The 144,179-nt window shown below is 35.2% G+C and overlaps 1 long non-coding RNA gene across 1 annotated transcript; it reads left to right on the top strand.

Moving 5' to 3' along the window:
- Positions 1 to 60,846: 60,846 nt before the first annotated feature.
- Positions 60,847 to 140,756, top strand: LOC138918547 (uncharacterized). Its single transcript, XR_011428037.1, has 4 exons — positions 60,847 to 61,316; positions 103,846 to 104,033; positions 113,707 to 113,816; positions 140,725 to 140,756. It is a non-coding gene; the product is annotated as an uncharacterized lncRNA (long non-coding RNA).
- Positions 140,757 to 144,179: the final 3,423 nt, after the last annotated feature.

Below are 144,179 nucleotides of genomic sequence, written 5' to 3'. Positions count from 1 at the left end.
TGCTAACTTGCAAAACATTTGGGTTAATTTCTACTACATTTAGGAATACTTTATATAAGCGCTTACCTTAAGCCATTTAAATAGAGGGTTTTTTAGAAATTATACCATCCAGAGGTAAAATATCACATATAAGTAACATACATAAAGACATACATACACAAAGACTCCACAGCTATTGTTTTAAAACTTTAGGACAAGGTACCACATCTTTAAAAGTCTGCACAAAGTGTTTAACAAAGGCCCTCTTTCTAAGTGTAAAATTTAGCCCTAGACCAATTTACCTTGAGGTGGAAGCTTTCATTATCGTTTTTATTAGCACCTGATGTCAGCTCCTAGTTTTTGTCTCATACTGTGTGGACTTTAGCAGTCCTATGGATTTCCCTTTAGTATGTTTAATTGACATTGTCTGAAGGGCAGATTTATACGCTATCTTACAATCAGACAGGGAAAACATTCTCCAGTGAGACACAATGTCTATCCCCACAATACAATCTATAATACAGTCAGGCAGAAAGAGATGCAATCACCTCACAAAAAGCCCATAAATATATCAACTTTCCTACAAAATTTCATCCAATTTCCATCAACTCGTACCTCTAATCGTAGCTTCTATTAGGACTTCATCAACAAATCTCTGTCTCATAATAGTGGCTAGGGGAAGTATTCCCAGCGAGATATAATATCCATTTTCAAAAGAACAAAAAAAAGCAATAAAACAGTCAAGCAAAGTTGATATAACCTCTTTATATAATATGAGCTCAAACATTCCAACCTTTATAATCCTATTAACCTTTATGCTTTTCTTTTGTTTTTTTTTTCCAATCTAATTGTAGCCTGAGTCAGCATCCTACCTATAGGGTTTTAGTACCACAGCTTGTGGGGTTCCTGCGTCAAGGAGTCTTGGAAGATTCTCTTTGTCTCCTGGTTATCTTAGCCATTCTGTTCAAAAGGCTTGAGTCTCCAGGATCAAGCCAAGGGACCCTAGCACTTTTGTCAATCTTTAACTTGATTAGGTGGCCTGTTGCCCCAAGAGCAGGGGTTTTCTGTGTGTGATCTTTGCCTTCTGGCTTTTTAAATTTTTCAAACTAGCGTAAATAGAGCAGACTTGTTTGGGAGCCTTTAATGTTGGAAGGACCAGTAGGAGGTCCCTTTGGCCCAGCCAACCTTAGGCGGTGCTGTATCAAAACCTTTGCTTTAACCCCATTAATGTCTGCTTTGTTTATTCCGTTTTCTTTTTATAACCATCTTAAGATTTTCATCCTGCTGGGATGAGTCTCATGACTCCTCCCTTTTTGATTACTCTTTATTTCCCCCGTTTTAATATTTGTCTTATTTACCTTATTTAAAAAAAAAAAAAAAGCTTTTTAAAATTTTCACCTTGTGCAGAAGAGTTCCTTGACTTTGCCCTGGACTTCTTAGTTTTTTGTTAATTAACTTAATGCTTTCATTACCATCTATAAGACCATGAGAGGAAGCTGAGACCCCAAATTTGATTAATATTTTAAAACTAGTCATTATTTCTTTGTATTTTCTTTGTAATTTGGTCTTTTCATAGTACCTATGAAAAGACCAAATTACAAATGAAACAATCATGATGAGAAATTTCTGAAAACTTTTTCAATTTAGAGGTTTTCCCAATTTAAACGATCCATTGTTTGGCCATTGATGAATAGGATCTTAATAGCGACTCAAATCAATAAGCCTTTGATGGCTTAACCATGGACACAAGAGCCATCCCCAAAAGAGAATACAAAAGAGGCAGCACTCACGTGATCCAGAAAGTTCGCTCCCAAAAATAGTCTAAGAAAGCAAAGGCCTTCTTTGCACAGGCAGTAAGAATGGTTTAGTGCCAGCATTAAGAAACAATGAAGGTTGACGCGACAAAGGCCCCTTATGAAAGCAACTGCATCCCCTTATGACAAACTTCCCTGAAAGCTGACGCAGCTTGACAGAGAAAGTGCATCTTTTCAACTGACCACGAAGATGCACACCAGTATGTGCATCCTCCAGATGGCAGAGACCAAAGAGATCACAAAACCAAGCTCTCAAAACATAGATCAAGACAAAAGAAAAACCTCATCTTATATGCACATTAACAGTTTTAGCTAAGGTTTGGGTCTCTAGGATCCAAAGTAATTCTTAAGAGGGAGGTGCCATGGGTTTGGAGATTGTGTGTGTTTTACAGAGTACCTCCTTACATGGACATTTTCATGAAGTTGGCAGGGACCTGTGTCATTTTACCCTGTTCTGTGACCAACTTAACTTATCATGGGAGTCTTCTTGAGGTGACGAGTGCCTAATGGCTCTTAACTGCTTGACCTGTATGCACCAACTTTTGCTGCCTTTTTGGCTTCCAAGATTACCCTTAGCCACAGCTTTCACCTCATGCACATATGAAGCCACACATCAGAGTTTACTGAGGACCCACACAGACAACAGGCTTATAGAGATGTCTGCTCTTACTCTGTTTTTTTCTTTTTATGACAAATGGCACAAAAGATAGAGACAGGAAAAATAGTGACTCTCTCTGGAGAAAAAGGATCAATAAACCAATGAGTACCCAAACCAGATTTCCCAGAGCCACCGAGTCCAAAAAGCTAGCTTCACCAATCTTTTCTCCTGCTAATCTAAATTTAAGCAAGGAAAAACAAGTCACCACTCTTGCTTCCACTGGACCCTACAGGCAGAGATCCAGGAGGCTGGCATAGTAAGAACGCTTATTTCCTCTCATCTCTTGTAAGGGGTCCAGGATCTCTCAGCTGCAGTAGTCCAGAAGTCGGTAGCATCCAGCCAGTGAAATTTTATCTCATATTAGTCATCAAACTGTGGGGGAGAAAGAACTATTCCTCTACCTTCTGGGTCCTCTTGGCTGGTTTAAGAATTAAATTGACACAAGACAGAATAAGAGAGAAAAATCAAACAAAGTTTAATAACATGGGTACATGGGAGAAACCCAGGAAAACTGAGTAACTCGCCAAAACGACAAAGCCACCACCTTAAATATCTTTAGCTAAAGACAAAGGAGGATGTTAGGGCTAGTTGTTTGGGGAGAAAGGCTATTTGCATGGAGATAGAAAAGGACATGTTTGATAAACAAATGTTTGCTTGACCATCTATAGATAATGTGGCCCAAGAGAGAGAACTTTGATAAGAATGGGCTTAGCAAGAATCTTCCCAGTCTATCATACCCCAAGTTATCTATGGTGATGACCTATCCTGGCTAAGGACTTCTATCTTAAATTCTTTTAAACAGTTAGAGGGAAAGTCAAAGTCAGCATTTTTTGTCCTTAAAAATGATCAAGCCAAACAGATGTATTTTGGGTTAGCCAATTCTGATCCCCCACAATGGTAAGATCTAGTTGTTACATGATTAGGGAGAATGAAAAGGGAGGTTGAACTAGATACATATTACTGTGTAACAAATTGCTACAAAATTTAGAGCCTTACAATAACCTACCTTTATTATTTCAGATTAACTATGGGTCAAGAATCCAGGTCAGTGGATCTTTTGCTTTAGTGTCTCTCATAATATTATAATCAAGTCATTGGCCAGGATTAGAGTCAGCCAAACATTTGACTGGGGAATGATCCACTTCCAAAGTCACTTGTATGGATGTTGACAGCAATTTAGTCCCCCAAGAACAGTTTGAAAGCCTCATTCCTTTGCTGGCTATTGACACATGGGCCTTCCCAACATGGCCACTGTTTTTATCATAGCCAGCAAGAAAGAATTTCTAGCAAGATGAAAGTCACAATTTATGTAGCCAAATCATGAAGTGAGCCAGCCCTGGTGGTCTAGTGGTTAAAATTCAGTGCTCTCACTGTCATGGCCCAGGTTCGTTTCCAGGTCAGGGAACCACACCCCCTTTTGTCCATTGTCATACTGTGGTGGCTTCCTGTTGCTGTGATGCAGAAAGCTATGCCACTGACATTTCAAATACCGGCAAGGTCATCCATGGTAGACAAGTTTCAGCAGAGCTTCCAAACTAAGAAGACTAGGAAGGACCTGGCCACCTACTTGCAAAAACTTGGCCTTGAAAACCCTATGAATATCAGTGGAGCATTGTCTGATAGAGTGCTGGAGGGGGAGAGGATGACGTGAAAAGGTGGGACAGGGTTCTGCTCTGCTGCACACAGGGTCACTATGGGTCAGAACTGACTCAACAGCATTAACAACAGCAAAATCATGAAGTGACATTCCATCACTTTTGCCGTATCCTATTGTTAGAATCAATTCTCTAGGCTAGCCCACACTCAAAGGGAGGGAATTTCACAAGAGTATGAATTCCAGGTAGTGATTTCATTGGGGGCCATCTTGGAGTTTGCCTGCTGCAGTAGTGAAGTGGCTTCATTAAAAAATCAGTTAAGGGCCAGACCTGGTGGCCTAGTGATTAAGTTCAGTGTGCTTTGCTTCATCAACCCAGGTTCAGTTCCTGGGCATGGACCTACACCATTCGTCTGTCAGTGGCCATGTTATGGTGGAAGCTGACATACAAAAAAAAGAGGAAGATTGGCAGCAGATGTTAGCTCAGGGCAAATCTTCCTTGAGCAAAAAAAAAAAAAAAAAAAAAAATCACTTAATATTTTAAAAACAATTTTTCCAAAATGCATGTTTTAGAGGTGGAAGGATGTGGTAGGTAGAATAATGGCTTTGTAAGGATTTCCACATCTTAATCCATGGAACCTGTGAGTACATCACCAGGTAAGGAGGAATTAAGATTGTGGATAGAGCTAAGGTGGCTAATTTAAGAAGTGGATTTAAGATAAGGAGATTATCCAGGATTATCCAGATGGGTCAAATGTAATCATAAAGCTCATTAAAATATGGAAGAGGGAGGCAGAAGAGACAGTGTCCAAGTGGTATAATGTGAGAAAGACTCTCTCAGCCATTGCTGGTTTTCAAGATGGAATGTGACCATAAGCCAAGGAATGTGAGCAATCTCTAGAAGGAGGAAAAGACAAGGAAACATTTTCTCTCCCCAAACCTTCAGAAGGAATTCAGTCCTTCCAATACTTTGATTTTAGCCCAATGAGATTCATTCCAGAATTCTGACCTCCAAAACTGTAAGATAATATATTTTTGTGTTTTCAAAGCACCAAATGTAAGGCAATTTGTTAAGGCAGAAATGAGAAATTAATACAGAGGGAAAAGCAAATAAACGTTAAATGAAGCAATAGAGATACAGAGATTTATAAATTTATGATTATTTACAAGATATATATTTGTTTATGTGAGTGTGTGTATATGCGTGTAGTGTAATCTGAGTGATGAAGTTTGAATTGCACAAAAAATACCATAATCAAAGTAAACTTTGTATAGATGTAACAATTTTGACAAAAGTTCTTAAAGTATACTATCAAGTGTATGCCACAAAGCACAATAGTAAATCATGAAGATTAATGATTCATATTTGATTTTAGTTTTTCTGAGACAGTAAACTTTGAAGGGTGGATATTACGTTTGTTGGATAATTCAAAATAATACCTTTGATGCATAATAAAAGATTGGGTCTCATAACCTCACCTGAGTAGGTATATAGGTTTTTAGTCACTGCTTCAGCCACTCAGGGACAATTTTCAGCTAAATGTGGTTACAGTGTTAATGACTTTGATTAGCACTATCTCAGAAATAAGTCTACTTTCTAGTATGTTTCTAATTGTTGTCTTTTTCTGGATTTTAAGTTTCTTTTAACTCATTTACTATCACCATCCCCATTTAGCTTCAGAGACCTGTAAATGCTGTGTTCAAATGTAATATAATGTCTTAGACTTGTTTTAAGAGGAAAGCCACATGTTATTATTAATAGCGAGTAGTAGCTGACAGCATATATTATGCATTGGGGATTAGATTTGATTTACAAAGCTCAAAAACTCCAAAGAAAATGTGTGGATTTACAGCATTTGGGTAAAGGGCTATGTTTCTAAATTTATGATACTCTAAAGGGATGTTTTGTCTAATATAAAACATCCCCGAAATTTTTAAGAAAAGTTCTAGCACACTCAGATTATGAGCAACACTCCCTAGGGTTATTGTAAAAGTTAATTATGAGTATACCATAATTAAGAACACAATGAAACAATTTTATTGAAACTAAATTTATTGAAGAACACTTATCTCTGATACTGTACAGAGTGACAAAATTTCTATCTTTTTACATAATAATGCCCTTTTTATCTTAAATTATGGATTACAAAATTTTTAGCTGAGGATAAATATACAAAGTTCTCTAAAACCGTAATTATATTACAGGCTTTACATATGTTATTACTCATGCTTTCCTTCCGCTTTGAGATCTTTGGGATTTTTATATATAATGAATGCCTATTAGTAAGTTACTAGCAGATCTGAGTATATAACACTTCTTGACTCCCGAGCTAAGGCCCTTTCTATTCTCTCTGCCACATTATCAAACCACCTACCTATCTCAAGCCATTGGTGAGAATCCAGTCTCACTAATATAGGATACTATCTATTAGAAAAAAATTTGTAAAACTTAGAAAAAAATTTGTAAAACAATTTTATTTTTAATGAAGTCCCAGTACAGCAAAAAAAAAACTCTCATATTAATTAGTTTTTTAGAGAACACCTCAGAAAAGTCAAGTGTATCCAGGTTTGCTTGGGACAGTCCTAATTTGCTCCTATTATCCTAGCCTGCATGTTAGGAGCTGTTAGTTTTTCAATCAGGTAGAATGCAAAGGCATCAGTTGAGGGTCGGGGTAGAGTTGTGATGAACATAAAGGAGAAAGGATAAAATAATGTTACACATAGTAAGAAAGTGACCTTCTTAAGGGCGCAGAGTAAGATCAGCAGGCAGTATTGATTAATTATTTGAGGTATGTTATCATTTCTTTAAAGTTAAACCAGTGAGACTGTGTGATTTTCTTTTTTTAGGGGCTAGTTGACTTCAACTGTGATTGGGGTTCACCACGTAAGTATGGTGGTAAAAGACAGGGGCTAGTCATTTGATGAGATCTGAAATAGTTTAATTATAATAAACAAAACATAGAATCAAATCTGGGAAGGAGAGAATATGTAGAGAGGTCAGTGCAATGGGTATTTAAATGGTATAGATGGTGGCAGATGATTTTTCAGTAGTGAGAAGGAAGGATGGAAGGTTGTGGTCCAGGACATTCATAAATAATAATCTGTGATATCACAGGTATTACTAAACGAATTAGGGCATGTGGACCCTAAGTTGAAGTGAGGAGAATGAGATGTCGCAGAGGGAGTGGCTCAGAGGTCTATGCGTTATAGCAGAGCAGAGAGAGCGTTTGGAAGCACTGCTGAGCCACAGAGAAAACATCTGGTCCACAGCACCAACTCTCCTCCTTCTGGCCCTGAGATGAAATAACAGTAAAAACAGCCTCCTCTTGAAGAGTAAAAACAACTACAACCAGGTGATGTCCTCAGCAGCAGCTGTTAATAGAAGCCAGAAACTAGGAGAACATTCAGAGAAGAGGTTAATGACAGAGCAGAGTTCGCTGCTAACAGATGTAGGGTTCCTGACAGCAGAGAGAAATGCAGGATTGGTCAGAGTGTCAGGATTCTAAAAGCCCTGATTATAATACGGAGTAATTCTACAATTATACAAAACTTAGCAAAATAGGGTATTCCCCACACAGAACACTGTATTTAGGCAGGCAAAAACTATATCGTAATGTCGCACACTATGTATCATGGAATTTATTCGTAGGATAGATATTTGGCTTTCAAAAGTATCTTATTAGCTTCTAGTTTGTTTTCCAGCTAAAATGTCTATTAAAATCAGTAAACTGACAGAAAAAAATTAGGATAAACATAAGTGAAAATAGTAATAAAATGAAATAGCTGGTATCCTGACTGAGCGAGCTCAGAAAAAAAACTAAGGAAGTCAGGAGGGTGCGAGAGAGGGAAGGAAGGAAGAAGGAAACAAAATACTTAACATAATATGCATGTCTATTTCACATTGGTATGCTGGTGAGAAACCCTATTCCACCTGTCCACAGTCTCTGGGGCTGTTAGTGTACTCTTGTAGCTTTATATTACAACACTTTAGCTCTTCGTAACTCTCTTAGGATCTTCAAGGTGCTATATTTATACAAAATTTTTAGCAGTTGTCCAGATCACCAGGACCCATCCTGCACAGGGGCAAGATGAAACTCCCTTGGGTGATGGAAATGGTCTATATCTTAACTAGGTCCCTGTTTGTATGCATCAAACAATGCACTTTAAATCTATGAATATTTTGGTATGAGATTTATAAATCAATTAAGTTGGGGAAAAATGCTTATGCCTAGATGCTAAACCCAGAGTTTCTGACTAAATTTGTCCTGGCTGCCACTTGGGCACCAGGTGATTGAAAACCTCTCTGGGTGATTCTAATTGAGAATGACGGCATTCAATGATTTTTTCCTCAAGAATGGAAGCGTCAGGCTGTCACTATATGAATATGGTAATCAAACGTGATGTGGGGACGGCGATCCAAAGAGTCGAAAGAAAGATTTCTTGGACTCTCAAGATCTGGCAGTAGTGCTCTTTTATTTAGAGAATAGTGTGGAATAGCATGGGGACAGGACCCATGGGTAGTCAGAGCTGCTGCTGCTGCTCTGAGTTGAGGGTTAGGGATAATTTATAAGGCATGGGTACATGACTGACTTTTACTGGAAAAAGAAAAGATGATGTAAAAAGTCATTAAATGATTTCAGTGCAGATGGGGTCTGGTTATTGTGCGGTCGTATAACTTTGGATACGAATCTGGTCATATCGATCGGCATATAGGCCAGGTCACCTTGGGCTTCCCTACCTGGGGCAGCCTTAATCCACATCAAAATGTGTCATTACTAACATGCCGTTATGTGCTGTATTAGTCAGCTAGACCTCTCTTAACAAAACACCACAGATTATGCGGCTTAAATAACAGAAATTTATTTTTTCGCAGTTCTGGAGGCTGGAAGTCCAAAATGAAGTTGTCAGCAGGTTTGGTTTCTCCTGAGACCCTGCTCCTTGCTTGCAGACAGCTACTGCCTTGCTGTGTTCTCATGTGGCCCATTCTCTCTGCGTGTGCATTTCTGGTGTCTCTTCCTCTCATAAGGATGCCAATCTTATCAGATTGTGGCCTTACCCTTATGACATCATTTAACTTTATCTCTTTAAAGACCCTGTCTCCAAATACAGTCACATTGGGGATTATGACTTCAACATGTGAATTTTGGGGGGGACAAAAATTCGGTCCATAATGTGTTCCCCCTATATTGATAAGCATATGATAACATATATGAAATATACTTTCTAATAAACTGAACCTAAATTTAATCAAGGATTTATGGCTAATTTCCAGTGTACTGAAAACATAGGTGTCTTAGTGAATTCGGGCTGCTGTAACAAATGACTGGGTGGCTTAAACAATAGAAACTTATTTCTCACAATTTGGGAGGCTGTAAATCTGAGATTAGAGTGACAGCACAATCGGGTTCCGTGGAGGACCTACATCTTGGTTTGCAAACATCCACCATCTTGCTATGTCCTCACTTGGCGGAGAGAGAGGACACTATGCTCTGTTCCTCTTCTTATAAGGACACTAATTCAATCATGTGGGCTCCACCCTCGTAACCTCATCTAAACCTAATTACTTCTCAAGGGCTCTGCCTCCAAATACCATCACATTAGGGGTTAGGGTTTCAATATATAAATTTTGAGGTAACATAAATGTTAAGTCCATACCAACAGGGAATAAATATAAACTATATGACAAAGAATCAAACAGATGATTCCAGAGGAAAGTTCAGCTACCTAATGGGAAAGAAAAAATGCACTGTACAAGTTAAGCAGGGAAGGAAGACTTTATTCAAGACTATTGCAACAGGGGAGAGATTGAACTCAATTCTGCTGAAACAAAAGGCAGGACGGTTTTCAGCACTAGGGTGAACTAGTGAAAAATTACTGCAGAATCTCACAGAGAGAAGTTGGTCAATGTGATTAGGCCGTAAACGTCTGCTAATTGGTGTAATTGGCTCCCACTCTCCCACTGAGACCCGAGATAGAAGCACTATATTCCTTGGTAATGACATTTCAAAGGAATGACTCCCAGGTCCTTAGCAAGACATTACTAGGTTGTAAAACTGGCAAGAGGCTGGGAGATTTATATCTCAAAGAGGCAGAGAAATAATTTACAATTGTAGTTTTTCTAAAGTAAATGTTCTAAGAAAAGGGAGGTCAAAGGCCTATAGACTCAGGAAGAAAAGTGTCTAAAGTTTAGGTAAGCTGAGAGAAAGGTTAAGACCTTTTCAGTCAAGGACAACGAATGCTGATTATTTGGAGTCAGTGAAATAAAAAAAAAATGGAGAAGAACTTCGAATTCAAAAGAGACTTAAGAAATACAACGCAATGTAAAACTTAGACATTTTAATAGAGACTGATCTGAATACACCAGCTTCAAAAACACATTTTTGAGTCAATCGATGATATTTTATTATATACCAGGTATTATATGAAACGTGTATGTTTATATATATAAATTTTGTAAATAAAATGCCATTATTTTTATTATGAAAACATTCCTATGTTCATGTTTTCTAGAAATACGTTCTGCAATATATATATAAGGATGAAATCGCATGATATGGACCATACACTTTAATATACATTCAAAAAAAGGAGAGCCTCTCTTCTTCCCTCTTTTGAATACTGGCTCCCTTCCCCTCCTTCCATTCTTCTGTCTTCTGAGTGCACCTGGGGGCAACAATCAGCAAGACTGGAACTCAGACCTTGGTTTCTAAGTACCTTGAGAAAATGGTCGTTTCTAGGACCAAGGCAAGGAAAGAATAATTTGCACCTGAAATAATTTTTAAGAAAAGTAAAGAATTACTTATAAAATGATGGGGACATATTAAAAGAACATAGAAGCTGGTTTCATAGGGCTTCCACCTATTGAATCTAGGTCACTTGGAGCATAAAACTACTACTAATAAGGGATTATTACCTATTAAATAAAATAGATATATGGGTCAATACTGACATAATAAACAAAAGAATAAATAAACAGAGGGAAGTAAATCTCTCGTCTTTGCCATAGAACACCAACAGTAAGTGTTGAATAAAAGATTAAATCAGAAAAATCTCACTTGGCAACCATCATATTAATAGTTAAGTAATATGAGAAGTATCAATGGATGCTAAAACTAGTGGCTGAAAGTGAGATGAAAAATGAGATTTTATGTAGTCTCAAAATATCTTGCCACAAAGCATGTATTAATTATGATGAGAGTGGGGTGGGGGAACAAGTCACTTTAATGGAGAAATCTGGCAGACACCATCTTAATCAAGTAATCCAAGTTAACATCACCAATGATGGGTCCACAGTAACCTCATAGAATGAAATGAGAAGAATGCAGTATTGTTCTTGCAATAATTTGGTCAACAATGCATATCCTGAATCTAAGCATGAGGAACACTCCTTAAATGCACGTGGAGAGATATTCTACAGTTATTGCTTTATACTAAAAATGTTGGGGTCATTAAATCCAAGAGAAGCTGAGGAAATATTCTAGTTTGGAGGAAATTAGAAAGACATACCCAGTGAGTGCAAATGGTGATCCTGGTTTGGATCCTTTTGCTCTAAAACAAAACAAAACTTTGTTGGAACAGCTGGAAGTCTCTGGGTGATGTGTTTATGGAAGTTCCATGTATTATTCTTGAAATGTTATTGAACATGTTGTTTGTGGATACGAATGTGTTTAAACAATCTTATGGATACATAAATTTAAGGCATTTCAATGATTTTGGAAAATAGTCATTCTGGGTTGCTGTATTTTCTGTATTCTAAGTTTGAAACTTTGATTATTTAGGTCATGTAGAAAAAAATTTTAAGAAAACATAAAATATGTTCCTGCATCTTAAAAAGTTATGTGATAAAAATTTCAAACAGATACAAAAGTAGAAAGAATTTAAAATTAACTAACTCCCACATTTTTCTTCTCCTGTTTCTTTTAATTGCAGACAAAATAAAAATTAAACGTGGCAAATTTGTTCTATTTTTTTCAAAACTAATAGTTCATTTATTTTAAATTTTGAAACACTTTCAACCTTACAGAAAATTGCAAGAATGAAAGGGAAAGAGAAAGAAGGAACACATAGTTTATACTCAGAAAATAAACAGCAGACTCTTAATTAAGTTTCTCTGTGGTAGTGTGTTAGAGCTGGTCATAATTCCCTTATATTATAAAGTTGCTTTGTATGTTATATTGTGCTAAATGGAATTTTATCAACCTGAGATAGTTTCTGCATCTCTCTGCATAGCTTTATACTGAGAATAACTTTGGCATGTTGCACCATAATTTACATGAGCTCCTTCAACTGTAAAATCTGATGCCTAGCCTTTTATGAGTAACTCCTAGACCAGGCCTATTATAAGTTCATTCAACTTGACCCTGGAAATGGAATGGTAATTCTACATTACATTTTGTGATGGTGTTTGATCTCATAACCTCAAAAAGTCAGACTTGAGCTGTTTAGAAAATTAAGAGTTGAAAGCAGATCTTTAATTCCAGCGATAATTATCATATAGCACGTATTAAGGATCTAATGAGTACTGAATAATTTGATGTCGACACTGGTGCTTTTTCTTCTTGCATTTGGTAAAGTGCTTTGAGTACTGCACTGTTTTGTTTTAAATAAACTTCTTTGTATATATACAGCTAATCAGGTAAACTTTCAGAACCAAATATTTTTTTCCTGAATGACGATATAGCAGTCCCTGTAACAAATCCAAATTACACAGTCTAACAGTTTTTACTGTTTTTTCCCATTAAATGCAAACCTACTGTTTGTTTTTACTATACTATTTTTATAATGAGTCTAATTTAGTCACTACTTAGTGTAAGCCAGAAACCAACAAGCCTTTGAAGACTCCTCTTCCTCACTTGCCCTCCATATCCAATCAATTACTAACGTAGGCCAATATTATTGCTTCCATCTCTCTGTAATATGATTATATCTTTACCCTCTGTAAAACATTCAATGGCCCTTCATAATTTATTGAATAAACACTACATAGTTTTAAATGGTGCTACAAGGCCCCTCATGGGCTGCACCCACTGTTTTCTCCCAGTTGTGCTCCTTGTAACCCACACTTGCTGATTCTTAGACGGAGGGAGTTGCATCACCTGCTTCACATACCTGGAAGCCAGCACTCCTCTCAACTCCCTGGCCTCCATGTCTGCCCTTCACCCTGTGAAGTTCCTCTTCTTCAATCAAGATACAGCTTAAGCATCTTCTCCTTTGCTGGCCTTCCTTGACCTGCCCATGAAATATGACTATACAGCCTCTGTAAACACCTCTTTTTTAACGATTCCCTCACAGCATTGGAATTATGTGTTTACATGCTTTTCCTTGTATCTAAGCTCCTTGAAGGCAAAAACATTTTCCCAATTTACCTTTGTGTTTCCAGAAAAAAAGAAAGTGCTTTCCTCAGCCTGTGTACTCAGAAAATAAATGATTGCATTAGTTTAGAAAATGGTTATCAGAAAATTGAAGGGGGAAAAAAGAATATTTGAAGCCCCATTTAAATAGAACCTGAAGAAAAAGAGGGAAGGTAGAAAAAATTCAGTTGGTTCTATGGATATCTCTTTGGGTGATTTTAATTCCAATGCCCAGATTTTCTGTTTTATTCCTTTTTTAAGAAATTAAAAAAAAAACACCAATGATAATCCAGTATTGAATAATTTTGATCAAAAGTATAGGATGCTGCAGCTGACCATGAGTTCTATGAGAATATTATATTATAAAACCTATATTGTCTTGAAGAGCATTATACTATGATATAAAAGGATAACAATTAAACATCCATAATTTATCTACTTTAAACATCACTCATTAGAATTCTTTTCCTGTTCAGAAAATACCAATATCAATAGTTAATATATATTAAGCAATTACTCTGTTTTAGGGATTACACTTTGTCTTGTTCATTTAATCCTCAAAATAGCCATATGGAATAGGTGCTGTAATTATCCCTATTTAACATATGGGGAAACCATAAAGTGGGGATATGAAATATACTCCCCAAGCTCACACAATGGTGCATAGTACTGGGCCATCTTAACCAGGCACTTAGCTCCGGATATACTGTCTTCAAGCCCCGAGACTAAACTATTGCCTAAATATGCCTGTGTCTTAAGGAAACTATGTAGAAATCAACTCTTAACTTTGTTACTTATTAACAGATATTAGTTTATTTGTAGCTGTTCCACTTTTTTCGTGTTAAAACTAAATGACTTAAAGGTTTTCAGCATATTACTAACTTTCTTTCCCTTTGGATTATTGGGCTAGAAATACACAGATCTTTCTGTTAAATGTGTGTGTGTGTGTAGTATATATGCATAATTTTCACCTGACAGATAAGGTAATATAGCTCTACGCAACCATATATATTTTTAGAAATATTTTCCTGATTGATTTATATAAAATAAATCAATAATTTTGGTATTTAAATGTCAACCAACATATAGCATATTTTTACCTCTTCTTCTTATTTACTTTCTCTGAAATTTTTATAGCTTATTTTATGCTTATAGTTTTATCTATAATAAAACTTCAATTAAACTAAGTGTATGAGGAATGAATTACTGGAGTTTCTGATTCAACCCTTATTGATGAAAAGGCTCACAACATATTTGAATCAGTCTAAGACTCACGTGCTGGATGAGATTTATCATTTACCTTGCTGGCTAATAGAGGATGTCTAAAATGTGTCATGCTATTTTATGATTTTTCACAATTTAACAAGTTTTTTCTCATGTAATAAATGAGTAAGTAAATAAAAGTAAAATGATGATATATGATATCAGTTGCAAAATGTTTTGGTCAACTCAGGCTTTTTTGTGGGACTGATTGAGATTGTTTACAACACAGCTTCTAAGTCAGATATTATCATTTCAGGAATTGGAGACTCTGTGGAAATTCTACACAGTTTCCTCTCTCTAAGGTTAATTATTTGATGGATTTAATGTCATCACCTTTATATTTTATACACAGATTCCAGGTTCAAAACAAATAGATGAAGTAATGAAAAATATATTTTCTCTTACCTGGGAGCTGAAAGCAGACTTCAGTGTACTATATCAGTCAGTATAGGCTGCAATAACTCCAAAATATCAATATCTTAGAAACACCAAGCTTTCTTTCCTACACTTTATAGATGTCTGTCTTTGGAACTGCCTCTTAAATGTTTCTTCCTGCAGTATCACATATCACTCCTACTCAGGCTTCATTGGCCAGAGCATGCCACTTGGCGGCACCTTATCAAGGTAACTGCAATGTTCCAGTATGCCCAGAAATAGAGGAGAACTAGATATTGGCAGATAGTTGTCATATCTACCATAAATTCCAAGATGGTAGGGAAAGATATTTGTGCTATATTCTCAGGTTGCTCCTGTTAGGTCTATTTTATAATTTTTGGCATTTCCATAGTTTTATTTTCTAAAATATTTTTATTTTTCATTTCTAAAATAGGTATAATTAGTAACAATATGTTATTGTATTGTACTGTTGCAGATCCATATCTTCTCTCCCATTTTTGGACTACTCAGTACTTATTAAGGACCTAGGAGAAGCGCAGGAGTATTACATATATTTATAGAAGATAAGGAATTTTATTTGATTTAAGGATTTTTATTTTGGTGAGGAAAATTGGCCCTGAGCTAACATCTGTTGCCAATCTTCCTCATTGTTTTTTCTCCCCAAAGCCCCAGTACATAGTTGTATATCCTAGTTGTAGGTCATTCTAGTTCCTCTATGGGGGTTGCCCCACATCATGGCTTGATGAGCAGTGCATAGGTCCCCACTCAGCATCTGAACTGGGGAACTCTGGGCCATGGAAGTGGAGCACATGAACTTAACCACTTGGCCATACAGCTGGCCTCCAATTTAAGAATTTTTTTAAAGTATTATTTGCTATTCAATATGCTTTGAAATTTATTTAATTAAATAGCATTTTAATAGCAATTATTTTCCATTAATTATCATTTAGAAGGAAGAGATGTTAGAGCCAGAAAGTTAACTAAAAATGCCTGGCAATACAAAAAGGATGATATCATCAAGAACACGCAAAGATTCTGACAGTGAGAGGAATAAAATATAAAATCAAAAGATGACGATGGCAAGAAAATAAATTTCCTGTTAGAGTTAAATCTTGAGGTTGAGAAAGAAGAAAAACAAGGGGGCCAGCCCCATGGCCTGGTGTTAAGTTTGGCATGCTCTGCTTTGGTGGCCCAGGTTTGTGGGTTCAGATCCTGGGCGTGGACCTACACCAATCGTCAGCTATGCTGTGGCAGCGACCCACATGCAAAATACAGGAAGGTTGGCATAGATGACAGCTCAAGGCAAATTTTCCTCAAGCAAAAAGAAAGAGTAAGATTGGCAGTAGATATTAGCTCAAGGCAAATCTTCCTCATAAAAAAAAAATCGAGTATGTGTCAGACAGTATCCAAAATGTCTGAGTAAATGTGAGGGGGTCCATTTAACCATCATCATCTTCCTCTTACTACATTCTCTCTGGAACTTGAGACCCTGAGACTTTTTTGCTTTATGCTACTCTCATATAAGGGAAAATCTGTAGGAATATCAAGTAAATTGCTTTTTCTTTTGTGCTGGGAAAAATTTGCCCTGTGATAGACTCTGTTGCCAATCTTCCTCTTTTTTTCTTTTTCCTCCCCAAAGCCCCAGTATATAGCTGTATATCACAGTTGTAAGTCCTTCTAGTTCTTCTATGTGAGCCATCGTCACAGCATGGCTACTGACAGACAAGGGGTGTGGTTCCATGACTGGGAACTGAACCTGGGCCGCTGAAGTGGTGAGGGCACCGAACTTTAACCACTAGGCCATCATGGCTGGCTCTCAAGTAAAATTTTTATACTCACATACTTCACTGATATATCAGATTCAAGGACTGAAAAAATAAACTCAATACTACAAAGGAAGTTACACCTTATTTCAATTAAATCAAATCACTGCATTGCTGTTTATAATGAGGCCTGTGACAATGCACTCTATGAAAAATGACAGCATTGTATGAGATATCAAGGTTACTTGTCCACCTAGAGCAGTCTTCACAGAGTGCTGAATTGCCACAAACTAGAGCCAACGAAAAATAAAATAAACTTTCATTTCTGAGAAAATAGATATAAATGTCCCTATGAGGCTCTTAAACACACTCACCATTTCAAACATTTTTTGCCTTATTCCCTGTACAATATGAATATTACATTAATAGCCACAGGGTTGTAACTATATCATGCAGGGCCAAGAACACAAACTCAAAAGAATGAAAAACACATGAATTAAAGAAAACAATATATTTAAGTCCTTTTGCTATTATAATATTGTTTTGCTTAATTGCATTAAAACTCAAGCCATGCTCCTAGCTATAGGCAAAAAACAGTGTTATTCATTTAAATATGACAGTATGTCATTTAAATAAAATTGTATTGAATAATTAATGCATAACAATCTATTTACAAGAATAAATTTTCTTTTGAGATAGAGTTGTGGGGCTAGTAGGTACAAAAGAAAGTGCTTTGCAAATTAAAATGTATTATGATGTAGCATATTATTAATAAGGAAGGTGATTACATATGGATCCATACTCAAGCTTTAGTATACAATTTTATTTTAGAGTTCATGTCATGGATTTCAAGATTGCCTATAACAATAACTTGTGTATTTCAGGACATTTATCTCCCTATGCAGATCCACACACACCTTTTTTATTGAAGTCTCTGAAGTATGAAAATAAGAATATAGTGTATTTAGGTAATAAGTGATTGCCATTTAAAAACCATAGCCAAATATATAAAGCAACTTAAACAAATATATATTTTTTCAAGATTTCTATTTCCTTTGTGGGTATCTATCTTCAGCTGAACCTGCTTTTTTTCAAAGTGTATGAATGTGTATACTGACAGTTTCTGGAAAAACCAGTTCTTTAAAATTTCAAGTAATTTTAAATTGAAGTTCATGGGTTCTTATAAACTGTCAAAAGTTACAATATCACGTAGACTGCCTCAGTCAATTTTATTTTCTTTGTCCCTTAACCAGTATGGATTAAGAATCTCATTTGATGTTTACCTAAAATAAATTTAAAACGTAGCTCCTCTAATAAGTTTCATGAATATGTTAATTTACTTGTAAGTTTTATTGATAAGGAAATACATGCATTTTTTAAAGTTAATAACTGTAACATTAATTTGGAGTTAAAAAAAAATGAAAACAACCCCAAAAATCTCTCTTACCAAAATCTTCTTGATTTTATATGTTGGAAAAATAAAGTCCCCTCTATTGTAGTTGTCTTACTTCAATCCACAGAGATTACTTGAGAGAATATGGAATGGATATGAAGCCCAGTGATAAGTAATCTAAAGTGTTGATGGGAAAGAACACTGTATTATGAGAGAAATACTACATTTGTGGAAACTAGAGTAGAAATAAGACAATTTACTCAAAGAAGACACATAATCTAGGTAATTAAGTCTAAAATAAATACAATAATTACGTTATACGTTTTTTCACCACAGTATTAGGAACATTTATTTACAGTTCCTTTAGAGTGTTTGTCTTCTGTGTTGGCTTGAAAATGCCATTTTCTCAGAGAAGAGAGCAGATGCTAAGATGGCAGAGAACCCAGGCTTTGGGGTTCAGTAACGAGGGCTAAAGCATTTGTAGAACAATGTGACTAGATCTGTTAGTTACTACTGAGGACAGAATCATGACCAATAGGTGCAAAAAGATACCCCGCGTCAGGTAGCTAATCTTCCAGTGAAAGATTATAGCAGAAGTTGTCCTATTTGAAGACGAACTTATCCAAGATTTGGCTCTTTTTCTAGTTAAGGTCGGTGTCTTTAATACCTGCTTCAGTTGATCTTACGGTTTTTTCTTGAAGGTGTCCAGTTTGAAAATAGTGTTGTGAAAGATTTTAGATGACACATTAAACTTGATTGACAATTTCCCCAAAATTACCTATTTATCCATATAACTCAATCTTTCTGCGATCCCCTACTTACGGTACAAATTGGGTTCCAAACTCAGAGCTATTAAGGTTGGCAACTATGTTTTAGCCATTATCGTATTGCTATTGCTGAGAAAGTGGGTGGTACATCTGAGGGCCTTTGGCACCATATATCAAACAGTAGTAACCCAGAGTCTGCTCACTATTGTTGCCACCTATTTACTTAGGGACTTTTCTATTTTCTCATATTCTAAGTTATTTATAGAGTCCCCAAAGTGTCACAGATGCTCAAAGATACCCTCTATGTTAACCTGGAGCACTCCCTTGCACTTTTGTTGGGTATTGTCGCTTCAATTATATACTACCATATTTTGTCACCTAGTCTGACAGACATCATTTCCATCACTTGCTGAAAACCAGAATCTCCCATTAGGCACCTGATCACCACCAGATATTGCCACCACTGACAGAACAACCTTACCTAGAAATACCGAAGCGACAAGGCTTTGATAAATTACAACTTTCATCTTATTAACCAGATGGCCTCATTTTTCAGATCCTTCCCTCTCTATAAAACCCATAACCCTTAATAAATAGTAGATTATCAAGAATGGAAGGAGGGCCTCAGTGGCGCAGCATTTAAGTGCACACGTTCCACTTCGGCGGCCTGGGGTTTGCCTGTTGGGATCTCGGGTGCGGACATGGCAACGCTTGGCAAGCCATGCTGTGGTAGGCGTCCCACATATAAAGTGGAGGAAGATGGGCATGGATGTTAGCTCAGGGTCAGTCTTCCTCAGCAAAAAGAGGAGGATTGGCAGCAGATGTTAGCTCAGGGCTAATCTTTCTCAAAAAACAAAAAAAAAGAATGGCAGGAGGAAAAATCTTCTAACCATTTCCACAACATGAAGATAATTGATTTTTGGCAATGTTTGCTAATGATTTTCTTGTGGAAGCTTAGCTCCTTATAACATATAGTATTCACTAATTGAATTAGTCTAGGCAATATCTTCTGACAGTTTAGAAAGAATGAAAATTAGATCAGCATTTTCAAAACTGGTATTGATTTGATATACGGTAATAGTTGTTAGACATTCATTTGATATAAGATGATAGTTGTCATTTAAAAAATACTCTTTATGAAAAGTTTGTGAAATACTGTATTATTATATACTTCCCTTCTGAAAATTCAAAGTATACATCAATACAATAATGGTTCTAAGATTTCTTACAGTAAAAACATCTATTGACTTTTAACACAGCATTTCAAAACTTATTTGAGTTTGGAAAGTACTTGTGAATCATTGGTTTGTGGAACAAGTGTTAGCAAATTTTGGCTTAAAATGATAAATTTACATACTCAAGGATAGCTAGTATCAATAGATATATAAAATCAAACTTAACAATTTCTACATGTAAAACCCAGGGAAAAGTGAAGATTCCCATTATAATCTTCTAGAATTTACAAATATAACAAAAGGGTTCTCTCCATAAAGTTGATGAAGAATTGTAAACAAGTATGTATGTCTTATAGAAGAAAAGAGCATAAAGTAAAAGTCAAGGCACATTTAACACAGAGCTTTCCCTTATCGGGTGTTTAAAATCACATTTTATCAAAATACTCTTTTTTAGATAAGAATACAAGGTATTGAAAAGAAAGGTAAATTAACTACCTTAGCATTTATAGGGGAATAAGGAGAATATATAGAATTTTATCAGATATAAGATTTTTTTTGGAGTGACACTAGAGATGGATTGAAAATATGAACAAAGACTAAAGGCCAAGAAAGAACAGAAATTATTGGCCTTTGCCAAAAGAGTGTGACAGGAAACAGAATCAGTAGTAGATACTTGGAAAGCTAGTGAAGGTCAGATCATGTAAGATCTTGTTTACCATCCAATGGTGTTTGTTCTGCATCCTCAAGGCCACGGGAAGAAACTTAGGAGATTAGTAGAAGGATATGATCAAACTGATTTGTAGAAGGATGTCACTGAAAGCATCAGAGACTGTGGTGCGCAAAGGTAACCACTAAGACAGGAATTGTAGTTTGGGAGTCTATTGAAATGGTGATCCTGAGGTATATTAGAGTGAGCAGTTGTGGGTCCTGAGGCAGGTGGAGAAGTCCTAGATCTGGGTTAGTGACTGGATGGATGATAGTACCATTGATGAAGATAGAGGTAGGATGTGGAACAGATTTAAGGTGAGGGGGAATAGTGATTGATATCCGGTAAGGTCAGGTTCAACTTTCAGTATCTTGCGAAAAATACAGATATGGCTTGTCATGAGATATATGTATGTCTTGAAAGCAAGATGAAAAATGTAGGGTGGAGATACAAGTTTAAGAATCACTAACACATCGACAGCATATGACTGCATAGATAAAAAGCTGGTGAAGACAGATGGTGATATTGAAAAGGAACCATCACAGAAAAAGGAGAACCAGAGCATAAAGATGTCAAGAATAGAGAAGTGTTAGAGAAGATGTGTTGTGAAGCCACAACAACGGGCTCAAGCGTGGTAAATTTAGAAAGTGTTAGTCAGATTCGGCAATTATGAACTTATTGCTGCTTTGCATAAAGAGTTATGGTTTTTGAAATAAAGAAAAATTTGTCTCAACAAATTTAGGTCCTGACCTTTCAGATTAAGTACTTTTTATAGAAAATTTTCTTTGATGAGCTCCCTATAGAATTCACTGAAATTAATTTCTAGGATTACAAATTCTTCTGACAAGAGAGAAGTTCAGAAGATAAATTTTTCATTTATCTCTTTGTTGTTATTTTGGAGAACAAAACTAGAACTATTATGCAAAATTAGAAATAGGAATTTAGAAGAAAATTACTATAGAAAACTTCTTGTTCAAATCTTTGTTTCATAGATTAGGAAAGTGATGGATGGTGATCTGGGGGAAATGGAAAACACACTGATCATAAGTTGTCTTAATTAGATAACCCTTCTTAACTAATAATTTATTTTGAAACAGGCTATAATTAGGATTAAAATGTGTAAGAAATCCCTGTGTTTTTAATTTTTTTCGCTGACACATGAAGATTTGCTTCAATTCTGTAATAAAAATTGGATTTAATTATGACTGTTGATATTTACCAAAGATCTCAACAAATAGGTAATTGAACTTAATTTTTTCATGCCTTCATGTCATGACGACACAGCCTCAGTTGCACAATAATTAATAAAAATTAGAGGTTGTAGTTGTTTTTCTGAATTTTTGTTTCTTCCAATTAAATGACATAAAAACAAAAAAGGGAAAATCACTATTACTGACTTGTAACAAGTCTGGGCTTTATTTTGTATTACTTTTTACATGGAGTGATTTTTCTTTAGTGAAAACAAGAAATAATAATAATAAAAAAAAGAGACAGTCTTCCCCTGGAGTAGCCAAAAAGAGTAATTCACTAGTGCCCACTGTAAATTGCTTTCGTACAATAAAGGATGTTGATTCATTGGCGCTGCACAAAGACAGAGGACTCACAGCTGTAAAATGTCAGGGAAAGGAGGGTGATATGATGTAAGGGGAATAAGTTCAGCAGTAAAATGCAATGAGGGGAAGCACTAATATAATATTCTGTGGTGTAAAACTTCAGACCTGATGCAATATTTACAAAGTAGCATGATACCAAAAAAAAAAAAAAAAAATGCGCTGTAGCTACATAAAGCAGAACAGTAAAACAAAAAAAACAAAGGGAGAAAAAGGATCCAAAATCAGCAGACCAAAAATAGAGAGGATTACAGTTATGGGAATTGAGAATGAAGAAAGAAGCCAAAGAAGACTGATAGCAAACGGATAATGAAAGGCGAAAACGTTGAGATGTGGTGAAGAAGGAAAGCAACAAGCTAACAGGACAGAAAGGAGAAAGCTCATCACAAAGTAATCAAAGAGCAGCAGCTGTATGATGACAGGAAAGACTGGCAGTCAATCACACAAAAGGCAATGGGAAAAACCATCTCTAGCAGACTCTGGTCGGTGTAGGAGGGGGAAAGGTTGGATTTGTTTAAAACAACCCAATCTTTCTTCTAGCAATAGAGGGAAAAATGATACCACATATTTCTTGAGGGTTTGCTGCATTTATATAATAAACTTGGGATCAAATTTCAATAAAATGCACACTTAAGAAATATACATATGAACATACCTGGCATTCTTTTGTGTACATATGGAAGATTTTGATGTCTTCATTGCCAAGCTCTGCTAAGGAAGACCTGGGTTTCAAGGTAGTATAAGGGGAATTTAAAATTTGTAAGCAAGTGAAAATGATTAGGTACAGTAGAGAAAGCACACTTACACAGTTAAATTTCCTCAAAGTAAAATAGTTCTCACAGAGCTACCGCAGCAAATCTGAACCCAAGGGGTCAATTCAATTAGATCAGTCTGCTCCTGATTCAGACAAGGGGTGAGAGGAGGCTACAGATGACACTTTCAACCTTAGATGACGATTCCATTTCCTTTGATGGGCTTGCCACCTTCTCCTGGTGAAAATTCTCTATTTTCATGGCTTGCATGGCACCGTTTTTTTCTTTTTTTTTTTTTAATTCCTTTTACTCCTTCCCACTCTTCTAAATTTTTCCTCCTTCTTCTCCATCTCTCTATATAGGTTTTTCCTAAGCAGCAACCCACTCTCTTTATACTCTCTGCCCTTCAAGTTCATGTGTTTTCAGGAGTGCAGTACTCAATCTAGGAAAATAACTCCAAAATCTCTATCACCAGCTGTGAACTTCCTATAGATTTTCCCACGGACCGGTGGACAATTTCACCTTTATACTTGGCTGTTTTGATGACAACAATATAGCTACTTCAGAACTTATTTCCTTTAAAATTCTTTTTCTATTTATTTTATTTTCTATTTTTTTCTCTCTCTCTTTTCTTCTTAATGACACCAGTGACATCTCAACTGACCAGACTTGAAAACTTCGGAAACTTTTCCCTTCACCTCACCCCTCACAAGTCAAGGTTTTCAAGCCTATCAATATTCCCCAGTAATGGTCCTTATGATTCATACATGAATTCATTCAACAAAACTCAATCTACTGTTTTCCAGGTACAGTCAGGAGTCACTTAACAAGAGGGATATGTTCTGAGAATGATGTCCTTGGGTGATTTCATCATTGTGTGAACATCATAAAGTGTCCTGAAGGGGAACCAAATCTGCTACCCTGTAATGTATTTCTTTAATAGGATTATTTTAGGTTGATTATTTTTAAGAAACAAAAGACTCCAAGTGTTTCTTGTTACCTTCCCTTTAACTGTCTAAAAGAAGTCAGATTAAAAAGCCTGTCTCGGGAAACCAGCTATCACCTCAGCCTAACGTGATCTGGGTGGGAGACAGGGAGGAACCTAGAAAAGCCTGTTTGTTGGGATCCCCTCTGTGTTCTTCTGTTTCTATGTGGCCAAGCACACAATCTTTTTCCCAAACTTTCATTCCTTTTCACCCACCTGTGAATTCCCTTCCCTCCCTTTGAAGTCTCTGACTCTCCCCACCCCCAACACCTTCTTTTGTCTTTAGCTGAGGGTGGTATATAAGGTGAGGGCTCTGGCCATTTTGACAAGTTCCTAGATCCTCCTGTGTTTCTCCCATGCATAGTTGTATAAAACTTTTGTTTTTCTTCTGTTAATCGATCTCATGTCAATTTAATTCTTAGACTAGCCAGAAGAACCTAGAAGGGTAGAAGAAAATTTCTTCTTCCTCTACACTATTTACACAAACCTAGATGGTATAGCCTACTATACACTGAGGCTATATGGCACTAATCTACAGGAGCACTGTTGCGTGTGCTGTCGGTAGGTGACTGGAACATCGTTATGCGGGCTGGGACTATACTGTTGCAGCAGCTGGGATATGGTGGCAAATGAACCATCCATATCTCTTACTTCATGGATTTTCTAGTGATGGAAGACAGAGGATAAAATATAGCAGTTTAAGTAGTATGTGTTTCTCTTGGATAAAATTTGAAAGCAAATACATTTCTTTCTTCAGTCTCAATAAAAAGCTGCTCATTTTAAAGCTTTGTTTATAGAAAATTCCAGTCAAAAACCAGTTTTACCTTGAGTTGCAATCCATTAAGGGGTTGGAATGTACTGAATGACACCATTTAAAAGTATTCTGTCAATTACCAAATACGACTCAGTACTTGGAGTGCAGACTTTATAAAATGTCTCTATGGCAGGATTGAGGGGTGAGGCAAGGTTGGGGGTCTGTCTTCCTCTCCAAAAGCCCCTAAAATGAGATTTTTACAGCATCCTTTCGAAGCAGTTTTTGTGACAGTGCTTATAGTCACACTTTCTAAATATCATTTATTATATTTCTTTCACTTTCTCTTCAGGAAAATAGAAAAAACAACGAAAGGCAAGCAAAATAATGCTTGCAATCTCAACACTCAGGGAAGCATTTTGAGTTTTGAATGAATTGTGTTTTAGATTAAACAGTCTGTAATTCCTTTATCCTTCTGTGTGAGCAGCATTTTTGAGTGGATACATTTGTCTTCCTAACTCCCACCTTTCCTCTTGTGGGTCTTTCCACTCGCATGTTTTGTGCATATTGAAATAGGGCCCAGTAGTCTAATGCAGTTCTGCCCTTCTCATCTTTGTATTTTACCTAAAATTTCTATCTGAACCGTCATTATAGCCTCTTAATTCTTCCTTCTCTGTTTTTTCAATCCAACCTTCTATTAGGTCCAGATTTATCATATTACAAAGGTAAAATTTGATTAATAGTTATTTAGAATGCACAATAAATGAATAAATAATTGCCTAAACATCATTGAAAATTTTTTGTTAATGTCAGGAGCATTTTGTAGATACATTTTACGATTAAGTGTAACTTTAGTATTTACTGGAAAGTGAAGATATTCAAGGAAGGTTTCAGTAAATATACTGATAACTGAACAGTAGTTTTATATATTATTTTTATCTAGTCAACTTGAAATGACTGGAAAAGCCTGGAAAATACCTATGCCTGTTTCAATGTTACAAAACAGTTTAACTATTTCCTGTCACTTCTACAATAATTTCCTGTTGACTTAGGTGAAAACATGAGTGAATGCAAAGGTCAAGAAAGATTATACTGTTAGTATAATCCAGTGATCTTCCATGCCAAAGGTTAGCATCTCTGATTTATAAGATCTCTTCAGTTTTTCATATCGTGAGTTTATTTTCCTCCTTTCTTTCTCTCACTCTCTCTTCTCTGTCTCTGTCAGTCTGTCTCTGTCATCACATACAAACATATTCACACAGACACACACACATACAACAACAACCCTGTCCCAGAGAGGAGCTGCCCTTTATTTGTCTGACCAGATTGGTACCTGTCAGAACACACATGCCAAATTTTTGAATTTACTCATGAGAATCACATAACTTACCCCCAATCAAAATGTACTAATAATTCTAAGTGCCGGCAACCACTATGCACATTCTTTTCCTGGAGAAGTCTGAGACCTACAGATGCAGCTTCTGACTAAGAAAAAAATATATGTCTTTTTATCTCTCACTTTAGGACAAGTTTTGATTCTGGGTTAACATGCAGGATGCTTAGACAGTGCAGGAGGAAACATTACTCATGCGGAGAAAGCCATTCCAGTTATTATCTCTATCTCATATGTTATTAATTTTACAGATTACGTTACATTTTCCAGATAGGTAAGGCGTCATTAATACATAAATTCCATATTTATTTACAATAGTCAGAGATTTAAGAGCACAAAATCCTGTTGGTAATACTTAATAGAATTATAAAAAAAAAATACCAAGCAAGTTACACAGATCAGTAGGTTTGATTTATCCAAAAGGTTTGAACCAGAAAGCACTTAGGTCACCCTCGATAGGACTTCCCACCGTCCCCATCACCCCATATTGTCTTAAGCATGGCTGCTTCCCACTTCTAAGTTACCTCCCTGAATTCTGAAGTCATAGCAATTTGAAACCCCTTTAAAAAAAACCCAAACTTCTCTTTTCAGAAGCTATTCCTTCCACTTGTGCTCAGAATACCAATCTACTTCTTTTGATATTGAAAAGAGCCCGCTTTGCTTTCATCCTCCCCCTTGGCCTAAAAACTTACTCAAGCCTCACTTATGTTAAAATGGTTATCCCTTAAAACTGAGAGCAAAACAAACAGCCAAGAGCAGGGGGAGAGGCAGTAAAGTCAACTAATTAATGTTCGTGATTAGGATCTGAGTCTTCCAGAACTGTTTAATGGATATCCAATATGCAGTATTTGAGAAAGCAGACTATTTCTATTCAGAATAGCAAAAGAAATGAATTCTTAGCAATTTAAAATACAATTAAGGAACAATACATTTTTGTATAAAACTTCCCTCTTTATGTAAACATAAAATTTTAGTGCTTGGAAAGAACATTAATCAGTTCTTTTTTTCAGTAGCAAAGAAACTGAGGCCCATAAGGGAAAAACAAATTGCTCAAGTCCACACTCTAAGGAGTAGCAGAGCTAGTATTGTAAGCCATGACTTCTTCTCAATGATGAATAAATTTTCATTGGATATTTATTATGTTTCAGGCAACAGGCAGCATAGTAATATGCTCACAACAGGGCCAGCCTAAAAGACTTCTTTCCCTCTGTTGAAACAGTGGCCTGCCCCAAATACTGAAACTCACTTTAATTCAGCACTCACTTTCTATTTCCTACTATTCCCCGTCTCATTTTTCAAGTTGGATCTGCTTTATTATTTCCATTTCTCTCTAATATTTTTTAATGACCAAAAAAAATTAAAATTACAGATAAGTTTAGATTAATGGAACAGTAACATAGCTACATTAGCCTCATAAAAGTCAGAATTTTTTTAAATTTTTTTTTCAGAAAGATTAACCCTGAGCTAACATTTATTGCCAATCCTCCTCTTTTTGCTGAGGAAGACTGGCCCTGAGCTAAGCTAACATCCGTGTCCATTTTCCTCTATTTTATGTGGGACGCCTGCCGCAGCATGTGCATAGGACTGCACCCAGGATAAAAACAGGCGAGCCCCGGGCCACTGAAACTTAACCGCTGAGCCACTGGGCCAGCCCCAAAAGCCAGAATATTTTTAAAAGTAGATTTTTATAAAAAAGAGATTCATTCAGCATATTATGCCTTCTTATTTTGTGAAAACTGCATTTTGGTATGAATTCTCAGTAAATAATAGTTATAATTTTAATGGCTTAAGTGTAAGGAATATATCAAATTGAATTATAACTCATTTAAGCCTTCTATTGTAATTCTCCATATTTTTTAAATTTATAGAAAAAGCATCCTATGTTAATCCATAGTGTTTTCTCAGTTTGTACACATTTAACGTTAAATACAGAAGGAAGAGTCAAGCTTATTTTAAGATTACTAAGAGCTTATAACCAATAAACTTTCATTAATGTAATATTTCTTAATAAATCTATATATTTCCAATAAGATGAACTGATACTGTGAAGCTATCCTCAAAAAGACCAAGAAAAGCACAGTTTATCGCTACACCGTCCATCTACAGGATAAAATCTTGGAGTTCTTCCCTGTAGCATTAGTCTTTGGTTAATTTAGTTGGCGTGTAGTAAATGACTCGAAGGCTGACCTAATCTCTAAATATTGCGCTGTGAAATGTTCTGTATTTTGTGTCTTCTATTTACTTTTGTGGAGTGGATATTTCTCTGCTCAAAGGCAAACCTCGTTTCGTATTCCCTTGTTGCTTTCCTTAGCAGAGCAAACACTATATTATTATTTTTTTTCAACTGTAATAGTTGACTGCTGCCCTGCAGCCCCTAACCACCTCAATTCCCCTTGGTTTTCAAAGGAAAAGATTGGAAATGCACACAACTGCAACTTTCACAAATTCATTGAACCTGAAAAGCTAAGAAAACCTTGTTAAATGCTGGAGCTGCACACAAGAAAAAGTCTAAAGCAGTTCAGAAATATAACACAGAATTAATGATCTCCCTGCATCAAGAAAGTGAATCAAAGTGGAAGAAGAGAAAGGATACTTAAAATAGAAGGGAAAGTGGATAATAAATGCATTTTATACGTATAAATTAAAATATAGTTCTGATTTCTAGCTTTAAAATCAAGCACATATACACACGTAAGTAAGAATGCTTACTTTTCTTTTTTTAATATGATTTTTCACTATGGAATGTGTTAGACTAGGTTCTGGTTTTCTGTTATATTTGTTACCATGATTTTGGATCTGACAATTTATTTCCTAATAATTCATTTACTTTATTTTACTTTTTGAAAATTCCACGAAAAGTGGGATTTCGGAAACTCACTGAAAGAGAAGGAAGACAGGTTAGTAATTTTTTTCAGGAAAATATTTCAAACTTAGAAGACTGCAAGATGAATTCTGAAATGAATCCTGAATGAAGCACAAACATTTGAAATTGATTGAAAGCAAGGGAAATCCTTTCTTTAGAACTCCCACTATAATACATGCAATTCTTTTATTACATGTGTCACATTTTACTCTGTATATTATTACATTGTGTCTTAAGTCCAAAACCTAAACTCTTTGAGTGGAGGATAAGTGCTTGGTTTCTCTTTATTGTTCTGCAGCATTTAACCTGGTACTTTGTTAAGTATTACCATGGTGAATAGAATGAGAAAAGAAAGGAAGATAGGAAAGAGGGGGTGAAGGAAGAAAATTATGTTGTTTATATAATTATATGAAGATATAGTGAAAGAGAGGCTGGAAATGATGCATGAATCTGAATAGGAACAACAGACATCTTTGAGAAGTTCAGGAGGACAATTATGCTATCTCTGAGATGGCATATTTCCAGTGTCTCTTTAAGAGACTCAAGAAGCATAGATTCTGTTACTTGATAAATCTAATTATCAAAAAAGAACTCAGTTGACCATATTCCAAACTCTTTAAAAGACATTCCAGACTATGAGGCAGAGGCAAATCTAGCTGGCAGTACACGCTAGTCACTGCCTTTCATGGCCGGGATATTCAAATTGCAAGTGATAATTGAAGTAGAATTCTTAGATTTTCCTTCAATCCCATTGTGGAACACAATTAGGGACCAAGATAAGTTATCCTGAACTTTTATAATGTGGACTTAATCAACATTGAAATAATAACACTGTGCTTTTAGTAATAAATAAGCCAGAGCCTTTTTCTTTAATTGTAAAAACTATTAGCTACTTGAAGAGAAGCAGCTTAAAGTATTTTCTTCTCACTTTGGAAATTGACTGGTTACACATACGCTTATAAAAGTGAAGGAAGGACATCACGTAGAGCTATACAATGTGAAGATATGTATGTGTTAGTGTATGTAAATATATTGTCATTTCCAACATTGTACAGAATAACAGTCAGATATTTGTTATGGGGAAGAGAACAAATTTTAGAAATGGGCAATCACAGATTAATGATGCAGCAAGATTACTGAATTTGCTTCATAGAAGTCAGGACTATAAAAAGTGTTATTTTATATAAATAATACTCATTATTTTAATGATTTAAGCGTGTGTGTGTTGAGCTGAGTTATAATTCATCTGAGCATTTTGCTGTACATCTCCATGTGTTTTCATTTTTAAACATTTATAGAAAAAGTACCTTTTTGTCTAGGGTGTTTTCTCACTTTATCATTTCTCACTTTATCATATGTAGAATGGAGATTCTAGCTTGTTTTATTTATAATTGCTACGGACTTACTACAATATTTTATTCACGTTACATTTCACAATAAATCTATATACTTCAATAATATAATACTAGGAAGCTATTCTTGAAAGGCTAAAAAAGAGAAGAATGGTTTATCACTAAATCATCCACCTACAGCATAACATCTTGAGCTCTTCACTGCAAAAAGACAGTCAATGCAGTCAAACAATTCTCTCATGCCAAAGGTTAATGGCGAAAGATTATAGGGCATTAAAAGCCTTTTTATTTATTAATAGACTTTACTTTTTAGAGAAGTATTTGCACAAAAATTGTGCAGAAAGTATAGAGGATTACTGTACGCCCCTCATCCTACTGCACAGTCTCTCTGATTTAAAAATCTTGATTAGTGTGGTACATTTGTTACAATTGATGAACTAATATGAATACACTATTGTTAACTAAAGTCCGGAGTTTGCATTGGGGTCACTCTTTGTGTTGTACAGTTATGCGGGTTTTGACAAATGCATGATATCGTGTATCCACCATTACAACGTGATACAGAATAGTTTCACTGCCCTAAATATCCTCTGTTCTCCACCCATTCATCTTTCTGTTCTTCCTACTGCCCACCTCCCCCATCCCCTAGCTACCACTTTTCACTATACAGTTTTACCCTTTCCAGAATGTCGTATAGTTGGAATCATACAGTAGATAGCCTTTTCAGATTGGCTTCTTTCAGTTAGCAATAATCATTTAGGGTTCCTCCATTTTGTTTTGTGGCTTGGTAGCTCACTTCTTTTCATTGCTAAATAATATTCCATTGTATGGATGTATCACTGTTTGTATGTGCTTTCATCTATTGAGGAAGATCTTGATTGTTTCCAAGTTTTGGCGATTATGAATAAAGCTAATAACAAATATTTACTTGCAGGTTTTTATGTGGACATTAGCTTTTAATTCATTTGGGTAAATACCAAAAGAAATTAAATGTCTAGAATATATGGTAAGGCTGTGTTTAGCTTTAAAGTCTTTTTATTACTAAATGAAAAATTACAAAAGAAAAAACCTGTCTGTCAGAATTTAGGCTACATGTTTGTTAAATTCAGTGGCAGAAGCATTATTATTGCACTTTAATAATCTGTGTCTTTTTTTTTCTTTTAGGCAATTCACTTGCCTATTAATTATCCCAACATCTTTGTGCTCTGATTGTTTTAGTAGCTTTTATTTGGTCTCATTTTTAAAGTCTTCTTTGTATAGCCTTATTTTATGACAAGGAAAAGCAAAGGCCAGATATAACAAAATCCCCTGTAATCACATATATTTATATGTAATTTTGAATTCACTCTTAAGAAGGACTAACACAGGGGCCGGCTCCGTGGCCGAGTGGTTAAGTTCGCGCGCTCCCCTGCGGCGGCCCAGGGTTCGGATCCTGGGAGCGGACAAAGCACCGATCATCAGGCTACGTTGAGGCGGCGTCCCACATCCCACAACGAGAAGGACCTGCAACTAAGATATACAACTGTGTACAGGGGGAGTTTGGGGAGATAAAGCAAAAAAATAAAAAAAAAGATTGGCATCAGTTGTTAGCCCAGGTGCCAATCTTTGGGGGGGAAAAAAAAAGGACTAATACGTGTTTGAGTTAGTGTGTCATGGTGGAGTGGAATGTGCAAATTATACACACACACACACACACACGTATTTCCCCAGATCAAAGTGGACTTCAGAAAGAGGAGAAATTGGGGCCGGCAGCGCAGCGGTTAAGTGCTCAGGTTCTGCTTCGGCGTCCTGGGGTTCGCTGTTTCAGATCCTGGGTGCGGACATGGCACCACTGGGCAAGCCACATGCTGTGGCAGGCGTCCCACATATAAAGTGGTGGAAGATGGGCACGGATGTTAGCTCAGGGCCAGTCTTCCTCAGCTAAAAGAGGAGGATTGGCAGCAGATGTTAGCTCAGGGCTAATCTTCAAAAAAAAAGAAAGAGGAAAAACTGAAAGGATAAGAGGAATAAACTGCCACTGTTTCAAAGTAATGTCAACTATCCAGTAGAAATGTGAGAAAGAAGAATTTTCATAGATCATGAACTATCTATCTTCTTGAAGAAAATGACAGACTACACAATGAGACAAAGTGAAGTTGTAACGGATCATTTGGGGACCTAGAGCTATAGTGATGGGTTATGTTTTAAGTAGAGGGGTGGTTTATATTGGGGATATTATGTGAAAAGAAGAGATAATTGAAGAGAAATCTAAAAAAACAAAACAAATAAAAAACCCTCTATGGACATATTACCAATGGTGGAAAATCCGAGTTAAAGGCTTTGGTATAATGGCTATATCACTAATCAGACTCTCTCTGCTCACTCTCACAGTCATACTCTCCATTGTCCACAGTGCATGGGATGATGATCAAATTATTAAAAATTCTCACAACAGATTTGCTGGTCTCATTATTAGAACATACATGATTAAATTGGAAAATATAATATGTCAAAGAAGTAGTTTGTTGAAGACCTGTTTTTCTGCTACAATAATGTGTTGTCAGACCAAGCATCAGATATGCTACGCACACCCTTTTACTCAGACCTTTTTATTGTCCACAAGTTATATGTCAAAAGTTCCCATATTTGGAAAAAGTTAATAGGCAATTATCTCTGAAAGTAATCTGTTAACACTCCACAGGCCTTCATTTTCATTACAGCAATTCAAACATAACCTTGTCTTCAAGGAAAATTGTCCAATAATTGTACATGTTTTATATATTTTCTAAGAACGAAATATTTATATGCACATAGAATCATTGCTGGAAAAACATGATATTTGATTCATGAGGAAGCTTTTGAATCATGTTTAAGCAACTTAATTTAGGCATGAAATATGTCATGTTTTAATAATCTCAGTAAGCCTAACTTTTGGTGACTAGGTATACTATTTCATTTTGAGGATGAGGAATGTGAATAAACTAAACAAGATAGAAGTACCCATCTGTGTTGTGAATGGAAAGTGAAAAAGTTTTACAAATATTCGTAACTCCTCCAACACACAACAAGATAAAGACACAGATAAAGGTCCCACATGCATTAAGTCCCAGAGAATAGTGTAGGATGGTACAATCTTATGTTAGAAGTTTGTCTATCTCCTCAAGGAAGTAGCACGTGACCCTGAGCAAGCCGTTGAACTCTCAGATTCTTAATGCCTTTCTCTGTGAAATAAAAAGCTTAACATAGATAATTTCTAAGTCTAATAGAGCCTTAAAAATCTGCCCACCATCAGAAGTCCATACTTATGGCAAGAACATGGGTTTATAAATTTGTTTCATCCTGAAACAAAATAAGCCAGCAATTTTAAAAATTATTTATTTTATAGGGACCATAGAGTGCAGTGATCATTTTGTAGATGAAGTCAGTTAATGTTAATTTTATACTCTGAAAAAAATTATAATGTTATAAACCAATGTTACCTCAATTAAAAAAAAATTCCAACATTAACGGTGTTTACTGAATAGTGACCTGTGATGCCCTGTGTTAATAACGATAGAAACTTTCTTGGCATTCCTTTGTGTGCAGTGACTTTTACTGAGAGAAACAATATAACAATTATATTAATAAAGTTAGGAAAAAAGACAAGGTCTTCTTTCCCTTTCTTTTGCTACATAGGATTTTATGGATCTTTACTTCACAAAAGATAATCAGTCCCTCAGGGAATTATACACATTCGCTTGCCTATTAATTCTCATAATATCTTTGTGTGCTGATTGTTTCACTAGCTTTCATTTGGTCTCATTTTTAAATGTCTTATTTGTATAGTCTTCTTTTATGAGAAAGAAAAGCGATAGCTACATATTTTTAAAAATCTGTGATTAGTTTGATCTGTGATAGTTAAAAGCTGCTAAATAACCTGAGACAATTCAAATCTTTTTGTAAATTAATCTAACCATGAGTGTCAGAGATTCTTAATTAATTCTATTTTTATTCTCTATTTTTAAAATTAACTTTTGAAGATTTTTAAAATATAACAAAAGTGATACAATTCATTATATTCTCACCCACCTTGTTGTTGCTCCAGAAAATATGTAAATAAATGATTTAACCCAGTATTGATATTACATTAAATGATTTGGCTCTTCAAATTATATTTTAGCAAGATTTTGCAGTTTGTTATACAATTTAAGCAAATACTCTTTCTTCTCTGTAAAGGTTTTTCATGCTTGCTTATCCAAAATCCATGGGATTTTGTTGGACTCTGTGAATATTACTTTTGTTTTATATAAACAAATTGGAACCTAGCTGATAAATGACAGTATTATATATGAATCTTGCAAGTTCACACTAAATGACAGACCTTTCTGAGTAGCTAAAATGCCTCAGGTTTTAAAGAAGGCCACACTGGAGATGGTGTTTATGTTTTCAGAGTTCACAGGCAGTAACCCATGCCCATAGATCCAGAAAAAGGGCTTAAATTCTGTCTGTGACTACTCAAGCTGCTCTGAAAATTTTATTTATCATTTACAAAGGATCTTATAGTTTTGTTGATGTATTCAATCTCTGTATATATTTTAAGGGAATTTGCTTAAAAAATTTATAAGTATAGTTTTAATTCTAAGGAAATGATAATACAGAAGCTAAAGTGATATAAGTGTATATGACACATACATTTTGGAAAGGATGATTTTTCATTTTAGCATTTTATGTTGCCGAAAAAAAAAATAAGAACCACTTTCTCATTATCCGTTACATGAATCAGAAACAAAAGGAAATAATCAAAGTATAACAGAATCTAATAATTAGCTGGGCATAGAAATGCCTATTGTAAATAAGTCTGTGTTTTCTATTTAAATACATAATAGTTGAATTTCTGGGGTGAGCCAGACAGAAAAGACTGAGTGATATATATTCACAAACAAAAGCAGAGAACGCTTTCTTCAGTTCCTGCTGTGTTTCTAGTAGCATTGTACATATTTTTCATGGAAACTGAAGATGATTTGTGAGCCCAACTCAGGATCTTTGCACTTTCTGGTCTTTCTGAGTCTTCTTCCCCCGGATATCTGAATGGCTCTATCCCTCTCTTCACTAGTTTGGGCTCTGGTCAAATGACACCAGACACATTTCTTGATACTCTTTCGAAAATAATATTTTCTACCATATTACAATCTATTGTAATCATCCTGCTTCATCTTTGTTTGAATAAACTTTTTTTATTTTGAATTAATTTTAGCCCTGCAGAAAAGTTGCACAGGTAGTACAGCGAGCGCCTGTGTGTCCATCCCCCAGCTGCAGTTTTCCCTGATGCTGCTAGCCTGTATCACAGTGGTACATCTGTCAAAACTAAGAAACTAAGGTTGGTACGTGACTGTTAGCAAAATCGGCAGCTATTCAAATTTCACCAGTTTTTCCGTGAGTGTCCTTTTTGTGCTCCAGGAGCCAGACTAGGGCACCAAACTGCACATAGTTGTCGTGTCTCCTGTGTCTCCTGTGGTCTGTGAAGGGCCCTTAGTCTTTCCTTATTTTTCATGATCTTGACAGCTTTGAGGATTACTGGTCAGGTATTTTGTCCCTCAGTTTGGGTTTATTTGAAGTTTTTTCATGATTGGACTGGAGCTATTGTTGCTATTATTTTGAAAAAAAAATTTTAAATTTCTGAAAAGGCTATCATGGTATATGCTTACATTTATATACCATAGAATTTCTTCTTCTATGAAGAAACTTCTGTATAGATTTTTTTTTCTCTCTCTCTCTTTCTGTCTCTCATTATGTCTCTTTCTGTCTCTACTCCTTTCTCCTTATATTCCTCTATCCCTCTTTCCTTCTTTATTTGTTTTTCTTTCCATCTATTTCTATATATTTTAATTGTTTATGTGTACATCATCTGCTTTACGTGAATGGTAGTTAATCCAACATATATTTTTAGAGGATCCTGTTTGTAAGGCTGTCTGCATCACACTAGAGATATAGTGAACAAAATAATATCTCTGAGTACACAAAAGTTAAATTCATGAAAGAAGACATAAATATTTATCAAATAACCAGGTAAATAGAGTATGTCAGATGGTGGTAAATATTATAAAGAAAAATAAAAACAATGTAAGAGAATAGGGAATGTCGGCGTGGGTGGAATTCTAATTTAAATGGGGTGATCAGTGAAGAGCTGACAAAATGATTTTTTTGGGAGGGGACAGAATTAGAATGATTGAGGAAGTGATATTTAGAAATACATGAGAAAGTTCAAGTAGAAGGAAGAATACTTTCAGTTGCCCTTGAGTGGAGAAATGTTTTGTGTGTTTAAAGACCATCAAAGAGGATAGTGTGGCTAGACCAGAGCGATAGGATGAATGGTCAAACTTGAGATCAGAAAGATAATGCAAGTGCAAATCATGTAAATTCTTGTAGGCTTGTTTATACAATTTTACTATGACTGAGATGGGATGCTATTAGAAGATTTAGAATTTTTCTGTGACTTAGATGTTTCATAAAAATTATCGTTTGAGAAATAGACTCAGATGAGTGAACAGCAAAGGAGAAATCAGAGAGAGAAGGTGAGGTATCACAGTCATCCAGTTGAGGGATAACAGTGGATTTTACAAGTGAATTAGTAATAGAAATGATGAGAAGTGGTCAGATTCTGGATAAATTGTGAAGTTAGATCAAACAGGATATATGGATGGAATGACGATAAAAAGGAATCAAAGATGCTTTCAAAGATTTGGGTCTGAACTAATGCAACAATTACCTTACCACTTTTTGAGAAGGTGAAGATTTCAGGGAAGAAAAAGAGGCTTTAGAAGAGTAAAGATGCATCAAGATTTTGATTTGGGACATTTTCAATTTGTGATAGTTACTAGGCATTAACAGAAGATGTCATTTAGGCATTTGGTTATGAGTTGAGAGTTCAGATAAGCAATTCTTCTTGGAGATATAAGTTTGAGATTCATCAGAATATAAATAAAATTTAAAGCTTGCATCCTCACTAGGGGTGTTATCTCCCTCAAGGAAGTGAAAATTGGTTCTTGGAGGGTGGAAAAATCTTTGATATTACGGTGATCTGTGTTCCTCCACAGCTTAAACCTATCTGACAAATTTTTATATTTAATATTTAATTTCTTTCATTAGGGAGAATATAAATTCAATTTATTTTTTCTCTTTGGGGAGATATTAATGGGAAAAAAAAAGGTTTTAGAAATACCGATTGAAATTTCTAAGACTTGATCTGGTCATCTAAAATATGAGTTCAGATAAAGAATAGAAAACTCCGAAGAATAATCCCCTGGGCACTGTAAATTATAGGAATTGGAGAAATAGTAAAGAAGAAGTAAATGAAATGGAGAAGGATTGATCAGGGAGGTAGCAAGAGAATAGAGTGTGGTCCTATGTATCAGGTGAAAATGTTTCTCAAAAATGAAGGAATAATGATCTGTGTAAGTGCTGTAGAAAATAAATTGAGGAAAGCATTATCAACAATTCTTTTATGTGTTTATTAGAAAGGAAATGGGAAAAAGGCACATTAAAGGGAAGATTTTGCTTGTTTTTTATTAATAATGAGATATTACTGACTTCTTTGTGCTAGTGGTAATGATGCAGCAGAGAGGGTAGACTGATCTGAACAGAAGAGGAGACAAGATCTGGCTCATTATATTGGAATAAGTAAGCAACTATTGGTTCTAGTGAATGCAAAGAGATGGGATTAGCTATAAGCGTAAACACAAATCTTTAATTACAGGAGAGATGACAATACAGGCACAGAGGAAGCTATGTTGATACGAGGTAGTGAGAACACTCAGAACATTTTTCTCCTTACTTTTACATTCTCTACAAAGTATAAACAAAGTCATTAAGTGAGAATGAAGAGGAGAGTATGTTCAGGAGAGACGAGAAGGCGTGAAATAATCTTCAAGGAGAACAGGAAAATTCACTAGGAAAATACGGTATGATTCCAGATAGTTTTGGTGTTCCATTTGAGATTAAAGTTCATTAATCTAAAGTGAACTGATTTAGTATGGTTTTGTTTTCCTCTAGTTGCATTTGAGTACTTAAGCAGAGGCTGAGAATATGTGGAACTTTGTATTTTTTTGTCTTTATTTTCAGAGAAAAAAGAAAATGAGCTGAGGGCATATGCAAGAAAGTGATTGTAATGATGGACAACAGAATCTAGGAAGTGTAAAGAGGAAATGAAAACACAAAGGAACAGGGCTGAGAAAAGCTGGGAATGGGTGGCATTCCTAGAGGAACTGAGAAGTTATTGGAAGTCAGTTGTGGTGTTGACATAGGAAAATAGAAAATGGTAGAGATGAGGATATTTGAAATTTGGATTATGAAAGGGTATTAGCTATCATTATATCGAATTCTAAGATATTATCATGTGTATCAAGAGTTAAGGTGGAAGACAGATTCATAATAGAGGGGAAGTTTAAGTGACTACGAACAATCTATATTGAAAGATTATGGGCTTGGTTATTAAAAGACCAAGAACTTATTCCTCTGTGTATTATGACTACTTAAACCCTGATCATGACAAATGTAAAGATCTCTTTAGAGAATATTTTTGTGAGACACAGAAAGAAAACGTGTGATGTGTTTTAGCAAATGCCCAAATACATTTTGTCTTTTAACAACATACCAACAGTAAGTGGGTGGCAGGTATAAATGTCACAAAGAAATCAATTTAAGTTTCAGAATTGACAAGAGTATTCCATGAAGAGAAACATATATGCTAACTCTGTTCAACACTGTATAAGTACTAGAGGAAGATCTCTACGACACAGAAATTTCAAGTTGTAAAAGAAGAAAGTGAATCTCTAGTTTAGTCATCTGGTTTACTCGGCAAGGAAATTGAAGCCCAAGGTAACATGTATGAGAGGGAAAAGCCTCGTTCCCCACCCCTGATGATTTTTTTCAGTGTGGGAGGGATGTATGTTAGCGCTGCATTCCTGTTCTCTTCTCACACTCTCACTAATTTCTCACCAGGATGAGTAAAGAAAGATCAAGTGGGCATGATCATTGAAACTCTTCCTCTCGCCTCTCTCTCAGAATCCGACTCTCCACTGGAAGCATATTTTCTGCTCTGTTTGTCTGTGAGGAAGCTTTGCAATGTCTTTAATTGTTAAATCCAGAAGTCTCTTCTAGTACATTTTTTAATGTACTTTAAATGTATTTTCTGGCATACTTGTAACTTGTTGCTAGCCACTTTCTTAAATTTGGTTCCTCCTTTTCTTTTTTTTCTCTTTTAGCATCACTTACTCCCATAAACTTGGGTCTTAGTTATTTTTGTTTCCCCTTAAATATCCATGTTCCCTAAAAAGTCATTATACTGTAGTGATTAGGAATACAGTCTCTGCACTTATGAACTGTGAGTGAGAAATTGAGCCAGTTAACTTTTGTTGTTGCATTTTCACATCTATAAAATGAGTCTGATAAATGAAAAGCACTATAGTACAATTTATTGGGCATCACTCTGCTTCAAAGAGTTAATGGTTCCCCTCATAGCCTATAGAACACTGGCAAAGGGGCAAGCTCAGGATCTTTCTAAGACTTTCTCTGCCTTACTCCAAGGATGTAGATACATTATTTAGACTATCCTGGGGAATTGAACCAAATGAATAGCCTTATTTTTGCAGTGGAGCATCTATTCCCCAAAAAGTTTTAATTGTATGGCCAAAGGACAAAATGAACCTGCTTTCCAGACTTCATGGAAAACACATCGTCATATTTAAAAAACTTACTCTGACGGAATATTTTCAGAATTAATAATTTGTAAAAAGCTGTAATTTTCAAAAAAATTGCTTTGTTCATTAATAAGAGGAGTATTCATATGTATGTCACATTGGCAATGCTTTTTTCCAATTGGTTAGCTCACTTTGTCACATACATTACATCCAGGGTAGCATTAGTCTAAGACAATATGCTAAATAGTATTTACTAGCATAATGAACTCTAGAAAATGATGTAACTTCATGGTACAAGTGTGGCTTTTAGAATGGGAAAACAAGAGCTTTGACACGACCATAGTGTGTCTTTCTAGAGCACCCATTCATTCACTATGCCATATGGAAATAGTAATATTTAAGCATGGATTTTTTTAAAGATTATTTCTCTCTGGGACCAAGAGAAAATGGAAATATTACCTTTTCTTTGTTAAGAATAATGTTGACATGAGCGAATGCCATGAGTGTGTGGAAAATAGGCATTTTACAGAAAAATGACAGAATTATTTGTCATTTGTTTTTAACTACATTCATTTTGGTCCTTTTTGTTCATTAACTAGAATTATGAATTTCTTATTTTGAACACAGTGAAATCAATGTTACTGTTCTTTTTATTAATAAAATTAAGCGACAATTTTGACAAGAACATTATTTTCCTTCTTTAGGGATAATCTTCAGGACACTTTGTAGAAACGTGTTTATATCAAACAAATTTTCAGCTATTACTTCAAGCAGTTGCTAATCTCATTAGCATGGATATAATCTTACTGGTTTAAAATACAATTTAGAGGTAAAATCCTTTCTAACATTTGCTTTCTGGAAATAAAATTCTCAATAACTACGCAAAATAATTGCAGCCATCTAGTAATGAGGTCAAGTTGTGTGCTGGAATCGATCAGCAGCCTGGCATTAATGGTGTCTGTAAGAAATACATCAAACTAATGAGCAGCTAAGAGACATGAAAATAACTCTTGATGCTTCAGATCTAGACTTTCAATGGGTGTCTGAAATACTTTAAAGACTAAGAGGATTAATTTTTGTAATAAGTCCTTGAAATAAAGGTTTTGACTATTTTTTTCTTTGCAGTTGAAAATCAAATCAAAGCAATTTTAACTGAAATATTTATTGTAAAAATAAACCATTGAGAATACTGGAGAGTGAGCACCATCGTACTCCCTTCTCTCAGTGACTTGCTAGATGAATATACTGCAGGTGGAACAGAGGCTTGAAGACTTCCCTAACCTTTCTCTTTGGCACAATTTATACACCAATGAATAAGATAAATAGTCCATAGTATTTATAGTTTATAATTTTCAAACATATTGTAATTTTTCAAATTTCTATGTAGAAGCATTTGTCTAATATCCAGTGTTCCATAAAACTAATTCGTAAAATTTTCTCTTCTTTTTCATTTTTTGCTTAGGAATTGCCGGGGTCCAGCTCCAGCAGAGTCCAGGTTTCCTGAGGGATGGACAGTGTCGGCGAATGAGAGGCAGTGAGACTGGAAGTGAGGTTTCCAAGTCTGCTTTATTCGAAGCATTCAAGCACTTATATAGGGTCCAGGTCACGCGTTTATGATTTCATGGAATTGTCTCAGTACATAATTTTGGCAAACAAAATGCGTACATAAGCATATCTTGTTATAATATTAGCACAGTATGTCTATGAGAAGCAAGCAACCTTTATTAAATATAGATATTGACCTTTTCTATATGTCTACTAGGCATCTAGATGCCTAAGACTGATTGCAAAATGGGGTGCAACGTCTAGACTCAGTTCCCCATGGGTCGAATGGCCCTAAGCCTCTATCTCTATTCCTGTAATAATGAAAGCAGAAGTATTGCAAAGTATAAGGGGACCAAGTACACACAGGCCCCCAGCTCCATCTGATCGAAAGCCACACATGCACAGTGCTTGGGGTTTCTCTTTTACCATTAACTATTTTATAGGGTTCCCAACCCTCATCATAATCCCAGTTCCTCTGTGTCAATATATTATGATATTTCTTTGCAACTTTATCAGGATCATGAGTTGCCTTAGGAAGGGGTAGTTTTTGCATGCCTCTGCTCCAGGGTGGGTACCACCATTTACCTCCTGTCCTAACAGGCCTAGGATAATATCTGCCTCCTAGAAATACTTGAGGAGGGAATGTTCTCTGTTGAGGCTGATTATTAGAAGGCTTCCTCCTTGAGGGCTGTCCAAGATCCCTTTGCCGACTTTCCAGGAGGGGGTCAGAACGTTTTCTCCCTTCAGGCTGTTGTTCCCTGAACCTTCCCTAGAAGGCCAGGTTACATTAGTTTTTTCCCCCTGCTTGGAGAGATTTTGCCCAAAATAACCCCATGTACAGAAAAAGAACAGCAAGAGCAAGATTGCTAAGATTAGTAGCGTGAGTAGGATCAGGAGCGGCCGACCGCCATCTTCTGAGGGTCCGCCGTGCGTTCCCTCATCTCTCTCCCCGACCGTTGTCCTTGGGTAGAGGCTTAGCTGACTGGTAGGCGGCTCCCGGCAAGGAATAGTGGTATATTCAGGCCTTAGGTTGGTAGTTTGTATGAGAGAAGCCCTTGGTTTAATAATGGGAATTATTGTCATGATTCTTATTTAACGTATACGGTAACTATTACAGAATAATAAAAATAACTAGCTAATAGTTTTTTAGGAATTTCTATGTTCCAGGAAGTATTTTACCTGCACTAAACTCAAACAACCTTATGATGTGGCTTTATTAGTATTTCTATTTTTCAGTGAGAGAACTGAGATATAGTATGATAAAGTAACTTGGCGAAACACATTCAGTCAGTAAATAGTGAAAGTCTGATTTATTCCTAAGTAATGCTCTGTGCTAACACTTTACATAATCGTGCTGTATTACCTTTTATTAGGATTGCTTTAGGATAAATTTGTTTAGAGTTATCATTTGAGAAACCTGAAAGACAATAACTCTTGTCATTGAAGAACCCACTTTTGTTATTTCCACTTTAAAAATTGTGGGGTATAGATCTGTACTGTCCCATAGAACTTACTGCAATGTTACAAATAGTTCTATAATCTGTATTCTTCAATATGGTGGTTACTAGCCATATGTAGCTATTGGTCAGTTAAAATGTAATTAGTGCATCTGAGAAGCTAAATTGAAAATTTTATTTAATTTTAATTAATATCAATTTAAATTTAAATAACCACATGTTGCTAGTGGCTACTGACTTGGAGAGTGGTGGTCTAGACAGATTTCTCCAAGAGGGTGCTCATAGCATAAAGTGTTTGAGCTAATCGGCCTCGATATTCATGCTCCTAGTCCTACTGATGGATTTGGTTCTTGTTTGAGAAATGCCATCTTGATTGCAGTTCTGATCTTTCCTTAATTCTCTTACCCTCAATCCTGAGAATGGTGGCATTAATATGTTGAAGAGGTGAAGATCAGGGACAGTAATTATGGACTAAAAACAGGAGTGGGTCAAGTAAAAGGACAGTTTAGATGACCTCTCCAAAAATTTGAGGATTTTAGGTGCCAGCTTCTTTTTCCAGTGTAACTGCACAGATGGTTCTTTTCTTCCATCTCCTCACTGATGCTTTCATCAGCTTTCCCTTTCAGTGCTGTGGGCACTGCTCAAAACAGGTTCCCTTCTATAAAATAGGTTCAGTCTCATTAACTTGAATCTGTTTTCCTTTGACTGAAGCTAACTTGTCTTTTTTCCATTTCAAAAAGGAAACTGAAGGAAAAAATGCTTCCTTTTATACTACCTTTTTCTAGTTTTATTTTCACATAGAAGGAACCAACTTTGCTTATATACACTAATTATTACTTTTTGGATACATACAACCTGAGGAAATCTTCTATATTTCATGGGAAAAACAGCCTTAAGCTATAGCAGAGGTTAAGGCAGAAGGACATTTGAGGATGATTGGAAAAATGTATATAAGACACTTGAAAACGATGCCAGTGATAATAGCAGTGGGTGAGAAGAAAAAAGAATTAAAACAATTATTATCATGACCTTGCAACTCTTCTCATCATAGTCTAAGGTCAGAAGCAGACATTTGCTTGGTAGGGTAGGGACCAGATTTTAAGGCAATAGATATTTATTAGAAGAGAAACAAATAGGAGAATATGACGCAAAGAATTAGAAAGATGTTTCAGCAATTATCTGTCATCTTGAGGTGACGCTAATTCACAGATGATTAAACATGGTATCTCTTTATAGCAGAAAAATTAGTTTAGTAATGTCTGAACTCTCTGGCTCCCAAATGAAGGTCAGCAGAGTAATGATTTCCAAATGCATACATGTTTCTCAGTCTGCACAATTGTAGCATGTTTACCATAAGTAAATACTGAAATACGTATAGACAGGTAGGTAGAATATTAAACCTTTGACAGAACAATAGACAACACGATCAAATCAGTCTAGGGCTGAGAATTACAAATATAGAAATACGTTGAATTTGAAAGGAGAAAGAGGAAGGCTTGGGCTGGAAATATGGATTTGTGATATTTCTCTTTTGCTACCTGCTTTCAACTGCTTAAGCTTAGAAATTTACTCCGATTTCATTCTTGTACAAGAAGCAACACTCTCATGGAAGAAAGTGTGTCATAGGCTTTTGTGAATAAGAATCTCCCTTCCAGTAAGACTGGAGTGCCTTGGGTGAAATTTCACAGCACTGGGTTTGAACTTGTATGTTGTGTCTGAATATAAGGACATTTTCAACTGATAAATTGCACTGCATTTGTGTGAATAATGAAAGTACTTTTGAAGGTGGGAAGTGTTCTGCTTACTGTTACAGGGCCATCTGAGCAAGCAAAGACTTACACAATTCTGTTATGGTGCTTTCTTAAAGTTTCAAAACCTTCCAAAAGTTAAGAAAGAAATATGACATTAAAGAAGTGAGAGTTAAAGGCAGGAATGAAATTTACAATAAGATCGGAAATAAACATTAGGGAGAGAAAGAGGAAACAGCAGCATTTTGGGAGCCTAAAATTCCTTGTTTGGTATTTTTAGTATTTTCCTCTTTCTTGATTTCTCATCCTTTTCTCTCACAAGAAGTTTTTAAGTTTTAGAAATAGAAATGACATTGACAACAGGAAATTCCTGTGCTAATTATTAAAATTATCAACCCAAAGACAATACAGATTTTCCCATATAAAAATAAACTGAGGACACCTCAGGGTTTGTGGGTTCAGATCCCGGGCTCAGACCTACACATTGCTCATCAAGCCATGCTGTGCCAGCACCCCATATACAAAATAGAGGAAGACTGACATAGATGTTAGCTCAGGGACAATCTTCCACATACACACACACACACACACACACACACACACACACACAAATAAATAAATAAACTGAACTGTTAATAATTAAGGTCCATACATCCATGCAGATTGTGTGTTTGTTGGATTTTTTTATTGTGTTCTAAAAATGGAAAGGAAAAAATTCTTGGAAACTTGATGATATGTGTAAATTTCCATGACATCCCTGTATATTATTCAGACTTAAAGGAATAATGAAGTAACCAAATGGGAAAACAAAACTACTTTGCATAAAAATTAAATAGGATGAGTGTCTTAATGTAACAGCTGATTGTAAGAATGGTTTTGGTTTGTACTGAAAATTATCTAATTTGTAGGAAATATGTTACGACTTAAATAGGGAAAGGATCTGATTATCACTAAAGGGAAAACGCAATTTAAAAAATAAATCTATGGAAAAAAAATCTTGAGCTTTAGTCAAAGTAAGTGCATAATAAAACAAATTTTGTATAACATTGTAACTCATGAAGTGATATTTCTTTTTGTTGTTACTGGAATTCAATGTGGTGGTGGTTTATGATAACATCCTTTCAGGATATTTTTCATCTCCAGATATTTGATCCCAGTCTTTTCATGTCTTCAGATGTGTTCCTGTCTTCGTCCACCTGTCTTGCATGCTATAATCTGTGTTATTTCTGGGCCTGGTTAAATAGATACTTTTTTTCCTTGTGGTATGGATCTTTTTTTTATTGCTTTGTTGCGTGTCTAGTAATTTTTCTGTTGGACGGTAGGCCTTGACACTTCATGTTGCTGATTGTTAAATTTTATTTCATTCCCTTAAATATGGTTGGCATTTGCTCTAGGATGCTGGTAAGTTATTTGGACTCATATTTTTTTGAGGCTTGCTTTTATACTTTGTTGGGTATTTCGGAGCAACAGTTAATCTAGGGCTAGTTTGTTCCCACCATGGAGGCAAAACTTTTCTGAGGAATCTAATTGTTAACAAGCCTTTCTATTCTGGCTGACCAGAGCACAAATGATCCTTGGTCCTACATATCTCAGAGATTTTTCTCCCAGCTTGTTTCTAGATGTTCTTTCTTGGTCTTGGGTAATTCTCCCACAATCGTGTAAAAGTTAGTACTCAATAAAATCTCAGGGGATCCCTTTGCAGATCTCCATGGCTCCCTCTCTCATTATAGCTCTCTCCTCAGTTTTGCTATGTAAATTCTAGTTGCCTTGGCCACCCCAAACCCTGAAATCTGTCTCCCCTTCTCAGTGAAGCTCTGAACTAAAGCCTGGATACTCTTTGTAGGCAGAAAATTGGGACATCCTAAAATTCACCTTGTTAGTGATTATTCAGCAGTCCCAGCCCACAGTGCTATGTTTCCCCTTTTGAAAATCATTGTTTGATGTATTTTTTTCCTGGTTTTCTAGTTGTTTTTGGCAAAAGGCTAAATAGAGTACCTACTCCTGCATCATATCTAGATGTGAAAACCTTGGATGAATAATTTTACAATTATTTAATCTATTTAATCTAAATAGTAGTTCAATAAAAGCAAGCTGACTCCTGCAGAGACCCATTACACATTTATTTGTTACAAAAAATGGAAGCAATGGAAGCGTTGCTTTTTAGAGTATAAGATAAATTATGATATAATACATCCCATAAGATATCAGATAAGCCCTTATGTATTTATGTATTCCCTATACATCTCCAAATAGAGAATTTTCACTGTATTTAAAAGACCTCTTCAAGGTCTGTGTCTTCTAACCAAGAGTCATCGTATAGAGTCTCCTGGTATAGAGCTTTACAATGGTATGCATGAAGTGAACAAATAAACAAGGGGTGGTTAATAAGGTAGTTATGGTTGTACTATATTATAAATAATAAATTAATGGCAAAAATCCACACTCATAAGCAAAGTCAAAACATAGTTGACAAACAGTGAAAATATATCTCCAGCAGATCTCACAAACAAAGGCTAATATACTTAATTTATAAGAAGTTTCTAAAAATTTAGAATATAAAGACTATAAAACATAAATAGGTAAAATACAAACAGTCATCACAGAGAAATAAACTGGCTCTTTAAAATATAAAAAGACACTTAATTTTGCATGTAACAAGAGAAAGTCAAAATAAAAGTATGATTTCTCATGTCAGAGCAGCAAAATATTTCGTTTGACAATATGTTTAATACATCACTGATGAACATGCAAAATGCCACAGCTACTATGGAGAGGAGCTTGGTGACATCTATGGAAATTACCTGTGCATCTATATTTTAGTACAGCAATCCCATTTCTAAAAATCTATCCTAAAGATACACTTGCAACATGGCTTATGAACAAAATTGTTTGCGCTGGTATTATTTGTAATAGCAATGTTAGAAACAATCAAAATGCCAATCCAGAAAGACTGGGTAAAAAAAAAATTATACAGTCACAAAATAGAGTACTAGGCCATTATCAAACCATGCGAGCAAGAGCTCTACACACTAATGTGGAGCGATCTCCACAATATATTGTTAAATGAGAAAAAAGCAAGAGACAAATCAGAATATGTATTATGCTGCCTTTTGAGTAAGAAAGTGGAAAAAGTGAGCATACACACACCATGATTATATTTGCAAAAAACTAACGAACACCAAGCAAAAATTACTAAATGTAGTTATTACTTACAAGAAGAGGGGGGAACAGAATGAAAGGAACAGGAATGAAGAGAGCTCCCATAAATATAACTATAATATAATTTTGAAATTTGAATCATGCAAGTGTTTTATATAATCAAAAATCAAAATGAAATCATACAGAAAAATCTCAATTAAAATCAATTGAAACAGATGAAGCTAATTGTACATAACTTAGGGATGTAAACTGATAGAGAACAAAATAGTCCAGCTGTTTATACATTCTCAAAACAGTCTAAGGACAAAAATAAAGGCAAAGTCATATTAAATTTTATTCTGTTGTATTATTATTACCTTGAACATAATTCGTGTATAATTTGGGATATAGTAAGATAAAGAAAATAAGCAATTATGTTAATATTGTGTAGGAATTTACTTTTCAGCATGAGATAAAATAGTATAAATATTATATTTGAAACTAATAAAGCAGTGCAATTTGTTTTTATGTTTTTAGTTTTTATTGCATGTTTTAACACAGTCCATTGAAAAGATTTAAGGGCAATAGTGACCTAGTAGCTGTAAACGCCTCTAGCAGCCAGATTTTGTTCATTCATTAAAAGCCTTTCAACATAAGAAGTCATTAGCCTCCTTAGAGAAAAAGCTCTTTTTGGTGCTGGGCAGGAAGGAAATGAGATAAGTTTGGAACATGTTGGGTACAAAGAAGGGAAGCTGCAACAGGATTATGGAGTCCATTCAAAAGGCACAGGAGCCAGCTTGAAGGTACTCTTACTGCCTTAAGTTTAAATCATTTGTGTTTGAAAGGAATGATTGCTAAAATATTGAGAACATTAAGTATATAAAATCCAAGAGTTGATAAATAGATAGATAGATAGGGATAGAGATATATGAAATCATAGAGAAATAAAACAATGCTTAGAGAACACTGGAGTTTGCCAAGGCACCCACCTATCATGATGAAAATTGATATAATGAGAAAAATGAAGAATTTTTTCTTTACTTTCTGTATGGATTACATTTCAGGGTTATTAAAATCCTACTAGATGTGAGGGGAGTTTTACAATACAGAGTAATTTCAACTAGTAAATGAAGAATGATTTAAAGAACTAGAAAGCCACTATTTTGCAATTCTTCATGAGATAAATGATTTAGGCAATGGCGTGATTTATATTACTTTTGCTCCAAATGAGGAAGCACCAAGGTCAAGAAGCTTATCCAAGTTTACAAACTACTGGCAAAAAGTAATTTAAAATGAGACAATCTCATTCATGAGAATTGCTGGTATCAAACAGAAAAAAATTGGGGACATTCTCGTGGTTTAGGGGTTAAGTTTCATGTGCTCAGCTTTGGCAACCTGAGTTTGGCTCCAAGATGTGGACCTACACCCCTCATCGATGGCCATGCTGTGGCAGCAACCCACATACAAAATAGATTGGCATAGATGTTAGCTGAGGGCAAATCTTCCTCAGCCAAAAAAATAATAATAAAATAAAAAACAAAACAACAAATGTTGATGAGGTTGCAGAGAAAACAAAACACTCTTACACTGTTGGTGGGAATGGAATTTTGTGCAGCCACTGTGGAAAACAGTATGGAGGTTCCACACAAAATTAAAAATTAGAACTACCATATGATCCAGAAATTCTGCTTCTAGGTATATATCTGAAGAAAACAAAACACTAATTTGAAAAGATACACGCAACCCTATGTTCACTGCAGTATTATTTACAATAGCCAAGATATGGAAACAACCTAAGTATGCACTGATGGATGAATGGATAAAGAAGGTGTGGTATATATACAATGGAATATTTCTCAGCCATAAAAAAGATGAAGTATTGTCATTTACAACAATATAGATGGACCTAGAGGGTATTATGCTAAGTGAAATGAGTCAGACAGAGAAAGATGAATACAACATGATTTCACTTACGTGTGGAATTTAAAAAACAACACAAATGAACAAACAAAACAGAAGCAAACTCAGATACATGAAACAAGTTGTTGGTTACTAGAGTGGAAAGGGGTTGGGTGGGCTGGTGAAACAGATGAAGGAGATTAAGAGGTAGAAGCTTCCAGTTATAAAATAAATAAGTCACGGGGATATAATGTATAGCATAGAGAACATAGTCAATAATATTGTAAGAATGTTGTATGGTGACAAATGGTAACTAGAACATAGTCAATAATATTGTAAGAATGTTGTATGGTGACAAATGGTAACTAGACTTATTGTGGTGATCCTTTCATGATGTATATAAATATTGAATCACTGTGATGTACACCTGAAACTAATAGGATATTGTATATCAATTATACTTCAATAAAAAATAAATAAAATGAAGCAGTCTCATTGCATAGGAGTAAGGTAAGATAGTAAAGATAGAAAGCAAGAAAGAGTTAATTGCATTCCATCCCAGAGGGTTTTAATATTTTTTAGTGTAAAATCAAATTCCTTTTGCTTGTGAAAACTTCTATACTCAGCTAGGAGGCTGCTATGAAACATTAAACGCTGTCAATTCTTACTGTGATACTGCATTAATACTGCATAACATCAATATTTTATATTAAGAATGTTAATTATCCCTGAGATTCTGGAATGCCTAACAGTGCTAGAGTACTAGTACACTAATTTTATTTTTAATGTGTTTTCTTTTTTCTATTGGCTGTTCTCCCTGGATCTGACTCTTCTCCCTGCAGTGAGAAATGAGTTAAACCAGCTCTCACTGGCAACAGCCTTGGGAGCTGAGTTAATTCATCACCTACTGACAAAAGGTTAAAAATATTGAATATCAATATCCAGAATGTTTTCCAACTCACAGCAATTGTTTGGCAGTGCTGACGTCTGAGCTCTGGGAATAAAGTGCAAGCTTTTGGCATTCTCTGTGTCCATGAAGACATTTTCTTAATGCGCTTTGTATATAAATATAATGTAAGTTTTCACCTTCACTTTTCTTTTAATGTAGTTAAAACTAGACATATAGAAATTTTGAAACCAAAGCTAATGCAATAATGAAATGTGTACATCTACTTTCACAGTAAAAGCAAACTTTCACATCTGACTTGCAGAATTATCAGCTGGATCTATACTGTATAGACTCATGCTTATTCATGCTTATCTGATTGCACATTCAGACTCTAGTCACTTACAGAGACTGAACAATAGGATCATTATTTTTTGAATGAACTTGACTCAATTAACATGGGTAGAGACCTCTATCAGACAAGAGGAAAACTAATGAATAAAATTCTGCCTCTGTACTGAGGATCAGTATTCTGGAAGTTCAAGATAAGATATATTTGCATGTGTGTGTACACACACACAATGCATTATAGAGAAAATATATTAGAAAAATATGGTAGCTTAGAAGAGACAGATTATTTTGACCAATGGCTATGCCCATGGAAATCACTGATATTAGAAACTTAGATAATGTAATAAACTGGACTTAAAAATACATAAAGCCATGATCACTGGAGATGGTGGCCATCTCATGCATTTCATGCACACATATAGGGAGAATATGATGTGAAGAAGTGTGTATAGGAAAATGAATAAAAATATTAAAGTTTCAATTTGACTTTTCAAAATGTAGTCTGCATGAATGGAGAAGCAACAGGATCCTTATCACAAAATTAATGATAACAACAACAGAAAAAATAGTTATTAATTCTGCAGAGGTGAGAAACATAGACTTATTTGTGGATGGTCTAAACCAGGAACAATTCCAGGGACCCTGTGAAACAGAAACCTTCCATTCAGTAGAAGCCATGCTACATCTAAGTAAGGAGTGATGACAGTATTCTGGTGAGGAATAATGAAGGTCAGATCTAGGGTTGTGTCATGGCAAATTGAGAATAGGAAACCGAGGTAATATACACTTGGAGACAAAATTCACCTGATTGAACTTGCGAGGTATAGTGAGGAAGGAGTGAGATACAATTCCAGAGTTTCAGGCTTCAATGACTGGCAGCATATAAATGATGCTATGATGCTACCTGGACTTTAAGAGAGAGGAAAACATATATGAGAATACAAGGGCATTTATACGTGTGTGTTTTTATAGATGTACACACACACCCCCCATTGTCATTTGTAAAGGAATGTATCGATATGGGCTCAATATTGAGTTAATAGTCTCCACAGAGCATTTGAATGATTAACAGAGGTCAGAGGGTAACTCTGTGACCTGAGACTGTGGCTAAAGAATTAGACTGGAGTCATGAACATAGAAAACCCAGTAAAAGGGTGAGATTATTTTTGCTTGTTGGAAATTGAAATTTCATCTTAAACAAAATAAGAATGAATTTCAATGTATGTATTTTAGGGATTTTTTCTCAAGATTTTATCAAAATTTGGGTAGAAAATATTTTACGTATTAACTTTACTTTCTCTTGTTATACACAAATGTCAAACATTTTTGCTTCATTATGTGATTTCGACACGCTTCTGTTGATTTTGTTGCCAGAAGGTTTCTGATGCCAAAGAGTCTTGTAAAATATGAGGCCTTCTAGAGATCGCCAGTCATCAGATCCTGAAGATAACCACAAAACTGAATTTAGTATTTTTAACTTATATTGTATCCTGAAATTGCTTGTGGCATTATATAAGATATGTAATGATATCTGCATAGGGCCTTAAAGCTGTATAGGACTTTAACCTGTGTAAAGCCAAAATAAATATATGTATCTATTGTAATGAAGTCAAAGATTTAGATTGTTTTCAAAATTTTTGCTATTGCAATATGCTTTGTGCTATAATGCTTCTTCGTACATATATGACAGTGTTTCTAAGTCAAATTCCATAAATACAATTCATAAGTTATGAATATTATCAATTTTCTTTAAAAGTGTTAAGTTGCTCCTGAAGTCATAAGACAGGGATATGATGTATATCTGCTTCATATTGTACCCTAACTTTCCAATTGACTCTTCTATTATGTGTTCAGAGAATGCAGAGCAGTAATCAATGCTATAGGTCTGTATAGGATATCAGATTTAGTTTCATAAATACTGTTGTTCAACAGTGCAAAAAATTAAAATGCAATACTTCCGTTTGTTCATTTACTTTATCTCAAACCTGTGTATTTATCTCAACCACTCTCTCTGGTTTTATTTTTCTAATGAAGAAAGAAAATGTGTGGAAGTGAAGAAAAGTAATGCAGAAGATGAGACGTCTGATAGCAGTGTTACATTGTGGCAAAACAAATATCAGAGTTGTCAATAGTTGAGAATTCAATAATGTTCTGCTCACCAAGGTCTGGGAATACAAAAAAAGGTTACCTCTGAGAATTAAACCACAAACAAAACATGTAATTGATCACTGCAGAGATACACAAAATGAACTTAGTCGGACTTCTAAGTTGGTAACCTTTGACTATATCTTTAGCAAGTCTATATGTAATACGTCTAAACAAATCATTCATCCATAAAGAACAGTAGTACCACTGAAGCATAGGATATCTAAATTCTTTCAAGTTATGTAGAAGCCCTGTCCAAGAAAGAAAGTCTAAGAAGATCGTCGTCCAAAACCGTAGCAACTAACCATCCATAGCAATTGAAATTTAATTTTAAGTTATATAAATTAAATGAAAACTCAATTAGTTATACTACTTACATTCCAAGTACTCAACAGCCACAAGTGACTGCAGGTTACAATACTGGACAGCATAGAGAACATTTCTATCATCACAGGGAATTCTATTAGACACTGCTAGTTTAGACAATAGACTCCAAGTGTTTAGATACTGTGGAAACGGTATACTAAGTTGTAGCTTATCAACTTGCTGTATTCTAATCACATTTCTAGAATTGAGCTCTCACTATGAGATAAATTCATCAAACTATCCTAGCATGACACCATCACTTATGTGAGCCACTTGACTGCTCTTCCTTTAAACCGTGGCAATAAACAATACTTGCATGGTCATTTATCTTCCCATGTTTAAGCTTGTTTATCAAGATAGAATGGGCTGTCCATGTGTACTAACGTACGCTAACCCTTGTTAAAATATTTCTTATCGAAAATGAGTAAATCCAGCAACTGATTTGATTTGACATTGTAAGTAACTTTATAAATAGTATCGTGCCAATACATGTATTCCACTCCAGGCATCAATTCTATTGTTTCTTGCAAATTAATACATTGCCCTTTTGACTTTACACATCCAGTCTCATGTGCTTGGTTATTGCTAAATGCACCTAAGGTACTGTGCCAACTCTTAAAATATGATGGCTATAGCAAGTAATTAAGTGCTGCATTATATATAACTATATAGTCATAAAATGTCAACAAGACATACACGTGTGCGCACAAACATCCAGGTACCCCGAGAGAGGACTAGATCTATAGCTCCAGCTTAGTCCCCTGTTATAAATAACCAACCACATTTTCAAAATTAAGAATACTAACTGAATTAGTTATTCAAATTATGGAACTACAAATATCACAGTGCAGCACAATGTTAAAAACAAAAATATAAGCTTAAGTGTCCAAGAAACAATTGTACTCTTCCGTTTGTTCTGGATACTCCTAATATGTTACTGAACCTCTCTATACTTCTGTTTTGTTATTTGTAAAAAGGAAATTATACTCCATCTCATAGAGTTAGCTTCAGAATTATTCGAAGTAATGCTTTTAAAGCACCTACAATATATTACTAGGAGCACAGTAAACATTCAATAAATAACAGTTATTATTGTTAGAGTATATTAAAACATTCATCATGAGCCATCAATTTTAAAATGAGCTTTATTTTAGGAGACTCTAAACAGATTAATGTTGAAATTTGGGAAAACTTTTAATAAATTAACTATAAAGTAACAGGAAGAATTCACTATAGTCTCGGATTAATCATCACAAAAAAATAATTCTCAATGTTTCTCAAATTGTGAAGTAGATGGATTACTTGAAAGACAAAGATCTTTTTAAAAATTCCCTGGTAAAAATCTATCAACAACATTTATTTCATATCATGGTGAGGGAGTCATATAAATTAAAAAGGAAAAATAGTCTTAAATGTTTTCCAGAAGATAGTCAGTCACATGAAACATTAGACTACATATTTTTTAAAAGTACAAAAGTAGCAAAAGGCTCAAATGAAGTGGTTGAAATCATTCTTCACAGAAGAATCCTTGAGTTAATTCAGATTATTTCACTTTTGCTAGTTTCGCCTGCCTCACTTCTGAAGTTTCCTCATTTATCCTCAAGGCTCTAGCCAGTTTAATGGAACTGTAGTTGTTCAGTCATTTCAACTCAGTGACTTGAAATATACTGCTTTCTTCCTCAGGAACACGTGTCCCCTAAGCTATTCACCTGTTCTGCTCATATTCACCCTTCCAGGATTGATTAAGCAAACCGTCTCAGGAGTCATCCTTGACGACCTCCCTTCTCACAATTTGGGGAGTTTCTCTACTTTGCATTCCCTGTGTGCATTTCTTTCACAACTTTTGCTTCACCATTAGTTTAGTTTTGTTAGGTTTTTTAAAGTTTCCCTTGTTTACTTATTATTATTGTAGATATACATCCTTAATGTTATTGTCATCTCCTTGAAGTCAGTGATTTTTATTTCGAGAATTACCCACCTGACTTACACCTGGTAGGCACATAATAAATATTTGTTAAATGTTTTCTACGTAAATTTTGAATTTGTCAATTAGGAGACATTTTCAAAATGCTTTTAAGATTATTCAACATCCAACAAACTTCAAGAATCAACGTTTGCTAGAAATGGAGGGTTAAAAGATTTTCTACTCTTGAGGAAAACAGTATCCAGTTCTATCACTATCAAAACACTATCCATGAAAACACGATAAGGCTGAAGATGGATGAGAGACTGCAGTTACAAGTCAAAAGAAGGCACTGCATCCAATCAGCACGATGCCTGGCATGGCAGAAAGCACTTTAGTTCTCTATTATGAAGACTCAATGCACTAATACAGGCTAGAGATCATCATTAATATTATTTTTTTTTTTTTGATGAGGAAGATTTGCCCTGAGATAACATCTGTTGCCGATCTCCCTTTTTTTTGGGGGGGGGGGGGCTTGAGGAGGATTAGCCCTGAGCTAACATCTGTGCCAATGTTCCTCCACTTTGTATGTGGGATGCCTCCACAGCATGGCTGATGAGTGGAGTAGGTCTGTGCCCTGGATCTAAACCTGCAAATCCAGACCTCTGAAGCGGAGTACACAGAACTTTAACCACTTGGCCAAGGGGCTGACTCACAATTTGCTTTTTAATGAAATATGTGACTTTTTAAAAAAAACACTTTATTGAGCTACTACTGACATGTAAAAAGCTGTACATATTTAATGTATACAACGTGATGAATTTAGAGATGTGTACATCTGTGAAACCATCACCACGATCAATGCCATAAACATATCCATCACCTCCAAAAGTTTCTCCCCACATGATTTATTTGTTTATTGTGATAGGAAGACAACCTAAGATCTACTCTCTTAGAAATTGTTAAGTGTACAATGCAGTGTTGTTAACTATAGGCACTGTGCTGTACAGTAGGTCTCTATGATTTATTCATCTTGTATACCTGAAATTTTGTACCCTTTGACCAACACCTCCCTATTTTCCCTGCCCTCCAGCTGCTGTGATCACCATTCTACTCTCTGCTTCTAAGAGTTTGACTGTTTTAGATTCCTCATATAAGTGAGATCATGTAATATTTGTTCTTCAATTCCTGGCTTATTTAACTTAGCATAATGTGCTCCAGGTACATCCATGTTGTCCTGAATGGCAGGATTTACTTCTCTTTTAAGGCTGAATGATATTATATTTTTCGTAAATTGGGGCAGCCACTGTGGGAAACAGTATGGAAATTCATCAAAAAATTAAAAATGGAACTACCATATGATCCAGCATTCTCACTTCTGAGTGTGTGTATCCAAAGCAATTGAAATCAGGATCTCAAAGAGATATCTGCGCTCCCACGTTCATTTCACTGTTATCCACAATCATCATTTAGTTTATATGGCAAACTTTCCTAATTGAAATTGGAATGACATTTTAAGCATGGATATAAAGTAAAATATCAGTCTCCATCGAAAAAACTCTGCTTTTGTATAGTCTTTAATACATTTTTTAAGGAATACCATTTTTATCTCTGTGTTAATTATAAAGCATTCCTAGAAAAGTAGCAATCCTGAATGACTTTTATAGATTCAAATACACTCTTCTGACCTAATTTTTATTACTATAGCATCTCATCCAAGGTCGTATTTATTCTCATTCCTTGATTTGTTATTTTACCATATTACTAGATAAAGGTGTGACTACAGGGAGTGTTAAACAGGAAGAGTCACACAATAAACAAAGAGTCATTTACAAAATGTACAATACTTGGAAAGAAACTTTTGCGTGTGTGTGTGCATGTGGTTGGCCAAATCTCAGTGGTGCATATGGCATGTTTGACACACAGAGTAGATAATTTTTAACATCCTCTCCTGTAGATGACAAAATTATTTTAAGTAATAATTATGTAATGAAACAAATAATATGTATAGCCAGAAAAAATGCAGGAAGAGAAATCTTTTCATATTGACTTCTGTATATGTATAATCAAAACAGTAAAAATTAAAAATAAGTAAAATTTAGTAGTATGGTAAAAAAAGGAAAAGCCGTTCAACTAATACGTGTTAATTACCTCAATGTATTTTCTTTGGAAAGAAATGGATAGATCCTAGACCTATATTGGTAATAGATAATAAGATAACAGTTTCTGTTTTTGACTTTTTACATTTGCAAATATACCAATGACTTAGCATTGACCTTCTTAACAAATTTGTTTTCAAGAGATAGTATATCCAGATCTGTCAATTTATATTTACTCTCAATGAAGTGAAGAGTCATTTTTGCTCTTTTAAACACAAGACCTTTTGGAAATTAAAATTAATAAAATCTTGGCAATAGGAAAATACAGTAATGAAAGGATAAATTTAGCGAAGATTCATAAAAATGTCATTTCACAATGCATTTCAAAAATGAAAACACCAAGTTTTTGTTTGTTAGGTACCATTTTGTGTGGCTTTCAAATATGTTCGTAGCTATATTAGTTTTCTATGGCTGCTGTAACAAGTTACAGCAAACTTAGGTGCTTACATTACACACATTTATTATCTTACATACAGTTCTGGAGATTAGTAGTCCAAATGGGTCAATCTGGGCTAAGATCAAGGTGTCAACAAGGTTATGTTTCTGTGTGGAGGCTCCAGGAGAGAATTGGTTTCCTTGGTTTCTAAAGGCCACCACGTGCCTTTGCTAGTAGTGCCTTTCCTTCACCTTCGAAGTCAGCAATGCTGCAGCCCTCTGACCATTCACTTTTTCCTTTAATCTCAGCAAGGAAAAGATCTCCTTCCTTTGAGGACACAAGTGATTAGATTCCCTCCACTTGAATAATCTAGGATAATCTCTCATCTCAAGGTCCTTCACTTAATCATATCTGCAAAGTCCTTTTGGCACATAAGGTAACATTTTCACAGGTTCCAGAAATTAGAGTGTGGATTGCTTTATTTTTTTAAATTATTTTATTGAGATCATATTGGCTTATAAAATGTATAAATTTCAGATGTGCATTATTATTTGTCAGTTTCTATATAGACCAATAGTCTAGTTTTTATCTGTCACCATGCATACACGTTCCTTTACTGCTTTTGCCCTCCTCCCACCCCCCTTCCCCTCTGGTAACCACTAATCTGTTCTCTTTATCCATGTGTTTGTTCATCTTCCATGTATGAGTGAAATCATACCATGTTCATCTTTGTCTGGTTTATTTCACTTAGCATAATACCCTCAAGGTCCATATCTTTAGAAGTCATTATTCTGCCTAACACAACAATTTAAAAAATAATAAGTAGCTACATTGAATGACAGGATTGAAGTAACTGAAGCTCTGTTTCTTGGTCTTTAAAATCAGTGTGCAGTCATTGTTTATTTCAAAGCTACTGTTTAAATGCAATAATATATGAGGACATGAATATGTCAATTAGCTTGACAGTAACAATCATTTCATTTTGTATACCTATGTCTAACCATCATGTAGTGCACTTTAAATATATACAATTTCATTTAAAAATAAAAGGAAAAAGAAATGCAATAATATGTATACACAGAAAAAAGTCTCAAGAACTGTACACTCCAAGCGAGCTCAAATGATTCTGAGGGATACAAAGTGATTCTCAAAAGAAATGCATGTGGCTGTCTACCTCTTTGAAGAGTGACTACGTAAACAGAAGTTCTCAAAATTAATGTGCAGAATAAAATGATATTTAAAGATAAGTGATAAAGTGTGTTGATTTGATTTTTACATATTATATTATAAAAACTTAGTAATGAAGAATATCACTCTTCTTTTGATTTTATTTTTTAATTAAGGTATAATTCACATATAACATTATATTAGTTTCAAGTGTACAATAGTGATTCAATATTTGTATACATTGCAAAATGATCGCCACAATAAGCCCAGTTAGCGTCTGTCACCTTATGTAGCGACAGAATTTTTTTTCTTGTGATGAGAACTATTAATATCTACTCTCTTAGCAACTTTTAAAATATGCAACATAGTGTTATTAACTGTAGTCACTATGATGTACCTTACATTTCCATGACCTGTGTATTTCATAACTGGAAGTTTGTACTTTTGACCCCCTTCACCCATTTATCCTACCTCCTACCCCAGCCTCTGGCAACTACCAATGTGTTCTCTATATCTAAGAGGTTATTTTTTAGTTTCTTTCTGTTCTTTTTAGATTCCACATACAAGAGAGATGATATGGTAATTGTCTTTGTCTGACTTATTTCACTTGGCATAATGCCCTCATGGTCCATCCATGTTGTCACAAATGACAAGATTTTATTTTTTTTATGGCTGAATAATATTCCATCAATGGATACTTAGGTTGTTTCCGTATCTTGGCTATCATAAATAATGCTTCAGTGAACATGAGGGTGCCTGTATCTTTTGGAGTTAGTGTTTTCGTTCTCTTTGGATAAACACCTAGAAGTGGAATTGCTGGATTATATGGTATTTCCAGTTCTAATTTTTGGAGGAACTTCCATAGTCTTTTCCATATTTGGCTACACAAATTTACATTACCACCAACAGTGCACAAGGGTTCTCTTTTCTCCACATCCTCACCATCACTTGCTATTTCTTGACTTTTTGATAATAGCCATTCTAACAAGTGTAATGTGATACCTCATTGTGGTTTTGATTTGCATTTCCCTCATGTTTAGTGATGTTGAGCATCTTTTCATATACCCTATTGGTCTTTTGTATGTTTTCTTTGGAAAATGTCTGTTTGGATCTTCTGCTCATTTTTCAATGGGGCTGTTTTGTTTTTGCTATTGAGATATATGAGCTTCTTTATATATTTTGGATATTAAGCCTTTATCAGATATATGACTTGCAAATATTTTCTTCCACTCTGTGGGCTGCTTTTTCGTTTTGTTGATGGTTTCCTTTGCTGTGCCAAAGCTTTTTAGTCTGATGTAGTCCCACTTGTTTATCTTTGCTTTTGTTGCCTCTTTTGATTTTTTAAAACCATTTGAAAACATAAAAAATATTGTTGGCTCCTGGGCTATATAAAAACAGATGGCAAACCAGATTTGGCCCATGGGCTGTACTTTGCACATGCCTAATTTAGACTGTTGTTCTTACCCTGAATCTGTCACAGATCAGCCAGCTGGCTTTAGATAAGTTGCATCACCACTTTGACCATCAGTCTCTTCACCGCGTATAAACCAAATTCAGTCCCTGCTCAAGACAAGGAGGGAAGTGCCTACCAGGGGCTGTACAGGCAGCTGTTTCCTTGGCCTCCACCTTTGACAAATAGAGAAAATGGACAAATACCCTTTCCTGGCTTTGTCAACGTAACTTCTACTAAGACAGAAGGCTTTCTGGGCTTATAGATTGGGAGTCATCTTCTCTGCATTTGGGGCAGCTCTGATCCTCACCATTCCTCATCTTCTCGGAGGGACAAGTGGTGCAGCAGAGGGCCCTGGGTTCTGATGGGTCCTGGCAAACGGGGTAGAGGGCAAAGGGAAATGCGTTCTCATCAGGGGCCAGGCGGGGGCTGCTGCCTGACCCAGTGGTCATCTCTGTGGAGTCTGTGCTGAGAGAAGAGGTGAATTCTGGTGGAAGCTACCCTCTCTGGTGAGCAGGAGTCTGATGACTTTATCTTTTTCTGTCTGGCTTTTGTGGTCCAATGTCATAGCTGAGTCACAGCAGGGATGGCTCAGAAATTATCCTTTGTGGTGAAAAAAATATCCCCTGGACGGTGACTGAAGGCTCTAGGAGTCCGGTCATTCTCCCTGGAAATCCCCAGAGTCCAAAAGCGCAAGTTCTACCACTGGCAACTGTTCAGAATTTAAACCAATATATTTTTTTATTGAGTATTTTATCACTGTCATTGCTTAGAATTGCCGGAGGATAATGGTGATCACAAAACAAACTAACTTTTGGTCAGTTTTATTGTTGCTTTTAAATTCTTTGTAGGCAATCTTCCCATTTAGTGCCTGCACCCATATTGGAAGACTCTCCTGCCTACTTTGGTGCTCCGTTGTCTAACTTTCAGATAATATTTGAATAAACGTCATAGAAAATGCACAGGTGAAAAAAGACATTTAGCAATCCCAAACGTATCCAGGCCAAAGGAGAGAACAGACGTCAACAATTCTAGCCCAAGACTCAGATGAGACTTTATGCCACTGGTAAGACGTACTCTGCACGGTTCCTCATAGGTCACTCGTACACAAGAAGTGGCAGCATTAAGGAATGCCGAAGACTCCTGTAAGCTTATGGGGAGCCACTACTTGGTCTAGGCAGAGAAACTAAAGATAACTACGATTCTTCACAGTATCTTCTCAAGCGCAAAGTTTTTAACATTGATTTTTTTCATCCTGTGAAGATTGCTGTTGTTGCTGAATGTTTCTTTGTTTAGTAACTTGTTCCCCAGGCTGGATCTGTGAAATCAGTTTCCCCTGCAATGTTTGGCAGCTGATATTTCTCCTTAGTTTTTTGTTTGTGTGTTTCCTTGATGTTATTTTTAAGCCTGTCTCCCAGAGTGTACCTCTGTGTTTGTGTTAATGGTCAGCCGGTATTTGGACAGCAATTGTTTAATTGTTTTCAAATGCCTTGATCCAGTAATGCAGCCTTTATCTGGTGAGGCTCTGGGCAGGTAAGGAAGTGCCCTCAGGGTTTTCATGGCCTCCCTGGCTTGTCCTTTTCACAGGGACCTCTTTGCCTCTCCTCAGTGAGCACAAGCGCAGCTTCAGAGTTGGCCAGGATTGCTGGGTTAATTTGAGCCTCTCTGGTCCCCCCATGGGGGTGCACAACCTCAGCCAAGCATATATTTGCCCCAAACAAGACAGAAACTTCAGTAGAGCTGGTGGCCCTTCCTACTCACTCATCTGTGAAAACATCACTTCCAAGGACAATACTGATGCATCAACCAATGCTGGAAGCTGAGTGAGCTTCCATAGACCACGGCGGAGAGAAGCCAATCCTCAAGGACTGAGCCCCCTGGGGCATGGCAGGGCAGGGGTTAACGGGAGCAAGCCTAAGGAGAGAAAGACCACAGATTCCCTGTGCTTTTCCACCAAGTTCGGCATTTTTTCAAAAATAAATGCTTCTGTGATTATTATATGCCTTTGAGCCATTTCCAGAGAGCTGAAATGTTTGTTTTTGTCAATTTTATCCAGCTTTATAATTGCTTTTTGTAGAGAGGATTTTCTGATCAGCTCACTTGACTATAGCCGCTATAACCTTGTATTCTTTCTGAAATATATCAGGCATGCTCTTTCCTGGGTCTTAGCCAGCATTCTCACCTCACATGATGAGTATTTGGCTTATTCCTTCAATTAATTCAGGCTTCCCCCTCAATGTCATCCTATTGGGGAAGCCATCCACTCTATACCAATATTTTCCACTCTTCCATACAATCACCTTCCCCTTGCTTAACTTTGCTTCATCCTGATGAGGATTTTAGGCTGTTTAATTTTAAAACTGCAGATGAGAAGCAGGCTCCTAGGACTGGAGTTTGCTTGCCCTTTGTTGGGAAACATTTACATTTGTAAGGGAAACTTCCATCTGTAAAGATGCCTCCCTCTCTGTGCCAGGAAGAAGGCAGATGGCCTTATCTCTGGAAACTCTTAATGGGGAAGGCAAGGACTTAAGTTGTTTACTGTCTGGCAACCTCATGTAACTGACTACCCCCCCCCACCCCCCAAATCCTTTTTGTCTTTAGCTGAAGATAATATTTAAGCAGTGACTTCTGCCATTTACTCAATCTGGTTTGATTCTTATCTAAAAGTGTGGGACGGCCCAATGGCCGGACCCTACCGGCACTGATGGCACTGATACCATTTTAGCTTTTTTACGTATTCTTTCCTTTGTCTTGTAAAGAGATAACTCCCAGATCTATCCCTTAAATTTAGCCTTACTCTCCACCCATGTTTGCAGTGGCAGCGGCCAGTCAGCACCACCTCCTCCTGTCCATGGGTCCTGTCCCCATGCAGCAGCTCTGTCTGCCCCTGGGTCCTGTCCCCATGCTATTCCACACTATTCTCTAAATAAAAGAGCACTACTGCCAGACCTTGAGAGCCCAAGAAATCTTTCTTTCGACTCCTCGGCTCACCGACCCCACATCAATCCCACTTACCACATCTTATACTAGACACTTATTGTATGTACCCCTCCCCTGACATGATAGCCAACTTTGTTTTATTCATTGCTGTATACCCAAAACATACAAATAATATCTGGCACAGAAAAGGTGCTCAATAAGTATTAAATGGAGGAATGAGTCAGTGATTGAGTGATAAAAGGGTGAATAATACAGCATACTTTGCCAAAGGCATTTTTCCTCTCTTGAATTAGTACTGAAGATGACTAATAGGAAGAAATGGTGATCTCTTATGAGTCACTATTGTATTTTCCATTCCATTTCCCAGGAGTGTTTTAATACTTTATGCCTAGTCTCTGAAGAAGACTTTCTTCCTTTCTATGACTTAAGATGGTTTGAGGAAATTTCTTCAAGGAATTTCTATTTCTTGGATGTGGCTCAGAGTTCCAAAGTCAGTCACTTCATTGAACTAGGGTTTAAAAGAATCATTATCTTTCACACTTAAAGAACGATACAGTGCATAACTGCTCTACTAGTTTAAAAGTACTATAGGAAACATTTTCTGTAATATAATCACAAGACAAAGTTGATATCTGCATTAACTGCTGATAACCAAGTGATGGTATTGCATAGTAGTCAGTGTCTGAGGGTATGGTTGAATGGAGAAACATCGGGGAAACAAGAGTAACTAATGGGCTGGTGGGAAACAAGAAGAAGGCCAAGCAATTGAAAAATTGAACGAAACAAATAGTGAAGTTACTATGTCAGAGGTTGGAAGTAAAGAGGAGGGAAAACTAGCAGGGATGTTGGAAAGCTTCAAAAAGTGGGGCAGATGAAATATGCCTCGTCTTTTCTGTGTCTTTAACATAGCTTGAAGGAAACTCTTATTAGTACACTAAATGGAACATTCATTAATAAAATATTCAATAGTAGATTAATGAACAATTCAAGGGAAAAAAGAATAGGGATGAGATTATCAATTTTATTTTCTTTCAGTAAAAATGTGTCAATCGTAATGAGAATATCTAATAGTGTGTTACACACATTTAGATTTTAAATTACTTGTGTGAATTAGGAAAAAATAGATTTTGTGTATTCTGAAGCAGGATGTTTCTATAACTTGTGAACAACTAAGCCATTGACACATTTTACTTAAGTGGCCCTATTGGGATTTTCTGTGCTACTTTGAGGATTTTTTATTTCCCTGCAGGATATTCCTAAATTTGCTGAATCAGTTTGAAGCTGTACGAATCTTTCTTTTCAGATGACAGAAAAAAATATTTCAAACACACGAAACATAGTTTAAAAGAAGCCCCAGTGCATCACATTTTGCAATTTGTTGCTGTACTTGAAAGCAATCGTTGAGGGAAATACTTAACAATTTCATTCAATTACCTCGGATGTGATGCTTGCCATTTTAGAGAAAGAAAATGGCTGAAAATGTACTCTATAAATTCATCCAAATGCACAGAGAAAAATGTAGTTGGTTATTTGATGCTGCATCTCAATAATATGGGGAATTCATTTATTTAGAAATATTAGATGTATTGCATACGGTAGATAAAAACTCCACAAATATTTTGCATATTTAATTTAAATTCTGTATCAGAGTGGACTCTTTTATTTACCATACTAGTGGTTGTTCACCATTAAACATATACTTAAAAATTATTTGGAGGGCCTAATTTCACGTTGAGTAGAATATAAAACAAGGATAAGAAATGTTTTTTGCCAAGAAATTTACAGATCTTTGGAAAGGTAAGGTATTTATAGGGAACTATACCAAGCAGTGCAGGCTTATGTAGTTTACAGGTCACAATAACTCAAACCACAATCCAGGTGAAACATATACTTCTGTGACTCCCTATGCACTATTTTTGTGCATTTCACTTTGGCAATTTTGTCATTTTATGCCTGCTAACCACCAAGTAAAACATTTGCTTGTATATTTTCTCTTTTGCTTTCATACAAAATAACACCATTTCAAGTTTATTAGGACCCAGGGATTAGGAACATTATGGTACAGTCTCATTTAGCCAATGTAACATTTCAGAATTGCCTCCTCAATTCCCCTAAACATTTATCATAAAACAATGCATTCAGATCTCATTTTTTATATGAGAGAGCATTCTGCCCATAAATGAATGTCCATTTTACTGAAACATTCTAATTAGTTCAACAAAATGTGTGTGTGTGTGTGTATGTGTATCATGGGATTACTTTGATCCATATTTTGAATTGATTTAAAAATCAATTTTGCTGTTGTCAAACTAAAAAGTAAAACATAACAATTAATGTCATTCTTAATATTCTAGGTGGATAGGGACTTTATGTTTCTTCCAACTAAGTTTCTTTTGATAATTTTTGCATTTATTAAATAAGGCTAAAACTAAGCAGAAATTAATTGCTATGATCTGCAGGTTGTCAGGTTTATGCAAATAAAGAGTTAGAATCCTACAATGCCATTTTAAAAGTTTTTTTAATCCATCCTTCTCTTTGTAAGCAGGGAGATTTAGAGTGTGAAAAATCCTCCCTCAATATTTGTTTTCTTTCCTTCCATGTAGAGTCAGTCAAACGGGACAACATCAATGAAATCATGGTAACCTGTGTTTTCTCTCTCCTAATATTTCCCAGAGGAAGAGCCTGTGATCCCATGAAAACATGTGGAAGCCATTCCCATTTACGTAGCCTGCTGCTGTGAAACTGACAGAGTAAACAAACAAACAAACAAACAAACTTCAGCTGTTTCCCGAGTTACCCTTCCTCACGTTCCTAGCCCTAGTCTGTCGGGGTGTTATTCACTCTGACACTGTTTGGGCTCTACTTCAAACAACAGCACTGTTTTGCCCAACATACTGGTCACTGGCAAATTATATGTGACTCTGAGAAAAGGAGCTTCCTACAATAACATTTTCACATTCTATTGATAATCAAGATCCCCCTCCCCCACCTGCCTCACTTGATAATGTATGCACTTAAGAAATTTGGCCTGTCATGTAATTGACCACAATGTCGCAATGTCCCGAGACAGTAGCTCAGCTACTATTTCAAAATGGTTATGGAAAACCTAGAGTCTGGAATTATGCAAGATGTCCACATGTATTTTATGCTTTAGTGTTGTGGAAGCCAAGAGCAAAATGACCTACGCATCACTAAAATGCCAAAGATAATGGTATTAGTGGGACTATCTTGGAGGCCAGTGATTCGCATCAAGTTATGTATAATGAGTAAAATAATTCTACTCCATGCTTCTTTTTATATAGTTCTGAGTTGCACAATATAGAAGTTGTAGTGTTTTGCAATTCCGCTCTTTATCATTTTGAAACATTCTTCAAGTATTTATTTGTGAGCACTATTCATCTGAATATTAGGGCGAGAATTTGTGGGTATAAGAGCCAGATAGAAAATAAATTTAGATATTAAACAAGTGGCTTCTCAGCTTATAAAAATGCGCTGCATTCAACCAGTGACCTAAACAAATAGTCTTGCAAGAAAAGAGAGAAACAGGACACATGATATAATATGAAACAGAGTAAGAAACAGATACCATTTTCCAGTCATTATTGAATGGGCTGTTTTAAAAATAACTTCTTTAATCTCATTAGACTTCAAGGAGATCCACCGTCTTCTTCATCAGGGCTAACAACTTTTGAGTATTTATTTTGAGTGAGGCACAGTATGGAGACCTTTGCATATGACATTTCAGTTATTCACCTAACAACTCAAATTGGGTACCAAAGTTATCACCATTTAACAGTTTAGGAAACTGCGGCTTAAAAAAAGCTATATAAATTGTGCAAAGTCACCCAGATGACAAATAGCAAAACCAGTTTTCAAGTGCAGATGAGTTTGGTACCAGAGTGTAGATCTTTGTCTCCATCACATTGTGTCCCTGAGAATCATGCATGCATCACAATTGATACATACATATATATATATACTTACTGTTTTAGGTTCTTGATTACTACTCCAACAATTGTGAAACATAAGCTATAATAGTTGTTAATTGCCTATGTATTTGTTTGGAAAAATTAAATCATACACCCATTCATGATAAAAACTCTCAGTAAACTAGGAATAGAAGTAAACTTCTCCAACTCAATAAAGAATATCTACAAAAAACATATAGTTAGCATCATATTAACGGTGAGAAACTCAAATCTTTCCCACTAAGATCAGGTATAAGGCAAGGATGTCTCCTCTCATCACTCCTTTTCAACATCCTACTGGAAGTTCTAGCTAATGCAATAATACAAGAAGAGGAAATAAATGATATACTGATTGGAAAGGAAAAAATAAAACTGTCTTTTTTCACAGATGACTTGATTGTCTATGTAGAAAATTCTAAAGAATCAGAAAAAGAAAAAAAAAAATACTCCCGGAACAAATAAGTAATTATAGCAAGGTTGCTGGATACAAGGTTAATATATAAAAGTCAATTGCTTTCCTATACTAGCAATGAATGAGTGAAGTTTGAAATTAAAACTAAATATCATTTATATTAACACCCAAAAAATGAAATACACAAGTACAAATCTAACAAACTATGTATAAAATCTATATGAGGATAACCACAAAACCCTGAAGAATGAAATCAAAGAGGAATTAAGTAAATGGAGAGAAATTCCATATTTATGGAGAGGAACCCTCAATATTGTCAATATCGTCAAACAGTTCTTCTCAACCTCACCTAGAGATTCAATGCAATCCCAGCCAAATCCCAGCAAGTTATTTTGTGGACATTGACAAACTGTTTCTAAAGTTTATGTGGAGCAGCAAATGACTCAGAACAGCCAACACAAGATGAAGGAGAAGAACAAATTTGGAGGACTGACACCACCCAACTTGAAAACTTACTATAAAGCTACTGTAATCAAGATAGTGTGGTATCTGTGAAAGAAGAGACAAATAGAACAGTGGACCATAATGGAGAGTGCAGAAATAGACCTACGTAGCTATAGCCAACTAATATTTGACAAAGGAGCAAAGGTAATACAATGGAGCAAAGATAGTGTTTTCAACAACTGGTACTGGAACAACTGGACATCCCCATGCACAAAAATGAATATAGACACAGATCTTACACCTTGCACAGAAATTAGCTCGAAGTAGATCAGATATATAAATATAAAACAGTAAACTATAAAACTCACAGAAGATAACATAGGAGAACACTTATATAACCTTGGGTATGCTGCTAACTTTTCAGACCCGTGAAAGAAATAATTGATAATCTTGACTTCATTAAAATTAAAATCTTATGTGAAAGGCAATGTCAAGAGAAGGAGAAGACAAGTCACAGACTGGGAGAAAATATTTGCAAAAGACATATCTGATAAAGGACTATCACCCAAAATACAGAAAGAATTCTTAAAACTCAACAATAAAATAAACAAATATTCAAAATTGGGCTGAAAAACCTTGACACCTCACCAAAGAAGTTTTACTGATGGCAAATAAGCATATGAAAAGATGCTCCACATCATATGTCATCAGAGAAATGCAAATTCAATCAACAATGAGATAGTACTACACACCTATCAGAATGGCCAAAATCTGGAACACTGACCACACCAAATGCTGACAAGGATGTGGAGTAATAGAATTCTCATTCATTGCTGGTGGGTATGTAAAATGGTACAGCCACTCTGGAACACAGTTTCATGGTTTCTTACAAAACTAAGCATATGCTTACCATATAAGCCAGCAATCATACTTCTTCATATTTACCTGAAGGAGTAGAAAACTTACATCCATGTGAAAACCTGCACATGCATGTTTATAGCAGCTTTATTCACGATTGCCAAAACTTGGAAGCAACCAAGGTGTCTTACAGTAGGTGAATGGATAAATAAACTGGTACATGCAAACAATGTTCTTAAAATTTCAGCTATAAAAATGTGCAGTGCTAAAAAGAAATGAGCTATCAAGCCATGAAAAGGCATAGAGGAATGTTAAGTGCACATTAAAAGTGAAGGAAGCCAATCTGGAAAGGCTGCATTCCGTATGATTCCAACTATGTTACATTCTGGAAAAGGTAAAACTATGGAGACAGTAAAAAGATCAATGGCTGCCAGGGGTTGGGGTAACAGGTGGGGGAAAGGGATGAATAGTTGGAGCACATGAGATTTTTAGGGCAGTGAACATACTCTATATGATATTCTAATGATGGATACATGTCATTATACATTTGTCCAAATCTCCAGGATTTACAACACCAAAACTTAACGTAAATGATGGACTTTGGGTGATTATGATGTATCAGTGTGTGTTCATCAGTTGTAACAAATGTACCATTTACTCTGGTGGGGGATGTTGATAATGGGGAAAGCAATGGATTTGTGGGGGCAGGGGCATATGGAAAAATCTCTACCTTCCTCACAATTTTGCTGTGAACCTTAAACTGCTCTAAAAAAATAAAGCAAAAATACTAAGTTATCAGTGCCATATGGTTCCGTTTACATTACAAAATATATGGAGCAGAATAAGAAAAATTAGACAAGGAAATCCGAAGCTTTGCATTTAACTTCTGGTTATAATGTAATAAAAACACAATGCAGGATTCCTTTAAAACGAAGCATACTAGTTGCTAGTTATAAATTGTGAAACATCTGATGTTTGTGAAATATATTTTTTATTTTATATTCCTAATTATAATCTTAATAAAAATGCTTTAACATACTGTAAGACATCATGGGAGATTAAAAAGTTCATCTAATCCTCAATGAAAATAAGCAAGGACCATAAGAAGTCCAGGGATGGATAAAAGCTAATAAAACCAAGTCTCATGAGAATCTGATAGCAGGCCTGGGTTCTTCCAATCGGTCAACAGCTGAGAGCAATAGAGGATATTTTGACATCACGTATCTTTGCTTCGCCCTTCTATCTCTTTTTAGGATTGACAAAACGAGATAAGTAGTTAAGACCATGGGCTCTTGATCAGACATATCATAGAAATTGCTGCTCTGCTATTTACAAACAATGTGGTCCTGGGCAAGTTGCCTGATATCAGTAAACCACAGCGCTGTAATCTCTCATATGGCCATATACCCTTCTTGCTATGTTGTTGTCCAGGTCATATTAGGTTATAGAAATAAAATAATTTAGCACAGTACCTTACTTACTAAGCACTCCACAAATGTTAGCTATTTATTATTTTTCTAATCACCTCTGCATTAGGGGAGATGTCATATTTATTGTGTATATGTGTAAATATATAAATTCATGTCGGTAAATATTTATTGTGTACTTACTATGCCAGCAGTGGAAGTAAACCACGTACAGCAGATATTCCTAATATTCTTGACAGATGTGGTTACATTTTATTTCTCTGGAACCTTGAGATGACTGAAATATCTGAGCTAGGGACAGAAGGAGAAAATATAGCTCTTTTCTCTGTCAGGGAAGTAGATACTGATAAATAGACAGCTTTCATTCTTGTTGAATATCCCAATAGTAGCAAGATCCTTGGTTGTTCAACAATTTTGTTCCAGTAGATTGTGATTTCCTGGTTTAAGACCAGAGAGAATCCAGAAATTCTAATTTATCCTAAAATTATATTTTATTAGCCTGGGCTAGTTTAAAAGAGACTTCTGCTTTCAGCAGAAATTTTATGTAATTCTTAGATTTAATGCATGTTTTAAATTTTTGTTTTTCCGTTAGGATTTTTGTTCTTTTTAGATGTAATACTATAAAAATGAAATCCTCTGCACTTGTCACGGGAGTCATTTTATCCTTTTCAAAGTCTTCCTGATTCCTTTGAAAGGAAACTAAACTCATATTTTTTCCTTCAACTGAAGAAAGTGGAAATTTAAAACTGGAATAATATTCTAAAATGTTCACCTACAGTAGTATTTCCCACAGCGCGACATGTGACTTAGTGTAATATAAATTATTCATTAAGATGAAACATCCTGACCTGGCAACCTTTATTGCTGTTATGAGAGCTGCAGTTGAAACCTGCTTTGAATACAAATCGTAACTACAACTCAATGTGTCTGACTAAGGCTGGCAGTAAGTCTAATGGTAAAATTCCCTACAACTAAGAGCACAAATTTGAGAGGTCAGCTAATGCAGGCTTTGACTTGAGTGTCTAACTACAGCATGTTCGTTCTGAATGAATGGATATTGTGGTCCTCACAGCTAATTTACTTATCACAGTTTATAATCTCTTTGCTGACCTCTCCAAGATTTTCTGTCATTTTCTTCTTCTTTTGTATGTATGAGGAAGATTGTTGCTGAGCTAACATCTGTGCCAATCTTCCTCTGTTTTATATGGGACACCACCACAGCATGGCTTGACAAGGGGCACTAGGTCCATGCCTGGGATCCCAAATTGTGAACCCTGGGCCACCATAGCAGAGCACAGGAACTTAAACACTATGTTACCAGGCGGGACCCTGTCATTTTATCATTTAAATCTACCCTCCAATAATTTCTGTTTTCTACATCTCCTTCTTCCTTCACATCATTTACATCCTCCTCCAAAACAACAACAAAAAACAATACAGAAAAGAAACATCCTTGGGAAATCTTTTCAAATTAACCTCTAATAACATCTTTTCACAATAAAACATTCAGTAACACTTCAGCATTGACTCAGCTGTGACATATCAGGCATATTTGTGTGAAAGATGTGTTCTTATCTAGACTAAGTGTGCTATCCATTACTTAAAGGTCAATTTCTTCATGACAGAATATTTTCAAACTCTTTCCTTTTCCAGTCATCATCTTAACAAGGTCTTCTCTACATGAGAATTTTCCAAATTGAGTGTTTTGCTGGACATCAAGGAGTTTTTTAAACATTTTATTCTTATTTCCACTGTTCCTTCTATCAATAAAAATATTGTCACATAAGGGTTTTAAGGGAAGTAATATAAAACAGGAAACAATTTTTACTATGGCCATGAAGACTTACAGAAGGCTTGGGGGTAAAATATGTAGATACTGGACATGGTAGCTGAATATACACTTCTCTTCCTAGCTAGGGCTTTAGTCCTAAATATTTTCTGTGGTTGTTCATAGTTATATCTGTGGTTATGTATATAAAGATAATGATAACTGCTGTAGAGGAAACAAAAGCAGTAATGTAACAGCCAGTGGGGAGAAGGGAGAGGAGCAGGAATGAAAGGGTTTATTTTGGGTTGAGTTGCTGTGGAACTGAAGAGGTCACTTTTAACTGAAGGTCTCAAAGAAGGATGACGTCACTACAATGCAGGGACTTTGAGGCGGGGTGGAGTTGCAAATGCAAAGTTCTCAGGCAAGTGCTTCGTGGACTAATGGAAGCCACTCGGGACAAGTATAGTTAAATCATAAATGAGGGAGGGAGTGATATGATAAGAAGTCAAAGAGGTGGAGTTTAGATTTTATCTTTAGTGGAATGGACAGCCATTTAAGAGTTTTAAACAGAGGAATGACCTTATTTAAGTTTTGAAAATATTATTCTTGCTGCTTCATGGAAAATAATTCGTAGATGAGTAAAAGTAGATGCATGGGGGCCACACAGAGGTTATTGCAGTTACTGAATTAAGGAATGAATGTGACCTGGCTTAGATGGATAATAGAGAGAGCAATGTGGATAAGTACTAGATATGTTTTGGAGGCAGAAACAAATAGACTTAGTGATGCATTGGCTATAAGAGAAAGGAGGAATTAAAAGTGATTCCTGGGGTCAGCCCGGTTGTGTACTGGTTAAGTTTACACACTCTGCTTTGGCAGCTCAGGGTTCACAGTTTCAGATCCCAGGTGCAGACCTAGCACCGCTCGTTAAGCCACACTGTGGTGGCATCCCACAACAGAGGAAGATTGGCACAGATGTTAGTTGAGCAACGGTCTTCCTCAAGCAAAAAGAGGAAGATTGGCAACAGATGGTAGATCAGGTCCAATCTTCCTCACCAAAAAAAAAAAAAAAAAAAAAAAGGATGATTCCTCAGATTTTGCTTTAGGGTAGATGTAGATGATAGGTTCATTTTCTAATATGGAGAACAGTGTGGGAGGAACAAGTTTAAGTGGAACAATAACAGATTCTGTTCTAGGAGTATTAGGATTGAGGTAAGGATTATTAGGATAAGAGATCTTTGATCTATATTTGGAATTCTTCACACCATCCTTGTTCAAATGTCTATGCCTTTGCACATGTCTCTGTCAAGAGTGCCCTTTCACTGCATTAGTCCCTTGGTGCACTCCAGACCAGCCTGCAAATCTTAGCTCGGTTGTTACCATCTTTGGAAAGCTCTCCTGATCTCAGCCTAGATGTCTGGCTGATGCTTTCCATTGTCTCATCTGTTCACTTGCCTCTCTTTTCCTAATAAAGCAAATCTAACAAGGGGAGAAGGTACCTTTTTCATATCTTTTTTTCAGACATTAGCTCAGGTATCCAGTAGACCTTTATCTTTTCCAAAAGTATTCCTATTTTGTCTTCTTACAATACAAATCAACTGAGGGTTATGGAGGGAGCACTGTAGTGAGTGCTGGAGCCCATGAACTGAGCCAAATAGGTCGATCCACTGATACACAATACACAAGGATTGTGAACTTTTACACAAACAAAACCATGGATTGTGATGGTACATGCAGCTGTGTTGATTATCTGTGTATTTTTATCTCTCCGGAGGCAGGAAGACTGAGTAGGCATTTTGGTTATTTTGGCTTCCCTAATTTCAGGGCCAAATAATATCTTGATATGAAGAATTGATGGATAAACACATGCCTGGAAACCATGATAGGCAATGTGTTTTTGGAAAAATTTTAACATAATCCAGGCCTATGTAAATCTTATGACCTTAATACACTGGGAGCAAGGAACAGAATTCTAAGGAATTCTAAGTGCCAGGATTTGGTGACAAGCACTGACTCAGAAGTGTCTGTCTGGGGCGTTTCTTCTTTCTCCACGCCTGTGTGGGCTGGACACGAATGTTTCAGAGTGGATTCTTTTCTTTCAAAAGAAATTTTCACTCTGTACATTGCAAAGGATTTGCTGAGGGCCTAAGAACAGAGGGGTGATACTGTCAGTGGGAAAAGGCAAATGATTTACTCCACCAGAATTCTAATGACTGGGAAAGCACATTTTATATTTCGTCTGTGAAGTCAGATTTTTGTTTTGTGTTAAATGTATCCTTCCATTCAAAATGCAAGAAATTTACTCTGAAAGCACTTAAAAACTAAAATCAAAAGCAATGGTTTACTGTTTGCTTGTGCCACCACATTAATTAGGTTAGGTAAGGATGACTTTTTAATTGATTTAATTTAATTCATGTTAGAAGGACACTGTCCCAGGAGAGGAAGACATCTGCCAATACGAAAGAGAAGCTGTGATGGATTCATCTCGGGAGCATTTCTGTCATTAGAATGTGCACCCTTAATAAACTTAATCCTAAATGTAAAGTATTCCCACTAGTTTATTGTGTCTTTTTTTCTTTTTCTTTAAAATGTTTTTAAAGTAGAATGATTATCTTCTGGAGCTCCTAGGTTTTGCACTTAATCTTTTCTCGTTTCCCCCTGTATTTCTCATAACTTGGCTTTGTCCTTTCCAATATCTAAAAAATTCTGGAAATTCAAAGGAAGAATTTCCTTATTGTAATCTTTATTTTCCTCTTGAAAAATAAGATGGCACTTTAAGTTTGCTATGTTCACAAGACAATGCTTCAGCTGTAGCTCACCTTTCTTGAGTCCTAATAGCTTGATGTAAGGCTTTAATCAAGTGTGAGAAAAATGGTAAAACATCATGTTTGCTAAGCTTGGGAAAACCCTTGGTACAGTACTTTACACATATGTTTGTGTATATTTATATCCTGATATCATTGAGAAGCAAATGAATCATCCAGTAGTAGAAATCATCTAAATAGAAAACGTCATATAGAATTGATAAGATTATCATTTTGTGAAAACTATTCTAGTCTATTTGCATTTATTTTCTAATCATGGAAAGTCTTCAAAGATGAATCTCTTACAATGTATCTTTGTCAGTCTTGGCAACAGTGTTTCAGTCCTGGCAGTCATTAATACTAAGATAAATATACAGTTCTTCATGAAGATGCTTAATTATAACGAATCTTCTACTGTGTATGGTATGCATTTAATTAATGCCTTAAAATGAAATATAGTGAATTCTGTTACTAAAGCATTGAAAATGTGGCCTTTTGGTTGGATGACATTTCTGTTTATTAAAAGCTAACCTATGTATTAGTTGGATTTTTAAATAATAAGATAGAACATAAACTTTAATTCACAATATGAAAACATGCCAGATATGTTTACCATATTTTTAAATATTGTGCGCAGTTATATTATGGTTATATATATAACCATTATTATAACTTATTTCCCCCAGTAATAAAACAAAATCCTGGTTTATCTATTCTTTTTCTCTTTTCTTTCTTTCTTTCTCTCTTTCTTTTTTTTTGACAAGTGTCTCAGATTGGTTATCTTATTACCTGACCTTGTTGTTTTACATTTTCATTTTTTAAAAATTTCTCTGCACACTGTAATTTGAATTCCACATAAATGGAATCAACAGCTTTCAGAACTTATGTCTTGACACGTCTGGGCCATTTAACGCTTGTTCCTTTATTCGATTGGTTTTCTCTCTCCTCTTGAATTCCATAACCACACTCAACTGACTCAATTTTTCATGAATGTGTCTTCTAACTACCCTGAAACGTTGATATTTTTATACTCCATTCTGCCGCATTCTGTTTTTATAACTCTTACCATTTTATACACTGTCTCAGATTTTATTCCAGCTCAAGACTTCCGCTGTACACTGGTGAGTCACAGATTTATATAACTCTACCAAAGTCTGTCTCTTGAATTCCAAATCCTCTTTTTTTGGCATTACCATGCATCTTCACTTGGGATGTCCACAGGCACCCAAAAATCATTACGTTCAAAATGAAACTACCCCCAACCCCAACATTTCAATCCTAATATCTATCTTCTGCATATCTTGAATAAAGGCAACCCATCCGCCCAGGGTCCAGAATCAGAAGTACATAAGCATCACAATCCTTCCTCATTTCCCATGACAAGATGAACTCTAACTCATCCTCCCTCTTTTAATTGCTCTTTGTCACTGATAATTTGGGTTTCATTATTAATCTGCACTGTTATAACTGTGCAGAGCCTTTCTCTCTGCCTCCAGGTTTGAAAACTTCCAATCTACTATCTTCATTACTGTCACAGGGATCTTTCTAAACTGAAAATCGGATCATGTCACTTTAGCACTCAAACTCTTTCACTGGCTCTCCTTTGCTTTCAGGGGAAAAAAATCCAAAATCCAAGTCTGGGTCCTAAGGCCCTCTGCATTCTTGCCTCTTAGCTACGTTTTCTCTACTCCTCAATTAAAAAATGAGTACTTTAACCACATAATAGTGCTCCAATGCTGTTCCCCACACACGTGAACTTTCTGTCTTTGTTACGCCTCTTTACATGTGTTCATTTGGCAGAAGTATTCTTTCACATACCCCACCCTATGCCTCTTTTCTACCAGTACAAATGTTTTTCAGCCTCCACTCTCCTATTTAGCAGTTGTCCATGTATTCATTTATTCATTGTTCTCATTGTGAGCGCCTGCTAGGTGCCTGGAACTGTTAGGATCCTGCAGTTTAGCGATAAACCACAGATATCACCTCTGCTCCCCGCCTTTCTCCATATGTGTAACAAAACAAACATCCCCTCTGCTGAAATAATATTTGTTCCACTCCTTTGTTATATTGTATAGCCAATTTTACTGGCAGTGCAACCCTTAGTTTCACTTTTCATGGTCCCATTATACTGTAAGCCTCTTGGTGGCAGGGATTTTTCTTACTCTTTTTTTTTTACCAGTCCAGCAATCCAGGATTTATCACAGTGGCTCATAAAGAATTGGCATTTGCCAATATTTATGAAATAATTGAATAGCAATTAGCAATTTCTAACTGACTAAATATTATGCAAAAAATATTTGATACTGTTTTGACTTCCAAACAGATAATGGAAAACTACTTACATAGTAAGTTAAGGTGGAGCCAGCAAAATTCTGTAATTCTAACCTCCCGAGCTGGAATAGGCTTCCAGATTGTTCTATGTAAGTGTTGCTCTTTAAGGTCTACTTCAAAATAATTACATTCAGGAAACCCATGCATGATGCAGTAGTTATTGCTAGTTTGTTTCTCTTCTGAACTGGAGAAAGGTTTGCAGACACCACTCATTTAGCAATTAATCTATGCTACTTTCTGATACTTAAAAGTATTACCCTCAATTAGTAATGCTGGCTATTTCTTCCTCAGCGATCCAGAAACAGACAGCTGCCAACTCTTAAGATCTGCTCATTTGGGTCTTTAAGTTAACATTTTTCTGCCAAATTAGGGGCAAGTTGTCACATATATTTTTTTTCTTTTACGTGAACTGATCTCTAATGGAAGAATTGGTTCACGGCCTACATCTCCAATTTCGCTGTACTTTTATTTTTTCTACCTCACTGGGGCCAGATGCCCATGGCTCTTAACACAAAGTTCAGCATCCAGTGAACTGTCTGTAACATCCAGCACTCAGTGAGGGGATCTCTTTGAATGACTCTTTCAGCTTCAGTGGGGCATTGTTGCTTTGAGGAGCAATCAGAACATTGACCACGACTTTGGGATATTTCTTGTATTTTGTCCACTAGAAAATTATTCAGCCAACCACATGGAGAAAAAAGAGAAATCCCAAACATCAATCCATAATTTCTAGCTTCTGTTCATTTTTCTTCTTGCATTGCACCTTTTCCTCTCTGTATCTTTTATTTTTGTGCATCTCTTCCTCTTCGGAACTGCTATTTATGTGTCATTCAGATATAACCCAGCATACAAATATACACACATACGTGGTCTCATACATCACTTCTGAATTTTTATCACAATTTCTTTCTTAAAATTTTATTTTCCCTTCTAATTTTCAGGGGTTTTGTTTGTTTGTTTGTTTCAGTAGTGTTAGTGATAGTTATCATGTTGTACATTACATTCTCTGTACTTATTTGTCTGATAACTGGATGTTTGTACCTTTTGACAACCTTCATCCAATTTCTCCACCCTCTACCCCTTGCCTCTAATAAAGATAAATCTGATCTTTTCTTTTTTTTAAATTTTTATTTAATTTTTTTTAAAGATTTTATTTTTCCTTTTTCTCCCCAAAGCCTCCCAGTACATAGTTGTGTATTTTTAGTTGTGGGTCCTTTCACAACTACAAGTTGTGGCATGTGGGACCCTGCCCCAGCATGGCCCAATGAGTGGTGCCTTGTCTGTGCCTAGAATCCAAACGGATGAAACCCTGGGCCACCGAAGAGGAGCACGTGAACTTAAACGCTCAGTCACGGGGCCAGCCCCTGACCTCTTTTCTTATGAGTTTGCTTTTTTTTTTAGATTCCACATATAAGTGATTCCATGCATTATTTGTCTATCTCTGTCTGGTTTATTTCACTTAGCATAATGCCCTCAAAGTCCATCCATATTGTCATAAATAGTAAGATTTCATTCTTTTTTATAGCTGAATAATATTCCATTATATATATGCATCCCATTATATATATTCCATTATATATACGTAGTGATACACACACACACACATATATATATATCTCACTGCTTCTTTATCTATTCACCCATCAATGGACACTTATGTTGTTCCAAGTCTTAGACGTTGTAAATAATGCTGCTATCAACATGGGGGTGCAGCTAACTCTTTGGCATATTATTTCCATTTTCTTTGGGTATATTCCCAGAAGTGGAATTGCTACATGATATGGTATTTCTATTTTTTATCTGTTGAGGAACCTATATACTGTTTTCCATAGTGGCTGCACCAATGTACAATCTCACCAACAGTGTACAAAAGTTCCTTTTCTCCACAACCTAGCGAGCTTTTGTTACTTCTTGTCTTTTTGGTGATAGCCATTCTAACAAGTGTGAGATGACACGTCATTGTGGTTTTGATTTGCATTTCCTACTGATTGGTGATGTTGAGTAACTTTCATGTACCTTTTGGCTATTCTTTTATCTTCTTTGGAAAAATGTCTACTCAGTTCCTTTGTCCATTTTTTATTTGGATTGTTTTTCTGCTGTGGAGCTGTATGAGTTCTTCATATGCTTTGAATATTAACTCCTTATCAGATATATTTTTTCCCATTCTGTAGTGTTGACCTTAAACAAATAGACAGCCAGTTATTTTTCCAGCAAAAATGCATTTATTAGGAATCAGGAAAGAATTGCAATTCAGGGTCTACAACCATGGCAAGCCTCATGCAAGTACCCCAGCAGCAAGGGAAGAGAAACGTTTTTATGGAGGGGAGGAAGAAGTTGGGAGGGCTTTGTAAACAGAGTCCACTGGAGGAATTGAGAGCTCAGCATGTAGTGGCTTTATACTGGCTGCGTTGTGACAGTCGCTCATTGGCTGTACTTCTTGCCAGTCAAGAAGAGAAAATCTTTCTTCCTGTTGGGCTCAGCTGTAAACATAGGTGTGAGAGCTCCCCTTTTTGATCTCCTGATTCCAATTTAATGAGATTTGTGTTTATTAATTTGACAGTAGGTTGTCTTTTCATTTTATTGATCATTTCTTTTGCTGTGCAGAAGCTTTTTAGTTTGATATCATCCCACCTGTTCATTTTTTATTTTGTTGATTGTGCTTTAGGTATCATATGCAAAAAATCATTGCAAAGACCCATGTCAAGGAGTTTTTTCCCTATGTTTTCTTCTAGGAATTTTATGGTTTCTGGTCTTATATTTAAGTCTTCAATCAATTCTGAGTTAATTTTTGTGAGTGGTGTAAGATAGCGGTCTGGTTTCATTCTTTTACATGTGAATGTCCAATTTTCCCAGCACCATATATTAAATAGACTATCTTTTCTCCATTAAGTATTATTGACTTCCTTGTCAAATATTAGTTGACTCCATATAAATGGGGTTATTTCTTTTGATTCTGCTCCATTGTGTCTGTTTTTACATTTTTGTTTCTTTTACTCTTTTTTGGGGGGGGGGGGGGTTTGAGGAAGATTAGCCCTGAGCTAGCATCTGCTGCCAATCCTCCCCTTTTTGCTGAGGAATCCTGGCCCTGAGCTGACATCTGTGCCCATCTTCCTCTACTTTATATGTGGGACGCCTACCACAGCATGGCTTGCCAAGCGGTGCCACAGCTGCACCCGGGATCTGAATCGGCAAACCCAGGCGACTGAAGTGAAACGTGCGCACTTAACTGCTGCCCCACCTGGGTGGCCCCTCTTTTACTCTTGATAGCCACATCTGGACATAGAAATGCAAAAGTAATAAAAGATCCAAATTCTAATTAATTTTATTTCAAAATGTGTGTTTTGGGGTGCTGGTTTTCATCAAAATGATTGAGAACCTCAAGAAAAAAACTAAAAGAAATTATGAAGTACTTACAGACTATATACTATCCACATGCACAAATATTTAATTTGATGCTGTTTTCCTAATTTTAATAAAAAATATAGAGAGAAAACAGGGAGAAAACAAAAAAGCCAAGATGCAACGTGAGACTTTATGTTTGTGACAGATTAACATTGGCTGCAAATCCATTAATTCTCCATTGAGAGAGGGAATCTATGTTCTTTTCCCTTGAAGTCCGCTGACCTATGACTCCCATTTAACAGAGGACAGTGAATATGACACAATTCCAAACACTGGCCTAGATTTTAACAAAATTGGCATTTCTTGTTTCTTCATCTTGGAGCTCTGAACTTTTATGTAAGGAAGCTAACAACCTTTCTGGAGAGAGCACTTGGAGAAGCCCTGAGATGAGGGAGGGAGACTCAGCTGAGCTCAGCCTTGCAGATGCTCCTTCTAAAAAACAAGTAGGCAAGAGAAGGCTTCCTGAACACTCCATATCAGCTCAGTTACAACTGACTACAACTGAGATAGCCTCCTTGCCACGCTACATGGAGCAGCATTGCCCAGTCAAACCCTGCCCAAATTCCTGACCCACAAATTTGAGAAAATAATAACACGATTATTGTCTTAAACCACTGTGTTTTGGAGTAATCCATTATGGAAAAATAAGTAAAGGAAGTGATGGCCATCATGTTTTACACAATATTACATCAATATATTGTAGTTGTTGGATATTTTTATTCATTTAATTTTTTCCTATTGTGGAATTGTTTCCTTTACTGCAGTTCTATGAGATTATAAAATTGGTCTTTCTCAAAAATATTTTGTGTATTAAAATATTTTTCAGTCAATTTTAAGACTGTAGCACTCTTTATTTACGGTGTGATTAATCTATTAGCAATTGCAAAGCTAAAGTTTAGAGTGATAGTCAATATTCGAATATATTATTAGTATGTTTATAACATTTCACTTTGGGAGCCTAATTAAACTGTTCTCTTCTAGGCAATTTCATTATATGACCCATTCTTCCTCCCATTTTTCAGTATTGTGTATTCCAACGGAGTTTAGATATTTCCTTGAGTCAATATTGTTATGGTGCACTGGATAAAAAGGTAAAGAGAAAATGGTAGTGTGAGTACTAGGTTGAATTCATTACATGTACCTGGTTATCAGACAATGGGGAAAATGCTTATAGTAGTCTGTGTTTTAAAAAGGGAACAGATGCATGGCCAATTCTATAAAAAAGAAAAATAGAGTAACAAAGGAAAACATGCCAAAGGCAAAAAGTACATTAATCAAAATACAACATATGTAGTTTTCTGAAGCAGTTTTGTAAAATCGCATATCTCAGCCTTTGCGTTTTGGTAAAATATGTTTCTGTCTCAATTGCAGCAGAGCATAACCAGCTTAATATCCCTAATCTGCGACTTCATTAAATTACAAAAGCAGAAAACAGACATATTTACGAATACTCATTAAGGCTTGACTACTTCACTAGATTTTCATTTTTTGAACTCCTTTCTGTGTGTGTAATAATGAAATGGGGAAGTGTTTCTTTCTTATTTAAAATGATAGGTACATTTTCTCCTCTAGGAAAAAAAATAGCCAAAGTCATTTGTGGGGTGAAGAAAGATTAAAAAAAGATAGAAAAATAAATGAATGCATTTCCATATTTTTAAAGAATACATGTTTTTAGATGTTGCATATGCTTCATGCCAAAGGTGTAAACAACATCTGTAAGAGCCAGTTATATCAGCAATAGGTGCTACATATTTCTTATGCCTGAAGGAGGGATTTTCTGAGTTTTTTATTTATGGCAATAGATGATTGATGTTTAGACACTTTTTTATTTTTATTATTATTTTTTGGATTATAAGACGACAAAGCAGTGATTGTCAGTGCTTATCGCAAGTTTGTTTAGATTCTTTAGTACACAATATCAAAGTCAGAATACAACATTAGTAAAATATCTACATGCATGCTTTTTTTTGACATGTCACTTTTATAACAGAAATAATGAAATTATATTTTGCTGGCATACTTTCTGATATACCACCATGCCCTCCCTTATTAATCAGAGTATTTTGATACAGTTTTATGGTTTCTTGATAAATCTTCATCATTCAGAGAAGTTACATGAGCTCTGCTTGCTGCTGAGTCTCAAGAACTATACTGTCAGAATTGATCAGTCATCCACTAATTTTTTTGTCAGCCTTCACTTTTTAATGTGTTGATTTCTATCAATGGCTTCCCTATTTTTAATCAGCAGTTATAATTTTTGAATCATAAAATCAAGAATAATGCATTTGTATCATGTTTTACATTTTATAAAGTATTATATGGAACACTGCACTAAATATTTCCAGAGAGAAGTAGAAATTCTAATAAGATCATTAGTCTCTTTGATGTAAGTAACTCAAAGTAACTCTTTGTGCTACATTTATAGCACAAAGAGCAAATATTGGGAAGACGCATGAAAACTCACAAGAACTCCCTCTGCATTTAGTAATTTTTGTTTTTTTAACGGCAAGGCTGGGATCTGAGGATGACCCCAGAGCCCTTTCTTTTTTTTTTTTAGTATGCTTTTTGCTAAGGAAGATTGGCTCTGAGCTAACATCTGTTGCCAATCTTCCTCTTTTTTTTTTCTCCCCAAAGCCCCAGTACATAGTTGTATATCCTAGTTGTGCGTCTTTCTAGTTCTTCTATGTGGGATGCTGCCACAGCATGGCTTGATGAGCAGTGCTAGGTCCACACCCAGGATCCAAATTGGGGAAACTCGGGCCCCCCAACCTGAGTGCACGAACTTAACCATTCAGCCATGGGTCAGCCCTGCATTTAGTAATTTACAGTGACAAAAAGAGACAAGGCTGGACAAGTACAAGGTGATGAAATCCAAGTCATTGAATAAATCAGCATGAAAAAACAAATGGATGTTCATTCCTCAGCTGTTCCAAATATTTATTTCAGTATCATGCAAATGCCACAATATGATTTTCCATGCCTTGTAGCCCTGGAGTTTTCTGAAATTTGAGTAAGACATTACCCCTGCCCCCAAGGAATTCATGGTTATGTCAAACAAATAAGGTTAAATGTCATAAAGCTTATATTACTGGGATGTAAAATATGTGACATGGGCAAAGGAAGGAGTCTCTGTATCTGACTAGGGTAGTTCTCAAAAAACTTCAGAAAAAGACTATTTGACCCCGTGTTATGCCGGTTGGGTGGGAGTTAAGCATGATAGTAGAAGACTGAAGAACAGGCAAGAGAGGCATGACAATGCAGGTCTGTAACTGGGAGAACTTGAAGAATAAGAAGAAAGCTAGAGTTCAAGGTCTGGAATATGTGGACAGTGCACAGCATGGAATCGAGAAGAGGATAACTAGAGAGAGAAACATTTGAACGTCGCCTGTAATTTTGGTAGCGCTGCATTTCCTTCAGCATTGAGGTTGCTCTGACTCATAAACTCTAATCTATCGGGCTGCTAAATCCCGGGAACAGAAAAGAGAGTATCTAGTTGTAATTAGCTAATGATCCTGGCTAATGAATCCTCATAATAACTCCGCATGTCTAGATCACACATTTACTAACAACCATCTCATTAAATATTCTCTTACTTTTAAAGGAAGAAAATGTGTTCTTTTCATAAGCAATCCCAGTCCTCTTTACATTCTGAATGATCTTTTTAAAAAGAAGGCAGACTGTGTAACTCCTCTACTAAAAAGATCACCATCACTGCCCTGCTATTCACAGTAGAAGCCAAAAAGTTCTTACAATGGCCCACAAGCTCCCATGCCATCTCTTTTTCATTACACATCTCCTCTTTAGCTCCTTCCTTACACTCTTCATCCCTTCTGCTGTGCTAGTTCTCTTAGCCTCTCACACATTCCTGCTTTAGGACACTTGCCTGGGTTGTTCCCTCTGCCTGAGAACTCCTCCACCTTTACTTTAATCCTGGCCTGACTTTAGATTTTGTTATAATATTTCACCACTTTGCGCTGTTTTAAAATCTGGCTCCAACATTGTTCTAATTACTAGTAGGATACTTAGAATGGGTATAAGGGTGCATCCCACCACCCCTGCTATGCTTCCATCTTTTTATTACCAGCCAGTGCCATGGAGGCTGCTACGGAACATGAATGTGCCTGAGTGAGTCCAGAGAAAGACTTGATATTAGGGCAGATGAGTGAGGCTGAGAGAGTGTGTTAGGTTCTTCAGGTTACAATGAACAGAAATTAATCCAGGCATTTATGTTAATATGACAATTAGAAAGTGCTGTAGTAGAAAAAAGTATTGAGATATCCATGTATTTATTCTAGGACTGAGCTTGTGTACTAAAATTTATCTCACAACTGTAACAAGACAGGAATCTTGATAAAATAGATAGAACTCAGGGGAACATGGAAGAAAGACTTAAGGTAAACCTTTATGGAAAACACAAGGATCACAACGGAGCTGGGCCTCCTGAAGGCTAGAGCGTAACAGAAGATTTCACATCTCTAGGAACTCATTTTATCCACCTTTCTCCATCATTCCCCGCCACACTCGGAAAAGATTTCCTGAAACACTAATTAGTATTCTGGTAGCTCTTCCCTCTCTCTGGTTCTCCTACTGCTGCTATTACCAACTACCTAGATTTCCCATACCTGGTATCCTTCAGCTTATGATTTTTCAGAAATTCTCCTATTGATGACTACTGAGGCCTCATGGATTCTTTACCTTGCTGTTTCTCTCACTGCCAGTTTGTGCTCTTCTCTTGCTATCAGTTGGGACTCTCTTTCTTTACTGCTAACATTTAAATTCTCCATGAGCGAGAGATTTTCGTTGGTTCTCCTCACTGCTATATCCTGCTGGGAAAACGTCCTGTACCTGACCATTGAGAAGTCATTAACTGGCCTCATTTTAACCAGGTATTCCCCATCAGTGGCACAACTTAAGTTGAAGGATTCTCCTGGCTCAAGGCTATAGAGAGGGAGCTGCAGTGCTGGCTCCATGGCCAGCATCGTCACCATCATGCGGAAACTTGATAGAAATGGAAATCCTTAGGCCCCAATCCAAACCCGCTGAATCAGAAACTCTGGGAGTGAAGCCTAGCAACTTCTGTTTAACAAGCCTCCACATGCTATTATTTCAGAACAACTTACTTAGAAGGAACTTAAAGATATAACTGCACAGTGGTATGTTTAATATAGAATAACTCAATTTCCTGGAGGATGTGAGAACGACCAACCAACGTAGAACATTGCAAATAGGGGTATCATGTTTCAAAGTAAGAAAAAAAGTCAGTTTGGCTTATGTTGATTTCAAGTTTCCTATGGGACTCTCAGATGGAGGTGTACAAGAGCCAGCTTGGTTAATTTATTTCTAACCTATCACATTTCATACATATATATATATACATTATATGTGCATTATGTATTCAATATATATATGCATCAAGAAATTACAGTTCAAATTAAACATGGATAAATAATTTAAGCTGTGGGGCAGTAGGCAGCTTCATATCTTTATCTGGAGCCAGGCGGGTGAAGAACGAAGGCAAAAGTGAAGGGATATTTCAGACATAATTAAGATCCCAACTCAGTTGAGTTAATCAAAAAAGGAGATGATTCTGCAAGGGCCTGACTCAATCAGCCCTTAAAAGAGGGTCTGGGCTCCAGCTGAAGAGAGAGAAGCTGCTTGCTGCCTCATTGACTGAAGCCAACATGTTGGAAAAGCCCACTTTGGCTAGGCACCGAGGGCAGGCTCTAGAAATTGCGAGTGGCTTCCGAGATCTGAGGGCAGCCTCTCGCCAACATCTGGCAAAAAGCCAGGGCCCTTAATCATATCAAGAAATGAAGTCTGCCAACCACCTAAATAAGCTTTAAAGAGGATTCTTCCAGCCTCAACATGAGAGAGGAGTCTAGCTGACGCCAGCAGAGGAATCAGGAAGGCTGTCTGCAGACTTCACCCATAGACAATGTGAGATTATAAATGACTGTTATTTAAGCTACATTTATATGGTAATTTATTATGCAGCAATATAAAATCATTAAATCAGCTCCTCACTGCATACAAGCATATATATATATATTTTTTATTGCAATCTACATGTATGTATTTGGAAAACAGGGAAAAAACGTTGATACTGTCTATAATTTTCTTTTTATCCACGCTCCCTCCTCTTTGTCACCATGGGGGCAGGGAAACCTTACAAAATACCTCTGGTGGCATTTTAAACTTTGTTAGGATACCAATTGGCTGAGGGACCCAATAATAATAATAGTAATAAACCCCTCAGGTTTGCAGGAAAACCCATTTTCTTAAGCCTTCATAACTCTTAGAAAACCCTTAGGCTAAAATGAATACTTTCTGTTGCCTCATGGAGACCCTTATGAAGGGTGAATACGTAGCTATCAGGCTGGAATTCACACCTAATCAGTTCTGTGTTAGAGGAGTAAAAATAATCTCCCACCAAAGAAAAATGGATGTGAAAGCAGATTGTGGAAAGAAGAGGATCTCCATTCAGTTTATGCTTTTGGATCCTTATTTCATTCTAGAGTCTAAAGGAATAAAAACAGAGAAACTGTCTTTTAAAATACCATTTTTTTAATATTTGTTTTATTGTTTAAGATCCTTCTCTCCTCAAAATTGTATCTGGAGAAGAAAAACTCCTTAAATATGCCTCCCTTACTTTTCTAATGAAGCGGTACATATGCCTGCAATTATTTTTAAGAGTTTTGCTGTGAGTTATGAAAGAAAATGGATAGTCCATGAAAAAAAATAATTATGTGAAAAAGTAATAAAATTTCCAGAATTTTAAAAATGCCTTATAAGTCCCTGCCACTGACCTATAGTTTACTCTATGTTTACTTTTAAAGGTTGGTATCCTACTCTGCCTGCCTCCTGGCCATAAGCCTAAGTCCATGCCATTTATTATTCTTTTTCCTTATGCTGATTTCTTTGTTTGTTTGTTTCTCTTTCTAACCTGAATTGTATCACTCCACCAGAATCCCACCATATATGTCTGTACTCCACATTTGGAGATGATTAAAATTGAACCCACATCCCTTCTCTAGGTTCCAAGCACATAAATTGGGATATTTGTTTGTCCTTAAGTATTCTGTGATAAAGAGTCTTCGTCTGGTCTGGAGACCAACAGGGGTACTAGTTTGGGTCCAGTTAAAATATCCTGTAACTTATATGTTGGTTACCATGAAGATTACTTTTCCTTCCTGAGTTTCCAAAAATTCAATCATGCAGCCCCAAACTATTTCCATTTATATACTCAAAGCAACAAAACATTCAAGTTGTCTAAAACTAAACTCACCATTCTCAGCCATTTGCACCAATAATCCAGTTGTCCAAGCCAGAAACCTGATGCTATCCTGGAAATCCTATACATCCCAGACTCCTCAGTCTCCCTTACTTTGGTTATTCGATCTATCACTGGCCCTGTCCATTTGCTTCTTGAATAGCTCACAGCTTTGCCCTCTTCTCTCAGTCCCTACTCCCTACTCTTACTGAACTCAACTTTGGCAAAAGCCTATTTGGCACCTTTCTCTAAAAGAATCCACAATAACACACAGGCAAAGGAACAGAATCAAGCCCTAACAATAGGTACAATTTTGTCAAGCACCTTTTACAATGTTAATGTCAAGTATTTTATCTTAGAGATATTATATGAAGCCTATAATATTTAAATGTGCACATCATTAACACAAAAATGATGTGAATATTAGTAATAATTCAGAATTCTAATTGCAAATAACAAAAAGAATATGCAAGCTAACATTTATGGAGCAATTACTGGATTATCTTATTTCATTCTCCCAATAATCATACCACGCCTTGTTAAAAGTCAGCATAGCTGTGGTTTAGAGTATGGACTCTGGAGACAAACTGACAGATTGAGGTGCTGTGTGATCTTAGACAAATTTTTAGTTCTTTGGTGTCTCATCATCCTCATCTATAAAATGGGGATGATGATAATTGTACCAACATGAAAGAGTCTTTCTTGGAATGTAGTATACACTCAGAGAACATTAGATATTTTTATTACCTTTATTATATACTTCTTGGAGACTCAGATTTTAAGTAACATGCCCAGAGTTACACAGTTAGGAAAGTGTTATAAATCAGATTAAAATATAATTATGTTTTAATATGAAATACATAATTATAATCTCACTGCCTTACTGCCTCCCCGCTGGTATAAAGGCTTGGGTATAAATAACAGACTATTTTTCCTTTTGCAGTAAATACATTTTTTTGTGTTGTTGACTTTGTCAAATCTTTTTTTGTCATAAAATTTATGACATTTCAGATTCTTAAGCATTACATTAACATTTTAGAAAACTAAAATAAAATGTTGACTGACATTTCCCTTTATTGCTTCCACCTGGAAAAGACATGTGAAAATAATTTATTTAGCACCCATCCTGTCCATTAATTAAGTCCAAAAAATTAATCATCTATTGGGAAAGTATTTACAGTTGGCGTATTTAGATATCCCCATTTTATAGATAAGAAATGTTAACTTCAACATATTTAGAATATAACGTGTAGTCTTCAGTTTTGATTAAATATTGGGCACCTATGACTAAAAAATGAATTCAATGTTTAATAAATTTTATAATGTGTAAATTTGAAGTAAACAAATAACGTCTTGAATTTCCATCTTCTTTTTTGATCATTCATTTTATTTTAAATGTCTTTATCGGTTCCTATTGTTTGGAGTCATAATGGAAGACAGTTAAGCCTTATTTTGTTGTTTCTTATAATGTTGGTAATCATTGTGTTGGTATGAAATATGTAATCTGTTGACCTGGTTCAGAAACCAGGGATGACAATGCTAATGACACATGGTGCAGTTGTTAGGACGATTTAGTGGGGAAGTCTAGAGGCAGCGGGTCAGAGGAACGCATGCAGTTCTTTGTACCCTCATCGTCTGACAGCGCTGTGCACTTGAATCGGGTAGGTGGGTAGTGCTCCAGCGGGGAGACTGTCCCCTTCCCTGCCACTGTGCATTTGGTATGTTTATCGGGAAGTTGGTTGGGGACGAGGGAGTAGGCAAGCCATCTTAGAATAAAGGAAGTGTTGATTCCTGGAGAGGGGCTAGTTTCAGACGTTAACATTGATATATATGTTGTTTTTTTATGTCTAGAAAAGTAACTCATGTATGTAGTTTAAGAAAAAGATGAGTGAAAGCTTTATTTAATAGATCAATTTTCTTCATTGAAAACATCAAAGTCCTAAACAATATAAGCAGACGTAACACTCAAGGAAGATCCAGAAAACCATGAAACCAGGAAAATTATCCAATTATCCTGCAGGGAACGATCCACCAAAACACTCTAGCCAGCGTGATAGGGAAAGGAATATTTAGAGGAGGGACACTCAGTGACTTAAAGATGAAGAGCAAAAAGTGACACACTTTACAGGTGCTCACATTCCATTGGCAAGTGCTTGTCCTCACGTGACTTCAAGAGAGGCTGGGAAATGGATTCAAACAGGGAAGCGGTGTGCTGATACTGTGGAAAAAGAGAAGAGTAGATCTGGTGGATAGATAGTACTCTCCACTATAATCTTCACACTCCTTAAGCTGCTTTTACCCTGGTAATTAACTCTACATTTTAAAATAGTACAGTTATATTCCTATTTCTTGATTTATCTGGTTTAAATAATATATAGTGTATTCCTACAATAATAATGAAAATATTATAAATATTCAACACCCTCTATTTATGATCTATCCTTCCTCCAGTACTGTCATATCATTGTATTTAACTTCATAAATAGATACTTACATCATTATAACTGTGTAAACACTATAATGCAGGGCCAATAAATATTTTTTTCATTGAAGAGCTATTTTGAATTAATCATTTTCCCAGTTTTCATTTCATCATTAGCATTGTTGGCCATAAACATACTTATTTCTATGCAGGTGCTTCTTACCCTTAACTATCAGTTTTCTAATCTATCAAGTCTACCATTTACCCAGATAGTTCAGTCTATTTGTTGAGATAAACACACTAAGTTCTTAGCATACTTTCCTATTTTGTTCGGTTGTTTGGTTTTCATGGGTCCCACTCCAAGTCTAAGGAGTGAATGTTGACTGAACATTGATTACCAATCATGGTAATTCCATTCTCTTTGCCAGTGATTGCTTTAGATATGTTCATGTTAAGCTCTCTTGGACGACATGGAGAGATGGAAATGGTGCTAGGGAAAAATTTCTTAAGTAGCTGTAACTCAATACTTTTTGGCTTTGGATAATGTTTTTTGAGGACAAGATACTTGGATCTGCTACAACTCCTTTTGCTGACGTGGAAACAGCAAGATAAGCACATAGAAGCATTTTTGGATCCTTGAATTTGTGATCAGTTGAAATAATATTCCTGAGGCTGTTCTGGCTGCAGGCTTTTGTTATAAGGCATAAAAAAGAAATATCCTCATTTTTATACCTATTTTTTCTGTGGAACTTTACATTTAACAGTATCTATATCTTCACCTTGAAGAGCGAAGAGATATGCTTGACCTCATCAGCCTCTCTCTTTTCCATCATTGCTTGTCATTTTGGTATTACTCTATGTTTTTTACATTGAATTTTGTTTTTGATACTTATTTATTTGGGCAAGAGTGAGATTTACTGTTATTTACTTAAAGATATTCTATATCTTAAGTTTTTGTGAGTTCATTTCTCATACTGATGCAGTACTTCTCTGAAAGCATTTCCGGAAACTTATTTTATGATATACTACCTATGGTTGCCTGAGGGCATGTTTATTTTTTCCTGGCTTTTATATGATATTTTAGCTGGTATTAAAATTATGTGATCTAAGTTATTTTCCTTCAATGCTTTTGCACTATTACTCCATTATCTTCATGTATCTTTGTTTGCTTCTGAAAAATGCGATATTGATATAGTTCTCACTTCTTTGCAAATGATTGGAATTTTTTCAATTTTTCAATTTTTATCTTTTTTTTTCTTTTTGAGGAAGATTAGCCCAGAGCTAACATCTGCCAGCAATCCTCCTCTTTTTTGCTGAGGAAGACTGGCCCTGAACTAACATCTGTGCCCATCTTCCTCTACTTTACATGTGGGACACCTGCCACAGCATGGCTTAACAGCAGTGTGTAGGTCCACACCTGAGATCTGAACCCTGTGCTGCCAAAGTGGGATGTGCAAACTTAACTGCTGCGCCACCCGGCTGGACCCAGAGGTTTTTTCAATTTTTGAAAGACTTTTGCATTTTTTTGTCTATCATTGTCATTGATGTTCTTTAATTGCACTTATTTGGGATAGGGGATTTTATCTATGAGGAGTTTGTGTGTTTGTTGTGATTGTCAGTCCAAGAAACATTTCAGAATAAAATATTTTATTTTCTAACAAGAAAATTCTCAACAATTATTCAAATACAATTCTAGCATATTTGCATTTTTCTCTTCTTAGGAGCCTCTAAATAAAAAAGATTTGATCTGACTTCCATTTCTGGTCTGACGTGTAAGGAGCTTGAAGTCCTCACTCCCTATCCACACAACAAGAAAGAAGCTGAATAAACCAAAAATCAACAGTTCTTCTTAGATCCCTTAGAGAATTAAGGTCACAGGAAAAACAGCTGCCTGAAAAACGGGAGAGACAGGTAGGCAGGTAGGAAAACTTCAATTGTAATGGACATGTTGCTGGAGGCTCAGTGTGGACAAGCTTGAGAGTCAAAAATCCCAGTGGGGCCAGTCTTAGAGGGCATCCACACTTTCATGAGTCTTACCTCTAGGAGACCTACCAGGTTATGAGAGTGAAGATTGGAGAAAAATCTCCCACTACTTCTGGCAGGGGGAAGGGGAAAGTAGCCATTTAAAGTACATCCAGAGTATTCTGTTCTTTTTAAAAAGACCATCCTCGAGGGAAACTATTTTAACAAGTCCTAACTTGGTGGGATTTTGGTAGCCTAACTGGTCTGGGGAGAGGAAAAAATCTAACTCTAACCCCCTTTAGCTTTCCAAATCTAAGGGGAGAAAGTACCTACCCCCATGCCCCTCTTGCTTTCTTACTACACTGAAGGGAGGAAAAACCAATCACCTAAGACACAGTAGTGAAGGTCCTAATCTAGGTCTTAGGCTCACCAAGAGACTTTGATCTAGTTATAGGGCTATGGGATATATCCTCTTCCCCTAGACATCACTACCAAATCAACAGGGCTCCCTAAACATAACAGGGGAATACAATAGAAAGAACTGCATGTGTCAGATCATATTTAAAAAGAAATCTCTGGGGAAACTCAAAGATAATAAGACAGCCAAATCAAGGACATCAAAGGACAATGTAGAATCTGACACATACAATTATATCAAACAGTAAACATAGCCAAACTTCTAGCCAGAAAAACAAAATCTCACACTAAAGGCCTATTTGCCGCAGTTCTGTTTTTCCAGTACATCATGTCCAGCTGTCGACAAAAATTACAAGGCCTAAAAAGACAAAATCAATAGTTTGAAGACATAGAGCATGCATCATAACCAGACTCAGATATGTAAGAAATTTGAGAATTATAAGACTGGGAATTTAGACTGCAACTTGCTAAAGGCTCTAATGGAAGATGTGGACATGATGAAGAACAAATGGGTAATGTAAGCAGACAGATGGAAACTCTGAGAATCAAAAGGAAATGCTAGCAATCAAAAATGCAGTAATGATGTTGAACTAGCCTTGTATACTTGGAATAAATAATAAATTCCACATAAGCATGACGTATAGTGTTTCTAATATTTTGATGAGGATTTTTGCATCTATGTTCATGAGAGCTATTGGTCTATAATTTTCCTTTCTTATAATATATTCATCTCGTTTTGGTGTTAGGATAATGTTGAACTCATAGAATGAGTTAGGCTAGGAGTCAAGCTGTATTTACTGTTACCTCTAGATGTATGTATCAGAGGCTAAAATCTTCTCTAGAGTTCTTGTTTTTGTCTCTGTTGTTTTGTGTTTCCCTAGTGACTCCTTCTTAAATAGTGTCTAAGCCCTTCAGTTCTTTCAGTTGTAATCCCTGTAACTATATAGGAGCCTGATTGATATCATGGTAAAGTTGGGAGGGCAGGGCAGAAAGTTTTCTGTAATTCTATGATTAAGTTTTGTTTTTTGATTGAATCTGTGCTCCTGGGCTGTGACCTCCATGAGTGTTTCTCAACTTCCCCATGCAACACATACTTCTACATGAAAAAGGAAAGCTAGCCAGGGCTGGAGTTAGACATTTCACTGCCCCCAGGTGAGTTAGGCTCCAGTAAAATTCGAGTTGATAAGCCTCTAATAAAATGGCTTCCTGTAGGAGCAGGCCTTTGTTAAGGAGAAGCATGCTATAGGCCTGTTTTAAAGTGATCTCATTTCCCTTCCGCCTGCCAGGAGGAGGAGGGGATTTTTCTCAAATATGCACCATGAGAATTTAGTGGGGCTCCTGGAGGTAAATCTCATGCAGGTTTGTATGTGGGTGGGGGCTCTCTAAGACCGGGTCCTAAAGAGTTTTTTATCTCTCAGTCTCAGCCCTCATCATTTAGTCCATTGGTGTTTTTTTCCGAGTCCTTTTGGTTTTCCCATGGATGAAAATGAAAGGCCCCACTAACTTTCTCCTCGATAATAAAATCCCTGTTCTCAGTCTGCATTCATTGCCTTCTGACTCTTCATTCTGTCTTTAAGGAAAATCAGCCCTGTACGAGTTACTTCCTAGGAAATAACTAATAATGCTGGAAGTCCTTTGGAAACCCAGAAACTCTTGTTAGTTTATTACTCTTTATAATTTATATAATATCAAAATTAATTTGCAAGTGTCTGTCCTTTAATATATTTTATTTATTTACTTCTTATAACAGTAAAGTGGCAAAAATAAAGTTGAGAACTCAGACCCATGATGTAGGTTTTACAAAAGATACTCTCTTCTTTTCTTGCCCAATATCAAAAGATCTGTGTATGTATGTTTAAATATGTAAATTGGCAATTATTCATAAAGAGCCAAAAACACACATGTGAAATGATATTCCACACTTAGATAATATCACATTATTGGCAGAACAGAGAGCACCATATGCCACCCATCCCATCAACATCCTGGAGCAAGGACTCCCTGGAAAGTTCTTTACCCAACTAAATTAGGATCATTGAAAATAACCTTAAGAATTACTGAAAAAATGGATAGATGCCTTTAAGTAATGATTAGAAAATTTAATGACAGATTAATCAGCTGCAGTATTATCAAGAGGACAATTAGTTTACTTCAGACATCGTAGTCTGAAACTTAATTGGTATATCTTCTCTTCTTCATTTCTGTCCTCTGAGGACAGGACACAGGACCTGAATCAAGCCCCACATTAAAATGATTAACTGTAAGTCTATATAATTTAGAAGGAAGTGGGGATGTGAAGTCTGTGAGAGTAGGAAAAAGGCAATGAGACAAGAGTTAGCGGGTGGAAGAAAAGACTAAGAATAGAGACTCCACAAATAAAGGTGGAGTTGACAAAGACCTTATGGGGTTGTTTTCTTCACTGTGCAGAAGCCCTCTAGTTTGATGTAGTCGCACCTGACTAGTTTTGCCAGTGTCTTTGGTGTCATGTCAATGAAATCATTGCCAAAGCCAATGTTACGAAGCTTTTTCCATGAGTTCTCTTTAGGAGTTTTACAGTTTCAGGTCTTATGTTCAAGTCTTTAATCCATTTAAGTTTAGTTTTGTATATACTGTATGAAGGGGGTTCAATTTCATTCTCTAGCATTTGGAAATCCACTTTTCCCAACGTCATTTCTGGAAAAGATTATTCTTTCCCCATCGTATATTCTTCGGACTCTTGTCAAAGATCAGTTACCTATATATGTCTGGGTTTATTTCTGGGTTTTCTGTTCTGTTCTATTGGTCTATATGTCTGTCTTTACGCAAATATCATACTGTTTTGATACTATAGCTTTGTAATATATTTTTAAATCAGAAAATGTAACCCCTCTAGCTTGTTCTTCCCTCTCAAAATTACTTTGGTTATTCTGGGTCTTTTGTTGTTCCATAGGAATTTTAGAATTTTTTTTATGTCTGCAAAATATTCCATTGGAATTTTGATGGGAATAGCACGGAATCTGTAGATCACTTTGGGTAATATGGACATTTTAACAATATTAAGTCTCACAATCCATAAACATAAGATGCCTTTTCATGTATTTTTGTCTTTAGTTTCCTTCATCAATGTTTTGAGTGTATAAATCTTTCACCTCCAGGGTTAAGTTTGCTGTTAAATATTTTAATCTTGTTGATGCTATTGTAAATGGGATTATTTTCTTGATTTCCTTTTCAAATAGTTTGTTAGTGATAGAAATGCAACTGATTTTTTGTATGTTGATTTTCTATCCTTCAACTTTGCTAACTTTACTGAATTCATTTACTAGTTGTTGATTTTTGGGGGAGTCTTTAGGGTCTTCTATTATAAGATCATGTTGTCTGTAAACAGAGACACCTTTACTTCTTCCTTCCTGATTTGGATGCCTTTCCTTTGTTTTTCTTGCCTAATTGTTCTAGCCAGATGTCCAGTAATACGTTGAATAGAGATGGTGAGGGTGGACATCCTTCTCTTGTTCCTGACATTAAAGGAAGAGCTTTCAGCTTTTCACTATTGAGTATGATGCTAGCTGTGTGCTTGTCATATATGGCCTTTATTATGTTGAAGTACATCCTTTCCTTACCTAATTTATTGATCATTTTTATTGTGCATATGTTGAACTATCCTTGAATCCCAGGGATAAATGTCACTTGATTGTAGTGTATGTTTCTTTCAATGTGCTGTTGAATTTGGTGTTCTAGAATTTTGTGGAGGATTTTTGCATCTATGTTCATCAAGGATATCAGCGTGTAATTTTCTTATCTTGTGGTATCTTCTCTGGCTTTGGTATCAGGGTAATACTGACCTCATAATACTGTTCCTTTCTCTTCAAGTTTTGGAATAGTTTGAGAAGGATTGACATTAATTCTTCTCTAAATGTTTGGTAAATTTCACCAGTGAAGTTATCTGGTCCTCTGGTTTTTTGTTGGGACATTTTTGATCACTGATTCAAATTCCTGACTAATAATCAGTCTGTTCATATTTTCTATCTTTTCATGATTCAGTCTTTGTAGGTTGTATGTTTCTAGGAATTTATCCATTTCTTTTAGGCAGTACAATTTTGGGGGGTTTATAATTGTTCATGATAGTCTCTATGAGACTTTGTATTACTTTTTTATCAGTTGAGTCAATTGTAATGTCTCATCTTGCATTTTGACTTTTATTTGAGTCCTCTGTCTTTTTTCTTGGTTAGTCTAGCTAAAGGTTTATTAATTTTGTTCATGTTTTCAAAAAACAACTCAGTTTTGTTGATCTTTTCTATTGTTTTTCTAGTCTCTATTTTATGTATTTCTGTTTTAGTTTTTATTACTTCCCTTCTTCTGATACCTTTGGGCTTAGTTCCTTATTCTTTGTTTTAGCTCCATGACGTACAAAGTTAGGAAGTTTGAGATGTTTATACTTTCTTAATGTAGGCATTTTTATCGCTATAAACTTCCCTCTTGGAACTTATTTTGCTGCATCCCATAAGTTTTGGTATATTGTTTTTCCATTTCATTTATCTCTGATATTTTTGAATTGCTCTTTAGATTTCTTCCTTGACCCATTGGTTGTTCAAAAATGTGAGTTTAATTTTGCAGGAGAGGAAAGAATCAACAGAATGAAAATACAACCTGGGAATGGGAGAAAATATTTGCAAAGCATATATCTGATAAGAAACTCCTACAATTCAGAATATATAAGGAGCTCAATAGCAAAAAAGCCAATAACCTAATTAAGAAAAGGCAAAGGACTTGAATAGACATTTAACCAAAGAAGATATATAAATGGCCAACAGATATATGAAAAGGTGCTCAAAAGCACTAATCATCAGAAAAATACAAATGAAAAACCACAGTGAGATATTACCTCATACCAGTTAGGACTGTTATTAAAAAAAATGATAAGTGCTGGTGAAAATGTGAAGAAATTTGAACCCTTATACACCATTGGTGAGAATATAAAATGGTGCAGCTGCTATGGAAAACAGTCTAGGATTTCCTCAAAAATTAAAGCATGGATCTACCATATGATCCATTAGCCCCACTCCTGGGTATATATTCAAAAGAATTTTGAAGAGATATCTACACTTCCATGTTCCTTGCCGCATTATTCACAATAACCATGGTACGGAAACAACTCAAATATCCATCGACAGGTGAACAGATGAATAAAATGTGGTATATACATACAATGGAATATTACTCAGCTTTTAAAAAGAGCGAAATCCTACCATTTGGGAAATCATGGGTAGACCTGAAGACATTGTGCTAAGTGAAATGTCTGTCCTAGAAGGATAAATATTGCATGATTCCACTTATTTGAAGTATTTACAGTAGTGAAACCCATAGAAGCGGAGAATAGAATGATGGTTGCCAGGGGAAGAGGGAAAGGTGAAGATGGCGAGATGTTTTCAATGGGTATAAAGCTGGAGTTATCAAGATGAATAAGTTCTGGAGATCTAGACAACAGAGGTCTATACTTAACAAGTATTGTGTACTTAAAAACCTGTTAAGAAGATAGGTCTCATGCAAAACATTAACACAAGCACATTCACATGCAAACACAGAAAGAGAACACAAGAAATATTTTGAAGGTGGAAGCCTTTTGATGGATGCCTCTATTATCTTGTGTGGTGATGGTATCATGGGTGTATGCATTTTCCAGACTCATTCAAATGTATACATATGTGCAACTTTTTGCATATTAAGTACACCTCAGAGTTAAAAAAAAAAAGGACTTCATGGGAAAAGTGAGAGATCGGTTTACACTCTTCTTTAGACTTTTTATATACAATGATTAAAAAATAAGATGTCTAGTGATGAGTGAGCCTTTACCAATATTATAAAGACTCAAAGTATAGATAAGAAGATATAAATTGGACATGTACTTTTTCTAATTTGTGCACTTCAATGATATAATTTTCAACAATTTTATAATGGAATTTTAAAAGTCATCCAGAAAATCCAAAATCTCAACAACTTTGAAGTGCTGCATCTAAACTTTCCTTTATGTTAAATATTTCACAAATCATTCTACAGTCTAAGTGATTCAGCTAACGGTTGAAAGTTAGACAGTTTCTACCGTTTTGTTGTCTGGGGGCTGTGCTGTCCTGACACGCTTGCTCTACAGCTAGAGTGCTTCCAGTAGATGCCTTCTGCCATCTTTATCCTTGCTCTGATGGAGCCGGCATGTAAATCAGGTCTTTGTGTCTGCTTCCCTTTCACATTGTGCTTCTAATTCATTGTGACAGATTTCATCTTTCAAGTCGTGCCAGGCCTACTGGCAGTGATGTGCTTTTCATATGTCACTCTCTTCACACGGTTTGATTAAATTGGTTCTCCTGCTCTCTGGGGAGAGTGGCTAAAAGCCTTAGTGGCCATTTCTAACTCAATTGTGTAATTCAACTTTTTAGTATCCAAATTCTAGTCATTAACTTGGGTTTTAATACAAAAGAATTACTATAATCTGTAAATTTGTCCTCTAACACCATTTAAAAACAAGAATTTTTAATAAAATATCATAGTTCATATTCATAGTAGTTTTAAACACTTTATGAAAATTGTGTTTTTCAGAATAGATTTCACATTTCATTACATTCCTTGTGAACAAGACCAGATACCATATTAAAAATGAAATAAATATAAACATCGTTCAACAAGAAGAGTTTAAACAAGGTCATTATATTAGTATCCTTTTTCCCCTGGCACATAACTGAAAACTATATTGACTTGATATAAAATTTATGACATTAATGTCATATTCTTTTTTCTTTTTTTTGAGGAAGATTAGCCCTGAGCTAATATCTGCTGCCAATCCTCCTCTTTTTGCTGAGGAAGACTGGCCCTGAGCTAACATCCGTGCCCATCTTCCTCCGCTTTATACATGGGACGTCTACCACAGCATGGCATGCCAAGCAGATCCAAACTGGCAAACTCCGGGCCGCTAAAGCGGAATGTGCTAACTTAACTGCTGTGCCACTGGGGCTGCCCTTAATGTCATATTCTAATTTAGGTTTAAGAAAATGTTCTAAGAGCCAGAGTTTCTGGTTCTACTACCTAGAGCTGAGGCCAAACTCTGACATTTTGTGCTTCACTTATTAATCTGTAAAACAAGAGAGCTGAATTGAAAAAAAAATCTAATATTATTTTTGGCTTTTCAAAAATCTGTGTTCAGTTTATTGTGTGTGTTTCTACATATCTTCCCCTGTGGATAAAAAATCCAATGAAAATGAAATTTGAGTTACTTTCATGAAATACTCCAAAGATTTAAGTTGTTGTTTCCTTTTCAAATGTTTATATGTATTTTAAATTTTAAACTTTTATCTTATTCAGCCATCTTGGAATTTGGTCAAAGCCAGTGTCAAATTCTGGCTCCATTTCTAGTTGCTATGTGATTCGCTGTGCATGTGTCTGTGCATGTTTGTGCATATACATATTTGTTTCTATATTTGCATATAAATTAATGATTATTCTCACCTTATAGAGTTGACATAAGTTGCTTAGTGTAGTTTGTGGGACACAGTAAATATCCAGTAGATTGTAGTGTCATTAAAAATCATGAAACTTGAGGATATGTCACCTATAAATGAATTTTTAATACTCAAAATTCCCTAGAAATGTAATGCTGTGCTATTCTTGTCTTTATATACAACACTTGGTTTATGTGGCTTAATTTTTCCTTAGTGATAAAGCGATATATCACTAGTTATGATGCTGGGAGGTTTCTGCTGACAAAAAGTACTATATATCTCACTACTGTTCAGGTTGAATTATTTGGAATATGTGTAATATGATGTTTCGTATTGGTCTAAAGTTTAGTGAGGGGACTTTCTGGGCATTAATTGGTATATTTAATATAGGATTCATTTTCTATTGGGGAGAGAAAAGGCTAGTTTCTGATTTCTACCTTAAAAAAAACCTAAAGCTTAAGAGACAGGCAGTTTAACCTCTCTAATGGCAATAGTAAACGTGAAGTTGCTGTAATATTAGCATCCACTTGCATTTTCAGAATTTTTTTGTGCAAAGGATCCATGTATATTTCCAGTGAGCGCATAATTGATCATATTCACAGAGACTTGGCATTTCTTGCATCCTTGTCTTAAGTCCTTAAGGCTTAGTAGTGAGAAGCTGGATTCTTAGGGGATTTGGAAAGAATAAATCATCAGCCAGAATATGCATAGAAATGTATCCAGTGATGTGCTGGTAATGTTTAACCACTGGTTCTCTGGGGAAAAATATGTCAGCATGTATATATGCATATAAATTTATTACAGATTATACTGATCTGTAGGACATGTAGCACCAATTTTACAAATAATACACAATATTGTTTTGATAAATTCCATGTAGTACATTGATTCTTATAAGATGCTGTTACTGTTTTTGCCTAACTCTTGTATCTGTAGCCAAAATGTGGTTGTAACTGATAAAATAGTTCCAATGTAAATATTTTAATTTACATTAATAAATAAGATGAAAGTGAAACGATGAACTTCACTCCTTCCACAATCACATGAATGGCTTATTTGCTGCATCTTACAATACTTTTTGAACACTGAAAAAATATTTGCTCAGTTTTTGAGCTATTCATAAGGTAATAGCTATAGATAGGACACCCTTTTGAGTTTTATCTGCATTAATATTTCACCCATTACCATATTAAATCTAGACAATTTAAAAATAAAACCCTGATTTATATTGTTTCCTGTAAATGCTTTTACCCTGTTAGATTTTAAGCTCCCAAGTTGACATCATTGAATAGCAAGCACCTTGTGAAGAGATGTGCGGTAGCACACCGCTGTTTCCATCAAACAGGAGCAGCCGCCACGAATAACCTTAAGAGCCTACAAAATAGTAAAACCAGTAGGAAGTAATGAGTATTTGCTATGTTTATCTTTGCAAAATAATTTTAAATCTTATATTTACATATTCTAACTTTTAATAATGTCAGTGTTTAGCAAACTGCTCACAAAATTCCTGAAAACCTAATAATTGTCTCTCCTGGGCTAGCAAATGCTAGCTCCAGCACACCATTGGCTAGACCTAACCATCTTACAGCAACTGTAAGTGAGAATTCTCTAATGATGTCTATGTGTGAGAAGAGGTCACCAGAGTTACTAAAGTCCCAACGAAGGGTGAAATCAGCTTTAAACACAGCCAGAATCTGAAAGCAGACATATATCACAACAATACCAAGCAAGTAAGAACTCCCTTAACTTTCCTCCCTCTCCCACCATCCACACCTACTGGGAAACTCCAGAAACTCTAGAGGGCCGGGGAGGGAAAGGGGAGCCCATGACAGTGCGCTTCACCTGGTACAGATTGCCATACCATCTGCTGTGGCTGGGCTAGGGGAAAGTATGAGCATTAGATCAAATTCAGGGTTTTGATTATTAACATAGGACCAGGCATACAAATTCTTTACATTAGAAAATATTTGCCCACTTAAAGTGAAATTAGTAATTCATGCTTTATAAGAGATCTGAAGAGTAATGGTCGTCTTAAACTTTAATTTGAAAAGATAGACTTAAAACAGAAAAAGAAATCAGTAAAAATGTTGTGATGAGATCCCGCAAGACAGAAGTGCAATCTGTATACTGATATACTTTTTATTTCCTTTGATGATGTTTGATTTAACTCAGCAAATATGTTTTCAAAACTGGGTATTAAGCATATTTCACATTAAAAGTTATTTCTGTGGTAATTATATACAGAATAAAGATAGGAAAGTAATTGCATTTTTCTTTAAGTGGAAAAATACTGTGTGTTTCAAAATTTTTGAAAATCTTTCTAGATTGTTATGATTAATTTAAAATAATAAATTCAAGTGGCTCATGATTCATATTTATGCCTATCAAGGAATAAGGTATAAAGTAGAGAAAGAAAGATCATATGGATGTGAATTCAAATTGAATCAAGAGACAGTTGTCATGAGGAAAGAACCCTTCTTGTGGTTTGTAAAATTGTCAGCTCTGCTTAATCTCAATGCATGTTTTTTTCTTGAGTTTTCCTCTGAACACTCTAATTGAGCTTAAAGTTCAATACTGCTTGGAAAGATGGCTATTAAAAATGTCTGTATGCCTTAGGAAATTTATTGAAAGGGAAATAAAACTGAGTAAATAAAAGAATAATTTATTTACAATCGCCACCAAGCAACTGCCATGAGTACGTAACTCCCATGTGTGGCTCCAACTCAAGGAAAAATACTTCTTTAGCATTCTGATATTTATCAAAAACTAATCATGAGTCAGTATTTGTCATGAATTCTAGTTACATATCTTCTCAACAAAATAGCTTTAGGAACAATTTTTCTCAATAAAACAAAAAAAAATCCTATAAACAGTTAACAATAATTATGAGGCTATTATTTTTAAATTTTATTATTATAATCTTAGTACATGAGGATCAAATTGAGAAATATTACTGTTTTACTGGCAGTTTTCCTGGTGTTGTTTGAGACTTTCTTCCTCAAAGGTCAAGGTATATTTTTGATCCCTCTCGGTCAGATAATGGGCATTTCTTCTTCCTTTGTCTTTTTAAAGGTATGCTTTTGTGGTGAGGAAGATTGGCCCTGAGCTAGCATCTGTTGCTAATTTTCCTCCTTTTTTTGTCTCTCCCCACAGGCCCAGCACATAGTTGTATGTCCTAACTGTGAGTCCTTCTAGTTCTATGTGGGATGCCGCCACAGCATGGCTTGATGAGCAGTGTGAAAGTCTGCACCCAGGATCTGAACCGGCGAACCCTGGGCTGCCAAAGTGGATCACATGAACTTACCATCATGCCACAGGGCCAGCCCCAACATTTCTGAAATGTAAGAATATTTGTATGGGTAAATATGTATTTATTTTGTGTGGGAAAGTGTATGCGTTTGTAGTGATTGCATGTTTGTATAAAACTATATGAATTATAATAAACATGATTTAAGATATAACTATATAAATAAATCAGTATAAATAGCGCTATATATTAATGATAATATGTTTTAGATGTATTTTTATGTCATGTTAAAATATTTTGTGTTCTGAATGTAAATTTTCTTAATTATCACTATGTGTTGAAAAGTTTTGTCAATTTAATAAAAAAAATTTCAGTACAACAAATTGGTATTATAACTCTGGGGCATTATAAACATTCATTACATAATTTACTTGGTACAGCATGGGAAACAGCAAGAAATAAAAATTATAATTATATAACCATTATTAAATTAGTTTGCGAGAGACTCTAAAACCTTGAAACTCATAAACGCTAAGATCTATAACTAGAAATGAGTCTACAATAAAAATTTAAATTGATTGAAATCTAGCGTGTTTACCAGTTGAGATAAATGCATTGATGTAGTTGTTGTTTGCTATTTTATTGCTCAGGCTTTGGAAATATTAATATAGCAAATTATAAGTGGAATTTCATAAAGAAAGGCCATGCAAACAAACCATAATGCCAATATTATGGTCTCCTACAGTCTACTAATACCCTTTTCCTTATAGTTATTAGTAGTAAAACTCATTGTCAACTCTAATTATTTAGACAGTGTATACATAGCAAGTGAGAGGCCTTGAGGCATTGGGCAATGCAATAGCATAGACCAGGTAGTCCGTGCCTCTATGTATTATTTACATAGATTAAAGTAGGGATTGAATAAAGTTTTGTGTATATACACACTTCTTTTCAGAGTGTCTACCACAGTCAGAGCCTCATGAATACAAGGTATTATAATGTCGTTATTGTACTTATTTTAAGGATTAAAATCAATAGTGCGTATAAATAATCTATGATAACATCTCCCTTATGACTCTTCTTAAATGTATTTTATTTATTTCTCTTCATCTGCCTCTTGGATTGCAGATGTATTTGCATAGATAGAAGCATGAAATAAGGAATTTGCTCATGCTTTTCCTCTTAAAGTAATTGACAATAGTGAGATAATATAATGGATGTGAATCTGGACCAGTTAGCCAGGGCTAAAATCCTGGTTCTTCCACTTGTCACCTGTATGGCATTGAACAATTCCCTCAAACATTTTGTGCCTCAATTTCCTCATCTTTAAAATTACTATAATAGGGCCGGCCCAGTGGTGCAGTGGTTAAGTTCGCACGTTCCACTTCTCAGCGGCTGGGGATTCGCCGTTCGGATCCGGATGTGGACATGGCACCGCTTGGCACGCCATGCTGTGGCAGGTGTCCCACATATAAAGTGGAGGAAGATGGGCATGGATGTTAGCTCAGGGCCAGGCTTCCTTAGCAAAAAAAGGAGGACTGACAGTAGTTAGCTCAGGGCTAATCTTCCTCAAAATAAATAAATAAATAAAATTAGTATAATAGTTCCTTCCTCTGTTACTACATGTTAATTACTTACAACATTCACTGGTAAATTCTAAGCTTTCAGTTAATGTTTGCTCTTTTCATTGGGTAGGCTTCTTTTGCAGAGGGAGGAAAATCATTTTACTCTCTATAATGTGGACAGAATTTCCTTGGGGCTAATGAATGAGATTCTTTTCCCTCAAGCCTTAAAAGACAATCTTAAATTACCTATTTTATAAATAAAGTGGCAAATAGTAAGTTGCTTGGATATTCACCTTGGGTAGATATCTTTGATGAAAAGCTTGTCTCAATAGAGGGGGAGAAATTCTGTGTCAAAAGAAATTCTTGACCCTAGTACAAAATATGAAGGAAATAATCTAATTTTAAAGGGCCAGCACATACCATGTACCTCTACTTGTGCATTTTCCCTAAACAAGGTGGATATAAGTGATATACTCTTAGATTAGACTGAAGAGCATATAATTTAACAATAATATAATGATTTAATAAGTATTTCTTGAAAAGTAGAGTTTATTTTAATTATTTGTGAATTTAGATTTTGGTTTTGGGGGCTGAAAGACAGAATAGATTAAAAATATAGGGGACATTTGGAAGAGGAACACTTTTTGAAAAGTTATTTTTTTTGTAGAAGAAAGAAAAATCCAAGATATTGAAAAAAGGCTAAAAAAGTATCACTGGGAAATATTACAACAGTAAACAGTGTTTGTTAACATCACGTAACCTAATTTCAGGACTTACACTTCTTGTGTTGTATTGCAGATTGGTTTCTACGAGTATAGTATTTTGAGAGAGCCAGCTTTAAAAACTTGTATATGTCACTTAATTTCCGTCAACTTTTGTGACGTGGGACAGTACCCTCCCATGGTCTATTTTGATCAAATAAACTATGATATGACTTTTTAAATCTAGTATAAATGGTTTTAAAATATGAAATTTTGAGAACTACAAAAGGAAAAATAGTAAAGTCATTAAAAGCATCAATTTCAGAACCAGACTTCAGCTGTTACCTTGATCAAGTGACCTTGATTAAGCTTTTAAACCTAGAGATGGCATGAGTTTCCATATAGTTAAATTGGAGATGATAATACTTACAACTCATAAGGTAGGTAGTAAACACGTGAAAAATACATGTAAAGTCCTTAGAAGAGGGTCTGGCAATAGCAAACTTTCAATAAGTATTAGCTATTAGTAAGTTATCAGGCCACAGGAGAAAATCAAAGTTCTTCTTTGGTCTATCTATATAAATAAATGTCTATATTTTCTTATAGAAAGAAATTAAATGTGCACGTTATTTCCCTAGAAGTTGACTTCCTATTGAACGCGAAGATAAACTACACCCCAATTCTGTGGCCTTTCCTTATTTCTCAGAAATAAGTTCCTAGTTTTGTCATTATTTATTTTTATTGTTGTAAAAGACACATAACATGAGATCTACCCTCTTAACAATACTCAGGTATAAATCTAACAAAATATGTGCAAGATTTTTATGAGGATAACTACAAAACTCTGATTAATGACATAAAAGAACTAAATAAATGGAGACAGATTCCATATTCTTACGTACGAAAACAATATTGTCAGATGTCAGTTCTTCCCAGCTTGATCTATAGATTCAGTGCAATCCCAATCAAAATTCCAGCAAATTATTTTGTAGATATAGACAAAGAGATCTCCAGCTTACGTGGAGAGGCAAAAGGCCCAGAATACGCAACACGATATTGAAGGACAAAATCGAAGGACTAACACTACCCAGCTTCAAGATATCCTATAAAGAAATAAATAGCAGGCTGTGAGAGGATGTGCAGAAACGTTAAATGCATATTGCGAAGTGACAAAAGCCAATCTGAAAAGTCTACACACCGTATGATTCAAAATATGACCTCCTGGAAAACCCAAAACTGTGGAGACAAAAAGCTCAGTGGTTCCCAGGGGTTTGGTGTCGGGGAAGGGATGAATAGGCAGAGCACAGAGGATTTTTAGGGCAGTTGAAATATTCTGTGTGATGGTATAATGATGGATATATGTTGTTATATATTTTTCCAAATGCATAGAGTGTACAACACGAAGAATGAATCATAATGTAAACTATGGACTTTGGGTGATTTTGAGATATCAGTGTAGCTAGAAAAATTGTAACAAATGTACCATTCTGGTGGGGAGTATTGCTAGTGAGGGAGGTTATGCATGTGTGGGAGCACAGTCTGTATGAGAAATCTCTATATCTTCCTGTCAATCTTGCTATGATCTTAAAACTGCTCTAAACACATAATCTTAAAGAAAATCATCTCTGTCGAGACGCTTGAAGCCCTGTTTGGGCATTTTAAAAGCTAACATTACTAAATATAAGTCAAATTTAGTGTGTCAAAAAATCAAAGGAAATTTCTGATGGATTCAGTTAAAAGCATATAATTAGTGGGATAGGTGTTTCTGTGAAAGTTTCGTGAAAACTGTTGTGTTTAGGCTGGCTCTTTAGTGGTGGGTAGTAATTTAATAGCTATGGAAGAGATTAATGTTTAAGCAGTCCAGTTCGTGAGAACAGTATATTAAGAAAAGGAGAAGCAAGTCATTTATTTTGTCAGAAAGAGAGGGCAACTTTGATATGCTGTGGTACATAAGTCATGAATGTCGTATTGCACTGGAATAAAGAAAAATAATGTGTTCCATAATAGCATTAATATACTATTATGTAATATACTATAATGTAATGGCATTATAACAATAAATGTGTACAGCAGTAAAAAGAACACTTCAAAAGTCTGTTGCGTACCATTTTCTATATTCAACTATCTGAACCCTAGTGATATAAATTAAGTGCCTCTAATGGAAAAATATAGCAACTCTTTTAATCTGTTTAAATTTACTGAAGTTTCATTGCGTGGGTGCACTCCATATTCGAGCACACTAACTTGGTTATTTACAGGCGCCTGGAAAATGCAATGACTGTGTGAGATAGATTCGGACTTTATGGCGATGCCTTGGAGAACATATTCCCCATTCTAAAAGAAGTCAGCTCCAGAGCAGATCCAGGCAATTACTTGCATGCAGTTTTGACAGATCATCTACTTCACAGCAAATTGTGGACATTGAAATAATTATATAAAACATTTGTTATTTATATTTCTACAACTAGTTAATAGGTTCGTAAAACACTATGTACAGAAAACTCATTGTTTGTGAGACACATTTGGCCTCTGAGCAAATTGACATTCTCACCCTAAGTGTGAATATCCTAGCTGGTTTAGTGAGGCACCACTGCAAATATGCAAGTTTAAATGACCACACATGTTACCTCTACTCGTGATGATTTTGTGTCACCGTAGAATTCTTTGATTCAATTGCATATTTAAATATTAGTGCTTCACTTTATTGATACAATACACATGCACGCACACACACACACGGTAATACAGGCAGAAATCCTGAAAAATATTTTTCTGCAGCCTCTTTTAAAATTCCATTTCAGAACCATGTTTATCACTTATTACTTCAAAATGCACTAATACATTCACAATTTGTGTTGACTATAGAACACAGACTGATCTTGTCTTATAGTTGTCTCTTGATAGTTTAATTCAAGATCTTAAATGTTTAAAGAAATCTTGATTTTACTTTTGTCAGTTTTCCTTTTCTATAGAAATATATGAGTATTATTCCTAAGAGCAATGGTGACATTTAAGTAATTGAAAACACTATATAGTGTATTACTGAACGTCAATTTAAGTCACTTTTCAGAAGCCTTGAACTCTCTCCTCCCTGACTGTCACCCCTGGTACCAGTGTGAAGGCAAGTCGGGGAGGTTATCCAAAGAGATATGTTGATTATAATTGCTTGAAGGGAATACACCTTTTAAAATTCCTCCCTTACCCTCTTTTCCTAAGTACACTACAGGCCAGACAAGATTTACAGCACAAAATCAGTTCCCCTGGGTCAAAGAACAGTCAGATGATATGCAAGATGTAATTACGCTCAGCAGGACAACAGATAATTGGAATATGCATAGAGAGATATTTTTATCACTTTCTCTGCTGTTTACCGTCTTATTATATTTGCTCCTGAAATGTAGGAGAAGTCACAATAACAGAACCCATTTATAGTAATCATAATAGGTGTCCAGAAGGTGTTCCTGTGCTCCAACTGAAGTATGTGTCAGGCGAGCCAGAGAATATAGAAATAGAAGGTAGGGTTCCATCCCTCATTCACAACTAAGAAAGTACCTCATAGTGCACATCCAGTTACTTTACAAAAATATTTTTCTCTAAGGGAAAAATGAAAAAGTAATTTAAAATAACCTGGCAGAGAGTCTTCTGGTTTCAGTTCCTGCCTGTAAAGATATTTTAAATTATCATTCCTGTCCTTACAACAAGAAATTATGGGAAAAACTGAAAATCAATGACTTTTCTTGGACTTAGAGAACGAGGTTGCAAGGCAAACCATCACCCCCAAATCTGAAAAGTCATGCAAATCCAGAGACTCACAGCTGAGATCTGCTTTCCTGGAGCAAAAACGTCCAGAGTTATGAACTGGTAAGAACACTTCACTTGCCGGAAGCTGAGTATGGACAAGAGTGAGAGGGAGAAACTCCTAGGGTGGCACAGCATTAACATCTCCCCTCTCAGCACTTTCACTGGCCATTCCTTCCAGGAAGGTCACACAGAATTCAAGAAAGATCTCCTCATGGCCCTGGCAGGTGGAGCGGGAGACTAAGTACTGTGAAACAGACGGGAGCTCTTCTAAACCAAACGCCTACTTCCCAGGCTGAAGAACTTTGTCAGAAAACTTATCCCAGCAGGGGAAAGAGAATTCCTTTCCACTTGAGCCCCCCCAGCCCAGCCTTTCTGTCTCACGTATGGGGGTAAAAACACAATCAACAGGGCTCTTGGATTCAAAGAACTAGATTGGGAAAACTACAGCCAGGGACTGAAATTCATTCAGAAGATTATAGAACGTTCTTCCTCTATGTTTTATTCCCACACCAACAAAAGCTGCAGTATAATAATACTGGATTACAGGAGAAAGACAAGAAACAGAGTCACTCTAAGGAGTAGTGTATAGGGAACCTCAAAGACAAGAGGAAAGACAAAAATAAGTACATTAGAGGAACTGGAAATCTCTATGGCAAACATTAAAACAGCTCAACACGCAACCAACAACAGAAATTCTCTCACTAAAGACTATATATCTCAATGTCTTTGTTACGTAATACAACATGTCTAGAAGTCAGCAAAAAACTTAAAGGCATGCCACAAGGCAAGAAAAAAACAGAGTCTGCACTCTTCTTGAATATTTAAATTATTCTGTAATTGTCCAAATTCAGCTGATGCTAATCCTGCAAATTCCAACCTGAATTTCCTATGTTTATTCCGTGCTATCACTCAATTTTGGTGTATATTTACATGACACTGCAGGATAACTATCAGAGGTTAAACTGATGAGAAGTATAGACATCGCCCCCATGGTCGTGGGACCTGAAGACTAGTGGGGAAGACTGATTTTGATGAAGAAGTTTCAAGAATTAGACAGGATATGAAAAAGGAACTATAAAGTTCTTTGAGAGGGCATCACAGGGTAATTAGATTAGAAAGGTCACCTTTAAGAAGTGGCACAATATTGTAATGTTTCGTTATATTATTGTAATGTGGGAGCATTTAGTACATTTATTTGAGTCATTGTTATAATGCATTTTGGCATCTTCTGGATTGCTAGTTAAATGAATCACATTACTTTCCTAAGAACCGTGGACACATGGAGCTAGAAGATTCAGATTAAAAGCAAAATCAGTCTCTGTTTCTCTCAGATAGGTAGAGATAGATATAGTTGCCAAACCACTATTATAATCAATAACCTGTTTTAGTCCACTGATTTTTACGGAAAAAGTAATTGATGTTGAGCAAATTAAATAATATTTTTTAAATTTAAAACATGATTTTTTGTTTTTACATCATGAAAACTATTTATTTAGGTCTTTCAGTGGGTTCTGCGCTCTGCTATGGTCCACGGAGATGAATGACACATGGTACCTTTCAGGAAGACACTTTAACACCCTGTTTTGAGTACATTGTTATAAAATAAAAATGTCTTACATTTTAAACACGTCACATAATCTGTCTTCACTTGCAATAGTATGATTTAATGCTACATCTATTTTATTTCACATTGTTAAGTACAAATTTTGACTTACAAAATTTGCACATAAAACTCAACAGATGGAGTCCTTAAATTTCATCCAGCAAACAATAATCTACCATAAGTGTTTAAGAGTTCTATTCTAACATGTCGAACAGATTTAATTTCAGTTTCAGTACATCAAGTATTAAGCGAAAGAGCCCTTTTGAATTTGATGCTTTGTTCATTTTTGAGATTAAAAATATAATAGCTTGAAAATGGTTGTCAGTCCTTTTAAAGGAAAAAAAACTATTGTTTTATGCTTTTCCAAAATTTATAGGATACATATTTACTATTGCATAGACAATTTAAATGGAGAAAAAATTACTCAACAGTCTGCTACAAAATTTTAGAACAAATGGTTTAGTGCTACAAATTAGTGCTTTTCCAAATGAAGAACAAAGTAATTTTGCTTGACTTGGCAAAATTAATCATCTTTGTGTTAAATGTTTATGTCTAAAATTAAAAAGTGTAATTTGCATTACCATTCGGTGCCTCCGGATATCATAATTGTATTTGTATATCCACTTCAAATTTTATGAATGTATTTTCTGCCTAATAACATCATTGTACCAGTTGGCTTATTTTAATGTAACATAATTATTGCAAAGGAGAAAAAGAACTAATATTGCCAGTAGTCATTTTGAATCTCTACAGCTGTTGCTAAATTATATATTCTTTCCTTTATGTATGTAATGCATTGGGGAAAACTGGGTATTTAATTCATTAATGTTCAATAAACCATATGTGACATACACAGACCCCATTTTCTCATAATGAATTTTCAGTCTTTTAGGACAAATTATTCCTAGGTATAGAAAAAAATGCATATATCTTTCAATCTTTATTCAAAACGCAATTTGACCCATTAAGTCTTAATAAAAAGTACAAATTATTTAAAAATTACGTTTATTTAATGTTAAAGTAAAATAGTACTGCTACAAGGTTATTTACTATATAAAATTACATTCTTTTCCTTCTAAAAGTCAGACTAGGCAAGAAAAATTCCTTGGAAGGTTGGTAATAAATTATTCCTATTGTTCCTCTTTATCAATGATTCCTTAATAGGTCCCAGTTATTTGCATAGGTAACATCTCTCTTGCTTCTCCTTTCTGTGCCAAATGTAGAGTGATAGAATGGTGAAAATATCTAACCACTAAACATGTTTCTTTGACAAATTTGTTTGACGGCAGTTACCAAACTTCATCACTGGTCAATTTTAAGGTAAACAGCCTGTCTCCATAGCTTAAAGAATGAGAGAAAAAGTCAGCAAGAAGTAAGTGGGAGAAAAAGGACAGTTTTCGTATAAGAGCAAAAGAAGAAGGCATGAATCCACATTTGTTTTCTCTTCTCACTTGTTGTGTTATACTAATTTCTCTTCTTGAAATCAGTCCTAAAGAGGAAAAAACAAATGATGCCATTGGACTTTTGTGGAAAAAACTCTATATTTCAGTTTAGCAGAAAAATTGCATGTATGTGTAATGTATGTACACAAAGTATGTGTGTGTATATGCGCGTGTTCTTAAACTGCTCCATTCTCTTTTTTCCTGCCTCTTGCTGTGAAATGGATTGATATTTTAAAGGTCACAAGAAATCTCCAATTGCCGACTTGTTTGCTGATTCAAAGCAGAAAAAATAACCCAATAAGATTGATAACTCTGCGGTGACTGAGACATTTATTTTATTGACTGTTCTCTAATAGGATAATAGGGAAGAATGTATGTTATTGGATCTGTTTGAAATGAACTCCTTCTATTTATTTGATAAATAGCTTTCAAATGATCGGCAAAACATGATACCCCAATAAGATAATTTTATGTTTTCGATAACATAAGGAAGTATCATAAATTAACTTAAAACGCTCTTTTTGGATGCATTAAACATGCCAGCAATAATTTTCTATGACAATGGATGTTTGTGCACATGCTACATTAAAGAAAATTCTTTGCCACTTTTCAGTTTCCTTAATGTAAAATTTCCTGTATCTACTTGTATTCCCAGAGGATGCGGTAGTTCTGTGATCAGGAGTCTACTTTGGATTACAGAAGGTGTGAAGACGACAGCACATCCTCTGCTCCCCAGATACACATAGGCCGAGACACAGATAAAAGGTACATGTAATTTTAAAGATTTTAAGGAACATCTGAAAGTCATCTATGAATCCTCGGCCTCCAGCTACAAATAGAGGCTATTTTCAAAAACTACCATGAAATCTAGCTCTGAAACACTACTGTCCTTCATAATGTTTACCTTTTTAAGTAGAGAAAATTCCATTAGTTACATATATATACAAAATATACATACAAAATGTATATACATATTATCAGTCACCGTAATCAACTAGTTCATCTACAGACTTGTCAGAAATGTGACATTTTGAAAGGAGATTCTATATCTTCCTTGAAAGTTATATTTCAACTCTCGTTAGTTTTCCCCATTCGGGAATGCAAATATCCTCCTACTGACATGCAATTCAGCTTTACTTTCAGAACAAATTATCAGTGGAATTAGATTTACTGAGACACACGAAGGAGCAAAGCAAAGAGGAACAAGCTTTAAAGCTGAGTTTTACTTTGTGGTGACCAGGAAACAATTGAACAACGTTCTCCCAATCAGGCTTAAATGCAGTTGCCTTATGATGGAGTAAGTTCTATGCGCCCCATTATATCTCCCTAGTTTTTCGTTTTTTCCTCATCTTTGCATAAGCTAGCTTTTTCTATATGAGCTCCTTTTATGCTGTGTCCTATCCTGTTTTGAGAGGAAGATAGAAACAGGAAGCAATCATATATATGCATACACCATTACAAAAAAGCAAGGAAGACAGAGTTTTTGGATTTTAAAGAAAAGCACAAGTTGAGCGTATTGACGTGATTGGCAAGTATCAGAATACAATGCTCCTTCACATACATATGGTTGAAAAGTAATGAAGGAGATAATTCAGCTGCCTGTGGATTTCTCTCTCACATCTGTAATCAAAATCTTGTACAAAGCTCAAAATGACAGCTTCCTAATTTTTATTGCTCCTTTAATTTTTTAAGATTGCCAAATATCCAAGAGCTAAATTCCACTGATTTTTCATTGTTAAAGCAGCTGAAACAGAGGAACAATGGGGCATTGAATGAGAAATAAAGCAAAAATAGGTAGATGGACCATAAGTAGTAAAACTGCATGGCTACAGTTCTCATTATAACATTTGGATTAAAATAACCAATAACAAGAATGACAAAATGCCAGTTACTTTTGTGTAATATTTAACTCACAAATTTTGAGGCTTTATTGTTCAATCTTGCCTTCATTCATTTATTCTATATGCATACTAAGCCCTTGCTTTATATAAGGTAGTGATTCTATAGAAATTGCACTAATTAAAATATAGGCATATATTTTTATTTCTAATATTGCTACTTATGTGTTGTGAACAATGAATAAATATAAAATATAGGCTTATTATAATGTTATCTTAGCCCAATTCCATGTATTCATTTGTAAGAGGGTATAATTCTTTTCAATTACTTAATGTTTACAAGGGTTTTCATATGCATCACCAGACACTGTACCTCTCTCTCCCTTTCACTCTTTCTTTCTTTCTCTGATCAGACAACCCACAGTATTGTTAAGTGATTTATGCTTTTAAAGTTTTTGTGGATAATTGCTGATTTTTTCCTCTTTCATTAATTTTAATATTCTTTACTTTGTTTCAATTTATTTTTTATTTCCTTGTTTCATGAGTTGAAGACAATTCAATTTTCAGTATTGTTTATTTGATGTAGTTGTAAGGTTGCACATAGCCCCCTAAATATCACTTGGTTTGCATCTCAGAGGTCTTGATATTTGTGTTGTTATCGTCATTAGTTACAAATATATCACAAATTTCACAATGTATCTTTCTGTAACTCATGAATTACTTGAAAGGCATGATATTCTTCTCCATAACATGTATTTTTTTAACCATACAATGTAATATTGTTATGAAGCAGGAAAAATGAGAAACTCTAGGCACACACATAGATGAATCTCACAATGGAATGTGGAATCCAAAGGACAGTAATAGAAGAATATATTGGAATACCACTAATATTAGTTAGGGCCTGGCTTATGCACTTGTAACAAAGAGATTCAAAATTACGAAGGCTTAAACACTTAAAATTTATTTCTCTGTCACTATTAGTGAAGAGAGAGGAGCTACACCTTGAGGTTATACTTCTAGATTGTGATACAACCATAACATAAGCTCTCTAGTCTTTCCTCACCCAGAAAAAGCAAAAGAGAGTGAGTAGAGATCAAGCAATTTTCTGTTAAGTAGTGTTATGAGGCACACACATGGATTCAGTCACATTTCACTGGTGAGAAACTAGTTCCAGGGTCACTGGTAGTAGTAAGAGAGAATCACAAATGTGGTCTCTATGATCTGTTTGTACTTAGGGGTGTCATGTGTGCATGTGGTGGTGAGGAGTTATTACTAAAAGAAAGAAGAGGACAGTTAGCAGTTTTTGTCACATCATTTAAAGGATGTCCAAAATTCAAAACAAAATAATACTTTAAGGATTCACATGTACATGATAAAACCATGATGAGTAACAAGAGAATAAAAAAATTAAAAAATTAGGAGATGCGGTCAGCCCAGTGGCATGGTGGTTAAGTTTGCACACTCTGCTTTGGTGGCCCGAGGTTTGTGGGTTCAGATCCTGGGCACAGACCTACACATTGCTCATCAAACTGTGCACAAAATGGAGGAATATTGGCACAGATGATAGCTCAGCAACAATCTTCCTCAAGCAAAAAGAGGAAGATTGGCAACAAATGTTAGCTCAGGGCCACTCTCCCTCAGCAAAAAAAAAAAAAGTTATTAAAAAGAAAAATTAGGAGAACTGATATCATTTTCATTTATTTATGGTTTACAGCTAATATTTACATGGTCCTAAATACAAAAATATAAAAGGTATACTTAAAATATCTACCTCCTTAATTTCTCCCACTTACATGTCAACTTTGAGAGAGAATTTATCCTTTTATATGCAAATATGTCCATAGATATATGGTCTTTCCTAAGCTGATTTATTTTAATTGTTTTACTTTGTGTATTTTAGAGATTATTCATATAAGAATATGAATTCTTTTCTCTTTTATTTTCACAGCTGTTTGATATCCATTGTATGGACTGATACAACTTTGGGCATTTTTTTGCCTCTAAGCATCAGTTACCCCTTCTGTATAATGAGGACAAAAATACTACCAACTTAATAGATACATACATATGTGCCAGTCCTTTACAGTGATATCAGTGTCTAGCAGTTAGTAAATATCCAGTATGTATCAGCTATTAGTAGTATTGCTCTATCAGGATTTGTGTATTTGTATTTTGAGATACATTGCTGAATCCTCATATACTCTGGCATCCACTATATATGAGAGCACCCATTCCCACAAACATAAACTAAACCAAAGTCACCACTTTTATTTTCTCTCCCCATACGATGAGTGAAAATTCAATGTAGATTTATATTTTTTTAGTATAAATGGGGATAAGTATATTATCTTATTAAAATACATGACTTCATTCTTTGTACCCCTTCATTTCTTTTTCTTTTTAATTTGAATGGTTATATTTTTCTTTCCAAGTTTTCTAATTGGATCTTCTTATTGAGATTATTAGTGATCCACTAGCATCACATACGGTAGATTTTGTCTTCTGTATCTACTACAGGTACTGCAACCAAGACCCGTGGTGCATCTATATATGAAAAGATTTTGTTACCAGATTATTGAAGCAGATAAGAAATTACCCAAGAGTGGAAAGAGGTACCAAAATACTAGTCTGAACATATGCACATTTTTTATCAGATTTTTTTTTTTTTTTAAGCTGAGGGAGAATCACCCTGAGCCATTTGCCATTTCATCCTTTGCCAATCTTCCTCTTTTTGCTTGAGGATGATTCCTCCTGAGCTAACATCTGTGCCAATTTTCCTCTATTTTGTATGTGGGTTGTCACCACTGCATGGCCACAGATGAGTGGTATAGGTCCATGCCTGGGAACTGAACTGCGGTTGCCGAAGCAGAGCACATTGAACTTAATCACTAGGCCGTGGGGCTGGCCCATTGTTAGATATATTTAAAATAGCTATTCTTTGTAATTGAAATATTTGTCATCTTTCTCTAATTGCTATAATTGAAATGGCTTGTCTCACCTTAAGTAAATAAAATGTAGTCATTCACTGCATAATGATGTTTCTGTCAATGAGAAACTGCATATACAATGGTGGTCCCATAAGATTAGTACCATATAGCCTAGGTGTGTAGTAGGCCATAATATCTGGATTTGTGTACGTATACTCTCTGATGTTTGTGCAATGACGATATCACCTAATAACATCTCTCAGAACGTGTCCCCATCGTTAAGTAATGTGACTCTATATCATTTATCACAATCACATTTTATAATAAGGTTTACTAAATGTAACATTACAATGTAACATGTAAGGAAGTTTGTGGATAAAGGATCCAGTTCATGATTTTAACTGAGTCTCTTAAATGTAGTCCTCACATCTAAAGGATGCCTAGGTACACCGGCTTTTATTGCTACTGGGCTTTATTTGTCTTTCCTGGGATTGTGAGTTTTGTTCATTTGGAGTATGGTTGACCAAGGTCTTTTATGGCTGTTGTTTGGCGACTGGTCTTATCTTTCTTGGTAATAAAAAATAAATAATATTTGACAATTTGCATGACATAATTGAATTTTATCACTTAATACAACACCTTCTGAGGACATTTACTTCTCCGTTTTACTTACCATCATTATTCACTGTTTGATCTCAGTTTTAAAAAGCAATAGCTGTAAGTTTTCGAATAACAATGGCACGTGATGTAAACATGTCTACTTTCCAAGTATGCATCATACAGACACAGTTTGGTATTTTTCCCTTTGTTTTGTTTATGTCTGAGCTATGAGAATGTGCTCACGGCTAGATTTCTCAGGAGCCTGAGGAGCTGGAAAAAGTTGGAGGGACTCTGTTCCAGCCCCTGCTGTCAAGAAAGAGAGTGGCGAGGTTTGCTTGGTGGTGTTTTTGTTCACTGTCCTTCTCATCTTTGTCAGCAGCTCCGTGTGTCAGAGGCCCCAAGGTGTGAAAGACCTCCAGGATGCAGAGCAGCAGCTGTCTCTAGTCTCTCCACTGCCTTCTTTGTATAGCTGAATTCCTTTTTGCAAAAGTTTGTTTTGTTCTGTGATGGCTTATCCAACAACAACAGGTCCTTAGGGCCTACACTTCATCAGCCCCCTCTACTTCATGATGTGATTTTCTTGACTTTCTCAAAATACCTGGAAAATTTAGCAGTCTGCTCTCAATATCACTCTGAAAATGTACCTGTAAATAATTTTTCTCTCTTTCTCTCTCCCCACCGCCTCCCTTTCCTACTGATTTATAAGGCTCTGGGTCTTTATTTCTGTATCATTACTTATCTCTTATTTTTTTTCTATTTTCTTTCTATGACATCTTTCTGCCTACCTTCTTTCTGCTGGCAAAAGAACAAATGTTATTTCTTTCCATGAGGGGAGAATTTAAAACAACAGAAGAATATACATTTAATATTTAGAAAACTCAAAAAAGTTAACTATTTATGGTAGAATTCTGAAATTAGTGGTTTCCCTACTTAGATATCATAATCTCAACACTACTACTGTGTCCTCAAGATTCTCATGTATAACACCACTCAGGGAGCATATCTATAAAATCATAATATTTATTGATTATGATTAACCCTTCATTCTGGACTGACTGCCTTAAAGAGTTGGCTATATAGACAAAAAATTACAGTGGGTATAAATGAAAAGACGTGCATGTAAAATTAGAATATATAAAACCAAAGAATGGCTGTACGTTATTCAAATAGAGGCTTGGTATGATTTTCTATTAAGTATATGAGAGATAGTTAGTCATGTTAACATTATTCCTAATTGGTTGTGTGGATATCTGAAAGATTCCAACTTTTACTGACCTGTCCTGAAACGTTAAAATGGTATCTGACTAAACAGATTGCAATATTTTTGTCTTCAGACTTTCTCTTTTAAATTGTATATTAATTTGAAATGTTCATATATATATTTGACCTGCATATCAAAAGTAAAGAATTTCAAAGTTTGCAGATTGAATTGAAAGAATTTTTTAAAGGAGGGGCATATTTCTCACACATCCACCACAATGCTGCCGTGGTTCAGGCCAATATGAGTACTTCTCTAACCAATAATGGAGCAAAGAGTGTGGAGGAAGAACATCCGTCTTCAGAGCTTAAACAAAAGGAGGCAAGAGATTACTTGCTATTTTTAGAAGTATAATCAGTCATTTAATGACGTGTTTACAAGTATAATGCAAAAATATGTCTTATAAAAGATCTTAAATCTCCAGCTAATCTAGATCAGCAACTTATTGCATCACTAAATTGGAATTTATTCCAATTAAGAGATTTATGCTAAATTTAAGTGTGAGAATATTAATCCAGTATTTAGTCACTTGTGAGTAAATATCCATTTTTCCGGGGTTGTCGTCAACACCCTTATTTCATTCTTCGGCCTGCTGTTGTTTTCTGGTTAGGTTGTATCACCCATTCTATTCCTTGGAATTGAGGTCTGTCTTCACTTTATCTATTACTGTGAAACTGGTTGGAATTGGCCTTTTGAACAGTATGCTCATGTTTTGATAGACAATGACTGTAGTTGTCTTTGGTTTCTTACACTTCTCCCTCTAGGACTTCCGTAACTTGAAATTTCAGTCCTCCCAGAATTAGGAGCTCAACGATGTTAGACAACTAGGTCCAAAGATTTTAGACAACTTTTTTTTTAACCTTAAATTGGAGATTTATGAGTCTGTCAGGCCGCACTCTGGCCAATCAATCCAGGCACTTCACTCAACATGGCTTCTCTACTACTCACTTGCCAAGTATAGTCACAATGGGCAGTTCATGGAGAGTCCCAAAGAGGCAGATGCACATACCCACCAAGCTGTTTTATTCTGACTCCCTGCCAAGTAGACCAGGTCTTCTAATACCGCATGACTCTACCTAAGCCTTAGTCAATGGAATGAGGGCAGTGTATCCATAGGTTTCCCCTTTGAGAACTCTTTGTGCTACTTCCTACTTAAAGGATTTATATATCATATTTTATTTAATGTGGTATGCAACTATAATAATGAATATTTTGATAATATGTCAACCTAAAAGCCTACTTTTTATTTTGAAAAACAAAGACAATATAAATACAAATTGCTCTTATTTAAGACAAACTCTTGTACTGTATAGATATTTTGAAGTTTATTTTGTTGTAAAGGTATGCCCTTTTGAGGTTCTGAACGAATTGCTAGATCCTGATTTTAAAAGGTAACTCTGTTCTGGATCATGCCAAAACCTTCTCACATATTTTCAAACAGAATTTACAACAAAAAGACAATCATTAAAAATACATGAATCTGGTAAGAGGAAACTTGGGACAATGCCATTAGTGTCTGTTCAGCTCCTTAGGAAAGAAGATGAAAGACAACCATCATGTCAAGATATATCATGTGTTCTCTAAAAATGTAGAGCTAGCTTTACATGTGAAACATATTCCATTTAATTGATTTTAGTTACTCTTGAGAAACAGAATGATTCAAGGTAATTGCTGAATGAATTGCTATATGAATAAGAGTCTAATTGGAGTTTATCATCATACCTTTGGTAAATGATCACTTCCACAAGATAAAATCAAAATGATTGCTCATAAAGTACAATCCTACCTTACACAGAAAGTGCCTAAATCAAGACGGCGATTCAGGAACGGAGAGTTTAGCAAGTATATGCGTATTATTTTACTTAAGCATTAAAGTGCTTCTAAAGTTAATTCCCTGATTCTATTATTCGTGAAAGCTTTTTTTAAACTCATGTACTTGACATTTAAATAATATGACTTTATTAAGATAAGCTAAATGATTTGAAGCATTTTAAAGTATCACAAGAATTAAATGTATTTATTAAAATCAATTGATTTTGAGGTATCTAAATAAAATTTAAATATCGTGCACTTAATGAGTAATCATTGCAAGATTATTATTATTGACTATAGTACTCCTAAAGAAATTAAATTATGAAAAATTATTCAAAAATGCCAGTTTAATTTGAGAATCTCTCCCAATTCATTCATGTTCCTTGCTTATACGACATTCCCAAAATCTGTTACTATCACCTGTCTTATCAGCCTTCAACCTGTTAACTGTAGACTCGATATATTTATAATTTACTGTGTAGATTATAAAATGCTGTCCTTATGGTAGGTTCAATTTGAGGTTCAAATGATTATAATAACAGAAATCAAAAGAAAAGCCATTTTTAACATTTTGAGTAGAATCAATTGCCAGTATTAAGAAACATTAATAACAGACTTCCTAAAAAGGAGTTTAAGTACAATGTAGTAAAATAGAGCAGAAGTAACAGAAATTTCTTGTTTTCTCTGTCAGAGTAGGGAAAGTGTTGGGTTAGGTATTAATCCAGGCAAATATTGTAGTCTCTGAGCTAGAATACCACTGATAATGGGGACCTCGTTTACTCATTTCTCAGTTGACTTTTGCCTTAACGTCTTAACGTTAGGCAATCAAGTAAGCTGCAATTTATCCTGTCTAATAAAGGAGATCAAGAAATACTAAATGTAAATGCTGTTATGTGACATATTAAACACTGGGTAAAATATTTTGTCTCCTTTTTTTGGTAGTAAATAAAATGGAAAGCATTTTCAAGCACAGAAAAATATACCTCATACAAAACAAAGAGCAGGAAATAAAACAACTTTTCTGCAGGAAGTATAAGAAATTTAAAATATTAGGGTGCAGAGTACTTGATGATTTAGATTGGAACCAGTTTGTGAAGGGCACTGGCTGGCCTGTTAATGATTTTGGATATTTCCTACGGAGAATGAAGTTCAAAAATAGAGTTCTAAGCAGAGGATTAGCATGAACAGCTCTGATTTTTTCTCCAAAAGTAAAGACAATGCATAGAAGTTGAGAATAGACTCCTGGAAGGGAAGCAACTTATAAGCCTGGTGTAATAAGATAATGAGGGTCTGAATAAAAAAGACAAATAAGGATGGGAAAACAACGAGATTCTGTAGACATTTCTGCTTAATCTTTCTACCAAGTAGGGCAGAGATTTTCCTTACAATATCTCTTAAAAGAATCAGACATTGAATAACTCCCTGAATTTGGGTAATTCTAAATCTGCAGTAAAATAAGCTTGAGTTAAAATGATTTTATAGGTCAATGCTACAATGGAATCTAATATTATAGCCTGTTGGCTTGCACAGGGACAATTACTTCCATAACAGAAAAAAGGAAAAGAAAAGGATGGAGAAGAAAAAATGTGTCTTTTAATTTGGAACTAATATAACTTCAGTTTGCATATGACTTTTTTTAGAATTACCACACAGCCATTTTCTTACCTCCTTTTTAATGATAAAGAAAAAAATAGAATTCGTCAATCTAAAAACAATTTCTAACATGTATATTTTATTTATAATTTATTGATGTATAATTGATATACAAAACACTACATATTTAAGGTATACAATTTGATGAGTTTGGACATATGCAAACACCTATGACCCATCACCATGACGGAGGTAACAGATATATCCAACACTTCCCAAAGATTCCTTGCATCTCCTCTGTTTTTGTAATAAGAGCACTTAGATAAGACTTACCCTCTCAACAAATTTCAAAGTGCACAATATTGTGTTGTTAACTACAGACCCTAGGTTGTAGAGCAGATCTCTCGAACTTATTCATCTAGCATAACTGAAACTTACTGCCCATTGAACAACTCACCATTACTAAGTCAAAGTAATAAATATATCCATCACTTCCAGAAGTTTCCTTGTGCCCTCTCTTTCTGTTGATGAGAACACTTAATGTGAGACTTATATTCTTAAACAATTTTTTAAATGCAGCATACAATATTGTTAACTATAGGTACCAGGTTGTACAGAAGATCTCTAGAATTTACTCATCTTGCATAACCAAAACTTTATGCCCATTGCACAACAACTGCCCGTTTCCTTCATTCCCAGGCCCTGGTAAGCATTATTTTATTCTCTGCTTCTATGGGTTTGACTATTGAAGATACCACATATCAGTGGAATCATGCAGTATTTTGCCTCCTGTGACTTATTTCACTTAGCACAATGTCCTCCAGGCTCAAGCATGTTGTTGCAAATGCTAGAATTTCCTTATTTTTTAAGACTGAATACTATCCCATTGTAAGAATATGCCACATTTTCTTTATCCAGTCCTCTGTTAATGGACATTTTTGATTGCTTCTATTATCTTGGCTATTGTGAATAATGCTGCAGTGAACATGGGATTTGCCAACATCCCTTAGAAATCCTGTCTTTAATTATTTTTGATATAGAGTCAGAAGTGGGATTGCTGGATCTATGGTACTTCTATTATTATTTTTTTGATCTACTGGTGGACATTTGGGCTGGTTTTATATCTTGGCTATTGTGAATAATACTGCAAAGAACATGGGGGTGCAAATATCCATTCGAGATCCCTATCTCAATTCTTTTGGCTGTGCACCCAGAAGTGGGATTTCTGGATGATATAGCATTTCTATTTTTACTTTTTTGAAGAGTCTCTGTACTGTTTTCCAGAGCTGCTATATCATTTTACATTCTCACCAACAGGTACAAAGGTTCTAATTTCTTTACAACTTTGCCAAAATTTGTTGTTTTTTTTTGGTTTTTGAAAATAGCCATCCTAATAGGTATGGGATAACATATTATCATTTTGATTTCGAATTCCCCCATAATTAATGATGTCGAACATTTTTTTCCTATACCTTTGACTATGTGTTCTTTGGAGAAATGTCTGCTCAAGTCCTTTGCCTATTTTTAAATCAGATTTTTTGTTTTTTTTGCTATTGAGTTGCAGGAGTTTCCTATATATTTTGGATATTCACTCCCAATCAGATATATGATCTGCAAATATCTTCTCTTATTCTATAGGTTGCCTTTCATTCTTTCTGATGTCCCATTTGCCCTATTTTTGCTGTTGTTGCTGGTACTTTTGGTGCCATATGCAAGAAATCATTGCCAAGACCAATGTCAAGGAGATTTCCCCGTATGTTTTGTTCTAGGAGTTTTACTGTTTCAGGTCTTACATTTAAATCTTTAATCCATTTTGAGTCGAATTGTATGTATGGCATAAAATAGTGGTCTAGTTTCATCTTTTTGCATGTGGATATCCAGTTTTCCTAACACCATTTATTGAAGATACTCTCCTTTCTCTATTGTGTATTGTTGGTGTTATAAATAAAAATGAATTATACAGAGCTTGTAAAAATAATTCATTCAAAATAAAGCAAGAATGAAACAAAAAAGAACATTGGTGGGTGCAATATTGTGATTTATGAGAAAAATATGTATTTGGTCATTCAGATGACCAAAATATATTTTTCATATATATTGGGTCTTCATCCGGGGTTCCTGACTCACAGCTCCCAAATGCTTGGAATCCTAAATGTTGAGAGTGACAAAGATGTCTGTTGTTATGTTAATGAGGTAACTTTTGGACACCACCTAAGGATGGGGGTTAGTTGCCAGGGGAATTAACCATGTGATTAGAGGGTTGGAAATTTCAGTCCTACCCCTGATCCCTGGGCAGGGGAGAGGGGCTGGAGGTTGAATCAATTGCCAATAGCCAATGATTTAATTAATCCTGCCTATGTAATAAAGCCTCCATATGAACCCAAAAGGGCAGTTTGTGCAGAGCTTCCAGACTGATGAACATGTGGAGATACGGGGAGAATGGCAAGCCTGCAGAAGGCACGGAAGCTCTGTGCTCCTTCCCAAATTCCTTGTCTTATGCATCTCTTCCACTTGGCCGTTCCTGAGTTATATCCTTTTATAATAAACCAGTAATCTAGTAAATAAAATGTTTCTCTGAGTTCTGTGAACCACTCTAGCAAATTAATGGACCCCAAGAAGGGAGTTGTGAGAACTTCTGATTTATAGCCACTTGGTCAAAAATACAGGTAACAACCTGGACTTGTGACAGGAGATTGTTGACACTTCCAATCTATAGCTGTTGGTCAGAAGCATAGGTAATACCCTGGGCTTGCAACTGACATCTGAAGTTGTGGGTGGGGGAGCAATCTTGTAGGACTGGATGCTTAACAAGCGGAATCTGATGTTATCTCCACGCAAATAGTAGCAGAATTGAGTTGAATTCTCGTACACACTGCTGGTGTCCAAGAATTCCTTGGTGTTGTGTGGGATGCCCCCCTCCCACACACACATGTTGTAATTGGTCTCAGAACTCCAAAAAGAGTGCAGCAAAGAGAAAACATATAATAAAATTATAGATTGAAATCAAAACACATGAGAAACTTAATAGAATACAAACAGATAAAATCCAATTAAATAGCTACGTTTAGTCTAAATTGAAAACTGTAGGGGCTGGCCTGGTGTCATAGTGGTTAAGTTCACGCACTCTGCTTTGGCAGCCAAGGGTTTGCTGGCTTGGATCCTGTGTGCAGACGTACATACAGCTCATTCAGCCATGCTGTGGTGGCACGCCACATAGAAGAACTAGAATGTTTTATAACTAGGATATGCAGCTATGTACTGAGGCTTTGAAGAGAAAAACAAGAAAAGGAAAAAAGGAAGATTGGCAAGAGATGTTAGCTCAAGGCTAACATAAAAAAAAGAAAAAGAAAAAGAAAACTGTATTAAGCTCACAAGAAGCACACCTTAAATATAAGTCTATAGGAAGTAAAAATGATTGAAAAATACATGCTATGCACACACTACCTAAAATAAAGTTAATATGACTATATTAATAACAGATACAGTAGATTTTAATTCAAGAAGAATGACTGTAGAAAAAGGGCATATCCTATTGATAAAAGGTCTGATCTATCGTGAAAATCTAATGATTAACATCTGTATGCATGTATCAACTAGCTTCAACTGAAAGAATTAAAAAGAAAAGAAATAATTCCTCAAATAGTGGACAAAATCTCAAATAAGGTAAGAAAGAAACAGACACAGCAACAAGAAAGGTATAAAAGATTTAAACAATACTATTTACAAACTTGTCCCAATTGACATATATAGATCACGGCACCCAATACTGCACACACTATATATATGAATACGTTTTCCAAATATTCTTGTCATATATATTTTGTCATATATATTTTAAAAATGACCATAAGCAGCACCTTAAAGCAAGCAAATCTCAGAACATTAAAAAAAAAGTCATAAACACCATGTTATCTGATTAGAGTAGAATTGAGCTATAAATAAATAATACAAAGATAAGAAAAGTGTAACTTTTTATTTTGAGCAGTACTCTAAATCAACCATGGGTAGAAAAAGAATTCACAATTGAGTTTCAAAAATATTTTGAGCTGAGTACATTTCAAAACTTGTAGGATGAAACTAAAGTCTTTCCGATGTTAATTTTATACTTTAAATACATATATTAAAGAAAATAAGGGCCAGGAAATCAATGATTTAAGTATGCATCAGTTTCTTGGAAAGATAGAAGGAAAATATAAAGATAATGCTATACTTAATGAAATGGAAAACAAATGTACAATAGAGATAATCAGCATATCTGAGGATTGAGATTGTTTTCTTTTTAAAAACCGGTGAAATTTATAATCTCTTGGCAAAACAGAGTCAAAAAAGAGAAAGCACAATTACTAATATTCAGAATGAAAAGGGATCACCTAAGAAGCTATAGTCTTTAAACAGATAAGAGAATATTGTGAACAACCCTATGTAAAAACATTGTAAAATTTAGATATTGTGGACAAACTGCTAGGAAAACATAACTTACCAAAATTGACACAAAAAATTAAAAGCCTTAATATTCCAAAATTTTGTGAAGAGGTAGGTTTTGTACCTGAATCCTTCACACCAGTTGAACTACAGATTCAAATGGCTTCTCCAGTTATTTCTTCCAAACATTTACAAAAGAAATAACATCAATATTACATATACACTTCCTGAGACTAAAAGGAGAAGACATATTTTCTGCATTATTTAAGGAGGCCACTGTATTAATTTACGGAAGCAGGTAACAAGAAAGTAAAAATGTATGTCACTCTCTTATATACAAAGATGTAAAATTCCCAATCAGTGTGTTAGCAAGTTAACTCTAGTGGTATATGAAAAAGAGGACACATTGTAATAGGATGCCTATTCATTCCAGGAATGATTTTAATAATAAAAATAAATAAATAATGTAATTCACCACATTGAGGAGGAGACTATTTGCAGAAAATGCATTTGTTAATATTCAATAACCACTCATTTAGAAAAGGAAAATCTTATCAGACAAGGAAAATTAAGAGAATGCCCTTAATCTTATAAAGAGTAGGTACTCAACTCCTATAACATTCATACTTGTGAAATATCGAATGTTCTCCCTGCAGGTAGGAATGAAAGAAGAATGTCTGTTTTCATCACTTCATTTTTATATTTGCTAGTATCCTAAGAACTGTGGGGCAAAACCAACAACCGAATTTTAAAAATTTTTAAAAATAAACAAAAGTGTGGAATAGCTACTTTATAAAAGAAACTATCTAAATGACCAATAAGTATGTGAAAATATGCTCAACTTCACCCATCTAAAGGGAAAAATAAAATCAAACATCAATAGGATTCGATTACACACTCATTTAAATGGCTAGGCGTAAGCAATTGAAGTGTAAAATTCTGCTGGTGGGAGTATAAATTGGCAACATGTTGGAAAACTACAATTATTTATTAGAGCTAAGGATATACAACCCCTATGATTCAGAAATTCTATTCTGACAAATATTCAACAGAAATGCCTACAAATGTGGGAACAAAAGATATGTACAAAAAAGTAATAGAATTTTTCGCAGTAGTCAAAACTAGGAAACAATTCAAATGTCCATCAAAAATAACAAGAAATGAATAAATGAATTAAGATATACAGTGTATTACTCTACAGCAATGAAAATGATAAACTATTGCCATTTGTGGTAACAGATGAATCTCACAACAATATGAAACAAAAGAAGGCAGAAACAAAAAAGTATTTTAAGTTCCAATTTTTATAAAGATTTCAAAAAATTTACTCAATGTATGGACTTAAAAATTAGAAGTATTTGGGCCAGCCTGGTGGTGTAGTGGTTAAGTTTGCACCATCCACTTTGGCAGCCGGGGGTTCGTGGGTTCAGATCCCAGGTGCAGACCTACACATCCCCCGTCAAGCCATGCTCTGGTGGCATCCCACATACAAAGGGAAGAAGATTGGGACAGATGTTAGCTCAGGGACAATCTTCTTCACCAAAGGAAAAAAAAAGAAGTATTTACCTTTGGGATAGCGTGTAAGTGACAGACAGCCTGTTGCCTAATTTATCTACATTTCCAAATGCATTTCTATAAATTGTTTGTAATAATCTATCGTTATCATTGTTATTAAATTTTGTTAATGCTCCTCCCATTCTCATTCCTTATAGTACAAAGATATTAGAAAAATGTTTCCTAATATCCTCTCATATTATACATGTTATTATTGTCCAGTATTTTAATTCCAACTTGTTTTGTTATCCACCAAAATTATTCATTATTTTTATTCTTATTTATGCTGTCAGTCAATGATAGTTTATCCTTTTGATTACCAAATTCTTTGTTCAAATTGCTTTCTTGAAGCTCTGATCTTGGGTTCATTTTCTTTGTTCCAAAAGAATTTTCTATAGACTTTTTTTGCTGAGAACTTACCATTTGTCAGTGGAAGGTTTTGTGGGTTTATTACTTATTTATTGGTCAATAAAGTTTTGCCCTTAATTTTGAATTCTCATTTCTTTGCTTATTTCCTTTTTGGCTATATGGCTAGTTGAGTTCCCTGGAGCATAGTATGAGAGCAAGATTTTAGTGCAAGGCAGCTTTAGGGAACACGGAGGAAGGGAAGGAAGCATTCTTGGGGAAAGGAATATGTTAGGGTGAGCTACAATTTCAAATAAGGCCTCCATCAAACCCACGGAGCTCTGAAGCTAGGATGGCCCTTCAGAGTTATTCTGAGTGCAGATGAGGAAGCCAAGTGCCTTCTTCCTCTTCAAGGATGAGTCTTTGGACACTGGCTGCCCCAGGATGGGGTGGTGATTTTGGTGGAGGCAGCTCTCCTCTCCTCCATAGAGGACGATGCCTGAGGAAGGCTGATGGCTGCAAGCTGTCTGCTGGCAGCATTTCTAGTGTCTTCTGTAAACACTATTCATTCTTACAGTGGGATCTGGATAGAACAACATAATGTGCCCTATAGGTTGACAGTTACTTTCTTCAAAAAATTGAAAGTAGATTTTCATTGTCTTCTGGTTTTAATATTTTTCTTATGTGAACTATCAAATTGTCATAATTTAAAGTAGCCTTTCTTTTCATTTGATGCACTTTTTGCTTTCCATTTCTATATATGGTTCCTTCCTTCCCTCCTTCCTTCCACTTCTTTCTAAGTCTACTTCTTATTAGTTTTGCTTCCTGAATCAGAGGAAAAATGCTTTTAGCTATCTTAAAAAAAATTCTTACACATTACCTCTTACTCTGGCATTTACTATCTTCTTCTGATAACTCTATTAGATATACGTTGGATTGACTACTTGCATGATTGGACATCTTAAACTTCCTTCAATATTTTCCTTATTTTTTTCCAAGTACTATTTTTTAATTAATGCAAATATCTTCCAGTTAACTAGCATTTCCTTCAGCAGAATTTAAATCCCCACTTAGTCCATGCAATTAAGTCTTTGTTCCAATCTTTATAGTATATTTATTATTTACATAAATTGTTTTTATATAAATCTTCCTAGTATTTTTAATAGAATCTTGTTTCTCTCTAACATTACCATTTAAAATAATTCTTTGACCATGTTCTGGTTACATCTTTGTCTATCTTTTCTCGGTTTCAGGGGTCCTATAAATATATTTTTTTCTTTTCCTCATGATTCTCACTCAGGTTGGCTTAATTCTTTATATAATTTCTAAATTTGGTGATGTCATGATCAGTATTGTGTTATCTGTGGAAATGCAATTTGTTGGATTCAGGATGGCTCTCTCCAAGTAATTTTTCTTTCTTGTTTGGGGGCATTTCAGGGTTATCATTAACCAGAAAATAACATTAGTTTCCATGGCTCTTATTTGCCTGAGACATTTAGGAATTTTAAACTCAAGTTCTTTTGACGATGGCCTATGTTTATAAATTACCTATGTGGAATCTTATACCTCCAGAGCTCAAGCCAATCCAGAGAAACATCCTTATTTCTTCCTCTGTTAATGGGAGATTTGCTTCTGGTCCACTCAGGCCCTGACCTATAGCTCTTCATGTTCTGGTTTGATGTGAGTGATGGAGATGGGAGGGGTGTCTAGGCCTCAGTTCTCCTCATGGAGACCTGTGCACGGTCTTCCCATCCTGTTGACCCAATAACATAAACGCTCCTTGGTTCTGAAGACAGGTAAGGTTCTCTCAGGACAGCTAAAGTGGTCATTACCCTCTTGCCATTCTGGCTTTCAACTTCTCTTCAGTGCAGTTTCCTGAGGATATTTTCATATTTTAGTCTGTTTTTCTAGCTGTTTTATTGCAGGAGTTTTTTTGGGGGAGGGATATCTAGGTCATTATTTACAGTTCCAGAAATAGAAGTCCAGATATTTCATAAGTGACAATGCTTAATGCTTCTGAGGTTATGGGATGACAGGCACTTTCATTTTCAGCTAAAGAAATCACTTAGTATTTTTCTGGAAAGCCATTTCCATCAAGAATCTTAAAATGGTTCATAAATTTTACCAAAAATAACTTTTCAGAAAATATACCCTGAGCAATTAATCATACTGTAATATACCTAGCCACCAAGAATAATACTTTCGTTGTGGTTCTACTGAAGGCATGATCACAGGTTACTAATATGTTAAGTGAAAAAATGCATATTATTTTAATTCACTAAGTATATGAATTATATTTTCTTGCTGTTGTTATTTTGTGGTAGCTTTCTGGAAAGGCTGCATCATAAAATTCATTGTTCCCTGGGCACAACTATCAGATTAAATCACTATAGATTGTTCTGACTACTGGTGTAAGAGCTCAGTACTTCCTCACACTCTGGAGATAATCATGAAAGCCCTGCTTGTGAAGGTGAAGGGGTGTGTGTTTACGGGTGTGTGTGCACGCACATGTGTGGTCTCCATGTTCCTGGAAAGAATCTTTGAGACATTTTGTATCCTGAGAAACATAGAAAAATTCTGCATTGATACCAGGAGAAAAGGAGAATGAAAAGGGAATTGGCATAATTTGTGTACTGTCAAAGGGAAATTGCACTGGATGGAGTTAAACAGGCAAGGAAGATTTCATTAAAGACTATTGCAACAGAAGGAGATAGATTGAACTCAACACTGCGGAAACAAAGAGTAGGAAAGTTTTGAAGCACTGAGGTGGGCTAGTGAAAAAGTCCTGGAGGACAATTACAGGTAAGGTTGGCTGATGTGAGTAACCCATCTGTGTTTGTTGATTGTCATTTATTGAAGTTAGACTTCTACCCTTCCACAGAGCCTGAAAAGGGCACTATCTTTCTGGGAGGTAACATTTAAAAGGGATGGCTCTCAAGTCCTTGAGAAAGACAGTGCTAGATTGAAAAACTGGCAAGAGGCTGGGAGAAAACTTACATTTTAAAGGGACAATAAAAGAATTTACAATTATAAGTTTTCTAAAGTAAAGACTATGAGAAAAGGCAGGTCAGGGGCCTAGAGTCAGGAAGAAATTTGTTTAAAGTGTAGTTAAGCTGAGTGGAATGCTAAGGCCTGCTGGATCAGTTCAAAACTTGCTGGTGCTTTATTGAACGCTAGGCGCATTACTGGAAATGATGAGGCACACGATTATTCCTGGAATCCAAGCAGAGTCCCATCACTACACTGAGAACTGAGCGTAGCTCCTCAACTTCTTTTGAAGACGAAGACCCCTGATAGTCTGCTTTCTAACCAGGAAAGCACACCCTAGCATACGCCAACGAATTTCGTGGGACCACTCCTTGACAGCGGTAGTAAGGAGCAGCAGCAACAAACAGCGAGGTTGTGTTATTTGTACTTATTCACTACTTAACAACACATTAAGTACCCAACGATTTTGAACTAATGAAAGGGACAGTACCGAATTCTGAGATAGAAATACTTGGCTCCTTATCCGTCAAGAAGTGGTAAAACCTGTTTACTTCGGTAGGAAAAAGAAATGAGATGTGATGATATTTGCACCTGATTTCAGTGCCCATGGTTTTGCTGTTTGCTTTAGTATTCTTTTTGCCAAACTACTTTGAAAAATTGTCAATGTTAAAGTTCTTTGTGTGTTTGAAAGTACTTTAGGCTGCCTTCACTTGATATATGTTAATCTTAAAAGGGAAATAGTTGTCTCATAATTTTCTGTATTACAGATGTCAAGTTTATTGTCCACTTTTAAAGAAAAAAAACTTACTTTCATTTGTAATTCACAATAGACCATATAAAAAGCATTTTCGTTCCATAGGTTAATTAAGAAAGTGAGACTGATGTGACATCTGAGAAAAATATTGTTCGGTAATGGACTTAATAATCAATGGCGCATTCTCAAAAAGATTAATTTCTATATTATGTCAAGAGTCACTCTAGGATGGAAGGTTTCACGGAACTTTGAAAGTTTCTGAGCCATTGTACCTCACAGTAGCGTAAGCCTGTGAAACTGAAAGTTCAGCGTCTGAGGTATTTATTCTTTTTACTTATATTTTTATTGTTAAATACACATGTTCATCACTTTATCTTTGGAGTAATAATAAACTAGTCATGCTATGAAAATAATGGATTATGATTAAAATTCAGTATTATAAGGAAAATGAACAGTGTTGAAAATACAAAATTTCAAAAGCAAAATTATCAAATTGAGAATAAATAAAATATAAAGTTTGCAACTAGCTTGTGCATATTTCTTGTAGTTCTACACAAATCCGTCCTGAAGATGACCAGCAATATAAATTAAATATATTAAATTTTGAATTATTATCAAAAGAGTTTTGGAACCAGGTCAACTGGATAGATATTTTTAAAATTCATTCAAGTACATAAAAATGCTAAAATCACAGCTGGCAGAAACATTTCTAGCTTTACTTCCTTAAAAAACTAAGTTGAAATACTTGCATAAATAATCATCAGAAGAATATTACAAAGAAAGAATAAGCTTTTATTATAATTAATTTGATTGATATAACGAATATTGTGAATTATCGAAAAAATTATACCATAAGACACACCAGCACTGAGAGAGGCAATTACTCCATTCCTCATGGCTACTGGCACACATTGCACTTATGCTTCTCCTCTTGCCTCGCTGGGCACCCCTTTTTAGTTTATTTTGCTGGATCTTTTAAAATTCATGGCCTCTGAATATTTGAGTGACTCAAGATTCTGTTCTCAGAACCTTTCTATTCTCAATGTGATCTCCTGTAGTTCCATGTTCTAAACACTCTCAATGTGCTAATGACTATCACACGTACACTTCCAGCCCCTACTTCTCACCAATCTTATATTTATCCACAGCTCGTACAACATCAACAATCTAAGAGCAAGGTCAAAATCAAACTCTTGATTATCCTTCAGAAGCCCTCTCCTCCCCTTTTATTGCCAATCTCCGTAATTACTGTAATCCGCAATTCATTCCATTGCTCCACAATGCTTGGAGAAATACTTAACTGGTCACTCATCTCTCTCTATCTCTCTCTCTCTCACACACACACGTATATCCACTTCATCATTTGTTGACAAACTAAAAAATAATCCCTGATACCTCTACAAAATTTGCCTTGAGCCGCCTATCTCTCATCATTTTCTACCGTATTTCCTTCACTCGTTCTCTTGCTTTATTGTTCTTCTGATTTGCCAACGAACACCCGGTTTAGAGACTTTCTCCTTGCTGTTTCCTAAGGCTGGAGTGTCGTTCCCTCAGATATTTTATGATACAGCTTTTCACATTATTCAAGTCTCTGATCCGTAAGCCAATTCCTTAAAGATGCCTTCTCTGCCTGTCTTATCCAAAATACCCCTTCTGACATGATTTTCACTTTATTTAATGTCAGCATTGCTGTTACCCATGTAAGTGCTATAAAGCACTGATAACTCTCTGGCATTTATTGTATTTTTTTGTTTGTTGGTTTTGTTTCTATTTCTCCTATTAGAATATAAGCTCTGAGAGCAAGAACTGTTTTGTTTACTGCAGTGTTATCATTTACTGGAACAGTGGCTGGTGTACTTGGGTGCTCCATTAATGTTTGTTGAATGAATAAAAATTAATAATAGCAGAGACAGTGGTATAATATGAAAAGAGAATCAACTTCTGAATATATAAAACAATGTATCTACTGTAATTGGATATAGGTAAAGATACATCATAATAAAGAATTTTTATTCCTTCCCTGAGAATAAATCAGGACTTATTCCATGATTTGCATTTAACTGGGCCTATTAACAATTGTTCATTGTTCTCTTCCATTTCTCTTTTGTTTGCTAATTTGTGAAAGTTCTTTATCTATGAAGGAAATAGCTTTTCACCAGTGACATGTATTGTGAATACATTTATTAGTTCATCTTTTGCATTTTATTTTGTATAGAATTTTTTTTCATTTGTAAAAATGTGGTATAGTCAAATGCATCAATTCTTTTCTTTAATCCCTAATGGTTTTTACGTCTAGTTTAGAAAGGCCGTCTCAACTGAAAGACTCTTATTTGTTTAACCCCCGTATATTCTTTTCCTGTTATTTTTTGGTTACTTGTGTTAATGCTTTGATCCGTTTTGTTCTATTTTTAATACCAGGAATGAAGTAGAGTCCTTATTTTTCCAGGTATCTAGACACTTTCTCCCACATAGTTTCCCTTAATTCTTTGTATTTATTTATTTGTTTGTTTCTGGATTCTAGACCCTGGAACTACTTCTATTAATATGTGTCTATTGTATTAGAAATGAGAATGGTAACTTTAAACAAAATTGGACTTAAAAAAAGTAGAATGTGAGGTGGGCTATCAGAATCCATTTTAGGATGCAAAGAAAAAGCAATAAACAGTAAAATATTGAACTTATAATTTTAACCTTATAAAAGTTAGCCTAGCATTTAATATTTAGCTAGAGTGGGAGAATACATAGTCTAGTACCTTTACCAGAAGAATTTATTGCTTTGTGTTGCCTATTTTAAACTGTCCAAGTGTGAAGGGAAAATATTTTTATATTACTATACAAGAAAATTCGTTAGGGTTCTATATGGGTTCCAAATCTACAACCAAAATGTTGAATAATTGGTTTCCTTGTTTCTTAAATCTTTCCTTTCCTTTCTTTCCTTCATAGCCATTCACTGAGGACAGTTTAGCAAATTTGAATTTGATGTCAGTTATAAAAGTATGAGAAATGTTGGAGATGTGAGTGAATCCACGAGTTCTACCACCTGGATCACTAACAACAACTTCCCCAGTGGCCTTATTTTACGTGATTTGCCTTCTTTTATATTGGAATGTGTTTGAGAGAAAAGGAAGTCAGAATCTCAGGAGATATTGGGATAGAATCAAATAAATAATGCCCAGCTGCTTATCATGGAAAAAGACTGTGATATTCTGACAGGAATATAGAAGAAGGTGATAGAATATTTATTGGAAAAACTTGCCAGAAATGTATTCAGCTCTTTCTGATAGGAATACAAATTTCCTCAGGTCTTCTCCATAAAATATAAAAATATATATTAAAACAAGTACATTTCATAAAATACAACGTATAATTTGTTTTCATTTGTTCATGCATTTTTTTCATTGTGGAGCAATGCTTTCATCTGCCTTAGCGATGTTGCCTAGGAAATATCCTTATCCTGAATAATTTATTTTATTTTTAATGATAATAATTAATAAAAAAGATTCAATTGTTAATGCCTAGCCATTTCTCCATGTCTATTTCCTTGCTGATGCCTTAATTTCTCCCACAGTATTAGTAAGAAGAGTTGTTCTATTTATTTCCTTTGATTTTGTTATCCCCTCTTTTTTCAGGAGGGTCAAAAGTGCCTATGAGACTTTTCTATTCCTAAGAAGGTTTTCTGTGTGGCTATATCCATGTCTACACTGTGAATCTCAGATCAAGTTAGAAAAACAGCCGCGTTTTAAATATTAATGTATAATAAATTAATATGCACATGAATGGCTGAATTTATTTTATGACTTTATAATAACAGGAATTATTAATAAATCATGAACGCTGATAGTATTTTAAGATGCAGGGAAACAGATAAAAAGGAGAGCAAGTGACTATAGTAAGAGAAACTACACAAAAGAATATTGATGGTTTTATATCTTGGTTTCAATAGCCCTTTTTCAGTATTTTCAAAAGGAACTATCACTTTTAGAAATGTCAACAAGAAAAGTAAACGTTCACCTGCTTGCTTACTCAGTGTCACAAAACTCACCATTAATCTAATAAATGGTAGTTCTCTGGGCTGGGAAACTTATTTAAAATCTTTCTGAGGCAAATATCCTTTCATGATCATAAATCACTTTCTTTTGAACTCTATCTGAACTCAAATTAGCATAAAAATATTGAGATGAACACTATTTTATAACTCCCATGCATGGAGTACCTTATCTAGATATTTTAATATAATCTTCACTTCATATGTAAAATATTTGTTCTTTAATAGAATTTTACAGCATTTTAATCAACAACAAAAACATGAGCACTTCTCTCACCTGGTTTTTGGGTTCTTATCAGTTCGTTTGTTGTGTTTTTTTCTCTTTTCTCCCCTATAGATATGTAAGAGGGTTGAATTTTCTTAAGTTCTTGAGACTTTTGTTCTCAATATTATGATATTTCTTAAATTTCTAAATGTTATTCATTTCTTATAAATTCCAATAATTATCTACTTATCATTACTGATTCATTTGAGCCAACATTTTACAATAGATTACATGTACATGAAAAAGTGATGAAAATTGTAAATTCCAGGTTTTTGATTATTAATAGGTAATTCAGGTAGAAACTGAAATTAGGAAAATATCTTTATTTCAACTTCATACAGCACAAATGTATGTAAAACACTAATACTGTAAAAATGCTATTCCTTGGTTGTTTTTGAAATTATATTAATATTTAATATGTTAAGATAAATGGATTCACCACACACACACACACACACACACGTGCACACACACAGGCATACAAACACAGCCATATACATAATGGCTGACCTAAAGTGATAATGATCATTGTTATAACAATATGCTAGTTTTCCTTTAAAAGTAACCTATTTGTCAGTGTATATATATATATATATATATATATGTATATATCTTTTAAATACATGTGCATAGATGTGTACAAATACATGTATGTAGTACATGAAAATAAGCCATCATATCAACCACAACAACACTCAGTGCAATTTCTAGCTTTACCCAATGGCAACTTTTTTATGACTTTCAGGTACATAAAACATATTCATTAAAGTGGTCCCAGGACTGGCTTAATTGCAGAAACTTGTATTATGTTACTTATTTTCTGAAATGGGAGTGTAAAGTAATGGCTGCCACGATGCTTCCCGGGGTTTGTCTGTATTTAGCACTTAAAGAAACCTGATTCAACTGTGGAAACTTCATCTGTTTAAATGGACATTCCATCATCGATTTTCAAATCAAAATAAATCAAGCAGAGCTGTTGGTGAAAATCCATTTCTTTCTTTTCAGTCTCAGCTGTCAGAATTACTCATTTTGAAGGAATTTTAAATGAATCTATGCACAAACAACTTGTGTGTTTGCCTCAATGCAAATGAGTTTATGTTTTCCAAAGTCATGATGACTAGAACTTAATGGAAACTTAATTAAGGAAAGCAATTGATTTAGGCGTAACTTTTGTATTATGTTATATATGTTTGCAAATTACAAGATTCATAGAATTTCTTTTGATGTTTAATATTAATACTGACTGCTATGTACTACAGATGATCTGAACACATGTGTAAAAGTTTAAGGGTAAATGTACAATATTTTCTTATTTGGCAGGTAGGGGATGCTGAAACTAAAACAGTACCTTGAAATCATAATTTTTAACTCCGACGTATTTATAGGATTTATACCTTAATATGCTTTCATTTCTCTATTACAAATATACACAGCCACAACATGTAACACATATGAATTTTGATTTTTAAAGATATGATCTCTTTTCCTACAAAATAGAACCATACACTAGACATTAGTCTGAAGTTCATTTGCTTCATTTGACAACATATACTTGATGTACCTGAAATTTATTCTGACTCTATCGATTGGAAAAGAACTATATCGGGCGGCCTGGTGGTGTAGTGGTTGGGTTCACGTGCTCCGCTTTGGTGGCCCAGGATTCGCCAGTTCAGATCCTGGGCATGGACCCAGCACTGCTTGTCAAGCCATGCTGTGGTGGCATCCCACATGGAAAAACTAGAAGGAGATACAACTAGGATATACAACTATGTACTGGGGCTTTGGAAGAGGAGAAAAATAAAAAAGAGGAAGACTGACAACAGATGTTAGCTCAGGGCCAATCTTCAAAAAAAAAAAGAAAACCTCATGTGTAAAAAAACCCCACTATATATTAAGAAATCTATTTAACACATGCCTGTGTAAATACACATTCTGTGTATATTGTGTGTATTTGAGTGTATGTATACATAAGTATATAAATGATTTTAGGATTATACTATGTAACTATATACTGGATTTTTTAGAGCAGATATTTTCCTCCTTATATTAACTCGTTCCCTCCTCTTTTCTTGACTCCCTTTTACTCACCATTGCCCCCCTCCCTGCATAGGGATGGTGTTTATCCTTCTGTGCTATTTCTATGCACATATAATTGCTGATTCCAGGTGAAAAGCTATGATCTACCTTTGTCATATGGGTTCTTGATGAGAGACTACCAATGAGAGGTTCTTGCATGATATTCGGAAGATTGGAGGAAAACAAGGGCCATTATTCTTTGGCCGCAGGTGTAGAAGAGCTTGTAGAAAGACATGAAATTCACAGCTGCCTCCTCCTGAGCTTTTGTGGATCACTAGCTTGAGGATTCAGGCTCATAAAGTTAGTAGCAGTTTCTCTGATTGTGTAAACCCCTTACTGCATTTATTGTAACATTTCATATATGAAATCTACAGAGTGTCTTATGTTTTCAACCTATACACAAACATACACAGACAGGAATTTCATCATTGTTAGTTTTACAAAAATATTACCAACATGGGTTAGATTACAGATACTTCATCTTATTTTTCTCACTCAACCATTCCTCATAAAAATCCTACAAGTCAACTGTGTGAGCTTTGATATAAGAGCTATAATAGACAATGTGGTTGTACCATTATAAAGTCATTCATTCCTGTATTAATGGGCATTTATTTTTATTCACTTTTTAAAAACCATTATTCAAAAATGAGTATTAAGCCTCATTGTACATATATGCTTTCATCCTTGTCTTTGATGTAATGTATCCCCAGTAATGGATTCATGGTATATAGGTGTTTGTGTTGGGTTTTTTGTGTATTTTAATAGATGTCGACAGATTGTTTTTGGTATAACAACGTGTGTACCCGCAATTGGTAAGAGTGTCCATGTTGCTTTGTTCCCACACTCACTGATAGTTGTCTTTTTGTTTTAACTTTTCCTTGTCTAATGGAGGTGACTGATATCTCACTCTCATTTTATCTCTGGGGCTATTTGTAACTTTGAATATATTTTCATGTTAGTTAGCAATTTGAATTTGCTTTTCAATGAATTTTCTATATATTTTCTTATCTTTCCTTTGGCAGTTTTTCTTTCTGGAGAATATTTAAGCATTTGGTATAGCTTAGATCCAGTCATTCATCTGCCACTTGCACTGCAATTTTTTAAATTATCTGCTTGCTGATTTTGTCATCTTCTGCTTTGGAAAACTATGTTTATATACGTAGTCAAAAAAAATTTTTTTTCTCTTTTAGCTTTTTGATTGTCATGGTTAAAAAGATTTTCACTGCCCTAGGATTGGGTAAGTAGTCCCTTTAGGCTCTTTTAGTCTTCAACTTTATAATTGGGGCTTGTAAATATGTCTTTTGGAAAGCATAAATATGACATTAACACTGCGATAATATTGAAATAAGGTGTGGTCTAAGGGCAAGATCTGTAAAATGCTGCTCCTGGAGTGGCTTCACAGAAACCCACAGGTCTCAGCTATTGATATACAGATTCTGATGGTATGCTGCTGCTTGTAATCACGAAAGTATAAACATTGCTAGTGGCTGCAGAGGAACACACAATTCTCTTGAATGAAACATATACCAACATAATCTAGTACAAAGGGAGCATGTGGCAAGTTTCTTGGGTAAAATCAGTGTAGAGAGGAGAAATGGATAGATTTTTGACTAGGAAGATTATGATAAATTTTATGTCAGATTTTATTTAAAATGACATTAAATTATACAATGACCCTGAATTTCAGATGATTTGGAAAATATTTGCTTTTAGACATAACTCTGAACATAATTCTATTGAAATATTACTTAAACAAATAATTAAGCTTTAAAGAGTATTACTTAGATTGATGCAATAAAAGGAGATAGCTCTTTATATTCATTTTAAAAATATGTTATCTAATGATCATTTCAAATATAGCAAAATAATAAACTTTACTCATATGTGCATCATTATAATTTGAATGGGAAAATTATTAAATTTCATATAGGAACTTCAGGAAATAATTTACATATATTTTTTCAAAATATAGCTATGTAATCATTATTTTAAACAGATGATACATTTTAAATGTGATTTAGTTTTATTAATGTCAAAGACAAATATAGATATATTTACCATTCAGATATTTACATACAGAATTAAGTTTATGATATTATTTTTCAATGATATTCATTTAATCTGTTTTCTAATAAGATTCAACATTAGCTTAGAATTTAGGCTAACATTTGGAGAAAAGTTACTGGTGAAAACAGTCCCCTAATTAATTGTGTTTAGTTCTATATCTTTTAAAATAAAAGAGGCAAAGTATTTTGATGATCTGTAGCTGAAATCAAAAGTGAAAAGGAAAGTTCTGCAAATTAGTGCTAATTTAAAAAGATTTCAAGAACTGTATTAAATGATTCCAAAGAGTTCAAATTAGAGTTCAGATTCTAGGAATTTCATTAAGTTCGTGCACGCTGAAAATGTGCACGGAATAATTAAAACACTACCTTTTGTTTTTATAGAAAACGACAGGTGGATCAAATATGCATGTTAATTGGGGAAGATTGATTAGCTAATTTTGTTCCATTATTAGTTATTTGAACACCAAGTGGGAGCACAGATCCTGGATGCAAAATGAAGGTCAACCTGTCTTTTCTGTTGATCACAAAAGGTTAAGAACTTATTTAAGAAAATAGTTTTTTGTCAATCTTATGAGAAAAGATATAAATTTCATATATTTCCAAAAAAAACCTCACTTGACTATGTCACTTTATGGGTTTGCCATTATTTTTCCATTTATTTTTTTTTTTTTTGCCGTTATTTTCCATTTCTACATGTTATGTAGAAAATTGTGTTATTCTTCATCTTTATGTACTATTATTGCCTAAATTTCATGTAATTACATTAATGATAGAGTTAGCATTTGGAAATTAAATTGAAGTACTTTAAAAGATTTTATTAACAAAAAAACAGTATAGGAAATTTATATCCGTAATGAAGTCCTACTGAAGAAAATGCTATTTTCCCTCTAATTATAACTCCCTTCAGTTGTAGCCATAGTTTTTACTTAGTATGTAAAAAGTGACTAAATGAATCTTTACCAAGTGTAACAAAGTTTGTACTTAACAGTAACAGAAACTATTTTAGCCTACTTATGCAGAAGACAAATGTATTACAGGATATTAGGTAAAGTGGAGAACCTTTGGAAGTATAGGAAATCAGGTTTGTAGGATGCATAGTCAGAAATTCTGTACAAATAATGCCATGGCTGCCTTCTGTTAAGATCATATAGAACGAGCCTTATCATGGATGGTCATGGAGCATCTCTCCCTCCTTTGACTCTGCAATTTGATATCTCTCTGACCTCCCCTTCATCAACTGATGCCACAAATAATACCTCCTTCTTCAAGCCACTCTTTTTCAAGCTGAAATCTCTAGTGTAGGCTTCTGCTTGGCTGAACATAGGTAACATGCCTTTGCTATAAGTGCCTGGTATTCTGGGAAAGCAAACATAGCTTCTGTCTTGAGGTGATACTCACAAGGTGGAAATATTGTAAAGGATATTCAAATGGGGAAACAATGAAAAATATCGACTGACAATGAAAAAGTAAAACTGCACTGTTAGGAAGGTAACCTATAGTATTTTATTCTATGCAATATATGCGAACTAGCAGACTAGACAATTAGCCAGATTCATTATTTTTGCTGAGATGTTACTTGAGCTTGTGAAGTCCATGAAAAGAGAATACCCCATGGCTAACGTAGGCTGACACAACCATTTAAAACATATTGAACTCCTTTCTATCATACATGTTATTTGGTATAATAATGTTGATTTGAAAGGGCACTGAAAAATTTTTCTTATTTCTTTGGCACAGTTGCATTTTATCATAATATGTATGTGAATGAAATTTGGATTAAGTTGACCCATATATAAACCTGGTTATGCCACTTACTAGTTCTGTGACTTTGGACAAGTTAGTCAACCACTCTGAGGCTCAGTTTTGTGATTTACAGGTTATAATAATGAAACTAGCTCTGCTGTTATTTATACTTTAAAGACATCACAGAAAGAAGTATTTAGCACAACGTCTTGTTTATTAGCATCCAATAAATCCTGACTAACTGAAGAAGCAAGGAAACTAAAGGAACAAAGTAGTAAATTTGTTATTAGGGGGGCACCAAAGCAAGCTCAAAGTGTGCTCAACTGATCCTTTCTGCAAGAGGCCAAAGACCATAAGAGCTTCTCTCACCTCAGATAACTCAAAGAACTTCAGTGGAATATGAACGTGATTCTTTCAATATCGTGGCTTTGCAGTTACCATTCCTCTTTGTGTGTAAGAAGTACAATTATCCAATATGACTGTGTGTTGAAATCACCTTGTGGATTATATGTACAAATAATCTCAGTTTCTACAGTGCAGAAGCTTAGCTAGATTTCATTTTAGATATTAAATGAGCACCCCCATACAAATTATTATAAACATATGGACAAGTTAGTGACAATTTTGCAGGAAAAAAATGACAAGGAAAACGTAAAAGATAAGCTTTGTGTCAATGGTATAAGACAATAACATGCATGTAGAAAGCACACAAAATTTTAGTTTAATACAAGAAGACAACAATATGAATACAAAAAATATCTTTTTAAAAATATGATTGAGGAACTATGTAATTCTACAGGAAAATCTAAAGCATTGCTAATATGTATGTACAAAAG

Source organism: Equus caballus, chromosome 17 (assembly GCF_041296265.1).
Source record: "Equus caballus isolate H_3958 breed thoroughbred chromosome 17, TB-T2T, whole genome shotgun sequence".
Taxonomy (NCBI): domain Eukaryota; kingdom Metazoa; phylum Chordata; class Mammalia; order Perissodactyla; family Equidae; genus Equus; species Equus caballus.
The sequence above is the reverse complement of the archived record's forward strand: the minus strand, read 5'-3'. Positions and strand labels throughout refer to the sequence as shown.